At 37.1% G+C, this 122,329-nt stretch overlaps 4 protein-coding genes across 11 annotated transcripts; 1 reads left to right on the top strand and 3 right to left on the bottom strand.

Annotated features, from left to right (window-relative positions):
• Positions 1 to 20,275: 20,275 nt before the first annotated feature.
• On the bottom strand, positions 20,276 to 66,739 carry LOC131148555 (protein CLT1, chloroplastic-like). 3 transcript variants are annotated; one of them, XM_058098332.1, is made up of 11 exons: positions 66,615 to 66,739; positions 66,085 to 66,498; positions 56,881 to 57,026; positions 56,200 to 56,237; positions 54,762 to 54,877; positions 43,330 to 43,429; positions 43,197 to 43,232; positions 42,691 to 42,741; positions 42,447 to 42,570; positions 41,114 to 41,239; positions 33,123 to 33,476 (listed from the first exon to the last, which is right to left on the bottom strand). In XM_058098332.1, exons 2-11 carry the CDS (start codon positions 66,495 to 66,497, stop codon positions 33,307 to 33,309), a joined length of 1,320 nt encoding a protein of 439 aa, XP_057954315.1. In that variant the 5' UTR covers position 66,498; positions 66,615 to 66,739; the 3' UTR covers positions 33,123 to 33,306. The 3 variants fall into 3 exon arrangements, with proteins under 3 accessions (XP_057954316.1, XP_057954315.1, XP_057954317.1); XM_058098334.1 differs by lacking the exon at positions 33,123 to 33,476 and adding an exon at positions 34,396 to 34,740 and having other exon boundaries at positions 66,615 to 66,682; XM_058098333.1 differs by lacking the exons at positions 33,123 to 33,476; positions 66,615 to 66,739 and adding an exon at positions 20,276 to 20,596 and having other exon boundaries at positions 66,085 to 66,597.
• LOC131148554 (uncharacterized) lies at positions 29,269 to 32,306 on the top strand. Its single transcript, XM_058098331.1, has 2 exons — positions 29,269 to 29,466; positions 30,148 to 32,306. Exon 2 carries the CDS (start codon positions 30,171 to 30,173, stop codon positions 32,130 to 32,132), a length of 1,962 nt encoding a protein of 653 aa, XP_057954314.1. The 5' UTR covers positions 29,269 to 29,466; positions 30,148 to 30,170; the 3' UTR covers positions 32,133 to 32,306.
• Positions 66,740 to 69,451: 2,712 nt separating the features above from the next.
• Positions 69,452 to 92,818, bottom strand: LOC131149251 (pentatricopeptide repeat-containing protein At1g62350). 6 transcript variants are annotated; one of them, XM_058099532.1, is made up of 4 exons: positions 92,509 to 92,818; positions 85,949 to 86,205; positions 73,502 to 73,839; positions 69,452 to 70,232 (listed from the first exon to the last, which is right to left on the bottom strand). In XM_058099532.1, the coding sequence occupies exons 2-4, from the start codon at positions 85,995 to 85,997 to the stop codon at positions 69,816 to 69,818; spliced, it is 804 nt and encodes a 267-aa protein (XP_057955515.1). In that variant the 5' UTR covers positions 85,998 to 86,205; positions 92,509 to 92,818; the 3' UTR covers positions 69,452 to 69,815. The 6 variants fall into 6 exon arrangements, with proteins under 6 accessions (XP_057955515.1, XP_057955513.1, XP_057955514.1 ...); XM_058099530.1 differs by having other exon boundaries at positions 73,484 to 73,839; XM_058099531.1 differs by having other exon boundaries at positions 73,502 to 73,848.
• Positions 92,819 to 106,993: 14,175 nt separating this feature from the next.
• On the bottom strand, positions 106,994 to 107,677 carry LOC131148405 (uncharacterized). The gene has a single exon (XM_058098109.1). The coding sequence runs from the start codon at positions 107,675 to 107,677 to the stop codon at positions 106,994 to 106,996; it is 684 nt and encodes a 227-aa protein (XP_057954092.1).
• Between the last annotated feature and the right edge of the window lie 14,652 nt (positions 107,678 to 122,329).

Below are 122,329 nucleotides of genomic sequence, written 5' to 3' on the forward strand. Positions count from 1 at the left end.
GAGAGAGGGGGAGAGAATGTGAGAAGAGAGAGAGAGATTGCAGGAGTTGCAGAGAAAGAATAAAGAAAAGGAAAGAAAAGAAAGAAGAAGAAGATGCTGTGGGGGGGGGGGGCGCGTGAATTCAATTTAGAATTCACCTGAAGCTTCTTTGAAGCTTCAGGTGGTTAACATTATATATATATATATATTATAATAATAAAAATAATAAATTTAATTAATATTATTAATAATATATTTTATAAATAAAATAAATAAATAAATTTTAATTAATTTTTTTCTTTTTCTTTTCAATCTGATTAATTAATTAATTATTTATTTATTTTATTTATTTATTTATTTATTTTTTATTTATTTTTTATTTTTTGGAAATCAATCCGCTAATCTTTTATATATCTTTTTGGGGTTTTTACATTCTCTCCTTCTTATAAAAATTTCGTCCTCGAAATTTGTAATTCCTCTGTTTCTTTTCCTTAGTGAAAACACTTTCAATTTTTATTGATTACCCTCACTTATGGCGGAGGAATACCGTGGTTACAACGAGGGCTCTAGGAGATTACAACTATTCAAAATTCTCCCAAAAACCGTTCCCGTTTCAAAACTAAAAACTCTATCCATCGTACGTTACATTATACAAATAAAACTACAATACTATTCCATTCACATGACTGGCTCAGCTCTAAACTCCACTGAATAAATGTGGATATCTCTGGCGCATCTGGTCCTCTGGTTCCCAAGAAGCCTCCTCAATGGCATGGTTGCGCCACAGAACTTTTACCAGTGGAATCTTCTTCGTACGTAACTCCTGTTCCTTCCAATCAAGAATCTACACTGGCACTTCCTCATAAGCTAAAGTATCACCTAATTCCAATGTTTCATATCTGATCACATGGGAGGGGTCTGGGACGTATTTCCTTAGCATAGAAACGTGGAATAGGTCATGGATCCTAGATAGGACCGGTGGTAATGCCAAACGATAGGCAACTGGACCCGCTCTCTTAAGAATCTCGAATGGTCCAATATACCTAGGGCTCAGCTTACCCTTCCTCCCGAACCTCATAACACCTTTCAGCGGTGCCACCTTTAGGAATACGTGATCTCCTATGTCAAACTCCAATTCTCGCCGATGAGTATCAGCATAACTCTTCTGCCGGCTCTGTGTTGTCCTGATCCTATCTCTGATGAGTCTGACTTTATCCTGAGTCTGCTGTATCAGCTCTGGCCCCAATACCTGTCTCTCACCAACCTCAACCCAGTACAATGGGGATCGGCACCTCCTGCCATACAGTGCCTCATATGGTGCCATCCCAATGCTAGCCTGGTAGCTGTTGTTATACGCAAACTCAACCAGTGGCAAATACTGTATCCAACGACCTCCAAAGTCCAGCACACATGTTCGCAGCATATCCTCCAGAATCTGTATCGTCCTCTCTGTCTGTCCATCTGTTTGAGGATGAAAAGCTGTGCTGAACGACAACTGAGAACCTATGGCCTCTTGCAGACTCTTCCAAAAACGAGATGTGAACCGTGGGTCTCTATCTGAAACTATGGACACTTGGACGCCGTGGAGTCTAACTATCTCCTGGATGTATAACTCATCCAATCTATCCAAGGAGTAGTTAACTCTGATCGGCAAAAAGTGGGCAGTCTTTGTCAATCAATCCACCACTACCCAAATAGCGTCCTGTCCATGCAATGCTGGCGGTAATCCTGAGATGAAATCCATCGCTACATGCTCCCACTTCCACTCAGGAATGTGAAGTGGTTGCAATGATCCCGTTGGTCTCTGGTGCTCAGCCTTCACTTGCTGGCACGTCAAACACTGATTCACAAACTGAGCTATCTCCCTCTTCATGTTGCTCCACCAGAAGGACTCTTGGAGATCCCTGTACATTTTAGTGCTACCCGGATGTACAGTATATAGGGATCGATGTGCTTCCTCCAGAATGACTTTCTTGATCTCAGGATCGGTAGGAACACATAACCTGGTATGGAATCTCAGGGCTCCATCATCTGAAATGCTGAACTCTGGTTCCTGACCATCCTGTACCTTCCCCATAAGCTCTACTAGTTCTGAATCATTCCTCTGAGCTGCTTTAATCCTCTCCTGTAAAGTCGGCTGCAAAACCAAGTCAGCATTGAACGCCTGGTGATCGCCCATTACCAGCTCCACACCGAGCCTCTCCAGATCCATCTGAATCGGATGCTGAATCTCCACTGCAGATACAGATGATTCCACTAATTTCTGACTCAAAGCATTAGCAACCACATTAGCCTTTCCCGGGTGGTAGCTAATAGTGCAGTCATAATCCTTTATTAGCTCCAGTCATCTCCTCTGCCTCATACTTAATTCCTTCTGCGTGAAGAAATATTTTAAGCTCTTATGGTCAGTAAATATCTCACACCTACCCCCATATAGATAGTGCCTCCAAATCTTCAGTGCGTAAACAACCGCCGCCAACTCTAGATCATGGGTAGGGTAGTTCTTCTCATATTCTTTCAACTGTCGTGAGGCATAGGCTATCACTCTCCCCCGGTGCATCAACACACATCTGAGCCCTTTATGGGATGCATCACTGTAAATTATGAACCCCTCTTCTCCTGAAGGAATCGTCAACACAGGCGCAGTGATGAGTCACTGCTTCAACTCCTGGAAGCTCTGTTCACATTCATCAGACCACTCAAACTTCGCTCCTTTCCTGGTCAATCTAGTCAACGGGCCTGACAATCGAGAGAAGCCCTCAACAAACCTACGGTAGTACCTAGCCAATCCCAGGAAACTCCTGATCTCGTGCACGTTCTTCGGTTGTACCCAGTCTACTATCGCCTCAATTTTACTTGGATCAACAGAAATACCACCCTTGGATATAACGTGTCCAAGGAAGGTAACTTGTTCCAGCCAAAACTCACACTTCTTGAGCTTCGCATAAAGCTTCTTCTCTCGCAATACCTGCAACACTATACTCAGATGCTCCTCATGCTCCTCTGGACTTTTCGAATACACCAGTATATCATCAATAAATACTACCACAAACCGATCCAAGTACTGGTGAAAAACCCTGTTCATAAGATCCATAAACACTGCAGAAGCATTCGTCAACCCAAACGGCATAACTATAAATTCATAGTGACCATACCGTGTTCTAAATGCCATCTTCAGAGCATCTTCCACCCTGACTTTCACCTGATGGTACCCGGAGCGTAAATCTATCTTCGAAAAGATTTGTGTCCCCTGTAACTGGTCAAACAAATCATTAATACGCGGGAGCGGGTATTTATTCTTGATAGTTACTTTATTTATTTCTCGATAGTCGATACACAATCTTATCGAGCCATCCTTCTTCCTCACAAACAAAACTGGTGCTCCCCAGGGTGACACACTAGGCCGAATGAACCCCTTATCTAACAGCTCCTGCAACTGCTCTTTCAATTCTTTCAGCTCTGCTGGTGCCATTCTATACGGCACCTTTGAAATCGGCGCTGTCCCCGGAACCAGATCAATAACAAACTCTACCTCACGATCAGGAGGTAGTCCCGGCAAATCCTCTTTAAATACATCAGGAAAATCTCTCATCACTGGGATATCCTCCACCCTCAGTTTCCCTTCTGATACAGCCTTCACATAGGCTAAATATCCCTGACAACCTTCTGATAGCAATCTACACGCCTGAATAGCAGATAATAACTGAGGTGGGGTGCGCAAACGTGATCCCACGAAACTGTACTCCTGTCCTTCTGGAGGTCTAAACACTACCACTCTCTGATGGCAATCAATGCTAGCATAGTGGGCAGCTAGCCAATCCATGCCCAAGATTACCTCAAACCCATGCATGTCTAAAACCACCAGATTAGCTAATAAATACCTCCCTTGAATATCCACTAGACAGTCCTTGAGTACCTTTCTACATACCCCTACGGCCCTAGTCGGCCTAGCCACAGACAAACTAATTTCTAACTGCTGAGGCTCAAACCCACACAATTTTACATAATCCCGAGCGATAAATGAATGCGTTGCCCCAGGATCAAATAAAACGGTAGCTTTAAATGACAGTATTGAAACTGTACCTGTCACCACATCTCCCGCCGCCTCAGCATCTCCAGGCGTCAGTGCATAAACTCGCGCCGATGCAGTATTCCTCTGCTGTCCGCCTCGAGGTGCCTGGTAGCCTCCTCTATATGGTCGAGGAGCAGCCGCTACCACTGGTGGTGCTTGGCAGTTTCTCGCGATATGCCCAGGCTGGTGGCACTGATAGCAGACCACCTCTCACGCTCGACACTCTCCTGGGTGCCTCCTCAAACATTAGGGACATGGAGGGAGCATCTGTCTGCCCTGTACTGCTCGCTCTCCTCCTCCCTGTCGTTGTCCTCCTCCGGTATCATATCTCCTCCATGGCCCACAATTGGGCCTTGCCTGAAAATCAGAAGGCGCGGGCCTCTTCCTCTGGCTCTGGGCTGCTGCGCCTCGTAGTATGCTGCTCTCAATCACCGCAGCCCTACCCACTATCTCCGAGAAAGTTTGAGCTCGGAAACCTACCACCTGCTCATACAGGTTCTGCCTCAAGCCCTCCTCAAACTTCCTCGCCTTCCTCTCCTCATTTGGCACCATATACGGGGCGAAGTGGGACAGCTGAACAAACCTCGTTGCGTACTGCTGCACTGTCATAGACCCCTGCGTCAGATATAGAAACTCTGACGCCTTTGCACTCCTGACTGTAGCGGGAAAGTACTGCTCGAAGAAAATTTCCCTAAAGCGACTCCACGTCATCGCTATAGGGTCAAGCCTCTGTTCCTTCAGTACTCTCACTAACCTCCACTAGTGCTTTGCCTCCCCGGTAAATTTAAAGGTAGCAAATAATACTTTCTGCTCGTCTGTACATGATAGGACTGCCAGAATGTCTTCTATATCCTAAACCCAGTTCTCTGCTACCAATGGGTCCGCTCCTCCAGCAAAAGATGGGGGTCGCATACGTGTGAACTGCTCGATCGTGCAGCTCCGCTCCCCCGAGCTCCTGGCCATCTCAGTCATCACCTGCTGAGTGACTCTACGTAACACTGCGTCAGGGTCTGTACCACCCATACTAGAAGGTCCTGCTCCATCACCTCCTGCATTCGTGTTAGAATTCACCTGAAGCTTCTTTGAAGCTTCAGGTGGTTAACATTATATATATATATATATTATAATAATAATAATAAATTTAATTAATATTAATAATAATATATTTTATAAATAAAATAAATAAATAAATTTTAATTAATTTTTTTTCTTTTTTTTTAAAATCTGATTAATTAATTAATTATTTATTTTATTTTTATTTTTTTATTTTTTATTTTTTATTTTTTATTTATTTTTTATTTTTTGGAAATCAATCCGCTAATCTTTTATATATCTTTTTGGGGTTTTTACATGCATACCTTCCACGAGCACCCGAACCCTTTGAAAGGGACCCCTCACCAACTCAGGTTACTAAGAAATTTAGTTCAAATTAAGCACCAAGCGACTGAACACGTGCGTTTGGGCTATCGAACTTAGGACCGGGCACCCGAAATTCTGAACAAATGTTTTTGACTTTTGTTTGGGCCACCGAACTGGGACTTGGGCTGCCAAACTGATTTAAAAACCTTTTATAAATGTGTCTGTTTGGGCGACAGAACCACAATTTAGCCACTTGAATCCTGCCAAGTTAAAATTATTTTAACTGAGGTAAATATGGGTTAATGAGGGTTAATACTTTCTAAACACTTTGAAACTTTTCTAAGAATACCCAATAGGTCCCAAACGGTTAAAATTTTTACCTTGCCTATAAATATAGGCTCATATGTGAGGATTAGTAATTAATTAGCAAAATCATTGCCAAGAATCCTTTCTTTTGTAAATACTCATATTGTCCAAATACTCTCAAATTTCCATTCCCTTGATACATTCTGAGATTGTGAGAGCTTATAGAGTGTGCTAGTGATTGTTAGAAAGTGCTTAAACTCCCACCTTGCTTGTTTGATTATTGATATTATTTTTGGGGAGTTTGGCTTAATTTTATCCCACTTATTTCATATTATAAATCTTTGTTGGGATAGACTAGCAAGCTTAGGGGTCTTTGCATAGTTGTTGCAAGACTTCCATAGCTTTGATTTTTGTTGTGCATAAATACTTCAACAAGCCAAAATATTTTTCATATTAGTAGTGTGCTTATCTCATTGAAGAAAATATTCTTAAACTAGTTTGAATATCTGATTGATATCTTTGGAATCTTGATTTGCTATTGAAATGTGCTTTACTTAAATTCCAAGATATTGCTTGTATTGAACACTCTTGAGCATTCCATTGATAATACCCTATTGAGTGTTGTTTGCACAACCATTTGTATTACTGAGTTTACATTATATCCATATTGTTGATGTGTATGTGATTGCACGTATTGGGTACATATCTGTTATATTCCAGGTATGGTCTGAGGGGGCGGTAATCCAGCCCGGTAAGGATTGTGTGTAAAGGTTAAGGTCAGCCCTGTACTAATTGACGATTGTTTAGGTGCCGCTCCACCCGCTTAAGTGAGCATTATAGTGGTAATCCTTGTGCTTGTTAGCCAAGGCGGGGAAGTAGGTAATTTGCCGAACCTCGATAACACTTTTGGTTGTCACTTACTTTTTACTGCTTTCCGGTGCATGCTTGGTTGATTAAATTTTGTTATTTAATTTATGCTACATATTGCAATTGATTTATTTTACATGCACTAGATTGAATTTAGGGTTGTGAAAATACTGCTGTTAGAATATTGACCTAGGGCATCAATTTTAAAATACCAATTCACCCCCCCTTTTGGGATCACGGTAAAGCTAGCAATTGGTATCAGAGCCACGTAGCATAGACTCATAGTTATTTTGTAAAAAATCTTAGATGACTCATAGCTCCGTGACCCCTTTCCTTGAGGGACCATCTTCCACATGACCTCCGATTTTTCAGTGGTGTTAATTACACCTTCTTGAAACAGAGGATGCACATCTATCTTCAAAATACAGATTGGAAGGTGTGGAGGATTGTTTCTAAGGGAAATTATGTTCCTATGAAAACAGAGGGTACAACAGAGTTCCTAAAATTGAGGAAAAATATAATGATGATGATATGAAAGTTGTTAGTTTGAATGTCACTGCTATGAATGTTTTGTTTTGTGGTCTTGATGTGAATGATTTTAATAGAGTAATGACATGTCCTACTGCAAAAGAATTCTGGGATAAGTTAGAAGTCACATATGAAGGTACTAGGGATGTGAAAGATAATAGGATAGATATGCTGCCTAGTGAATATGAGGCCTTTAGGATGAATGTAGGTGAGTCCATTTAGAGCATGTACACTAGATTCATACACATTATAAACTCACTGCATGCATTAGGTAAGACCTATCCTACATGTGAGATGATTAGGAAGATCCTTAGAGGCTTGCCTCCTGTTTGGGAAGCTAAGGCTATGGCCATTTCTGAGGGTAGAGACCTTAAGGTCATTACTCTAAATGAATTGATAGGTTCCCTGATTGCCTATGAATTAGCCATAAATGAGGTACTCAATGAACATAATAGGGTGAAAAAGGTGACTGCATTGAAAACCTTCACTAATACATCTAGTGAATGTAGTGAACCTGACTCTGAGGATGATATGGTCATGCTAATTAGAAAATTCAGCAGATTCTTCAGGAAGAATAGAAAGCCATACAAAAGATATAGGGAGTCTGCATCTGAGAAGGGAGAGTCTAGTAAAAGAAAAGAAAAATCAAATGCTCCCACGTGTTACAATTGCAACAAAGTTGGGCACATCAAGCCGGACTGCCCACTACTAAAAAAGGATGCTAAGAAAAAGAAAAAAGCCATGAAAGCAGGCACTTCATGGGATAAATTAAGTAACAGTGACTCAGACTCAGACCGTAGCGACTCAGAGGTTGTTAATCTATGCTTGATGGCACACGATGATGAGGTATCATTCTCTTCCTCTTTATCCTCACATTATTCGTTTGATGATTGTAATTCTGATTGCATGCCTACGTTTAGAGAATTACAATTTGAATATATTCGTGTATCTAAACTATTGAATACAATGACCAAAGAAAATGATGATTTGAAAAAGAAATGTGAAAATTGGTCAAAATTGTTTGGATTTGCAAAACCTCTCATGCTTCGATTTTGAAAGAAAAGGAAGTGACTATTGCAGAGCTTGAGAGGAAATTGGAGGATAACTCCAAAATTATTTTTAAATTCACCGAGGGTAAATGCAATTTTGAAAAACTACTTGATGCCCAAAGATATTCTCTAAGTAAAGAGGGTCTAGGTTTTAATGACATTGAAAATGTCAGATGACCTAATCTTTACTTGGGACATTTCACACGTGAATCAAAATCTCAAGTCCCACCTAAAGATCCTAAGTGTAGAATGAAATGTTTTAAATGCAAGCAAATTGGCTATATTCAATTTGATTGTCCACTTAGGAATAAGCATGCGAAAATTAGAAAAGTGTGGGTAGTTAAGGGTGATCCAGTTGCTAACCTCTGTGGACCCAACAAAATTTGGGGACCAGCATCAGTTACTTAGTCTATTTTGCAGGTGTGTTTGAGATCGTCCTACTTTAAGAACAGGTGGTACCTGGATAGCCGGTACTTATGGCACATGACCGACGACAAGGCAAAATTTGCGTCAATCATTCCCAAGGATGGAGGGTATGAGACGTTTGGGAATAATGCAAAGGGATGCATTATCGGCGTAGGTAAGGTTGGTAAGGATCCCTCCTTGGTTATTGATAATGTTCTATTAGTTGATGGGTTGAAGCATAACTTATTGAGCCTAAGTCAATTGTGTGATAAAGGATATAAGGTATCATTTGAAAATGATAAATGCATAGTTGAAAGTAAATCAAATAAAGTGCTTTTTACTGCAGATCGCCGTGAAAATGTATACACTACTACTTTTGATAACTTAGCTTCACAACAAGTAACTTGTTTTTCTGTAATAAATGAAGCCAATTGGTTGTGGCATAGGCACTTAGGACACGCTAGCATGGACTTATTGTCAAAATTAGTAAGAAAAGATTTAGTAAAAGGCTTGCCTAAAACATCATTTGTGAAAGATAAAATCTGTGATGCATGTCAAATGGGTAAGCAAACAAAATCAAGTTTTAAGAAAAAGAAATTTATATCTACCACTAGACTACTTGAAATGCTTCACTTGGATTTGTTTGGTCCTGATTCTATGCAAATTCTTGGTGATAAATCATATGCTTTTGTCATTGTTGATGACTTTTCTAGGTTCACATGGGTGTTATTTCTCTCACATAAAAATGAATCATGTGAATAATTTACTAAGCTTTATAGGAGAATTCAAAATGAAAAAGGTTATAAAATAACTCATATAAGAAGTGATAGAGGTACTGAATTTAAAAATGAAGGCATAGAAATTATTATGACCTAGAGGGCATATCACATAATTTTTCTGCACCTAGGACCCCTCAACAAAATGGCGTGATAGAAAGAAAGAATAGGTCATTACAAGAAATGGGTAGAACTATGCTGAATGAACATAAGTTACCTAAATATTTTTGGGTTGAGGACATAAATACTGCTTGTTATGTTATAAATAGGGTGTTGATTAGACAATCACTTAATAAAACCCCTTATGAATTGTGGAACAACCATAAACCTAATATTTTATATTTTCATGTTTTTGGTTGTAAATGCTTTGTGCTTAGGGATAATGAACATCTAGGGAAATTTGATTCTAAATCTGATGAAGACATTTTCCTAGCTATCCTCTCAATAATAAAGCATATAGAGTTTTCAATAAAAGAACATTGATAGTCATTGAATCTATTCATGTCGTATTTGATGAATCTAATCCATTTTCTAAGAAAAATGATGAAGATGATATTGACATTAGAAAATGCTTAGACAAGTTATCTATTGAAAACAACGCAAGTGAAAATTCAGAAGTAAATGATAAATCATTTGAAGATAATGACAATGAAAATGAAGTTCAAGAGTTGCCTAGAGATCATCTTGTGGTGTAGCCACAAGATCTTCCTTGAAGAACCTAGTGAGTCATTCTACTTTCTTGTCCCAAGAAGAACCTAAAAATATTAAAGAAGCCATAGAGGATGAGTCTTGGGTAATGTCCATGCAAGAATAACTTAATTAATTTGAAAAAAGCAAAGTGTAGACCCTAGTTCCTAGGCACAATGATTATACAATTATTGGAACTAAATGGGTATATAGAAATAAGAAAGATGAGAATGGGGTAGTAACTAGGAATAAGGTTAGACTAGTTGCCCAAGGTTATAATCAGGAAGAGGAGATAGATTTTAATGAAACATATGCTCCTGTTGTTAGGTTGGTAGCCATTCATATGCTACTTGCTTATGCCGCTTTTAAAAATATTAAATTGTTTCAAATGGATGTTGTTGACCTGATAAGTCACACCCTGTTTTGATTATGACAAATACTTTTGGTATTTGATGACTTTCGAGTTTGTGTGCAAGTATATAATTAGCAGATTAACTAATGGCACATGAAGACTCAAAGTTTAAAGACCTTGAAGACTTCTTTTGTTGCAATTAATATTTGCTCTATTCGGGTCTGTAATAGTAATTAGGAGAAACGGTCTGTAATAATATCTGCATGTCATGCATGTAGGTATGTGTAAGCTCAAAATGATTGTAGAATGACCATAGGGGCTGAAAACGCTTTCGAAAAGACCCTAGTGAGACTTTAGGTCGCAACACTCACACACATATCATACTAGGAGTGTTAAAAAAAAACTTAAATTGAGTATTTCTAAGGAAATTGAGAGAGCTCGGGCAACCGAACCCCAGGAGTTCAAAACTCCTCGGGTGCCCGAACTATTGAGAAGTCAATAGTTGACGTAGGCTGTAACAACTCGAAAATTTTTAAATAATTTACGATAATAAATAAGATAGAAAGGGAAGAAAGAATAAATTCAAAAAGGGTGGCAGCAAACATTCGTCGATGAATAGATTGGTCTCGTTGACGAATGTTCTTCTTAGCTTGTCGACGAGGGTACATGTCTCGTCGACAAGGAATTACCGAGAGGGGTTCTTCGCATTGACTGAAATTCGTCGATGAGTTGGCTGTCTCGTCGACGAACTGTGTACTTGGACTCGTCGACAAATCCTTGTGTATAAATAGTGAATTCTTTTCATTCCAGCACGAAATTTTTGCATGTTCTCCTTCTTTTGCTAAAACCTTCGGCCATTCCACCTTCTTTCTTCGATTCTGGCCCAAATTTAGCTCAGTTCGACGATCAGAAGTTACCACGAGACTTCTGGAAAGATTCTCTGCAATATAGGTAGAGTAGAGCTTTGATTTGAGTAGTTTGGGAAACATTCCAAAACCAAGGTAAGTGAATTATTTGGAATTTCTTTAGCAAATATTGTTATTTGGAGCCTACGAAGTATTGTAAGGGTATTTTGCTAAGATTTGAGGAATCTGTAATTTCTGAATTACAGGATCTCGTTTTGTTGATTTTGGGTCGAATTTCGAGGAGTAGGTAAGGGAAAATATTTTATAATAGCTTTTTAATAATTTTAAACGACTAGTTTCAAGTATAAATTATTATATATATATATATATATATATATATATATATATAGGTATAATTTTCTAAACTTTGTTGGTATTGAAAACGTTGTTTTTAGATAGATAAATTATATTGGAAAAGAAACTGTGTGGCTGAAATCATTTTTGATAAATAAATGATTGTGATTAATGTGGAATGAGGAATTATTGAGACTGCGAATTTTGTTTGACTGTGAAGTCTGCCTGGTTGAATATATTGATTGATTGTGGATACTGATGTGGTGTATATTGTGGTAGAATTGTGGAAATGTTGATTGTTTGACTGATGTTGATTTGTAATGTGGTTCATGTAAATTACGATATAGCGTTGGCAGTGGTATGAGGAGGTCATTATATCGTACCTGGTATAATCGTCATATAACTTTGACAGTGGTATGAGGAGGTCGTTATATAGACGTTTATATTGGGAGGTAAACATTGGCAGTGGTATGAGGAGGTTGTTTACCTATTTACTATGAACGGAGTGGTTGTTTTGTAACTTGTGTGGTTTGATTAGTCCCGTGTGGACCAGTCCGGTGTGGACATTTATACTGTGTTTTAATTAGTCCTGTGTGGACTAGTCCTATATGGACATTTATACTGTGCTTTGATTAGTCCTATGTGGACCAGTCCTGTGTGGACATTTTTACTATGCTTTGATTAGTCCTGTGTGGACATTTATGCTATGGATTGATTAGTCCTATGTGGACATATGTGTTGTGTGGATCCTTTGTTGATTAATTATGATATGAGTGTATTTGTGAAATTTTGTGAAGTGATTGTGTTAGTTGTGTACGACTTTTAATTAATTAAGCATTTTGGGTAAAGTAAATAACTGCACCCAAGAGCTTGCTGAGGAAGGTGAGTACTCTGGTAATTATTTATGGATACCAGGGTAGAGGGAAGCTACTTGTATAAGTGAGTGATTCCCCATTCTCGGTGTCTTTACCTGGATACATAACCCGAGGGCTTACTGAGAAAGGTGAGTGCTTTGGTGTTCGCACTAGAGCAGAAGGAACCTACTTGTATGGGCGGGTAGATTTCCCTATTCTCGGAAATTAACAATAAATACTGTTGGTTGCGAATATGAGAATGGACGATAATGACGTTGATCTTGCGTGATTATGGGTATGACATCTGGGTTACTTGTGGACTGTGTGTACACTTTAAATGGATATTTTAATTATATTATAAACACTTCAGCCACACACTATTATAAACTATTTCTTCCTTACTGAGAGGTGTCTCACCCCGTTATATGTTAAATCTTTTCAGGTTATCCAAGAGATCGAGCTTAGATAGCTCTAGGGCGGGTAGTTTTGTGAGTGAAATTAGAACGGATATGTGTTAGTTTTATGTTTCTTTATATTTCTTCCAGGTTTGTAATATGGTAAATATGGATGCATGGTATAAGTTTGTTGATGTACAATTATAGAACTCTGGCATTTTATGTTCGAGGTTTTTATTATTATTTCTCCGCTGCGTAAATGGTATCAGAGATGCGTGTTGTCCTCATAACACTCTGGGCCCCACGTGGCGGGTTCAGGGCTTTACATATGCTCTCGGGCGACCGAATATATTTGTGCATACCTTCTTCGGGCACCCGAACCCTTTAAAGGGAACTTTTCATCAACCTGGTCGATCGAACCTTCACGTTCAAATCAGACCTTGGGTGACCAAACACACGAGTTCGAGCTGCCGAACCTATGACCGGGTACCCGAATTTACAAAGAAATGTTTATGACTTTAATTCAGGCCACCAAACTATAAGTTAGGCGACCGAACCTATTTAAAGACCTTTTATGACTGTGTCTGTTTGGGCGACCAAACCAAGGTTCAGCCACCAGAACCTCGCCGGGTTAAAAAATTTTTAACGGAGGTAAATACAGGTTAGTGAGGGTTAATTGTGTTTAAACAATTTGAAACTTTTCTGAGAATACCCAATAGGTCCCAAACGGTTATATTTTTGACCTTGTCTATAAATATGAGTTCATTTGTGAGGATTAGCATGAGATTAGCTAAAATAATTAGCAAAAATCCTCTCTATCTCAAAATCCCATTTTGCCCAAAATACTCTCAAATATTTATTCCCTTGATACATTTTAGTATTGTGAGAGTATATTGATTGTGCTAGTATATATTAGGTTGCTAATACTCCTAGTGTTCCTGTTTGATTGATTTATTTATTTTTGGGGATTTAGTAAAGTTTTTCCCACATATTTTATTTAATAAATCTTGTGTTGGGATAAACCTAGCAGCTTAAGGATCTTTGCATTGTTATTGCAAAGATTCCTATAGCTTGATTTTGTTGTGCAATATTTTCTACAATCTATAATACTTTTCAAACTACTCTTGAGCATATTATATTGAAGAAAATCTTTTGAGTTGTTTTGAATATTTGTAGCATCTTTGAAACCTTGATTATTATTGATATTTGATATATACTGTTTCAAAAAAATAGCTTGATTAGAAAACTCTTGAGCATATTAATGATCATATCTTGTTGAGTGTAGCTTGCACAAAAATACACATCAGTGAGCTTACATTTACCTACATTGTTGATGTGTGTGTGATTGATTAAGTATACTGCGTGTATTGGGGTACATATTTGCTTTACATGAAAGCACAATCACTGTACCATTTGATTGAGTGAATATTGTTGTATTTCTAGGCGTGGCTTGAGGGGGCGGTAATCCATCTCGGTAAGGATTGTGTAGGTTGAGGTCAGCCTTATGTTAATTAACCTGGTTGTAAAGGTTGAGGTTAGCCCTATGCTAATTGACCTGGTTTGTTTAGGTGCCACTCCACTCATTTAAGTGAGCAATTATAGTGGTAATCCTTGTACTTGTTAGCCAAGGCGGGGACATAGACACAGTTGGCCAAACCCCGATAACATATCGTGCGTGTACTTTTTTTGGGAAATGTCATACTTTCAAACAGCATGCTGCCAAAATTTTTTAAAAAAAATTCCCAAACTTATCTTGTATACAAATGATTTTTACCCATTTCCTAAGGTTATTACTTGTCATAGCCCTTTTTGTCGTTGCCAATATGGGGAGATGAATAAGAGGCAAAAAAATGGGTTACAAGCACTTAAGGAGAATACTTGTACATAATGCACATTGTTAGGGGGAGCCTTCTACGACTACACCTTTGTTTTTTTGCATGATGTATTTGTTATCATCAAAAAGGGAGAGAATGTTGACCTTATAGGTCACACCCGATTTTGATAATGACAAATACTTACGTATTTGATGGTTTTCAAGTGTATGTACAGGCTTAAATGAGCATCTCAAGGAATAACACTTGAAGCAAGACATGTAGACCTTAAAGATTTTATTTCATATTGTAAATTCAATTAATGTAATATGGGTCTGTAATAGTAACTAGGGATATGGTCTGTAATAATTACCTGCATATCATGCATATAGGATATATGGTAAGCTCAGTAAGACCCTAGTATGACTTTAGGTCCTAACACTCATGCACATATATCATACAGAATTCAGGAGTGTTACAAATGCATTTAATTGAATATTATTAGGGAGTTTGAGAGAGCTCGGGTGACCAAACCCCAGGAGTTCAAAACTCCTCGGGAGCTCGAACTGTTGAGAAGTCAACAGTTGACTTAAGCTCTCGGGCAATCGAACCATTTTATACATACCTTCCACGAGCACCTGAACCCTTTGAAAGGGACCCCTCACCAACTCAGGCTACTGAGAAATTTAGCTCAAATTAAGCACTGGGCGACCGAACACGAGCGTTCGGGCTATCGAACTTAGGACCGGGCACCCAAAATTCTGAAAAAAAGTTTCTGACTTTTGTTCAAGCCACCAAATTGGGACTCGGGCTACCAAACTGATTTAAAAACCTTTTATAAAGGTGTTTGTTTGGGCGACAGAACCACGATTCAGCCACTTGAAGCCTGCCGAGTTAAAACTATTTTAACTGAGGTAAATACGGGTTAATGAGCGTTAATACTTTCTAAACACTTTGAAACTTTTCTAAGAATACCCAATAGGTTCCAAACGGTTATAATTTTTACCTTGCCTATAAATATAGGCTCATTTGTGAGGATTAGTAATTAATTAGCAAAATCATTGCCAAGAATCCTCTCTTTTGCAAACACTCATATTGTCCAAATACTCTCAAATTTCCATTCTCATTTATAGGCTCATTTGTGAGGATTAGTAATTAATTAGCAAAATCATTGTCAAGACTCCTCTCTTTTGCAAACACTCATATTGTCCAAATACTCTCAAATTTTTATTCCCTTGATACATTCTGAGATTGTGAGAGCTTATAGAGTGTGCTAGTGATTGTTAGATAGTGCTTAAACTCCCACCTTGCTTGTTTGATTATTGATATTACTTTTGGGGAGTTTGGCTTAGTTTTATCCTACTTATTTCATATTATAAATCTTTGTTGGGATAAACTAGCAAGCTTAGGGGTCTTTGCATAGTTGTTGCAAGACTTCCATAACTTTGATTTTTGTTGTGCATAAATATTTTCAACAAGCCAAAATATTTTTCAAACTAGTAGTGTGCTTATCTCATTAAAGAAAATATTCTTAAGCTTGTTTTAATATTTGATTGATATCTTTGGAATCTTGATTTGCTATTGAAATGTGTTTTGCTTAAATTCCAAGATATTGCTTGTATTGAACACTCTTGAGCATTCCATTGATAATACCCTATTGAGTGTTGTTTGCACAACTATTTGCATTACTGAGCTTACACTATATTCATATTGTTGATGTGTATGGGATTGCGCGTATTGGGTACATATCTGTTTTACATGAAAGCATAATCACTGTACCAGTCTTATTGAGAAAAATATAGTTGTATTCTAGGCGTGACCTGAGGGGGCGGTAATCCAGCCCGGTAAGTATTGTGTGTAAAGGTTGAGGTCAGGCCTGTGCTAATTGACCTGGTTGTTTAGGTGCCACTCCACCCGCTTAAATGAGCATTATAGTGGTAATCCTTGTACTTATTAGCCAAGGTAGGGACGTTGGCAATTTGCCAAATCTCGATAACACTTATGAGTGTCACTTACTTTTTACTGCTTTTTGGTGCATGTTTGGTTGATTAAATTGTGTTATTTAATTTCTTCTACATATTGCAATTGATTTTTTTTACTTGCATTAGATTGACTTTAGAGTTGTGAAAATACTGCTGTTATAATATTGACCTAGGGCCTCAATTTTAAAATACCAATTCACCCCTTCTCTTGGGATCACGGTAAAACTAATAATTAAATTGGGTAATAATTTACCACATCTTTCAAAGGTTAAATATACTATTTCATATGGATAAAAAACATTTCACCTCTTTAGGAGGTCGATTTGAACATCTCTTAAGGAGGTTAAAAATATACTAGCTTTAGGAGGTAAATATTTTGTAGGAATCTGAACCAAGAAAATAAAATGGAAAAATAAAGAGAAAAGATAATAAATAAAAGGGAAGGAAAAATAAGAAAAGAAAGGAGATGGTTTAATTCAGCACCAAACCGTCGACGGTTTTCTCCGGGCTGAGCTTACTTAAGTAGTAAGCAAGGTCATTTTTTTTTATTTTATTACACACACATGCACACACACACACACACACACTCTCTCTCTCTCTCTCTCTCTCTCTCCAAAGCCTCCCGAGTCACTCTCACGTACTCCTCGATCCTCTTTCCCTCCTCTCGGCTCGTAGGTCATCATTCCTCAGCTGATTTAAACTATAATGACCCGAAGTATAATGGAATTTAAAAAATAATTAAGAGAGAGAGAAATTGGAATAGAAAATAGGGTGCAGCAGACTTCGTCAATGATGTGGCAATTGGGCTCGTCGACAAGAAAATACCGAGGATGGTTTTGGTAATTCCGAATTTCATCGACGAGGGGTGAAGGTTCGTCGACAAAATTCTTAAGAGACTCGTCAAAGAGGTGACGTGTCTCGTCGACGAATCCGACTCTATAAATAGTGTAAACTCGGATTTTTAATGTTGAAAATTAGAAAATCTCCCTCTCACTCTCCTCCCTACGATTTCTCTTTCCTTTCTCTTCGATTTCGGCTCCATCGTTCGCCGGATCGATGATTTGAGGCCACCACGACGCTCCTGGAAAAGTTCTCTCCAAATCTACCAAAGCGGATCATTGGTGGAAGCGAGTTGAAATTCTTCCCTGAGTTGAAGTAAGGCTTTTTATGCCAAGTTTGGTCTTTTCATAGTTATAGGAAATGATATTCATGTGAAAATACTGAAATTTAGTTCTAGGGATTGTTGAATTCAAGGTGTTAAACGGGGAACCCTGCGGGTGCAGGATGAGTGGAATTTTTAGGAGATTTTCTTCAGTACCAGGTAAGGGAATAAACTAAAGTAGTTATTTTTTCATGCAAATTAGTATTATTTATCAGCAAATTAATTTTCAGGAAAGCATGTCTTATATTTGAATATTATTGAGAAAATGCATATTTGGGAAAATACTACTGTTACATAGGAAATGAAATTTTAGAATGAAATGTATGATTTTAGTCAGCATTGTGTGGCATGAATATTATTTTACGTGATAAGTATTATGTTATGGAAAATTTTACGAGTAAAGCATGTTTTCAGGAATTATGAAATAATATGGTACATTATGATTTTGAAAATACATGATAATTGATTTATTATTCAGAATGATATGTATGAGATATTCGGCGCAAGGCCGTGATTGATAGCCGGTGCGAGGCCATGTTTTACGTATGATTTCGGCACAAGGCCGTATTTATGAAATGTTTGGCGCGAGGCCGTATTTATGAAATTATAGAAAATGCTATCAATTCATTTATGTTAAACGCTATATTATCATGTATTATATGTTATCAGAACCCGGATGTTAGTTTAGTTCAGTTTCAGGAGCACGGTAACGTAGCTATATAGATCAGATATCTATGTTCAGATTGGTGCTAACCACCTCACGAGAGGGTGAGAGATGGATAGTCTATGTGGCTTTCAGTGTAGAGTTGTAGACGTCCACCTGGCAATTCGGACCAGGGTGTGGTGGGCCCATCTTACTTATAGACATTTTTGACTCGGCAGTGGTCGGCCAGCCATTGTCAGGTCTCGCCTTCGAGCTACACAACTCGTCATGGGGGGTAATACATGACATCAGTTAGTTATTCATCCCGGGTATGTTTTCAATATTATTAGCTACACCTGACAGTTATGATTAGTATGATTTATTAAAATATAAAGGTATACGTTTATGTAGTCATTAAATGATTAATGTTTTCTGGTATGAAGAATGTATTGTACATCTATATTATCATTCAATATTCATGTTGTCACACAACTGTATTTAGTTTATTTTTCCTTACTGAGAAGTGTCTCACCCTCGAACATTAAATGATTTTCAGAAAACCTAGAAGAACCAGTGGGGCGAGGCCGCCGTTGAGTTAGTAGTACTACTTCGCTAGGAGGGTAAGTTTTGATCTAGGGACAGTAAATGTGTGTTGTGGGTTCCTAGATATGCATATATGTTTTGTATTTTGGGAAGACGTATACAAACACCATATTTATGGATTATAGTTAACTCTGGTATTATATTTTTTGTGGTTATGATGATGATGTTTTTCATTTACTGTTGCCTAGGTTCCACTGTGAATGACAGGTGTCCCCATTACCAACGGGTTTGAGTTGACTTATTTATTAAATTCGTATTATAATATGATAAATTAAGCAGGACATTACATAAACGACTAAGGTTTCATGTTTCTGAAGGTTTTAGGTAGATTTTCTAGGAACATGTTAGGGGATTAGATTATATTAGTTATTTTTGAGATATGAACAGATTAAACTGAGGTATATGATTTTAGAAATGGTATATATGCTTTTCTGTATGAATTAGTTTTATGAAAATGGTAATTTTGCTTATTATACAAATTTGGGGAAAAACTAACATGAATTGGTTGGTCATCTCATTTTCCCCGTAAAATCTATAGTTTGAGTTAAATTAAACCCTACAGATGATCACCCTTTTGTTTTTAGCAAATTATATGTTTTCCTTAGCAGTTTATTATTATACTATAAATTATCAGTAAAAATTTATGTCGCATGAGAATGGTTAAAATGGCAGAAATGAACAGGATGATAATACAATTACGATTCAGTTTGATATGATGGCTAATCACCGAGTTATGATATAGCGGTTTTATATCGAGATAGAATATGATAGATATTTTATAGAATTATGAACAGCTACTATTTTATACAGATTTATGAAAGTAAATTCATGATTACAGTTTTTATTATGTAAATTACCATATATGATCTAAGAACCCTGAGGAAATCAGATATTATGATGAGCACGATACTGTAGCTATAGATTTGGCAAGGAGTGCAATCACACGGGTATGATAGTGTGATGATGGATAGTTGATTTGTGGATTGGGTACAGTACTACTCCCGATGCAGTTCCGGGTGACCCTCCCAATGGGCATTTTGAGTATTTACAACCTACTTTGATTTAGCTATGGTCAGCTGACCATATGTCAAGTCCAGCCTTCGGACCGCACAACCAGTCATGGGGGGAAGCATGTCTTTGGGAAAGCATGATGATGCTAGTTCAGAAGTACAGGTTGTCTCTTCTATGCATATATGGGCAAATTTACTAAAAATGGGTCATATTGAGCTGACAGTGTAACGACGTGCTATTTTTTTTTTATTTCTTTCTAAATATAATAAATGTTATCTGTCTAAAATACTGAAAATAACATCCTAGACTGAGGAAACCCTGTCTGTCATACATAACTAAGTAGCGATACACAAAACTGGAAACTGCTATATATATTACAATACCAGAGAACTATAGAGCTCTGTAATATATTTACAATACAAAATACCCAATGACGCCACTATAATAAAAAAACTATCCCAAAACACTGTTATCTCAAAAATACCTACCCTTCCCATAAGGGCAACTCAAGTCAACCTCTACCCGCGAGCCTGATCTGCTCGCCCAGTTAGATCTCCTGAAAAATGATAAGTCACTAGGATAAGATAACACTCAGTAAGAGGAAATATGCTATTACTAGTGTGTGGCGACTAAGTTGCATACTGTTAAAATAACAACTGAACTGTAATGAAATAGTAAATCTGTAAAGCATGTCCATCATTTTTCACAATTTAAAATATAACTGTGTCACCTGCATTTTCTACTTTTCATACTGCTAATATCATACTATACTCATCAGATACTGTAAAACTGTATACATATACATAACTATGCTTTATCCCTGAAACTCTATATATGTCATGATTTGACCCCTCATGATAGGGTTGTGCGGCCTGTAGGCAGGACTTAATTTGGTCAGCCCTCCAAATAAGTCAATATACTCTACACTACCTCAGCTCAGCCAAACTGCATTCTCTCCTAGGCGCGGGACTGGCTGCTACCTCCTCAAGCTGGTCCCCTCAACCCGGTGAATTAGGGAGCTGCATCCTCTTCGAGCACAGTTTGACGGTATCCGCACACTATCTGAGATATGTGGTTGCACTCTATTCTGTATATAGCAACGGTATCGTGCATTGTATTCTTTATCTGTATCTGTCTATAATCATTCCTCAGGGATCTGATACTATATATATACTTATATTCTCTTTTACTATTTTCATCATGTTTCCAAAATTACCATAACGCTATCTTTTATATTGTAAATACTGCAATCTCTATATACTGTATCTGTAGCTTCTTGATGTTATCTCTGTATATCTGTCTGTATACTCTGTCTATATACTCTATCTATATACTCTGTATGTTATGGTAATAGGAAACATAACATACTATAAATGCTATATATGTTGATTTGAGTAAAACTGTAATATACTATTCTGGGTAAACATCTGTAATATACTGATTTGTATAAAACTATAACATACTGATCTGAGTAAATATTTGTATACATATATATATATATATATATATCTGTTTTGTGAAACTATTTAAATAAAAGTTATATATGTACGTATATTTTTCTATATAATCTCTGTGAATATATGGCTATATCTGTATGTTCTGTATAACTTCATATACTGGAAAAGCTGTATAAAGTTCTACATCAAATATTATCTACTCAAGCCACATATACTTTAAGAACACATATTCTGAAAAACTACATAATAACTGGTATACACACATGTTGGTAAAATTTCTATTAACATATTCAAATTTCCTAGCATAGCATATTTCTCTTACCTTATCTCTGAAAAGTCCCTACTGTACTCTAGCCCTATACCCGCAGGGTCCTCCTCTTAACACCCTGAAAATCACATCTCTCAGAACAAAACATCAATATTTCTTCGTGTATTATATTTCTTATAACTGAGGGAAAGACAAATACCGAATAAAATGCCTTATCCTGAGATTGGGACGAAATCCAAACCAACTCCACCAATGATCAGCTCTAGCAAACTTGCAGAGAACTTCACCAGGAGCGTTGTGGTGGCTTCAGACTGTCGATCCGGCGTAAAACGAACCCGAAATCAAAGAGAGAAGGAGGGAGATGCGTTTTATAGAGAGAAAGAGGGGGTTTGTGCTGAAAATTCGTCTAAAAATCCGAGTTTTCACTATTTATAGAACCGAATTCGTCGACGAGACACGTCACCTCGTCGACGAGTCCTTTAATAATTTCATCGACGAATTTCAGACTGTCCAAAAACCCTTCTCGGGATCTTCTTATCAACGAGGTGTGGCTTCGTCAACGAGGCCTTGTGTATTACTTCTTGGTTATTACATCCAAAGTGCAATGTCGTCGACGAACGCGAAGCGTTCGTCAATGAAGCCTACTGCCTCCTTCTGTGTCTGTTTCCATTTTCCTCCCTCTTCATTATTTTAAAACTATTATTTTTCTGTTCGTTACAAATAGTATGTTATCCAGAAATTATGTATTTTCAGTTATACATGTTAGTACAGTTTTAAAATGCCATTTCATGTACAGTTAAATAAATGGTGGTATTATGTTCACACTGAAACTCATGTTACCCACACACTGATGATAATCTGATCCACCTTACTGAGAAGTGTCTCACCCCCAAAATCCATCTCATTTTTTCAGGTCCTACAGGAAACCGAGTCTAGCATACTTCGGGGCTGCGAATTAGACTGGCGGTAGTGGTTATCAGAGCTAGTGAGATAGCAATTGTCATGTTTTGTTATTTTGGGTTGTAATACAATGATAGGGAGTTTTGTATGTGTGTTTGGGACAATTAGAACTTTGGTAACGTGTGTTGAGGAGGTTTTTCTTCCATTGCATGTTTATGTTTACAATTATGGACAGGAACACCCAGGACCCCGGTTTGGGGGCGGGTTGTGTATTTATAATATCAGAGACTATTATAGGGATTTATGCAGGTTTTCCTACATGGCACTCTGTGTAGAGATCCAAAGAATTACAGTATTTAAATAATAAAAGAGGGAGAAAAGGTTTGCGTTCGTCGACGAAGTGGCTTATTGGGATCATCGACGAGGACACGTGTCTTGTCGACGAGAAACTACCAAGAGGACTGTTTTGAAGTTCGTCAACGATGAATAAGTGTTCGTCGAAAAACACTTTACTTGGCCTCGTCGACAAAGTGACGTGTCTCGTCGACGAAGGCAGCTGTATAAATTGCTCTAACTCGGATTTCCAGCGAGAAAATCCCATGAAAATATCTCTTCTCTCTCTCTCTCTCTCTCTCTCACTCACTTCGGTCTCCCCACCTTTTCTCTAGGATTTTGGGCTGGTTCTTTGTCGATTTGACGATCCGAAGTTGCCATGTCTCTCTTGGGAAGATTCTCTTCACATTTGCTGGAGTGATTTATAGGTCAGGCTAACTGAGGGGAATATGTTAGGGAAGATAATATTAAAGTTTTTTTTAGAGAAAATGTTAATTTCAGGGTATTGTGCTGGGAGCACTGCAAGTGTAGGATTGAGTGTTTTGTGGGCTTCTCAGTAAGCCAGGTAAGGGGACAAATTAAGTCAGAAATTTCTATGAAATTATTTATTATTTTACAACATTAAATTTTCAGGAAAATACGTATATTATATAATTATGTTTGGAAAATACTTTTATGAACATGGATATGTTTTAAACATGTTTTATTAGAAAATATGGTTTTGGGAACAAATTTTACATTCAGTAGGTTAGCCATTTCTGTGTGGCATGAGTTTTAATTTCCATATAATTATGTATGTCAGAATAATATGCTTTTCCCATATCAAGCATGATATGATAGTTTTCAAGGCAATTATGAAACAATACAGGAACCGTGATTTTACATATTAAATAGTATAGAAAAATTATGTTCAGTATATTAAGATATGCCGGTATAAATGTCATGATTCACGTTATGTTATGCCGGCATAGATGTCATGATTCATTTTATGTTATGCCGGCACACATGCCGAGATTCATGTTGGCGCAGATGCCATAATCATGTATGATAAGATAGAATTTATGAAATACGAAACAATTATGTTCAGTATATAAAACATATTATATGTTATCAGAACTCCGATGGTATGGCTTAGTTCAGTTTTAGGAGCACGGTACCGTAGTTATATGTTCAGAATTATGATAGCGCTACCACACAACCAGTAGTGTGGGAGATGACAGTCGATGTGGCTTCAGTGTAGAGTGGAGTTGTCCCCCTAGCAGTTTGGGACCAGATGGGACATGTTAATCGTACTTACAAACTTATGATTGATCTAGCATGGTCAGCCAGACATTGCTAGTGTAAGAACCCGAACCGTGATAGGTGGGTTTAATTAAAATAAGAGAAGGGCAAATAGGGAATTTAGCAGTGTTTGCCGATGAAGTCTATGTACATCTCGTCGACGAAATTCAGAGGCTCGTCAATAAGGAGAAGCTGATAAATTTTGGGAAACCAGTAATATCAGAATTCGTCGAGGAATCCATCATCTTGTCGACGAGGACACCATTCGTTGACGAGGGCAGCTTAAAGGAGTTATAAATATCTTTTTCATTACTTCTCACCTAAGAAATCTCACTTTCTCTCTCTATCTCTCTAGAAACTCTTCCTACTCTCTCTCTCTCTCTAGATTTCTTCATCGTTTGTCACGAGAATCGTTAATCTGAGGTTACCACGAGAATCGTGGAAGGATTCTCTATAAGTTCTACGAATCAGATTTTCAATTCGGCCATTTTTGGGTTTGGCGTAAAATCGAGGTAAGGCTCGATTTTCAATTCTGATTTGGTAGTTTTGTAGAGAACAATGTTGTGAGTATATTCTGTACTGTTAGTTGTAGGTTTTGGAACTTAGTTCACTATTTAGGGGCCTTAGAGTTCAGGATTGGTCATTTGGGGGAAAGTTAAGGGGAATTGTGTTTATATTGGTTATTTTTGAAATCAGACTCGGTGGAACTGTGGTCCATGGTCGTGTGTGTGTTTTGACTACTCATTTGGGGGGATCAAACGGGGAAAACTATGGGTTTTTCATGATTACAGTTTTGGGAAAAAAGGGGCGATGGGCTGCATCTTTGGTTTTGTTGAAAACCAAATGTATATGTTGATTTATACTGTGTTATAGGGATGGTCGTTCCTTGACTTGTTTAAACTGTATGTGATTGGAAAACCATGATTTTAGATTACTAAATGGGTGTGGTTTGTTTGGTTATATGAGCATGCATGTTTATGTGTTGTATTTTGGTTGATATGCAAGTAGGAACGGGGTTCCGAATTTGTTCCAGGTGTTGAGAGTGTCCGGCTCTATATCCGTGGGCGTATGAAATCGCTAGGCCATGTTTGGCAAGAGTGTCCGACTCTATATCTGATGACGTGAGCCTTACTGGCTGATCACCGAAGGGTGTGGATCCACCAATTTAGCGCCGGTACGATGCCATGGGAGTCTGGGGCTAGCCATGTGCTGGTGGCACCGTGTTTGTAGGTTGGCTACGAGCCAACGCCATATGTTGTGGGCCGACTTCAGGCCGAAGGGTGTGACGACACCGGGATTGCTGATCATGTGTGTGTGCATGTATGCACTATTGTGAAAATTAGTATTGGAACTGCATTTAACTGCGTGTATGTTGCATCATGATAACACTCAAATACCACACACAGATATAACTTGCATTCTTCCTTACTAAGAGGTGTCTCACCCCTACTAAACGTACATACTTTTCAGGTCCTTCGAGTAATCGGAACTAGCGTCCTTGTGTCGGGAGCGTAGTGGCAGGTGTACTGCAGGTAGCGCTTGGGTAAGTGCTAGGACTTGTGTTTTATGGGTTGCCATTTTGAGACATGTTGGGCACCCGATTGTACGTTGTATGATATAGCCTTGTTCTGCTCTTGTATGGACTCTGGTATGGTACCATGCTTGTATAGAAAGAGCTTTTTCCACTGCGTATATTTCTTTATGTTTGGATGTGTATAGGGTGCTTGCGAACCCCACGGGGTCGAACCCTCATCCTTTGTACTGTATCTTTGGATGTTTTATAGGATACAGGGACATGTTAGGTTACATTTTCACCGTTGGATCCCATTTTAGGGTTTGGGGCGTGATAGCTAGGTCCCGCCTTCGGGCTACACAACCTAGTCATGTGGGGGTAAGACATGACATCAGCTAGCTATCCATCCTGAGTGTATTTCAGTATTGTACAGTTATATAAGATGATTTTCATGTATAGCAATCTAGTATGCTTTATTATGATTTGACATTCATGTTTTACTCAGTTCTGCTACAGATAGACTTTACGAAATATGCTTATTATACTGTTTATATGTATAACACAAAAATGCTTATAACTCCACACACTGATATTAGTTTATTTCCCTTGAGAGGTGTCTCACCCCAACTATATATAAATATTCAGGGAATCCAGGTAGAGGAGCAGATAGAGCTCCGCGGCAGTAGAGTCCGACCAAGCTACCCTGTCAGAAGGGTGAGTTGTAGAGCTAGGGTTGGATTTATTATTGGGAAGTGACCTTAGGCTACTTTTGGTCTTTTTAGTGGATGGTTGTATGTATATAATAGTCTTAGTACGACTCTAGTATTGTGGTTGGTTGTATGACATGATGTAAATTACGTTTCCTGCTGCTTAGGTATCAGAATTGTGTTTTGGGCATATCCCCGGTACCCATGGATCCATGTTGATTTTGTTATTCAGATCAGAGGATATCAAGATTATTATATTAAAGGTATATCCCTGGTACCCATGGGTCCAGGTTGATTTTGTTATTTAGATAAAAGGATATTAGGATTATTATATTAAATGTTATAAAAAAATGATTACAGTAAAATAGGCAGATCGTTACACTTCGGGCCCTACGTGGTGGGTTCGGGGCGTCACATATTTAATATGTATTTTAAAGGTTAAATATATAGACGTGAAATTTATATAGCATCTCTTCTAAAGATTAAATATATAATCTCTTTAGGAGATCTATCTCTTCGGAAGATTAAGTATGTAGACGAGAAATTTAAATATATTGTCTCTTTAGGAGGACTATCTCTTCGGGAGATATATATACGGAAGATTTAAATATATATATAGTTTCTTCAGGAGGATTATTTTATAATCTCTTCTAGAGATTGGTAGTTTAAATATATATGTATATAGGGCGGTATAGAAATAAAACCGTCCACCAAGGCAGTATAAATATACAGAAATATGTTAGTTGGTTAGAGTCTCATGCTAATAACGTGTTGTAAAAGATATAGAAAATAAATAGATACGAGACAGAAAATTTTATGTGGTTCGGTTATGCCAACTCCACGGGCGGATGAGACCAAAACTTCACTATCATGGGAGGAATTACAATATGATATGGAACCGACTATGTACAAGATATCTCTATTTTCTCTTTATCCCTTCTTCACTTTATCTCTCCTCTTCTTTTATCCTCATTATATATCTAATTACATGGAAGCATCAAATGTGTGTCCCAGATAAGAAGAGGAGGGTGCTCTTTTATAGGACAATATGGATAGTTAAGCAAATTTAAGGGGTAAAAGATGGGGTGACATACACTTTATTAGTACAAATATATGGGGCAGGTTCACATGAGACATGAATTAATGCAATATATGGGGCATGTTCATAGTTGACATAATCCACCTATATTTCATAATAGTTTGATTATTACTTGTATATATATATATTTATGTGTGTGTGTGTCCCAATGATTAAACAAAAGGTAAAGACGTATTTCAGATTTCACCTATATTAGTTTCGAGAGAGGTTTATCTAATAAGATTCCCTCCTTTGAAGGTCTTATTAGACATTTTTAAATTGCACCTTATTTTATATTTTCTTTTAAAATTTTAATATTTATTTATTTATTTAAGAAATTAATTAAAGACCATTAGATTCAATTTATGGATAATTCATTATTAATTAGGCATCGTTCGTAGAATGAGTGCATATGGGGTGCTAATACCTTCTTCTCGCATAAATAAACTCTCGATCCTAATTCCAGTAAATGTAGAATGAAACTATTGGTTCCTTGACCTTAGGATTAATCAAGAGACCAATCAACAAGTAGTAATTAACTAAGTTAACAACACTTAAGAAAATAATAGGTTAGTAGCGACTCCAATGAACCTTTAATATTATTATTCCTCGTCATTTCAAACCTTTCTTCCGGAGACTGCGACAATTGCCAAAGGTGAACAATCCAATTTATTTCACACTTAATAAATCATAGGGTAATAAAAGAGATTTAGAGAATTAAATAAAGTAATTTTTGTTGTGTGATGTCATGAACTTTCACCTAACATGTCATTGGCAACAATAAAAGATAAATTAAGATAGGTATTTTCCACATTTTTAAGGAATAGGATGCTTTGAAAGAAGTGTTTGTGTCCTTGGTGCAAGGAAGGGTGAGGAGAAGAGAGTATGGTGAAGAAAGAATGAAGTTCGATAAATATATAAGTTATATATATTTTTGTAATGGTTTTATTCTATTTTTTACATACTTTTCAATAAATAAAAATTTAAACTCAAATCCATAATTTATTTTTCAACAATTTAAATACATTGAAATTATTTAAGATTTTGTATATATCAATTAAATGAAAATAATGATTTAAAAGAAATTCGTAAACTAAAGGAGACGTATTTTATTTCACTTTTTTAACGTAAAATAAAGAATAAGATTTGAGGAATTAAACTATTTAACAAATATCGACAAAGATAAAGTTTCTAAATAAAAATATAATAAAAAGAAATCAGTATTTTAATTTTTTAATATTATTTATAATTTTAATAGTTTAATTAAATAAAAATAAGGATATAAAAGAAATATTTATGTGTTGAATGCAGAAAATTTCTTTAAAAATGCAAATGCATTTAATTTATTTTTTAATATAAAAAAATAATCAATAACATCGAACAAATTAAGCTATTTAATCAGTAACTCTAAAAAAATTACAAAAAATTAAGATTGCTATTGAGGCTCCTCAACCATTTCATCATTTTTATATTATAACATAGATCGGACTTTTTTTATCTAAGTATTTTTAAACTTAATTATTTTAAAAACATTTTATTTTACTCTCATATGATGACATTCCACAAAACGATTTACATTATATATATAGATATAATTTTCTTATTAATAGATATAATTTTATTATTAATATATAAATATAATTTTATAATAATAATATTATTATTAGAGGGAAAATCACCGCAGATGTTTTTTTTTTTTTTTTTTATCAATAAAAGGTAAATATATTGATATGAATCGTCCATCTGTATTTCCAATTTTCCAGTGTTCGGAACCCTAATAACGCGCATCTCTCTCTCTCTCTCTCTCTCTCTCTCTCTCTCTCTCTCTCTCCTCTCAATCCGACCATCCATCAGCTCTCTCCCGATCCATCGCTTTCTCTGTCCGACAGGTCAGTCTCTCTCTTGCACACAGCCCTCGTCTTCGATTTCGTTCTCTAAGCTTGCTTTCGATTTTGCGTGTTTTGGTTCGGGCGTGATTTTAGAGGTTCCAAATCCTTTGTGGGTTTGGTTTCATAATTTGAGAATGGCTTGTTGTTTTCTTGATGCGATTTGGTTTTCTGGGTTCATGGAATTTATGAACGGTACGGAACGAGCTGACTCTGGTAATTTGCAATGACGTTTTCGGTACCAGTTTAATTGTATATGAATGTACAAATTGTTTTAATGTGATGTATGTGATTTTCTCGAGCGACTGTGAATGAGGAACTGATGTAAAGAAGATTGGGTTTGATGGAGAATTTATGGATTTGTATTGTCACATGATGAATAATATGGACTCTCCGTGCCTCTCAAAACATCGTGAATTACATATTTCTTTCTTGATTTATGATCAACTAATATCATGATTTATCATATAGCCACATTGTTAGCATGTGTTTTGGCATAGACTGCTTTTCTTTACTCGTCTCTTTCTCTCTCTCTGTTCCCCCCCCCCCCCCTGGGGATCGAGTCTCTGGTGAATTTATATGGTATTGGGTCATTGTATCAAATACAAATTTGTAAATGGGTACTTTTACCTAATGGTGATATTTTCCAATAACTGGGAGGTTATCATTGTCTTCAAATTACAGAAACTTTACAATTTTACATCAAGATGTCACCCGCAGCCAGATCCAAGTCTAAGGAAAAGAAAACTAGCAAGGAATCACAGAGGGGTTCTAACAGGATTACAGGACCTGCTAATGCTGCTGGTGGTGTCCCAACCAGTGTGTATGATCCACTGTTGGGTACATTCCACACCCTTGATCCGGCTATGCCAATGCCTTCTGCTCCATATCTACATATTAATGGCCGTTTCCGAAGCATAGATGAGACTGATGAGCACTGTGGAAACTCCACTGGAAGTGGGGCTGAGTACGACTCTATTTCCAACAATGGTAGTTCGTCTGGTGAGTCAGAAGATCATAAGGAGAAAACGGCTAGTCCTCCTATCAAACAAGAGACTATACCAGGAGCTGATAATGGAAAGCGGGAAAAAATACGTCAGAAAAATGAGAGGAAACATCAGCGCCAGAAGGAAAAGCGAGCCCAAGAGTTGCATGATCGGTGCAGTGGCTATTTGATGTCAAGAAAGCTAGAAGCACTTGCCCAACAGCTTGTGGCAATGGGCTTTTCTTCGGAGCGGGCAACAATGTCTCTTATGCTAAATGAAGGCAGAGTGGAAGAATCGGTCACATGGCTCTTTGAAGGGCATGAAGAAGTGGATGAGTACAGGGATCAAAACCTTGCAGATGGGAATAATTTGAAAATAGATATATCAGAAGAGCTTGCTCGGATTGTGGAAATGGAGATTAGATTCAAGTGCTCAAAGCAGGAGGTTGAAAGAGTAGTTGTTGCTTGTGAGGGTGATCTTGAGAAGGCAGCAGGTGCTTTAAGAGTACAGAAACAAGAACCACCTGCTGCTTCATCTAAGCCAGAAGAAACCATTGATCATCCTCCCATTAAAAATGGTAGGCTGTCAGTAGCTCCCAGTCAGAATTTGGTGAGGTCACAGACAAAATCCAACCCATCTTCTTCAATACAGCAGAGAAGGAATGAAAGGGATTTGAACTACTCAAAAGCAACAGTTACTGTCAGAACACCTTCAGATTTGGGGAGCAAAAATGTACAGACCTCCAGAAAACTTCAACCGAAATTGGATTTGGTGAGACCACAGCAAACTGCGACTATGGATGAGAAAAGATGGCCAGTTGCAGAATCAAATCCTTCAATTTCCTACTCTTCAGCATCCTCTGTGCAGCCGTCACCACAAACAACCAATGTGGAAACCAGTTATATGACTGCTGGAAATGAACCTAAGATTCTTAAGTCAGGACCTCTGAAAGAACCAGTTATTATGATGCAGCGATCCAAATCCATCAAAACGAAGCAGATGCCAGCTACAAGCATTAGCTTGTCTCCGCCTGGAACAGCTGCTGGTTGGTATCCTAATAGTATTGAAATTACCCACACCAATGGAGTGTTGCCGCACATTCCCAGCACAAGAAACATTAGCCCAAGCAATCCAAGTTCGAATCAGTTGTACCAGCAAATTCATTATGGACAGCACCAACAATTTGTTCCAGGCAGTGGCCCAGTGGATCTTTTGGGAACAAACCAGGGGAATGGTTCCTGGAGCACAACTGGTACTTCAACACTCGCTGCTGCTTCTTCCCTTGGTCTCTTCTCAGGGGTGGGATTGAGCAGTACCTCAGACCCATCTTCTGCGGTGGAGTGGAATACTAGTGACTCAATGCAGCCATTGGATTATACCAGCATAGACTGGTCACTGGATCGTGGTTTGCCATCCTTAAAACCCAATGGATCGTGGCTGGGGATGGCTTCATTTGCGAAGAATGATCACATGTATGAGTCACATGCTTCTGCAGTTGGTCTTGGGCCACCCATGAGATTGATTCCTTCCCATGGGAATGGTGTTCCTTTTTCGGGGTTGCAGGATGCTGGAGCAGCAACTGTGGAAGCATCTGCAGGAGGTTCCCGCGAGTGGACTTCACCCTTTGAAGGGAAAGACCTTTTTAGCTTACCCAGACAGTTTGTTTCTTCCCCTTTTGTGTAATGAGGGAAGAGAAACTTTGAATAATACATTAAAAAAGGAAAGGAAAAACTGAAAGACTTTAAATATGTGTTTGGATTTGATGTTTAGCTGTTTGTTCTTATAATGCTAATGTGTTTATGGGTTGTTGGTGCTAACATTTTAGTGATGGGCAAAATCCAAAACCCCTTTGCTTTATATTTTCCTTTTTTGAACTGGTTCTTGGTACAAACATTGTTCCTCTTTGTAATGGCTTGTGGGTTTAACTTGTAATGTGCAACCGAGCATGGGAAGTTGAAAGTGACGAACTAGGGATACATCTAAGATACAATTTTTATTTATTTATTTATTTTTTATTTTTTTTTTTGAAATCTTTGGATATTACTCTCTTTCTTTTTTTTTTTTTCTTTAGGTTAAGAAACTGTTTTATTGGGGAAAAGAGCATCATCCTCAACCGATAATGTGCTGTAAAATTCTGGAGAAAATGCTATTCTTTCCTCTCTTTCCTCTCTCGTTTACTAAGTGAGGGAAAAACACGTACATGCACGCAGAGAGTGAGCTTTGGGGGTTATTTCCATTTTATTTATTTGTGTAATTTGCTAAGCAAAAGAATAAGAACAGTCGGGGAGAATAACAGGCGGAATTTGGATTGCTGGAGTTCATGATAGAAGGCCGAACCCAAAGTCATGCTCCAAAAGTCGCTAATTGGCTCCTCTTTGGTTTGTGGGTAATGGGAAATTCAAGGGGATGTGTTTTTCTAATTTTTTTAGTGATCTTTTTGGCTTTCCCTTTTTATTTTTTCTGGGGTAACCCAGAGTTTCGAATAGGAGATGCCTTATTCAGCTGTTTCTACATTCCTATTCTATCAATGAACTTCTGTTATCAAAAGGAGAGGGAAGGGGGGGGGGGGGTTGGGTTTTGTTTAGCGTCCTGCTTTTCTTTATGAACTGATGTCAAGCACAGCATTACTGATTTGCAATCTTGTTGGAAGACAGGAATAAAATGTCGACATTATTTTTCTACTCTAAGAAAAATCTTATTAATTAGATAATATGAATGAATTCTTATTAAGAATAATTCATATTCAGCATTTTATTATACTAAATTACAATTACAATAAGCAACCTTCTCTTCTTTTGGGCCATGGGAGAAGAGTTGCTGCTGTGGAGAGCAAAAAACAGTGATTGATGAATATGGTCTACTGGGGAGACGGCTGGGCAACACTGGGAATATGTGGCGAGGGCTTCCAAGCATACGTAAGCAAGCCAATGATGAGGATGATGGCGCCTGTCAAGAAGCCAGTTGGAAGAGAAGATGCCACACCAAGGTACGGTAATGGAAAAGTGAATATATAAACTGATAATGGCACTGCAATGCAAGACCAAGATTAGAACTGTCATGTTAGTGGTAGCACAGTATTAACCAACATGAGAAGGAGAAAAAGGCCATGCTCCAATTTACACCACTCTTGGGGAATTCAAATGAGAGATTAAAAAATTATCTGATGAGTTTTTGGACAACATATAGATAACGCTAAGAATGCATAAACCATATTTAGTTGTTCATTTGTAACTACCAATCATAAGTGTCATTTTCCCCAACACATAAATTTATGCAGAACTTTGCTTTGTTCGAATATTTTTTTCTTTTTTATTTTGTTCTCTTGGTAATCTTTCCTCTAGAGGTTTTAACCACCTCATATTAAATAGACTCTCATTGATACTCAAATTATTATCTTGCCTCAAAATATAAGAAGTCCAATACAACTGAACACACATAAGTCAGTGTACTCCTAAACCCCTAACAGCCAAGCACTCTTTCTCTCTGGTTTCTTAGGAATAAGAGGGACCACTCAGCCAGAAACCTAGTCATTGAGATTTTTTTTTTCTTCTTGACAATGACTGGCAACAAAACTACAAATGCTTCCCCACATGGTTCAAAGCCTCCATCAAGTAACCCTAGACATTGGGTTTTGATCGGTCGACTAAAGAAAGAAAGTGCATGCATGCTTTTTTTTTTCTTGCAGTCATCCAGCAACAAGCACATTAAATTTGAATTAATCAGATTTCTAATAAAATGAGGATATCTATAACATTATCCTGAGCATTCACAAGTCACTAAAATGCCACCACTAGCTTGTTTGCTACACTCATGCTTGCTAATTAACATGCAGCATAGTGCTCAAGGTCCTGACCATGAAGGCAAAAATTCAGGGCTCTTTTTTTAAAAAAAAATTCAATATAATTTTTAATTTCAATTCCAAAAGAACTTCATAATGCTTAATATGTTAAAAGTTTAAAGCTCCTCTCTCTGTGAGGGTTCTCATATTATATAGCAAATAGAAATGTCAGTTACGAGGCTAAAAATCAGCAATTACAGCCATTTAGGAGATTAATTAAGGCAATTACAATCAGCCTATTAATTACAGAATATCAATTACAATCAGCCTACTAATCACATAATATCAACAACAATAATATAAAATCATGCCATAATTAGAGAGACTAATTATGGCACCTTATCTGATTGCCATTCCCCCTCAAATTGATGCTAGCCGATCAAGAAGCATCAATTTGCCCACAAGAAACTGATGGTGCCGTCGTGTCATAGCCTTCGTGAAGATGTCAGCTATCTGCAGGTGAGTAGAAACATAAGGCAGAGATATAATCCGAGTGTCCAAGGCTTCTCGAATAGAATGACAATCTACTTCAATGTGCTTTGTACGCTCATGATGAACAAGATTAGGAACTATTTGAATGGCACTAGTATTATCAACATGAAGAGGAGTAAAATCATATTGAGAAAAACCGAGCTCAGCTAGAAGCCCGCGAAGCCAAACAATCTCAAAACATGCAGTAGACATTGCCTAGTATTTAGATTCAGTTGAGAATTTAGAAACACGAGCTTATTTCTTACTTTTCCAAGAAATCAAGGAATCACCAAGAAACATGCACCAACCCGTGACAGACCGCTGATTATCGGGACATCGGCCCAATCCGCATCACTATAAGTGACAAGGCAAAGCGGAGCGCCAGTTGGAAAGAACAACCCATGACCAGGTGACCCTCGAAGATATCGAATAATACTATGAACAACAGCTAAATGAAGGTCACAGGGAGTTTGCATAAACTGACTAACCTGCTATACAGTGAAGGAAATATCAGATCGAGTAATAGTCAAATAGTTCAAGCCCCCTACCAACTGTCGGAAGATAGTGGGATCAAAAAGAAGATCACCCTCCTCACTTCGATATTTCACATTGACCTTCATAGGAGTATCCACCGAAGGCAAATCCATATTTGCATTGATTCAAGAATATACCTAAAGAATCCATGTGCACTTCCAAACCCAAAAATTACGTAAGAGGACCAAGATCTTTCATATGAAAAGAAGCCTGAAGATTCTGCTTAAGATAATCAATCAAGTTGGAATCGGTGCCAGTAAAGACAATATCATCCACATATACAAGTAAGAGAATGAGACCAGTCGAAGTCTTGCACAGAAACAAAGAAGAGTCATATTGGCTTTGAACAAAGGAGAGACAAATCAAAGTAGACCTGAATTTCTCAAACCACGCTTGGGGAGACTGTTTTAAGTTATTAAGAGATCGCTTTAACTTACATACTGCAGATGACGGAGAAGAAAACAAACCCGGAGGAGGACTCATTTAAATATCCTCTTTGAGATCACCATGAAGAAAAGCATTTTTTACGTCCATCTGGTGAAGTGGTCAGCCTTGGGAGGCGGCAATCGAAAGAATCATACGCAGTGTAGTCATCTTCACCACAGGAGCAAATGTCTCCTCATAGTCCACCCCATATTCTTGTCTGTTCCCAAGTGCAACTAAGAGTGCCTTGTACCTGTCTAGAGTCCCATCAGAGTGGAGCTTAACCGAGAAAACCCATTTACAACCAATGGCTTTAGCAGTAGAGGGGCAAGGAACAATATCCCAGATATGATTGTCCTGGAGAGCCTAAAGTTCCTCATCCATCATTTTTTGCAAACATTCATGTTTAACAGCCTCTGAAAAGCATGTAGGAATGGAAATAGACGACAAAGTAGTGTTAAAAGAAGTGTGGTAATCATCATACCAATCAAGAGGACGTGATACCCAGGTACATCGTCGAGGACCAGGCTTAGGAGGCATGGGAGAACTAATTGGACCATTCTCAGATGTCATGTCAATCTTAGGAACAATTTCAGATGAAGGGTCAGTCTCAAGAAGAGGCAAAGTTGGTCTACGTCGAGTATATACACAAGTCCGGGTTTGAACCGGTTAGGAAGAGATGGCAATTCATCAAAACAAGGTAGAATACTAATCTCAAGCAACGACTCAACATGTGTAGGAAAGAAACATTGATTTTCAAAGAAAACAACATTACAACATATACGAAATTTGTTAGCACAAGAATTATAGAAAACATAACCTTTGTGGGAAATACTATAACCCATAAAGGCATATTTAATAGACTGAGCAAAGAGTTTGTGACATTCATGATGAGGTAAATGAACAAAGCAAACACACTCAAAAGTATGCAAATTAAGATAGCTAGGATGATGGTAAAAACGGTAATAAGGAGAATCAAAATTCAAGACCTGAGAGGGCAGTCCATTAATTAAGTAAATTGCAGTAGATAATGCCTCAATCCATAATTTATACGGCACAGATGATTCAAGAAAAAATGTGCAAACAACATCAAAGAGGTGTCGGTTCTTTTGTTCCCCCTACCCCATTTTGCTGAGGAGTATAAGGACAAGAATGCTAAGAGACAATTCCTTTGTGATGTAAGAAATCATGAAACTCGCGGGACATGTACTCTCCACCAGAATTAGACCTCAACATCTTAATACATGTAGAAAATTGGTTCTCAATATATGCAACAAAGTTTTGAAAAATAGATAGGACCTCAGATTTGGCCCGAAGAAAATAGACTTGGGTATACCAACTGAAATCATCTATGAATGTCACAAAATATTTATATCGAGCATAAGAATTTATAGGAGAAATGGCCCACACATCACTATGCACAATATCAAAGCATTTTGCAGCACGACTACCATGAGAAGGAAACGACAGAGTCTTACTCTTACCAAGTTTGCATATAGAACAATCAAATGGCAAGTGTTTAGAAACACGTTCTTTATTGCCTAACAAACCAGATTTTTAACATATGAGACAACACAACAGAGTTTGGATGGCCCAAACATTTATGCCATACTTCACTCAAAGTATTAACTGTCATACAAGCCAAATATAAACTAATAGGAATAGAAAACGGCAGTGGAAAGATTCTGCCAACTTTAGGCCCCTTCACGAGTATCTTCCCCGGCACCTAATCTCGCACAAGACAACCATCACAAGAAAAATGGACATCACAGTTTTTCTCAACTAACTGGCTAACCGAAATAAGATTATTAGACAATCTAGGAGATGCACAAACATCTTTGAATGAAGGATTGATATCTCCTGTTTCATTAATAGCTAAATGACTTCCATCAGCTACCTGGATTTGCAACGAACCATGATATGGACGAACATTGCACAATGCATCAGATGATTTGGTTGTATGATTGGATGCAGCAGAATCAATAAGCCAAGACTTATGCGAAGCATTACCTTGAAGCCCCAAGGCAGAAAAAGCTTACATGATCATTTGCTAGACCACTTCAGGGGTAAGACTAGAGGATCCAACGACAGACGAAGAAGCTAAGGACATCCTTGGAGTAGAAGAAGTGTTCACTATAGCCTGATGAGCAGTGGTGTGACGGTTTGGAGGCCGAGTGGGACATTCTCTGATAAAGTGTCCTTGTTTCGTACAATAGTTGCACACTTTCTTTGCACAGTTGGCAGCAATATGACCATACTCTTTGCAGTTGAAACACTGGACCTTGCGCATATCCTTACCCTTCCCTCTCCCGTAGGCTGCATAAGCAATGGGATTCAAGTTAGCATCCTGCTGGAACTCAGCCTGTGTGAAAAGGCGCTGCTCCTCGCGAAGTAATTCTCCAAAACAAACATCCAAAGATGGTAAATTTGAGCGAGTAGCCTCAAATTCAGGGCGCAATTTCATCAGAAATTGATCTCTCTTGCTCTACTCATGAACAGCTTAAATAGTAGAGATAGATGCAGTAGGTACCTTCGCATAAACCACATCAGAAAAATCTCCCCATAAATTCTAGAAACCAAAAAAATACTCCTGAATGGAGAGATTGCTTTGTGTAACTAGCTATCTCATATTCCAACTAAAATTGACGTGCAGTATTATCCTGGTGATAAACCTTTAGCAAGTACTCCCACATAGTCTTCGCAGTTTTATAGGCCATTAAATTGAGCACAATAAAAGGATCAACCGACCCTAAAATCCAAGACATCACACGTGCATCTTTGACCTTCCACTTGGCCAACTCCTTAAGCTCTGTAGGAGCTGGATCACTACCATCAATCTGGCCCCACAATTCTTTCCCCGTAACAAATAAACGAAACTGGAATTCCCAAGCAAAGTAATTTTTTCCATTAAATTGCACCCTAAAGGAATCACTAGAAGACATGAAGAAACCCCCAAAGGAAACACTAGAAGACATGATGAAACCCAACAAAAAATTGAATCACAAAAAATAAAACCTAATTCACGTGTCAAGAGCCTTTGGTGGGACCTCCAGAAACTTGAATTGGCAAAGATATGCACTAGAAACTCTCCATAGATCAACACCACCAAAGATTTGTGACCAAACAGAACACCGATAGCCACCAGAAAAGGATAACCGAACACCACTGATCGACAACCACCAAAGATTCTGAAGCAAACAGAAGCAACCGCCCAATCCCAACCCAATAGAAACTGCCGAATAGCAGTTTAACACCCACCAGAAATCCAACAAAAACTGCCGACAGTCAGAAATTGCCGACAACCCAGAAATTGCCGCTACCCATAGAAAAAAAAAAAATTAGAACAACCCTAAATGAGATAACGCTCTGATACCATGTCAATTGGATTGAATTCCTCTCTCTGTGAGGGTTCTTGTATTATATAGAAAATAGAAACATCATTTACAAGACTAAAAATCAGCAATTACAACTATCTAGGAGACTAATTAAGGTAATTACAATCAGGCTATTAATTACAGAATATCAACTACAATCAGCCTACCAATCACAGAATATCTACAGCAATAATATAAAATCATGCCATAATTAGAGAGACTAATTATGGCACCGTATCTAACTGACAGAAAACACTTTGTGCTTTTTGTGAAAAATAATGCATGCATGAAAATATTGTAAAATTGTTGTTATAAATTGTAGAGTCTACCAAAATAGCCTCTTCAACGATGGCCCAACAGCAAGGATGTGGCACCCCAACCAAAACATCGTAAGTTCAAGCCACAGAAACAGCCTGTCCAAATGACAAGATAAGGCTGTATACATCATGCCTTGGCTCCCAACATGGCATGGGAGACTTGTACATTATGTGTTGCATTTTATTGACTCTGCCAAATGATTGCAAAAGCTTGGTTATAATTTTGGTACCCATAAACCCAATTAGTGTTAAGTATTTAGGGATTAACTAGGTCTCTAACAAACTAATAAGATTATAACCCTATCAATGTTAGCTAATTAATTTTTTTAATAATATAAATATGTGATTAAGATTGTTTCATTACTTCTAAATATAATTGATTTATTTTCATAATAGTTTATATTGTTTATTGGATTGGTAGTTTATCGAAATGTAGAAGAGACATGTTTTCAATTACATACCCCAACCTTGATTAGTAACAACTGGTTTTTGGATTGAACTCTTTCAACCTAACTAGGGCCTGCCCAACACCTCAGCAGAAGCTATTCTCCAATCCAAGAAATCCTTAGATGGAAATGATATGTGCACAATTTAAGTTTGTATTCATATAAAAACAAAAAAATAAAATAAAATATTCACACACACACAAAATTCTTTTGATACCCCCTGCTTTCCATGAAGATCAGCTTCCTTTCCACGTTAATCCTCATAATATTTGTCCTCTACCAAAAGTACTATAGACACTGAGGGCCCATTTAGTCATGTAAAAATAATTTTCATTATTCACTTCCAATTTTTATTGAATACAAAATGTCATTCTTTTCCAGGCTTCTAGTTTTCCAACATCTATACAGAGAACTTGGTAAACAATTGCCTCTCGGCTATGGAATGTCTTGTGATTCAAGGCTCCTGCACTTAGCAGGGCACATTTCCTCTAAAAATGGAGATTTCTGGGCCTACAAGGGCTTTAATGTAGGTCAAGTAAGAAAGAGAGAGCATCTTAGTCATTGAAGAAACACCTTCGGAAATCTTTTATTACAACCTAGAGGCTTAAGATTGTAGAAGGGTCTTTATGCTCGGATTTGAGATTAAACTCTTGGCTTGCTAGCTGCTTTGTTTTGAGTTGTTGATCTTCAATAGAGAAGAATACCACCATGGAGGTGTGGACATAGCATTGTTGGCTGAACCGTGTTAAATTTTTTCTTGGTTGTATCATTTGTTTCTTTCTTTTTGAGCAGGTGTTGGTTATTGATTGCATGGGCGGTTTTTAATCTTGAGTTTAGCAAATCTACAACATATTGGAATCAATATTTGCAACAGAAAAAAAAAAGTCAGAAAATTCTAATTTGAAATGTTATTTTAACTTATAGTAAACATATATCTTCCCTCCACTCGCAAACATGCTGGCAACTATTTAATTATGTGGCAGTTGGTAAATGGCTACTGAAAATGATTAGTTTCATCGATTCACTTAATTGAAATTAAAACTTAATCTTAGATTCCCATCTAACAAACAATTTGTGCAGGAGTATTGATCCTAAATGCTAAATTTTTCACTTGCAAACTATTCTAGGGAATTTTTTATTAGGTGGCTGATGGTAAACATCTTCTCAAAAACCCTAAATTTATTTACCAGCCTGAATTTAAACTCAGTATTATCAAATAAACTTTTCGGAGGCAGCATGACTACTGATCTTAAATGCTAACCTGACAGTGTAGATGCAAGACATGATACCACAGCGGAAGAAATCTTGAGGAGATGAAGCAATGATATGTTGAAGCCCATGTTCACAACTACAAAAAGCAATGGTAGCAGTGGTGCGCCATCACATCCTGTGCAAAACAAATACCAAAGTAATAATATTAGCGTCACCTGTTTATGCTGCTAACTATTTCAGCGGAAACATTGCTATTTTTTCCGAACCAACTACCCAAGCAAAGTTGCATTGCCATCATTTTTGTTCTTACATATGTAGATACATAGAATTTTTTTTTTTTTAATTCAACAAGCATCGTGTAAGTCTTGCAATATTGATGAATGACTTCAACCAATACAAGACATCATCCCCATACTTAACAGCCTAAATTTTCATCATGTTACATGTAAACTTAGCATTAAAATTTCAAACAAATTAATTTAGATCACATGGACATGAACAGCTTATGTTTTACATATTGTTCAATCTGATAAGCTCTTTTTATCTTCTTTTTTTTTCAGGGGGAGGAGGGTTGGAAGGAAAGAAGAATAAAAATGCCCATGAATGTTATCTACAAATCTAATCCTTTTATCCTAAGAAATTTTGGACACGTAGGTTTTGTGGATGTGTTGTCCTCCGGCCAAGTTTATTGATAAGTCTTTAACAGAATTGCTTTTGATGTTCTGTCATCTATGACTTTTTAAAGATTCCATTTGATTTTTTTTCAAGACATTAGGTTGTTAGAATTTTGGTCATTTAGAATTATTCAAAGCAAAGTCAATTAACAATTAGGTTTTAAAAAAAAAAAAAAAAACCAATGAGACAGGGTTGAGCTGGTAGCGACCACAGTTGACAAGATTCTCACTCTTATCAGTTCCTTTCACCATTCTAGATATTACCTTGTCGTTTCATGCCTAAAAAAGAAAAAACTTTTTTTTGTTATGGATTTAATTTTGTTATCTGAAAGATGCCAAAATATGGATGGTTCCAAATTTGCTACACAAGTAAAATCAGCTATGTTATATGTAACTGTAGAAGGACCAGTACTACTATGAGCCTTGGAGATCCTCCAGTCTTGCTTGACAAATCAAGGACCCATTGCAAGCTATTTTACTACAGGCTTCATAGATCTTCCTACTGAGCAACTAATAGTCTAATAAAATGGGACAAATTCTTTAAGAGTTCACTCAATGAAAGGCTGCATTGATGATATACAACTATGCCACTTAAACATGTCAAAGAATAATTTATATATGGCTTACTAGCTCACGAAGGAAAAGTATAGAAAGGAACATAGATTTCTTTAGTGAAATAAGATAAGGTTTGAGCAAACCATAGCTTACCACTTGAGAGAGTACCAAGATTAAGGAAGCAGGCAGCACCGTCTTTAAGATAGTTTGGCAATTGACTAAAAGGAATGCCCCATAACTTTGACAGAAAGGGAAGAAGTAAGCATATGAAAAGTGCCTGCACAAAACGTAAACAACATCAAATTATTCTTCCATTTTGATTTGCAGAAGAAACAATTTTAAAGGATGATCTATAATTGAAGATACAAAAAATTTTACGACACTGCACAGTTCTTACTTGGAAAGCAGATCCATGAGAATTTACAACAAATAGATCCACAGAACCTCTCTGAGAGAATAAAAAAAAATTCAAATTAATATCACCCGATTTTCATCATGAGGGAATGAACATTATCTGCAAGTTGCATATAGTCCAAATCTACCCGTCACAAAACTTGACATTCTGACAAATAATAAAAGGTCTTTGGAACTCATTTGCTATAGCATTTCAAGTGAGCATATTTTGGCATTTCTTAAAAGTTCAGAATCATTTATAAAAATTTTAAATTGTTAATGACACTAATATTTTCTATCCTCAACTCTTGGTGCTGATCACCTTTTTCTTTTTCTCTTTTGTTAGCTCTCGATGTTTTCTCCATCATTAAAAAAACTAATGTGACATCAACAATTTTGTGACAAATTATTCATTTCCTTTTGGCCTCCAACTTCATATAAAGCAGAGGCCTGGACATCAGAACTTATTCAGTCTGAACACATATAAATGGTGTCTGCCAGCATACATACCTTTAACTGCTTAGCAGCATTCAAGAAAATTATTTCCTACATACAATAAAATTGTGGCTTGTTAGATTAAAGTAATACAAAATGAAATGAAGAAAAGTTTAGATTTTTCGGCATCATCTAGATTGCGAACAACCTTTAGTACTGTATCAGCAGCTTGAAACAAAAAAGATAGTATCATCAAAAGACTCCAAAAAACACTGGCTTCCTTTACTGAATGACCAGCATTAGATCCACTGCAAAAACATAGATGAGTACTCACCATCTAAATTTCATGATAATGAAATTGACATAATGATTATTCACATATAAACAGTGCCAGTGGGGTGACTTTATTTTAAATTCATAATCAGAGATAAAAGTTCATTCAACTTCATTAATTGCAACTGTAATGAGCATTATTGAATTAAAGTATTTGAATTATAAGACGAGCCAGATAAGTAACAATTAATAACTGACAGAACTACAGATAATTTGGATTAGAAGCATACTCACACTCTCACAGTCACGCACTGCTATTGGAAAATATCAAGAGTTCATCTCTACACTGTCCTTGATATGCACTATCTTTGGACAGTTATCAAAGGGCAGAGAACAGTCCATTCCTCTTACTGCCATGCAAGGAGGAAGGAACAAACGTTGGGATTTCGGCTATTTTAGGAAGGGGAAAAACTAACAGGTATGAGGTTATTTTAACAAGTTCAATTCCATCATCAAATGTAATGCCAAAATCAATTGGGATATCTTCATGCCATGTACATAAATTTTTTAAGGAACAATTAATGTTTAAAAAATATCAAAATTAGTACTATAATGTTATTAAGATGAGTATGAAATATGACTTAATTAGAAATTCATTTGCAGTAATATTAAAAAAAAAAAGGCAGCCTAGTGCACAAAGCTCCCATTTACTAACGGGTTTGTGGTATTCAACCTTAGCTTATATTTTTGCAAGAGACTATTTCCATGCCTCGAACCCATGACCTCCAGGCCACATGACAAAAAACTGTACCATTGCGCCAAGGCTTTCCTTCAGTAATATGCTTGTTGCTAAAAGTACAAATTCCAAAACAGGCATGTGACATAACTATCTCATGATTTTAGTAATATGTATAAATCACAAGGACCAAGACAAGGACAAAGTACCCTAAATAAATAAAATAAACAAAGCCACACAATCATAAAGGGTGTCCTAGGCCACAAGGCTCCCTGCTTTCGTCACGAGCTGAGCTTGTTTAGGGTATTATGCTTGCCTGTGACCGCTTGTCTCATGCGTTTGGGATGGGTTTCCATCATGTAAATACTAGTGTTGGTTTATTTTCTAGTAGTAGTTTCTTTGTATTCCAAATAAGGCAGTATGACTCCTTGGTTACTTTGATGTTTCCTAGTGCTAGGATGAGAATTGCATGTAAAGCTCTTTAGGAGAGGGTGAGTGTTCATCAATCTTGTAAAACTCACTAGGTATTGTCAACATGTTTAGCTTACTTGTCTCCCTCACTAAATACACAATGTTAACGGAGGTGTTGTTAATGAATTACGTTGCTTCAATGTTTACTGCTTGCTTGCCACTGCTTTCAAAATTGCTTACTACTTCTACTGATATATTGATTGAATGATAATAAAAGTGTTTTGTGGATGAATTGTGGTAAACGACAAGCTGGCTAGTTAAGCAAGAAAGCTTTAGCTAGCACCACATGGTCCTTTCACAAAGGTGTGAAATAGTTGGCCCGTGACACCTAGTGTCAGAGCTCGGTTAGTTGCTTCGTGAATTCAGTTACCTTCGTTGTGGGATTGAGAAAGCTTTGGTAAATGACCATGGCACCTACCAATGCTGAGAGAATTAGCATGCTGGAAGAACAGGCTGGGACGACAGCCAACAATGTGGCCACGGAGATGGCCCAACTGAGGGAACTTGTTGATGAAGTGATGGAATCACAAACGAATCAAGCAAGTTTGACAGGTGAAATGTCAGAGTACTTTCACCATACTATGGAAACTTTGCAATCTCAGATAGTTGATCTAGATGCAAAGATGAATATGATGGTTCTTGCCATGGGAAACTCTAAAGCTCTAGGGTTTAGCAAAATTAAGGTACCAGAACCCAAGACGTAGGGGTGCCCATGATGCCAAGGAGTTGGAGAACTTCTTATTTGATATGGAGCAGTACTTTCGCGCTATGAGGATGGCCTCAAAACAAGTGAAAGTGGATACTGCGACCGTGTACTTGGTTGGTGACACCAAATTGTAGTGGCATACCAAGTACAATGAAATTGAAAATGGACGCTATGTAGTGGATAGTTGGACAAACTTGAAGAGAGAGCTCAAGCCCAATTTTTTCCTAAGAATGTTCAGCATAAAACAACAACAACAACAAAACCAAGCCTTAGTCCCACTAAGAATGTTCAACATAATGCTAGGAAAAAACTAAGAGACCTCAAGCATACTATGTCAATCAGGGAATACGTGAAACAATTTTTTGCTTTGATGTTGGATATCAGGGACATGTCGGAAAAGGATAAGCCATTCTATTTTCTTAAGGGGTTGAAACCGTGGGCAAGAATAGAACTTCATAGGCAAAGAGTTCTAGACTTGTCTACCGCACAAGCTATAGTAAAACGCTTGACTGACTACGCTGGTGATAACATTGCTTCATCCAAAGAGTTTGGCGGAGGGGGAAATAGTGGAAAGTATTTCAAGAAGGGCAAACCCAATAGTGGGGGAGCCGACTATAAGGCATCAACTTCAAAGGAAGCTTCATCGTCTCGAGGTTTCAACACACCCAATGTAAAATGTAAAATTTCGTGTTACTTGTGTCGAGGCCCTCATAGAGGTTTTGATTGGCCTCACAAAAAAACACTTAATGCCTTATAGGCTTCCACTGCAGAGCAGGTAGTGGAAAGTGATGGAGAAGAGGATGATACCCCAAGGATGGGTGCAACGCGGCAAGTGAACGCATTGGAAAAGCAAGCAAAAGCACCGAAAGTTACACGAGCAAAAGGATTGATGTTTGTGGACTTGAGGATCAATGGGAAGAGTACCTGCACTATGGTAGATACCAGGGCTACTCTTAATTTTGTTTCACAGCTGGCAGCATGGAGACTCAACTTATCCTTGGAGAAGGATACAAGACACATGAAAGCAGTGAATTATGTGGCCTAGCCTACTCTGGGAGTAGTCAAGCAAGTGACGTGGACATTGGGAAGGTCATGTGAATTTCGTAGAGGTGCCATTGGATGACTTTCAAGTCATTTTGGGAGTGGAATTCCTGAGGGGGGCGAAGGCAGTGTTGATGCCTTCTGTTGGTTCCCTGTGTCTGATGGGAGATCACCCATGCATGGTGCAAGTTGTTGCAACGAAAGGAGACGATGGGAAGTTCCTTTCAGTCATGCAACTCAAGAAGGGATTGAGAAAGGGTGAGCGGACATATTTAGCCACGGTGGTGGTAGATGAAGAAGTAGGTCGAGAGTTGCCATCCAAGCAGTGTTGGATGAGTACAAGAAGGTGATGTCGAATAAGCTACCTCACAACTTGCCTCCACGATGGGATGTGGAGCATGAGATCGAGTTGTTGCCAGAAGTGAAACCACCTGCTAAGGAGCCATATCAAATGGTGCCTCCAAAGATAGTAGAGTTAAGGAAACAACTTGATGAGTTGTTGGAAGTGGGATATGTTCCCCCTTCCAAAGCACCATTTGGAGCATCGGTGTTGTTTCAGAAGAAACATGAAGACCATCTACGGAAAGTGTTCGATAGGCTGAGGAGGAACAACTTGTATGTGAAGAAAGGGAAGCGAAATCAGAATGAATAAATTCTATATTTATTGAATAATTTTGTACAAGCCAATACAAACTACTTATAATACAATCTCTACTCTAAATATGGAAAAAATCTCCTAAAAGAATCTCACTCAATAATATACAATAAAGACCCCCTAAATCTCTCCAATATACACGAGATCTCTCCAATATACACGGGATTTCTACACTCCCCCTCAAGTTGGATCATAGATATTAATCATGTCCAACTTGCAGATAAAATCGTCGAAACTTTGTCGGGTTAACCTTTTGGTAAAGATGTCTGCGGTTTGTTCCTTAATAGGTATATACGTCATACAAATGGTTCCTTCTTCAACCTTTTCTTTGATAAAGTGTCAGTCCACTTCTACATGCTTAAACCGGTCATGTTGAACTAGATTGAGAGAGATACTGATGGCTGCTTTGTCGTTACAGTAGAGTTTGATAGGGAATTTCACCGGGATCTGTAATTCTTCCAAGAGTTTCCGTAACCACAGTCCTTCACATATCCCTTGTGCAGCTACCCTGAATTCAGCCTTAGCACTACTTCGAGCCACTACACTATGTTATTACTCCTCCAAGTCACCAAATTTTCCCATACAAAGGTGCAATATCCGGTGGTAGACCTTCTATTTTCTGTTGATCTTGCCCAATCTACATTTGTGAAAACTTCTACTTCCTTGCTTCCACACTTCTTGAAGAAGAGTCCTTTGCCCAAAGAGCCCATGAGATACCTAAGGATCTTGTACACGGCATGTAGGTGAGTCTTTTTGGGTGAATGCATGTGTTGGCTTACCACACTAACTGCAAATGCAATGTCGGGTCTGGTATGTGATAGATAGATGAGTTTACCAACCAATCTCTGATAGTCCCAGGTCTTTAACTTCAAACTCAATAGCTAGGACTTTCTTCAATCTTTCCATCTCCATTGTATCATCTCTAGTTAGTATTATATCATCAACATACACAATCAGAATTGTTTTCTTACCACTTTCAGACTACTTAAAAAACATAGTGTGATTTGATTACCCTTGTTGGTATCCTTGGTTTTTTATCACCTTCACAAATCTATTGAACCATGCTCTAGGAGATTGTTTGAGTCCATACAGTGACTTCTTGAGTTTACATACCCTATTTTCTTCACCTCTCTTCCTGAAACCTGGAGATATTGTCATGTAAACTTCTTCTTCTAACTCGCCATATAGAAACGCATTCTCAATGTCGAGTTGCTGCAGTAGCCAATCCAAGTTGGCTGCCAAGGATAGGAGGACCTGAACTGTATTCAATTTTGCCACTGGTGCAAATGTCTTTGTGTAGTCAATGCCATAGGTTTGTGTAAACCCTTTTGCAACAAGTTAGGCTTTATACCATTCAACTGTCCCATCGGCTCTATATTTCACTGTGAAGACCCATTTACAACCAACTGGCTTCTTCCCTCTCAGCAATTCATAACGTCCCAAGTTCCATTCTTTTCCAAAGCCCACAATTCCTCCATTACAGCTTCCCTTCATTCATGAATCTTCAACGTTTCCTGGATATTCTTTGGAATTTTTATCCTGACAAGGTTAGAAGTAAAAACACGATATTCTGTAAACAAACTTTTATAAGACATGTATTTTGACCAAGGATATTGAGTACATGACCTAGTTTGTTGTCTAACTACAATGGGTAAATTGCTGTCATCAGGTACAGGCTTATCAGAAGGGAACTCATTGCCATCTATTACCTGATCGGGATTGGGCGTGGACTCATGATTGCTCGGAGCTATCACCGGTTCCAACCCTTTTGGTGCCTCAGGTATGAGATTCTCCTTATTCTTTGTGTTTGGCTTTCTTGAGTAAACAAGTATTTCTATGTTGTTTTGTTTTTCTGCATCTCCCCCTGAGTTTAAGTGGTCTTTTGTACATGACAGGTCAGGAAATGATGCAATGGTAGACTCAGTGTATGGCATAGATTCATCAACAAAGAAATCAAAGAACCGATCTTCACTCCATTTTTCCCCCTGAAGAGAGGGCTTTGGGAAGTAAGGAGTGGTTTCAAAGAACGTGACATCAAGGCTTACAAACAATTTTTTTGTGACAGGATCATAACATTTGTAGCCTTTTTGAGTAGGAGAGTAACCAATAAAAAAGCACTTAATGGCATAAGGTTCAATTTATCTCGATTGTGAGCATGAACATGAACAAATGCAGTACATCCAAAGATTTTCAGAGAGAGCCAAGAGTTGGGAAAACATTCCTGAAGTTTCTGGAGAGGAGTGTCAAAATAAAGTTCTTGACTAGGCATTCGATTAATGAGATGTGTAGCTGTTAAAATGGCATCGCCCCAAAAATATTTTTTCACATTTGTAGTGAACATTAATGCTCGAGCTACTTCAAGAATATGTCTATTTTTACTTTCAGCAACCCTATTTTGTTAAGGGGTATCCACACAGGAACTTTGATGAACAATTCCATGTTCTTGAAGATAATGTCCCAAGATATCATTGAAATATTCCGTACCATTATTAGTACATAATAATGTGAGTGCGATTAAGAGAGCGTGAAGGCCCCCATAAATCACAATGAATCATAGTTAAGGATCTGGATAGTTTGTATGTGGCTTTTGGAAAGGAATTACGCTGGTGTTTTGCAAGTTCACAAATCTCACACTGAAATTCAGAAGACATTTTATTTGAACAAATGGAAGGAAATAAATGTCTTAGATATTGAAAATTTGGATGACCCATCCTAGAATGCCATAACAAAATTTCACTATCCCTAGAAACAAATGCAAAATCACAAATAGCAATTTTACATTGTTCACTCACATTTGCCTCCTCAAAGTAGTAGTCTCTCACACGCCTTAGCACTGCCAATCGTCTTCCCCGATGATAGGTCCTAAAAAACACAATGAGAGGGAAGAAATTTAGCAAAACAATTGGAATTCTTAGTCAATTAGCTAATGGATAGTAAGTTGCAGGATAAATTAGGAACATGAAAAACGGACTCTAGTGTGATGGAGTCAGAGAGTCGGATATTCCCTTTGCCTGCAATAGACGAGAGTGATCCATCTTCAATTTTAACTTTCAAATTTCCAGCACAGGGTGAATATGATGAGAAAAGATGATAGGCACCAGTCATGTGCTCAGGAGCACCAAAATCAATAATCCAAGGAGTTTGGGATTTAGAGGTTATATTCGAGGCTTGCAAAAAATTACCTCTTTGGGCTAAAGAACCCGAAGAAATATTTGTGGAATTTGAGATAACCTTTTCATCTTGTGTGTAAAGGCAATCTAACAAAGGTGCACAATCATCAGCATGTAGGGCTTGCTTAAGCAGAATATGAATAGAGTTGGCACTTGGAAGCTTTGTGTGAGGAGAAGAATCTTGTTTCTCATGGCCTGTGTTGTTACCATTATTCAGTAAATTTAAGCTTTCAAGTTTCTCACCCATAGTTGGCTCGGTCAAATCATAGTCAATGTGTTCTTCATCAGTAACCTCCATATGATCTGGTTCCATGGTTCGTGAAGAATGTAACGACAAGCGACTCGAGCGAGCGAGTGAGTGAGCGATGCGCAAACAGCTAACTGGCGAACAGGTGAAGGTATGGCGACACCGCGAGGCGAGGGTTGTCACAAACTCACAAGGCTTCGCGAGTGAGTGATGGGCGGTAGTTGGCGACGGTGACAAAAAATGTAAGTATGAAACCCTAACTGGAGAGGTCTTCCCTCTGATGTAGAGACGGTCCGAATCGCAGACCGAAACTCAAGTTGGAGGACCTCGTGAAATTCAGAGGTCATTGAACCTCTACTTTGACCGGCGGTTTTCGCCATTGATAGCCAAGTTTAATCTCCTAGCTTTTATACCATGAAATCAGAATGAATAATTTCTGTATTTCTTGAATAATTTTGTACAAGCCAATACAAACTACTTAAAATACAATCTCTACTCTAAATATGGAAACAATCTCCTAAAAGAATCTCACTCAATAATATACAATAAATAACCCCTAAATCTCTCCAATATACATGGGATTTCTACAGGAAGTGCTCTTTCGCTCAACGGAGCATCAAGCTCCTTGGTCATGTGATTGAGTAAGGTCATATTCGGAGGGATATGGAGAAGGTAAGGGCGATTCAATAATGGAAGATCCCCACGACAATGGAAAAGTTGCATTCCTTTCTTGGCCTTGCCAACTATTATAGGAAGTTCGTAGAGGTGTATTCGCGGAGAACGGCTCCAATGACAAAACTACCGAAGCAGAGGTATTATTGACCGCACATGCGTGATGATGTGGTTCATTATACCCGAACTTGTCTCACTTGCCAACAAGCCAAGGTGGAGTGGAAGAAGATTGCAGGGCTGCTGGAGCCCCTACCAATACCATCCAAACCATGGGAAAGTGTCTCACTAGACTTCATCACCAACCTACCCAGAGTGTGAGATGCAGGGTCTATACTTGTGGTTATAGACAGGTTTTGGAAGTATGGTACGTTCATAGCCACACCAAAGAATTGTTTAGCAGAGGAGACGACACAATTGTTCTTTAAGAATATTGGGGTGTTTCCCAAGACATTGTTAGTGACCGAAACTCAAGATTCACCAGCAACTTCTGGACAAAACTTTTCAGAATCCTCGGTTCACAACTTAATCTCTTCGAGTTACCATCGACAAACAAACGGACAGACAGATGGAGAGATTCAATGGGCTACTCGAAGAGTACTTGTGCCATTTCATCAACACAAACCAGAAGAATTGGGTGAAACTACTTGATGTGGTTCAGTTTTGTTTCAATGCCAAAAGAGTTCAACAACCAACAAGAGCCCTTTTGAGCTTGTTACAAGCCAGCAACCGCTGTTACCTCACACAGTGGATGAGTCATACAGAGGAAAGAGTCCCAGGGCATACATCTTCACCAGAGAATGGAGACAGAATGCAGAGATTGCCTGAGCTTACCTGGAGAAAGCTTCTAAGCAGATGAAGAAGTGGGAAAATCAAGGGAGAAGACTGCAACACTTCAACGTAGGTGACTTGGTGCTTGTTAAGCTTAATCCTGAACGGATCAGGTCACTACAAGGACAAGATAGGAGACTACTTCGCAACTATGAAGGACCAATCTTGGCCAAAGTCGGGAAGACCTCTTACAGAATCAACCCTCTGACTTGGATGAAAGTGCATCCTGTGTTTTACGTCAGCTGCCTCAAGCCGTCCAATGCTGACACTGACGATCCGAGCAGAAGTCAATCAAACAGAGCAAAGTTTAAGACAGTGCAACCTGACAAACGTGAAGTTGAAGACATCCTTGTAGATAGAGAGTTCACATGCTTAAGGAAGAAGCGGCGGGAGTTCTTAGTAAAGTGGAAAGGCCTTGGTGATGAAAAAATCAGCTGGATTTTTGCGGATGATAAGCAACCATTCGTGGACAAAGTTGAAGTGTACCTAGCGTCAAAGTCTACGAGAATGTCAACCGCATAAGTGGGGGAGCGTCATGAGCCAAACTTGTTAGGGGCATTATGCATGCCTGTGATCGCTTGTCCCATGCATTTGGGATGGGTTTCCATTATGTAAATACTAGTGTAGGTTTATTTTCTAGTAGTAGTTTCTCTGTATGCCAACTAAGGCAGTATGACTCCTCGGTCATTTTGATGTTTCATAGGGTTAGGATGAGAATTGCATGTAGAACTCTTTAGGGGAGGGTGACTATTCATCAATCTTGTAAAACTCACGACCTATTGTCAACATGTTTAGCCTACTTGCCTCCCTCGCTAAACACAATGTTAACGGAGGTGTTGTTAATGAATTACGTTGCTTCAATATTTACTTGCTTGCCACTACTTTCATAATTGCTTACTGCTTCTGCTAATATATTGAATGCATGATAATGAAAGTGTTTCGTGGATGAATTGTGGTAAACGACAGGATGGTTAGTTAAGCAAGAGTGCTTTAGCTAGCACCGCACGGTCCTTTCACCAAGGTGTGAAATAGTCGGCCCGTGACACTTTGGAGGGTAGGGGGAGGGTCATCATAGTGTATGCAACCTTATCCTTGCTTTTATGCAGAGAAGCTATTTCTCTGGGCTCAAACCCAAAGGAGCAGTTGGTCCAAGGCCCACCCTCTTGCCACTCAACCATAATGCAAGCAATTTGCATGTTGCACACACAGTGGCATATATGCAAGAAATGTTAGTTATTTATTCATGTTGTTTGGGCTGTTGCAGGCTCCATGCCCAAGTCCAAAGTCCAGAAGCCCTGAATTGACAATTAACCTACATAAGCAACTCTATCAGTCAAAAGTTTAAGCTCAGGTTTTTTAACTTATTTCAAGTCAAGCATATAAACAGATTACATTCTTCTTATCTGACATGGGAATTTGTTTGGTCAGTTGATTGTCCAGTCCCTCTTGCTTGGTCATTTGATCCCCTGGATACATTACATGCTCTCTGCACTTCCATTCTGTTCCAGTTCCAGGCCAAGTGGTCCACCATAATCAATTTTTCTCTATTTGACTTGGTATCTTGGCTAGCGTGCGCTTCAACCACAAGCCAAAGAAATACCACAGGTTGGGCTAGCGACCTCGTGGATTCTATTCACACAATGCCTCTACTTGATCAACTAGGCAAACCACTCAGGCTGATCCAGCATCACACTGTTGGATCATTATCAAACAGTGTATATTTATAAAGCATCCTTAACACTGCTAAAAAAAGGAAATTAAAAAAGTCACCCCTCAATCATTACATGCAGTTCTGGATGCATCCATAGGCAAGTGAAGTGCACCAACAAATTGGGGACAAAAAAACATGAGAAAATAGAACTTAAGCACAACCCTTTGAAACCAATGGAACTCCTCCCAGACAGCGAAATCCAAAACCAAATTATTTTCTTCATCATGCCTTCATGCTTTCAGAATGCCATCTGACCCTTGACAGGAGTATCTAGCAAATGTTGGGTGATTCAATTTACACAACAATTTGTCTCACCGATCATTTCAATAGATGAGACCGCATCTAGGAAACCTCCTTCTGTCCAAGAGCTAAACAGCAGACACTCCTTCCATTTACTCCAATAACCTTCCCTTTCAAGTAAGGAAATTTAAATTCAAATTTTGGTCGTAGCCCAAAATACTATTTAAATAGAAGACATTACCCATCATATCCTAATTATATGTATGAACCATGTTTCGTGATTTACCAATCACAAATCCTACAACTTGTTTAAAGAAGAAAACCCATTCCATAGGGGACATTCCAATAGTTTAAACATGGATCCCAAGATGAAACCATGGGAAGGGGGTGGGGAGAGGTTTTAGTAACCTAGGCCTGGTGGACCTCCCAATGGACTAACCAAAAAACAAAAAATATGAAACTTGAATTAAGAACTAATTTTCTGTGTAACTGTCACACTGCATGTTCATTATTAGATTTACATAATAACAATTTTTTTTTTTGGGCCGCCCGGGGGGGGGGGGGGGGAGTAATCAAAAGGTCTGAACCTAGAATCTCCCACTTCTTCACTACTTAGCCCAGGCCTCCAGGAGGAGATTTACATAACATTCAATATTGTTTTTAACTCTTTATTAAAAATCTTAGTTTCAAAGAAACAAAAAAATAAAAATAAAAATAAAATTTTTTAAAAGAACTAACATTTTTGTATGCATTCAATTAGTTTTTGAGCCTGTAGATCTAATCTTAACTGCCTTAGGCAAGTTTGTTCAACAACGCATTTCAGATTGAATAAATATTATTAGGTCTCAACATAAAATAAGCATTCAAAATAAAATGACATTTGAAGTTACCTTGCCACAGTTATGATCACTCCAACAGCCACAAGAAAGCATCCAACTAATTGATTGACTCTGTATCTTCTTCCAAGGAATATAGCGGACAAAATAAGTTGCCACACTAGAAAGGTCTGGATGAGAAGTAGAAAAAAAAGGTGCTAAGAACCAAATAACCTCTTCAGCTCCTGTTTCCATTGATGCAAAGAAGGCTGGCAGAAGCCCTTAAGCCACATATGACGTGAGCTTGAGAAAACATAAATATTGGATTTTTTAATTTAAATTTAATAAAAAAAAGACTATAATTTCTTTCTATAAACTTTTTTCTTGCTTTGTACCAAGTTGCACTTAACAAGTTCTCAAACTTAGTTGGGATGAGATGGTTGCAATGTTACGTATTCCCACGCAGCGTATAAAAATCTGGATTGACCTTGCAGATGCAGACCAACACAGAGAACTCATCAACTCACCATATCAAAATGACAAAAAGGTCAATTTTGCTTGCTTGTGGGCAAGGTCTTAAATTTCGATTTCGACTCAAATTTTGAAGCTCCAAAAGTACAGAAATTTCGATTTCAATATCAATTTCGATTTCGATTTGAAAAAATAACGCAAACTAGTAGTAAAGCATAAAATTATTTGTGAAACTTTAGAAATGGTTAACAAACATAATAATATAAGTTTTAAGACTAATATATTACAAATTAAATACATCTATGTTTTGTATGAAGTGTAAAAGTCGTAAAATAGTATGTGCATCAAACATGCTTGTAAGATAATGTACACTAAACATATTCAGTTAATGCAAATGAAATTCATAAATCATTTAAAAATTATTTATTATACAAATATTGATAACTTAGACATGAATGGTTAAATAAAATATTACTATAAGTTTATTTTTTCATATAATTTCAAACGCACTTGAGATAACCTTTTGTTTCAATAAAATAAATTAAAAGAGAAACTTCACTTCACTCTTGAATCCCTCATTTGAATTTCGACAAAATTTCATTGCATAATTAAAATTTCGACAAATTTTGCTAAAATTTCGAGGTTTCGATAAATTTCGGATGATTTGTTGAGATTTCGACGGAAATTGACTGCCATTTTGATTTCGAGGGTGACAGATATCGGAAATTTCGACAATTTCGTGGAAATTTAAGACCATGCTTGTGGGTTAACCTGGTTGCTTGTTGAGTTATGTTAAATATTTCTTCTGCACAAATACACAGAAAGTTCAAATGGATTTTCCTTATCAAAATTTTATTTTATGCTTTTTTGATGGATCCTAGCCCACTCAGCTGGATCATCCAGTCAACCCACAAGTAAAGTGCTACATGTTAAACGTTCTCAAAAGCAGCAATCAAATAGGGGTTTTTCAAAACGGGAAAAAAATGCAACCACCTCTGATTAATGCAAAAAGAATGCAACTAACATCACTGAAAGTCATCACCTGAGACAATATTGGAATTGATGCCCCAGAAAGAATTGCTGCTCCAGAAAACATAAGCAACACATTAGGCACAGGTGAAGTCCTACAAAACTTATAAGGAAAAATAGTGAAATAAAACTAAAGAAATTCAGCAAATGCAATAAAAAGAGGGCTTTCTGTACAATAATTAAAAAATACATATTCCTCATTAATTTGAATCATTGAAAAGCAAGTACTAATGCATGGAAAGCTACACAATACAAAAACAAATAGAACTTCTAAAACAAATATTACAAACTTGAATCCTGAAAAACAGTTTGTGTAGAGTGCAACAAAAGAGTTGATTCCCACATGTATTAACAATCAACAATTAGATTAAATTAACCAAATCATTAATTTAGAATTTAAAGATGAGAGTAATGAACGAAACTAAAAAATATATAGAAAAATGAAATTTTCAAATTAGAATAGGAAAAAATATTTCAGAAGTTGATGTCATACATCTGTAGCAATTAGTATTTTTTTCAAAAATCATAATTTCCAAGCTGGGAAGACATTTTTGGTTGGATGACTACTACCATATTGCAGCAGTCAATAGTCAAACATAGAATAATCAATGGAACAGTAAAATGGAGTAATCAAATAGACTACATAGAAATGACTAGGCAGTCCTCTCTGGAAAACAATGAAAAAATATAATACCTCCAGCTGCCATTCCAGAAACAGCACCAAGAGCCTCCAAGAAGCCAAGAGCAACATATGGAGTTCTTGGCAAGGAAAGCATCTCATCTGTAACAATGCCAGCATTGTATCGTAGGTACAAGATAGAGAAGTACACAAGGACGTATCTGGAAAATAGAAAAAAGAAAAATAATAAATTAACAGGGAAATAAATTGTGCTTTCATAGTACGACTCAAGAGACAGAAAAATTTGAGATCCAGTTATTTTTAGTCACAATTCATGGAAATATAGATCAAAACCTCTTCCATTACACTTTCTGTATATAGCCATGTAAGGATTCCTTTTTTTTTTTTTTTTTTCTTTTGCCTTTCTAGGGGGAGGGGGGTGCGTTACCATATGTTTGCCTTGTGTTTTAATTTCAGGTGATTAATTCCTTGGGCTTGTGCTATATATCAAACAGGACCTTCTGTTTAATATTGTCATTAAAAGTAGTAAATGCGTAAATTACCTCTTTGCCCTATTGTGAACTGACCAACACTAGACTTGCATGTGCTTAATTTTAAATTATTTATTGAGTATATTATTTTTTGCATTCTTGTAGGAGGTTAAAATTGGTATGCTAGGATTGGTCACATAGACATGCCTGGGTCTCTACAATTCCTGGTTTTGGGATGTTCTAGAGAGTCTTGGCCTAGTGGGTTTGAATTTGGGTTTGCTAAAGGGAGTCTTGACCCTCTAGCCTTTTCCAAAGCTACTCAAGCATATGCTAGTATGCTAAATATTATTCGTGACATGTGTTTTCTCTTTGTTTTTTCCTCAGACTGACTGTGTGTCATCACCTGGTTTGCTCAATTAATTTGTTATTTTTCATTAATTGATATGTAATATAGCATCCTCTTATTGGAGGATGACGTCACACACCCTTTTTTGCCTCTTCCCCAAATACCCTAGTTGACGTATTGGGTATTTGGAAGACCTAATCACAATGATAGGTATCTCCCTCTATTTATAATGCATGCCAATTATATGACAATAACATAATACCCTTACTAACTAACACTGACTAACACAACAATAACACAATGTGAAACGACTAAAGTAACCAATAACACTCCCCCTCAAGCTGGAGCACAGATATCATATGCTCCTAGCTTGTTACAAATGGATTTAACACAAACAGCCCCTAAGGCTTTTGTGAATAAATCAGCAAGTTGGAATTTGGATTTCATATGAGTGTTTGTAATGAGTTCTCCACATTGCACAATCTTCTCCTGAACAAAGTGACAATCAACTTCAATGTTATGTCCACTCGTGGAAGATTGGGTGGGAGGCAATATGAATAGCAACTTGATTATCACACATCTACTTCAAAGGCCAAGAATGTGGAAACCAAGCTCTTCTTACATGTTCTTTAGCCAAACAAGTTCACATGCAGCGTGGGTCATGGTCAATACTTTCACTCAACACTCAACCGGGCTAAAATAGTTTTCTTGTCACTCTTCCAAGATATCAAATTACCATAAAAAAAAAAAATACAGTACTCAGTTGTGGATTTTTTGTCAGAAGGTGATATAACCCAATCTGCATATGCATATCCCTAAATATAAGTGTTACCCCAATTCTCATATAAGATATCTAGGTGCATTTTTGAGTTTTCTTAAAATATGAATGATTACATCCTAGTGACTTGTTCTCAAAGAATCAAGAAACTGGCTCACTACACTTGTTGAAAAAGATATATTTAGTCGAGTAAGTGTGAGATACTTCGACTTTTCAACCAAAAAAAAACAACACCATGTCATGGATCTTCTGCTCAAAGGTGACATAATCCAATCTGCATATGTATATCCCTAAATATAATTGTAACCGTGATTCTCTTATAAAATAGCTCTCCTAGGTGTACTTTGAGGTCTCTCAAGATACGAATGGCTGCACCCCAATGACTTGTTCTTAAAGAATCAAGATACTCAAGTATCATCCAAGGTTAGCCAACTAATCGCTCAAATCTAGCACCAAATTGCTATTAGGATCCATGGGCGTATCAACAATTTTGGAGCCTAACAACCCAATCCCAACTAAAAGGTCAAACAAAAAGTATCCATACAAGGTCTAGGTACATTTTATACCCGTGAAGTATTTGGTCCTAAATCTTTAGTTTGAAATTTATTTATAAAAAATACTTCAGGCTCTACATACTGAATGTAAAAATTTAATCACCAACAATCACAAAATCATCCATGGGCACAGTGAGTAGAATCCTACTAGAAGCAGTATGATGATAATATACAACGTGATCAACCATGCACCACTGAAGACCATACTCAAGTACCACAGCACTGAATAGACCAAACCATGTTCTAAGAGGCTACTATACTATACAGTGATTTCTTAACCGACACACTAATATTGACTCCAGACCATACTCAAGAACCACAGCACTGAATAGACCAAACCATGTTCTAAGAGACTACTATACTATACAATGATTTCTTGATCGACACCCTAATATTGACTCCCCCTGAGCAACAAACTAAGGTGCTCGATATGGACCTCCTCTAAAACATCACCATGTAGGAAAGCAATATTCACATCTAAATGATACAAAGCCCAATGAGAAATGGTGGCTAAGGAAATGAATAAAAAAGCATAGGTAAGTTTGGCAACTTGGGAGAATGTGCCTGAATAATCCATACCCTACAGCTGAGTATATTCCTTAGCCACAAAGCAAGTCTTCAAATGACTCATAGAACCATTAGGGTTGACTTTTATGATATACACCCACTCCCCCACAATCAACCACAGACTTATTAGTAGAAAAAGGTACCGGTTCCTAAGTACCATTATCTTGCAATGCACGCATCTCTTCAGCCATTCAAATCCTCCAGGACCTCCACCCAAAATGGGATAAGGCTTTAGAAACAAACTTTAAAAAAGCAATAGAAGATAATGGGATAGGCTTTAGAAACAGACTTAAAAAGAGATATAGAAGATAGAGTAATAAACAAAAATATGAGGGTGACAATAGATCATGGGTTACGAAATTAGAGATTGGATGCTGTGAATTGGTGTGTTTACCTTTCTAAGCATCAATAGGAAGATCAATATCTTTGGAAATTGGATCTTCAAACAAGAAAACCAAAGGTATAGTGGTAGAAGTTGGAAAAGGCTCACCTCCTTTAAGTCACCAAACATGTATACACTAGAGAATTAGGATGATTAGGGTGAGAGAAGGACCCAAACGAGATGAAGATGTAGGCAAATGACTGGGCAGGCCAAATTTTGGAAGGCTAGACAAGGGAAGGGACTCATTGAGGTCAAAAAAGGTCAAGGAATAAAAATAGTATGTCCTAGACTCAAAGAAGGTAAAATGAGCAGAAACTAAAAAACGATGCAGCGTAGGAGTATAACAGTGATATACCTTTTAAGTACATAAGTAGCCTAGTAAAATACATTTTATGACACGGGGATCTAACTTATCCACCCCTGGAGCTGATTGATGAACAAAGGACTCACACACAAATACGTCAGGAGGTAAAAAGGATACGAAAGCATTCAGGAAGAGAAATGAGTACGGTTTTTCACCAACAAGAACAAAGGATGGCGTTTTGTTGATAACAGAGCAAGCAGTGGGCACAACATCACTCCAAAACCCTTTATGGACATTTATACAATAGAGTAGGGTACGAATGACTTCAAGGATACGTCTGTTTGTCCTTTCTGCAACTCCTTTTTGTTGTGGAGTGGGCACAAGAAGATTGATGAATCATATACACTTAGACGTATAGGTAGTAAATTGGGTACTAAAGTATTCCTTAACAGTATCATTCTGAAGTAGCCAAACACGCAACTCAAGTTGAGCCTTTATTTCAAAACAAAAGGCATAAAATATATTAAATAACTCACTTCGATCCTTAATTAAACGAAAGCAAGTCATCCTTGAGTAGTCATCCACATGTTACAAAATATCAAAATCCAACTTTGATAAAACTCGACTAGGACCACAAACATCAAAATGGACAAACATGAAAGAGCTTGCTGCCTGTTTATACTCCAGATGCAAATGGACACAATGATGCTTTCCCGACCAAAAAAGACTCAAACTCAAGACTAGACAAAGAACTCAAAGTAGGAATTAGTTTTTTCTAACCTGTCTAATGAAGGATGACCAAAGCAACAAAGGAATTGGAATGGTGTAGCAGTATGAGGAGATAGCAACTCAAAGTAGTAAAGCCCACCAGCCTCATGCCCTCCGCTAATCATCTTCCTTGCCTTCAAATCCTAAATGACAAGGAAAGAATGTTATTGAACAATTCAAGGATTTGTAATCTTGCTAATTGACTAAGGGAAACTTGGGAATATGAAAAACAGAAGAAGTATATTTACTGTCCCTATTCCCATAACAGCAGTAATGGGCCCATCAGCAAAGGCAACACGGGGTAGGCGTTCAAAATAAGGGCGGAAAAGAAATTGGTTATACCTCAGTATGGACTGAATAATAACGCAAGAACTAGTGCAAGAAATACTAGACAAAGGCAAGTAGTAAGCCTGAAAGAGTGGAATTTGTGGTGGCTGTATTGGTGGCACATGGCAGTTTACAGTGATGATCTACTCAATGGTATGACCTCCTCATCCACAATAAGTGCACTTGCAGAGGGGGCCTTTACCACATCCATCCCTTCTACCATGACCACTCAAACCACCCAGAGAAATTTTGCAACTACTTGGTGGATATCAGATTACCACTAAACCTAAGCTTAAGTTGTTAGATTGTGGGCCAATAATATATATCAAGATTTAACACTCCCCTTCACTTGCAGCTCGATAGCACAAGGAGAGATAAACATATGATATATAACACCCATTATAGGGAATATAATAATTTTTAAAACACCACACAATAAAAGCGGGCAATGAGATAAAACTCAAGACCTCTTGGAAACAAACTCTGATACCATGTTAGATTACCACTTTAGCTAAAAACTTAAGCTGTTAGGTTGTGGGCCAACAATGTATAACAAGCTTTAACAATGGAAAACCAAAATCACCTTGGGTAACAAAAGCAGTCTTTCTCAGAGCTAAAGGTTGAAATACCATAGGCAGGGATGCAAAAATAAACATAAACAAAGAATGGCAACTCTACACTACCAAGGATCTAGGAATAGACTGCCCCGAACTCTAGTTTTAAACTTCCTAGGACCCAAAGGATTGCCTTCTGCTCCCTCTGCTTTTGCATCTCACAGACATCAGAAATTATGGGTTGCACGATGTTACGTTCCTCATGGATGCGCTTCATTTATGCAAAGTACTCTATGATATTCATGTCTCCCTATTATAAATGATTCTCCACGTATAAATCTTACATATGTGAAATGTTACTTGTAATGTTGTTGGAATTTAAGAGCTTGATATAATCCCAAATCTCCTTGCATACATCCAGATGAACGCACATCCATGCTAGTTCTGTTTCCATCGAATTCCATAATAAGGAGACAATAAACAGATCTTCCAAAATCCATACTTCTTTTCTTTTGTCATCATTGGACCTGAAATGAAACAAGTGTTCAGATTTTCCTAAACTTGTCAAATAGATCTTGACAGCCTCATATCACTGCAGATAACTCTTTCCATCCAACTTCTTGGTTGTTATCTGCAAAAATGATAAAAGAAAAATACTTTTGGGATTCATGGACTCCATCCCAACACTCACAAACGAGACCAACAATGAACAAGGTCAATAACTGGAACAGCTACAAACAAGGTGAACAATTAAAACAACCGCTAATGAGTTATGAACAAACTAGTATAACACTATCACAGGCCCAAAAAACTAAAGCACAACCTTAATCGTACCAAATAACCATTAACAAGTGCCATGAGCAAACAACCAACATATGGTTACATTTTTTTTAATAAACAACACAACCCACAACTCAGTTTATGGGGTGTGGAGGTATTCAAGGAATTTTTCAAGAAATTTGGAGCAAAACCCATGCTCAAGGAATTCCCACATGCTAGTGCATGGTGTTGGAGGTGGCAGCTGTTGGCCAGTAGTTGCTCTCTTTATGGCTGAAGCAAAGTATATTGCAACTACTAGTAGTGTTACTCAAGCAATTTGGTTTGACATCAAGTATCACTATATCCGGGACTTGATGTGTGACAAAGTTATTATAATTGAATTTTGTTCATCTAAAGATCAAGTTGCATATATTTTTACAAAACCGCTCAAAGTGTATACTTTTCTAAAACTCAAAAAATTTATGGGCATGATCAATTTTGAAGAACTTGGTTTAAGGGAGGTTGTGTAGGAAATAAACAAAGTTTCTTATTATTTATTATATGGGTTTCTATATTTTATCTTGTGTGTGGGAAAACCCTAGGGAGTCTTTCTATTTGTTGTAATATTTAGTCTAGTATGTGTAGGAAACCCTAGGTATTTAAAGAGTCATATGTATGTGTCTCCAAACTACTTGATGGCTATTGTGAAGGAATAACTCTTATTATTCTAAAAAAACATTCATCTCTATGAATTAACTTTGAAAATCTCACATTGCATCAATTCTAATTAGTCATTAGTTATGGAAAACATAATATGTAATTTTTTTTATTGCAGTAGCCATATGATTCTACTAATTATAAAAAGATATATTGGAGAATAAAAAGGGCACCAAGGAACCTCTCTATACACACATAGATAGATATGAATTTATAAGAAAATTTCTAGAATATGGTAATTCAAGAATTTAATGACTTTTTTCACACAAAAAATTATAATTCCTAAACTTGATTCTTGTGTTAGGTAATGCATCATGAGCAAAAGAAGCTAAACCAGATAGAAACCCTGATATTTTTAGTACTAATTTACTCTACGGTTTTTTAAAGTTTTTGGTACATTCCCCGTGTGAGAAGCACTGTCTAAAATCTAAATAGATTGAAGAGGACCTTAGGAGGCGCGTGGTCCTGGTTGCTTTGCCAGGACCACGCGCGGAGTCGGGGACAGTACATGTTAGAAGGCCCACTGGGCCGACGGGTGACCCAATCCCGGACTTTTAAACAACAAAACCCAGCAATCAGTGGCGGCCCAAGAAGGGGCAGCCAGGAGCCCGCGAACAAAAAGCCCCAGGTAAAGCCTGCATCAACCCAAGGACACTCGTGGCCCACCATCAAAAACTATCAGCCCTCATTTACCCCAAAAAACCAGACAAGCAAGGGGCCCACCAACAAAATGTGAGCATCCCTGGGTCCATTTCCTCTTCTTTTTTCTTTTTTTTTTTTCTTAATTATAAAATAAATTCTAAAGAATTTAAAAAAAAAATTAATGAATAGCATAACCTAAATGGTAGTGGTTGAACTATCAGCATGAGTTGGAAAACGAACACGGGAATAAGAATCTCTTCCGGGGAAGGAAGAAGGATGAGGTGGCAAACGCGGTCCTAACCAGGGGACACGCGGGTGGAAACAAATTACGCAGCCCTAGATTCGTCTGATTACATGAGTATAAGGGGCGGCCACTTTTCCTGAAGAGATAAAAAAGTCTCCCGTAAGCACGCACGCACGCACGCTGGCACTATGGAATTAAAGACGATTAACTTGTAAAAGCAGCAGCCGGTTCGGACCCACCTGGCGCACCTTCCAAAATAAGGATATCATATTCTATTTATTAATAATTAAATTAAATGCGCGCCCGCAGATTATGATTAGGAAATTTAAAATAACAAGTATTAAAGAAGGACATAGAGAATTTAAAATTGAACCCCTGCTAACTAATAATAATAAATTTTCAAAAAAAATCAATTGAGAAATATTATCCACTTGGAGTTCAAGTTTATAAATAAATGGATGATTTTATGCACAGAATAAAGATTCCAAGGAAATTTTTGGATGACCTATTGACAGATTTGGAATACTCGTCCAGTAATTTCATTTAATAAATTATCTATTTAGATCAAATATTTTCCAAATCAACCAAAATTTGAAGATTTGATGGTTACTGGGTAACCTAATAATTTCTTCTGCCCATTCTAAATTTATTTGATTCATATTAATCAAAAACTAGACCTTGAATAAAAGTAATCCAACACTATTTCTTATATAACTAACATGTTGATTCAACCATCAATTGGACGATTCTTTATTTTTTTTTCCCCTCAAATTCTCCTTTTTAGATAGATATAATACATTTGATAAATAGATTTTAGAAGTCCTTCTTTACTTTTTTTTTTAGAAAAATTTTAAAAATTATCAATTTAAAAATTTTAAAAGCTGAATAAACAATAATACAATATCTGTAGTTAAGATATAATATTATTGCACATGGACATGAAACTTTTCACCTGAACCCTATACTTATCAATAAAAAGTAGAAATTGACATTCAACATGTACAATATTTTAAAATATTTATATTTTTTAAAAATTAAAAAATTTCCAAAATGAAAGAGTTTCACACACCATGTAATTTATTATATTTTTTATAATTCTTGTAAGTTGACATACGCAGGTTGTACTATACAATAATTAGTTAACTACTTATAATATAACAATAACAATAACAAAATCAAATCTTAATTCTACTAGATGGAATCGATTATGTGTAATGCATTTTTATAATTTCAACTAAAAAATTTTAATACTTGTAGCATGAACTCCTATTCATTACGAATTAACATGTGAAATGTAAAATTTATATATAATATTTTAAGATTTAAAAAAAATAGGGGAAAATGAGAAAGTGTTAAAAGTTAGTTAGAGGTACTTATGGGTTAGTTATAATATTTCCATATTAATAATAAAATATTAACATTTCCTTTTACACTAATCTGTATCGCAAAAAAATCAAAATGAAAAATAAACACTGATGAAAGGAAGAATCCATCTAATAATAATCTGCGAAGATCAAAATTATAAAATTTAAAACTGAACCATGAGGGGAAGAAGAAGAAGAAGAAGAAGAAGAAGAAGAAGAAGAAGCAGCTTTAAATTTAAATTATAATTAAAAGTTTCAAAGCTTCTGGAAATGGAGTGATGCCAGCTGAGCAGAGCATGACTTTCATGGCATTTTGATATAATTGACAATTTCTAAATGGAGAAGTGGATAATTTTAACTTCAACAGATTTAACTAGGCATTATCCGAATCATAATTTCTGTGTTCATATATCGATCTAATTTAAATTTAAATTCACAAAGCAAAATAAGATTCGAAAATGGAGGAGGAATGCTGAGAGTACCCGAAAGTAGCGAGTTGAGCGAGAAAGAACGGGTAGTGTTTGAGAGGAACGAGAGCCAGCTTATACAGCACTCGATTCCCTACTCCCAGGATCACCGTGGCCGCCGCCGCAAGCACCACCTGAACCGTCCGATCGCGCCGGCTTGTTTCCCCCAAACTCACATCGCCCGCCGCGTAAGGGCAAGGCCGCGCCTTCTCCCCGTCTCTGCAGTCCGATGATCCCAGCGACAGTACCACGCACGTCCGCGGCTGCTTCGGCGATCGGAGAATGATCGCTAGCCGCCGATTCGCCGGAGCGCCAGACAGCCGCCAAATCTCGGCCCTCCGGGGCGGCAGTCGGAGGAGAACCTGATGGCTCGCCGCCGCGGTTGAGCAGGCGACGCCGGCATTTAACCGGCGGCAACATGAGGACATGCTATTAAAGTAGACAGTAAATGATTGACGAATTACAATTTAAATGTAAGAAAATTGAAAATTCGTAAGAGTGTAGAGAACAGAGCCCAATAATTTATAGCGACAAGATGCACACACCACGGAAACGAAAAGGGTTGTTCGGCTGCGTCATCCCCCCGCCCTGTCTCTCTCTCTCTCTCTCTCTCTCTCTCTCTCTGTTACTGTGAGCATTTATTTTATTTATTTTTATTAAAATGGAAGCCGAGGTTCATGATTCGAGGCGCGAGTTAAAAGTTACTGCAACCCTGTGAATGGCGCTGGCATCCATGTGTTTTTCATACTTATTTTTTTTTATTTTTTAATATAACATTTTATAAGGTTTTTCTTATTTTAGAAGGGGGCCGTAAGAAAACAGGTAGATCCAAAATTTTAAATTTCTAGTGGGAATATAGGATATAGGTAACATTCTATATTTAATTATTTTTTATTAGTTAAATTCAATGGGGGAAAAAATAAATGCCTAAATTAAGTGGAGCTGATATTATGAGCATAATGTTTGAGATGGACTTTATTAAAGTGAATAAATAAAGTTTGATTTGAATTTAAGAGATTAGTGAATTATTTAAAATTAATTATTATATTTATATTTTTTTTTAACAAAATAAGGTTAAATTATTCAAACTTAAATTGTTAAATTGATCAAGACATCTACCTCAAATTGCAACATTAATCTTATAAAACAACAAAATATTAAGTGTCAAACATGTTAAATTTGGAAATAAGAATTTGGAACTTTAAATTTAAATTTGAATGGATTTAAACAAATTTTAATACAATTTTAGATCGAATACAAACCCAAATTCAATGGCTCTCCAAACATAGGAATGTTACTTTCTTACTATTATGAACACTAATACAAATTAGAAATCTGGATAAGGTGTTATTTTCTTATAGTAATAAACGGTATGAATTGGCAGTCAAAATAAGGTATTACTTTTTATTGTTATAAACAGTACAAATCAATAATCGAAATAATGAAGAGGAGAGTGAGGTAAGGTTTTCAAACATAGGAAAGTCAGTGCCTTTATTAGTTTGCCATATGACCCACATGCATAATACATTTAACAAATTCATGTTCATATTTAAGGAGAATGTGAATTGCACTTTTTCCTCATTCACTTTTACTTATGTAAATTCCCCTTTTACTTATTACACATTTTCTTTCCTAATATTATTAATAGTACCAATTGGAATGAGGAAAGGGGAATATAATAGGGCAAAATAGACATAATGATGTCTTACCCACACACATAATGCATTTAACAAATCATATATAGATACCCAATACAAAGAATCCAAAATTTGTGACTTACACTTTTTCCCCATTTACTTATACTCTAATGGATTACACTTCTTCCCATTCACTTTTACATGCCTTAGTAAATTATATAATATGTATTGATAAAGGCATTGTGGTCATGAGTCATATTAGAGACATGTGCTTACATATGCACACACTAATATATTTATATTACTTTTATTGTTGTATTCTACTATCAAAAATTTAATATTACCGTACCAATCAAGATTTAATGAATATTCTTTACTATAGAATTGGATTAAAAATTTTATTTGATAAAAGGAAATGAAAGGATGATAAAAAGAAAATTTATTTTTCATTATGTTTTCTTTTTATATTAAATACCATTAAAATGAAAAATTGTTTAATGTGATTAAAATTTTTAAAAATTCAAATCTTAAGGATGTGTAAAATTTAAATTTTGTTCATTAATTTGTTATATTTTTTATTTTCTTTTTTATTTTCCTTGATAATCAAATATGAAAAAGTAGAATCCTTCTTATTTTTATTTTCTTTCCTTAATATTTTTCAAGTTCCAAACGAACCATAAAGGTCCATTTAGAAATTGTAAATTATTTAAAAAATAATAATGAAAGAAAGGATTTTTGTCCATAATTATGAAGTAAAATGGGAAAGAAAATAAAATGATAATTCAATGGACAATGTTTTCTTAATTTTTAATCATATTAAAATAAATATTTGTACTTAATAATATTCGATATAGAAAAATGTATGAAAAAATGAACTTCATTGTTTCTTTTTCTAGTTTTTTTTTTTTCACACAAAATCCTTGATAAAAAAATATCTAAAGTTTCGTCTAAAAAATCAATGATTTTATTTGAAAAAAATAAATGAATAAAAAATAAAAAAGGAACTATTTTTTATATCTAATAATATTAAAGTTTTATTCTAATATAATTAATTTTTTAAAAAAAAGCTAAAACTAATAACATGCGTAATCAAACAAAGTGGCTTTATGAAGGAGCGCATGTGCTTCTGACAGGTGGTAAATTGTGGATGCCCACAAACATAGAATGTTTTTTTATTCTTCTTTAAAAAGAAAAGGTTGCCCAAAACAAATCACAGCATCACAAATCCCCTCCCCTTGGGGCAGTATGGGTTTCTTGACTTTCTTCAGTTGTCCACAAATGCCATCCCCAACAACGATCTTAAGAATTCAAAAAAAAAAAAATATATATATATATATATATATATATATTGTAAATTAATAAATAAATAAATAATTTTACTTGTCATTGACCTATCATTTTAAAAAATAGCAAATTTTTTTTGATTTTTTAATATAAATAAAAAGTTCAATGAAAAATTAATTTCTTTTATATTTTTCTTCGTTAAATTCTACCAAGCTGCCATCACTAAAATTGTAGCACAATTTCAATGACCATTCTCCTACATATTATACCTAAGTCTGTCATGTTATAGGCCTTGAGCCTTTTGTTTTGGTACATAGGAAGGGATACAAATCAAGAAAAATTAAATTAAATTTATTACTTTATTTCTTTAATACTTCACCATTTCATTCCCATCCCACTCCATTAAGCAGACCTGATATGATTCTTTATAATGGACCAGTGTCTACATCAATCAGCAAATCTAACATAGGAACATTAACATCTATAATTGACCCACTAAATGGTCCAGCAATTGCTACAATGTTTAAATGCAACTCTTAGTTGAAGGCCTCAAAAACCTAAAGCGAAGAAGAAGAGGGAGGGAGAGAGAGAGAGAGAGAGAGATAAGAAAATAGAGGGAGAAACCGAGTTAAAAAAAGACCACGAAAATGCTATAGTTCAGAATACTGCTATAACACAACTCACCTATTTGACAATACTGCACAATAACTTACCAGCTCATTTCAGAGCACAATATCATCACTGTGAAACGGCATTACTCCTTTGAAGTTCTTCACATGACTAGTTTCCCCAAGTAGGCAAAATCATGACGAAGGCCATATACTCTCAGTCATCTTCTTCCATTGTACTCGATCGTTGGTCTTCAAACAAGTCTTCAGGGGGATCATACACAATCATATTAGGGAAAAGCTCTAAGAAGTCATCCTTTACCTTCTCCCTCAATTCTGGGTAAGGGACAAGACCTTTCAATATGACCCGATAAGGTAATGAGATTGGGGGGTCGGGAGATTGTCTCATTTCATCATATATGTCCATTGCTTCCGAAGGCAATCCACTGTCTAAAAAGCACCGTATAATGTCCCCAAATGTGTGCTGATCAAACAGAACCTCCTCTCTCTTCAAATCAACCCACACCTGCTTTGCTTCATCTACTTTTCGATTCCTCGCAAGCATCATCAGCATGTCTCTGTAAAAGAACATGTCGGGCCGGTACCATATTTCCTTGCGTACCACATCATATAACTGCAGAAAAAGCATATCAGAAAATATTAAAATTCTACTATATCAACGTTAAGTTCGGCTTTCCATTTTACGCGCAGGGTCAAGACTAATTATTCAATGGGCCTCACAAACATATTGCAAGGAAATACAACAATGGCAATCACTTAGTTCTCTTCTTCATTTCTTTTCCTTCAACCAATAGGTCAATTAAACATTGAAACAAACCTAGCCTAGGCCAATTGCAGCAATATATCCTATAAAAGTACAATAACAAAATTTTCAACTACAAGAATGACCGACAGAAACTCAGCTCCAATTTCTAATGAAATAACAATTAACAAGCACAGGATACCTCTAGAGAGTGGCAATGCGTCAATATCCAATATCAATACTCCTGGGATATTTTTGGATAATGTTAGATGTTTCAAAAACATGTATACATACTTGCTTATAAAGATTTTAACTTTGAATATGCATCGAATATTATTCAAGATGAACCTGGTAAACCACAAATCTTAACATGTCATCCTTTTTCATGTGAAGACATTTTAATTCATGAAATAATTAAAGAAATCAGCACAAGGTATATACAAGAAATGTAACATCTTTCAAATCAGTTAAAGTTCTTTTTGTATTTGTATCTTGTTCTAAATTTAAATTTAAGCCTTCTGGTGTTCGTTATGCATGGTTAAAATATGTCATAGAAAAGAAAATATTGACAAACAAATCACACACAAATGTGAAAAACACAAAGAATGTTTGTATGTTCCAAATATGAAATGCAATATAGAGTGGTATAAATCACACACACGATTATAGATATATCCCTGCCAGGCACCATACCATATCATAACGTTTCAATTTAGGATCTCAATGTTCCTATAGCTATATCAAAGCTTCATAAATAGTAACTCGAGGCCAACCAAGTACCTACAGAAATCAGGTCCACACATCAAGATTGTCTGCAGGATTCAAGATTTATCCAAGGCATACAAGAAAAGTAACTTCCAAAACTAAAGGTGCATTTGGAAACTTTTGGTTTGTTTTTCTTTTTGTTTTCACCTCTTCAAAGAAACATGTTTGATAACATGTTTGTCTCGAAATGAAAATGCTTCAGAAAGACTTCACACCCACATTTTATTTATTTATTTTGAGTTGCAGAAACAAACTAAATGCAACACAAATCAAGACCAAGAATCAAAGATACAAACCACGGGCAATAAGGTGCATGGTTATCCTTTTCCTCTTTATTTCCCCAGCTCATGAGGTTCATGAATTAAGAAACAGAACAAGCCAAAGGATATTGGTCCTCCTATAATTATTTTCTGATAAATGTAAGATATTTCAAAGATGTTAATTCACAATGCAGATAACACTTGCATACAAATATTCTGACTATGAAAATGCATCAACCACAAATTAACATGTGATGACTTTTCACGTTGAAAGGGAATATTTTAATCACAAAGTAATTTGAGGAAATTGGCACATGCCTTGTAGGAGAAATATAGCATTTAAAGTTATCACGCTATTCATGTCATGTTTCATCTTTTCATTTAACACATCTGGCGCTAGTCATATATGTTTTAAATAAAACATTGTAAATACGAACATATACATGTAAAATATTTTATATATATATATATATATATGTACACACTTAAAAATTTATCTTTTCAATGCCATATTCTATTTTTTTAAAAATTTTCGTGTCTGTGCTCCTATATCCATGCTTCACAGAACTCAAGGACAGCCAAGAAGCTATGAAAGTCACATCCATGCATAGCTAGATAGTCAACAATTCAAATATTTGTCTAAATTAAGCATACAAGAAAACAATTTTCAAACTGAGGGTGCACTGCAAACATTTTCATTTGGTGCTGTTTTTGTTTTCATTGCTACCTTTTAATAAAAGATAACTACATAAAACATCTGTTTCAATTATCAAAATGCTAAATATAATAATATAATAAAATTCAAAAAAAAAAAGTCTCAAAAGACTTCACAACCATATCTAACTAATTTCTTTATTTATTTTTATCACAAAAAACAAACAAAACACAACACTAAACAAAAAAAAAATGAAAACAGAAACAAATGCATCACTTTTTTGTATTTCATGGCAATAAAATTTTGTCAGTTTCCTCATTTATACTGTCATGCACCTAAATTCGTATCTTATACCCTATTCGATTTCAATATAATCTCTCCATCTTTCCCCCTCAGAATCAGAATGTGCTATAATCATAAATAAAAACTGCATCATCAACAAAGAACATACACCGGCCAATTAGTTATTGCTGAAAATGTGGGGTTTTTCTTGGGTTCATCAGAAAGTCCACTGAGCCTTGGATTATACACTCTGTGTAGTCCTGCCCCATCACAAAACCCTCATCCCTAATCCCATACCCATAGTACTTTAAGCTAGGATCTCCAAGATGAAATCTCAGGTTCAATCCATTGGGCTATCTCCTTGGAGAGAACCCAAACCAGCTCATTAAACAAACAAAATTGCTACAACACAGTGCATGTGTGAAAGCCTCACCATATTGCGAAGGAAGGGCCATAAAGGAGCAAGTAGTAAGACAAACAAGACTGATCAAAAGGCCTTGAAGTGTTTTTGGGGGAAAATGGTGCAGTGACACTACTAATCTCAAAGAGCTTGAACCAACATTAGATACTAATAGCTAATTTCAACAGAGCAGGCAAGAAGAAGAAGCTGCTGAAAAATTTTTTGTCCTGGAATATCGCATGCCAAATAAGTACAATTAACACCATATTTCTTTCACGTATAGCATCATGATAAGCTTCAACATAAGTATTGATCTTGAGCAGTTCAACCAATCTCATTGAAATTGATGAGTATCTTCAGCAGAAGCAGTGGAGGCAAAGCTCATAAACACAAAGTTTCCTTCGGTCACAAACTCTATCTAGCCCTAATTTATTGATGTGCCTCAATAAATCTAACACACACACACACAGGGCATCTTCTTTTTTCTTTTTCTTTTTTTTCTGATTTCAGATAACTGCAAAATAGACTTTTTTTTTTAGCATTCCGAAAAAGTTATGAGACTTTTTGAAAGACTTTAAGTGGGTTACCAAGCAAAGATTGCATTGATTGTAGCACCTGAAAGCAAGAAAATACATTCAAAATTCCAACCAAACAGCCCCAGGAACTTCAAATATTCTTCCACTCTCCTTTCCTTAGTTTTCTTGGTAACCAAGCAGAATTGTATTAAAATAAAATTTTCAGAATTGAAAAGATTAAGAACCTTCATACAGAGAAATACTTGGCCTTGCCTCTGAAATTCGGCAAGCACGGCAAAGAGATCAGACTTGAGGAGGCGAGAGACATGGGAGCCCATGAAGCGGTCCAGACGGATGGCGTTTGATTGTAGCCTCTTGAGCTCTTTGACGACAATTAGGCCCTCTTTGCTCATCTCTTTCTTGCGCCTCCATATTGACAGGCTTGGGCTGGAGGCTGACCCAGAGATGGAGCGGATGAGCCAGTCTGCATGTTCATCATGGTTTGAGAGAGCTAGGATTTGGAGACAAGAGAGAGGCAGCAGAGAGTTTTTAGGTGAAGCTTTTTGAAGGAGAGTCTGAGTGCAACGCAACATTCTGAAGGCTGAAAACACTATCATGTTATCATTAACAATAGTCATACATTAAGAATTGCTAAAAGAAAAAAAGAAAAAATGCATATGCATTATTAGATTTTTTATATATATTTTTATATTAATATTAAAATTTGCTGTAATATATGACTCATATGTTGAGTGGAATGCATGTACAAAGAGAAAACATAGTTGAAAACAGAATTGTTGGCCATGCAAGAGGAAACCGTCAACGGTTTCACAGTTTCCTGAAATTGTTGACGGTTTTGCCAGGTGCAAAAGAAACAGTCGACTGTTTTTGTCCTATTACATTGACTGTTTGGTCTCGACTTCAAACTGTCGACGGTATGTCTAAAACTATCAACAGTTTTGCTCAATTACTCAACGCTAGTTTTCAAATTTTGAATTGGGAAGTTGTATAGGTTGGGTTTTGGGGGGAAAACCTCCTGAAGGGTTATATATACATGTTTTAAGTTGTGTTCCATGTCTTTGGACAAGAAGATAGTGAAAATCACTGTCGTTTGCTCCGTGTATGTAGGCATTGCCGAATCATGTAATATTTCGTGTCATTGTTTTATTGCTTTCATATAATCTGTGTGATTGTATTTTCTGTATATTTCACTATTGGTTGCAGTGTTGTAAGATCATTTGTTTCCGCTACGCATTCATTTGCACAACAAATTGGTATCAGAACATTAGGTTATAATGGCTTCTAGAATTTCTTCTTCGAAGTTCGATATTGTTAAATTCAATGGAACGGGTAATTTTGAACTATGGCAGAGAAAGGTTAAAGATCTATTAGTGCAACAAGGTATGATGAAGGCTTTATACGGAGGTCAACCGGAAGGCATGGACAAAACACGTTGAAAGGAATTGGAATCGAAGGCTGTGGAGACCATCAGGTTTTGTCTGGACGATGACGTCTTGTATCACATCATGGATGAGAAATCTCCTACGACTGTTTGGTAGAAACTTGAAAGCTAGTACAAGTCTACGTCTTTAACGAACAAGTTGTATCTTAAGCAGAAGTTGTATTGGCTTAAGATGGCGAAGGGCTCTGATTTGAACCAACATATCAATGCATTCAATCAAATTATAAGTGATTTGATGCGGGTTGATGTGAAGTTCGAGGAAGAAGACAAGGCGTTGATGCTGTTGAATTCCCTACCTGCGTCTCATACGCATGAAGCTCTGGTTACGACTCTAACATTGGGCAAAGAAACCCTGAATTTGGAAGAGGTAACAAGCACTCTGTTGGGCTTTCATCAGATGAAATTTCGCAAGGTCTTGCTTGTGATAAAAGGTAACCACGAACATGGGAGAAGCAAGTTCTGAAGCAAATCAAGTAATTATAAATCTTGGTCACAGTCCGGGAAGAAGAAGGACATAAGGTGTTTTAAGTGCAGAAAAATCGGGCACATAAAACCGGAGTGTCCGGAGTGAAAAAAGGGAATACAGAAAATTAAGAGGGTTCGTCAAAATTTGCGAATGTAATGGAAGAAAAAGACTTAGGGAGCAGTGATGGTGACATGCTTTCTATTTCATCGGGTTCAAAATGCCTCACGGACTCTCGGATCCTAGATTCAAGATGTTATTATCACATGACACCAAATAAAATTTGGTTCAACACCTACAGGTCAGTTAATTCTGATTCTTCTCTAATGGGAAATGATGCTTCATGCAAAATTATCAGAATAGGGAATATCAGAATTAAAATATATGGTGTTGTGAGAACATTATGTGATGTAAGGCGTGTACCGGATTTACGGAAGAATGTGATTTCATTGGGCACTTTAGATTGTAACAAGTTTAGTTATAAATCTGAAAATGGGGTAATGAAGGTGTGTAAGGGCGTCTTAACAATGATAAAGGGACAAAAGTTAGCGAGAAATATCTATACTCTGCTAGGTACCACAGTTGCAGGTGGAACTACAGATACAGATTCTGAGTCAGATAATACTATTTTGTGTAAAACAGTCACACATAAGACGGAAGGTATTCTTAACTACATTTATTCAGATTTTTGGCAACCAGTGAGGCTAGTATCATGGGTTGGACATATGTACTTCGTGAGTTTATCATGAAAGGTCTTGGTGTACTTCATACGGCACAAGTCAGAGATGTTTTCCAGGTTTAACTTGTGGCTGAGGTGGAAAACCAAACTGAGAGAAAGATCTTCAGGTCAGACAATGGAACTGAGTACGCTGGTGTTCAAGGAGTTTTACAATAGCATGCCATAGGGAGACATTTCATAGTATGCAGGACACCACAATTGAATAGCGTGGCGGAAAGGGTGAACAGAACTCTAACTGAAAGGGCTTGGTGTCTCAGGTTGTATGCAGGACTTGCAAGGAACTTCTTGGTAAAGTCAATGAGTATGGCATGTTTCTCGATTAACCGATCGCCAAGGGTATCACTAGATGAGAAAGTTACAAGGGAGGTGTGGACGGGTAATGCGGTAGACTACTCTGGTTTGAAAGTGTTTAGATGTCTAGCCCTGCACGTTTCTAGTGAAGTGAGATCTAAACTTGATACAAAGTCTAGACGATACATCTTTCTGGGGTATCATAAATGTGGGTTCAAGTTGTGGGATCCAATAGCAAACAAGGCGGTGATCAGTGGAGAAAGCCATGGTGCAGCGTACTCAGGTAGATGAAGAAAAACAGGTGCCAGAAAACTGCAGCAACAATGAGCATGTGATGCAAATGGAGTTGGAAACTCAAGACAGAGAGGACATTGTTCATAATGCAGGAAGTTCTAACTCGGAAGACCAATAGTATCACAGTAAAAAATGCAACAGAAATGAGATTGTGATGTAGGTGGACTTACAGACTCATGGCAGAGATAACATTGTTCATAATGCAGGGAGTTCTAGTTCGGGAGACCAGCAGGATCATGGGTCCAGATGCATTATCAGGCCACCACTCAGGTATTAATTTGATAATCTGATGTCTTATGCACTCATAACTAGCAGCAAGGTTTCTACTATTTTTCAAGAAGCGGTGCACGGCCAAGGGAAAAGTAGACGGATAGGTGCTATGGTATAAGAAATGAAATCATTGCATAAGAATCAGATGTGGGAGTTGGTGGAGCTTCTAGAAGGGAAGAGGGCGATAGGATGCAAGTGGGTGTTTTCTCTATTGTTTTATGTGAATGACATGTTAATTGCTAGGAAAACTTTGACTGAAGTTAATCAGTTCGAAACTCTATTGAGAAAAGAATTTGACATGAAGATTTTGGGTGTGGCCAAGAAGATTCTTGGGTTAGAGATTCGCAGGAACAAAACTGCAGGAAGATTGTGGTTATCTAAGGGTGATTTTGGGGAGAAAGTGTTGAAGAGGTTTGGCATGGTTAATGCAAAACCAGTGTGTACACCGTTGACGAATCATTTAAAATTGTCTGCTGCTCAATGGCCAAGGACGAATGATGACAATCGTGACATGTCAAAGGTCCCCTATGATAATGCAGTGGGGTGTTTGATGTATGCTATGGTTAGTACAAGGCCGCGTCTGGCACAAGCTGTCAGTGTGAGTACTTCTGACTATGACATCATGTTCGGCAGACAACAAAGTGAACCATCAGTTGTGGGATTTGTGGATGCAGACTATGTAGGAAACTTGGATGACAGAAGGTCTACAACAGGGTATGTGTTTACTGTTGTGAGAAAACCTATTTGTTGGAAGTTCAGGGTACACTCTCTGGTTGCACTCTCTACAACTAAGTCGGGATATATGGCAATGACCGAAACTACCACAGACAAGTTCAAGCATTGCTTGGACTTGGTTTATGTTTCCAATTACTAGACTTGAGGCGGTCCCAACCTATTGTCTTAGGTGGAGCAGCGGGTTATCTTTTCGATTTTCTCCCAAGGGGTGTATATTCGCCAAGGTGAAAATTGTTGTCATATGTGGCTCATATGATGAGTGAATGTATGTACAAAGAGAAAACATAATTGAAAATAGAGTTGCTAGCCATGCAGAAGGAAACTATCAACGGTTTTGCCAGGTGCAGAAGAAACAATCGATTGTTTTTGTCCTTTTACATCAACTGTTTGGTCTCGGCTTCAAATCGTCAATAGTATGTCTGAAACCGTCGACGGTTTTACTCAATTACTTAGCGCTGATTTTCAAATTTTGAATTGAGAAGTTGTATAGGTTGGGTTTCAAGGGGAAATCCTCTAGGAGGGTTATATATACATATTGTATGTTGCAATCAATATGTCTTTGGACAAGAAGATAGTGAAAATCACTGTCATTTGCTCCTGTCTTCCAAAAGCCCATGATTGACTCACTACCGCTGTCGTGCTTCCAGACGGGGTTTAGGGATTTCGGAAGACAGGGATTCTATTGAGCACGTTGGTGCTTCGACGCTGTCTTACACCCCCATGGTCCCCCCATCGGAACTGTAAGAGGGAGAGAGAAAGAGAGAGATTTAATTAGGAAGCACGCTGGAGGACGCAATTTTGGGTAGTTGGGGGGCGAGATTCACCACACTTCCTATCGCCACAAGAATGCAATCATCGCTAGGTAATGTTCCTTGTTGCTTTAATTCGCCCCAAAGGGCAGGCTTCCACATTACCAAACGTTGAATCCCTAACCTCCACTATAAGTTGGAGTATTGCCACTACGCCCAAATGCGGTGGCTCCTTGGTTTTTCCAGAGGTTAGAAGCTTTTTGGAACATTAGAGTCAATTTAAGATAATGCGATTCTGAAGTTTTTTGAGAAGTGTTCTTGTATATTTTGTTCTAGAATTATGGTTGTTAGTAATGGTGGCTTTTGAAATATCAAATAATCTAGGTATTGAATGGTCAAGTTGCGTGAGTAAAATTTTTGGAAGCTAAAAATGTTTATTTATTTAGCAGATGTGGGAAGATGCTGATTGATTAAATAGTTTTGTTTTAATGTTTTGGTCTATTGTTTTTATGTATTTATTTCTTTTTCTTTTTCCATTTTTATTTTGTTCTTTTTTTTTTTTTAGGAGGATGCCTTGATCACTTGTTGTATATTTTTATATGTTTCATCCAAATATATTCTCTGTGACAATTATAGATTGTTCCTTTTGGTACTTAGGTACCAAAGAATTGAAATGATGCTGTGTGAGTGCGCGCACGCGCGTGTGTGTGTGCTTTTTTTTTTTTTTTCAAACTTGCAAATATGTCATGTATTGCACCTAATAATAAGTGAATAATCTTTATCCCATGTTTGGGAGCTTGGAGTTTGGCCTTTGGATTTAAATTTGTGTGAATTCAAACAAAATATAATACAAAATTTATTAAGTTTTGTCCAAATCCAATTCCAAAGCTTAAAATCTATGCTTATTTCCGTACACAACATCAGGTAATTTTTTAATATGATTTCCATCTCTTTTAATATGACTCACTGCCGCTGCCGTGCTTCCTAACCGGGTTGGGGGATTTCGGAAGACAAGGATTCTATTGAGCACGTTGGTGCTTCGACGCTATCTTACACCCCCATGGTCCCCCCATCGGAACTGTAACAGGGAGAGAGAAAGAGAGAGATTCAATTAGGAAGCGCGCTGGAGGACGCAATTTTGGGTAGTTGGGAGGCGTGATTCACCACACTTCTTATCGCCACAAGAATGCAATCATCGCTCGGTAATGTTCCTTGTTGCTTTAATTCGCCCCAAAGGGCAGGCTTCCACATTACCAAATGTTGAATCCCTGACCTCCACTATAAGATGGAGTATTGCCACTACACCCAAATGCGGTGGCTCCTTGATTTTTGCAGAGGTTAGAAGCTTTTTGGAACATTAGAGTCAATTTAAGATAGTGCGATTCTGAAGTTTTTTGAGAAGTGTTCTTGTATATTTTGTTCTAGAATTATGGTTGTTAGTAATGGTGGCTTTTGAAATATCAAATAATCTAGGTATTGAATGGTCTAGTTGCATGAGTAAAATTTTTGGAAGCTAAAAATGTTTATTTATTTAGCAGATGTGGGAAGATGCTGATTGATTAAATAGTTTTGTTTTAATGTTTTGGTCTATTGTTTTTACTTATTTATTTATTTTTCCATTTTTATTTTGTTTTTTTTTTTTTTAGGAGGATGCCTTGATCACTTGTTGTATATTTTTATCTGTTTCATCCTAATATATTCTCTGTTTCCTTTTGGTACAGGGTGTCAAAGAATTGAAATGATGCTGTGTGAGTGCGTGCGTGTGTGTGTGTGTGTGTGTGCTCTTTTTTTTAAAAAAAAAACTTGCAAATATGTCATGTATTGCACCTAATAATAAGTGAATAATCTTTATCCCATGTTTGGGAGCTTGGAGTTTGGCCTTTGGATTTAAATTTGTGTGAATTCAAACAAAATATAATACAAAATTTATTAAGTTTTGTCTAAATCCACACAAATCCAATTCCAAAGCTTAAAATCTATGCTTATTTACGTACACAATATCCGGTAATTTTTTAATATGATTTCCATCTCTTTTAATATGACTCACTGCCGCTGCCGTGCTTCTTGACGGGGTTGGGGGATTTCGGAAGACAGGGATTCTATTGAGCACGTTGGTGCTTCGACGTTATCTTACACCCCCATGGTCCCCCCATCAGAACTGTAACAGGGAGAGAGAAAGAGAGAGATTCAATTAGAAAGCGAGCTGGAGGACGCAATTTTGGGTAGTTGGGGGGCGTGATTCACCACACTTCTTATCACCACAAGAATGCAATCATCGCTAGGTAACGTTCCATGTTCCTTGTTGTTGCTTTAATTCGCCCCAAAGGGCAGGCTTCCACATTACCAAACGTTGAATCCCTGACCTCCCCTATAAGATGGAGTATTGCCACTACACCCAAATGCGGTGGCTCCTTGGTTTTTGCAGAGGTTAGAAGCTTTTTGGAACTTTAGAGTCAATTTAAGATAATGCGATTCTGAAGTTTTTTGAGAAGTGTTCTTGTATATTTTGTTCTAGAATTATGGTTGTTAGTAATGGTGGCTTTTGAAATATCAAATAATCTAGGTATTGAATGGTCTAGTTGCGTGAGTAAAATTTTTGGAAGCTAAAAATGTTTATTTATTTAGCAGATGTGGGAAGATGCTGATTGATTAAATAGTTTTGTTTTAATGTTTTGGTTTATTTTTTTTACTTATTTATTTATTTTTCCATTTTTATTTTGTTCTTTTTTTTTTTTTAGGAGGATGCCTTGATCACTTGTTGTATATTTTTATCTGTTTCATCCTAATATATTCTCTGTGACAATTATAGATTGTTCCTTTTGGTACTTAGGTACCAAAGAATTGAAATGATGCTGTGTGAGTGCGTGTGTGTGTGTGTGTGTGTGTGTGTGTGTGTGTGTGTGTGTGTTTTTTTTTTAACTTGCAAATATGTCATGTATTGCACCTAATAATAAGTGAATAATCTTTATCCCATGTTTGGGAGCTTGGAGTTTGGCCTTTGGATTTAAATTTGTGTGAATTCAAACAAAATATAATACAAAATTTATTAAGTTTTGTCCAAATCCACAATAATCCAATTCCAAAGCTTAAAATCTATGCTTATTTCCGTACACAACATCAGGTAATTTTTTAATATGATTTCCATCTCTTTTAATATGACTCACTGCCGCTGCCGTGCTTCCTAATGGGGCTTGGGGATTTCAGAAGACAGGGATTCTATTGAGCACGTTGGTGCTTCGACGCTATCTTACACCCCCATGGTCCCCCCATCGGAACTGTAAGAGGGAGAGAGAAAGAGAGAGATTCAATTAGGAAGCGCGATGGAGAACGCAATTTTGGGTAGTAGGGGGGCTTGATTCACCACACTTCTTATCGCCACAAGAACGCAATCATCGCTAGGTAATGTTCCATGTTCCTTGTTGTTGCTTTAATTCGCCCCAAAGGGCAGGCTTCCACATTACCCAACGTTGAATCCCTGACCTCCCCTATAAGATGGAGTATTGCCACTACGCCCAAATGCGGTGGCTCCTTGGTTTTTGCAAAGGTTAGAAGCTTTTTGGAACTTTAGAGTCAATTTAAGATAATGCGATTCTGAAGTTTTTTGAGAAGAGTTCTTGTATATTTTGTTCTAGAATTATGGTTGTTAGTAATGGTGGCTTTTGAAATATCAAATAATTTAGGTATTGAATGGTCTAGTTGCGTGAGTAAAATTTTTGGAAGCTAAAAATGTTTATTTATTTAGGGAAGATGCTGATTGATTAAATAGTTTTGTTTTAATGTTTTGGTCTATTGTTTTTACTTATTTATTTATTTTTCCATTTTTATTTTTATTTTTATTTTTTTTTAGGAGGATGCCTTGAGCACTTGTTGTATATTTTTATCTGTTTCATCCTAATATATTCTCTATGACAATTATAGATTGTTCCTTTTGGTACTTAGGTACCAAAGAATTGAAATGATGCTGTGTGAGTGCATGTGTGTGTGAGTGTTTTTTTTTTTAAAAAAAACAACTTGCAAATATGTCATGTATTGCACCTAATAATAAGTGAATAATCTTTATCCCATGTTTGGGAGCTTGGAGTTCAACCTTCGGATTTAAATTTGTGTGAATTCAAACAAAATATAATACAAAATTTATTAAGTTTTGTCCAAATCCACACAAATCCAATTCCAAAGCTTAAAATCTATGCTTATTTCCATACACAACATCAGGTAATTTTTTAATATGATTTCTATCTCTTTAAATATGACTCACTGCCGCTACCGTGCTTCCTGACGAGGTTTGGGGATTTCGGAAGACAGGGATTCTATTGAGCATGTTGGTGCTTCAACGCTATCTTACACTCCCATGGTCCCCCCATCGGAACTATAACAGAGAGAGAGAAACAAAGAGTATCAATTAGGAAGCGCGCTAGAGGACGCAATTTTGGGTAGTTGAGGGGCGTGATTCACCACACTTCTTATCGCCACAAGAATGCAATCATCGCTAGGTAATGTTCCATGTTCCTTGTTGTTGCTTTAATTCACCCCAAAGGGCAGGCTTCCACATTACCAAACGTTGAATCCCTGACCTCCACTATAAGATGGAGTATTGTCACTACGCCCAAATGCGGTGGCTCCTTGGTTTTTGCAGAGGTTAGAAGCTTTTTGGAACTTTAGGGTCAATTTAAGATAATGCGATTATGAAGTTTTTTGAGAATTCTTCTTGTATATTTTGTTCTAGAATTATGGTTGTTAGTAATGGTGGCTTTTGAAATATCAAATAATCTAGGTATTGAATGGTCTAGTTGCGTGAGTAAAATTTTTGGAAGCTAAAAATGTTTATTTATTTAGCAGATGTGGGAAGATGCTGATTGATTAAATAGTTTTGTTTCAATGTTTTGGTTTATTTTTTTTACTTATTTATTTATTTTTCCATTTTTATTTTGTTCTTTTTTTTTTTAGGAGGATGCCTTGATCACTTGTTGTATATTTTTATCTGTTTCATCCTAATATATTCTCTGTGACAATTATAGATTGTTCCTTTTGGTACTTAGGTACCAAAGAATTGAAATGATGCTGTGTGAGTGCATGTATATGTGTGTGTGTGTGTGTGTGTTTTTTTTTTTTTTTTTAAACTTGCAAATATGTCATGTATTGCACCTAATACTAAGTGAATAATCTTTATCCCATATTTGGGAGCTTGGAGTTTGGCCTTTGGATTTAAATTTGTGTGAACTCAAACAAAATATAATACAAAATTTATTAAGTTTTGTCCAAATCCAATTCCAAAGCTTAAAATCTATGCTTATTTCCGTACACAACATCAGGTAATTTTTTAATATGATTTCCATCTCTTTTTAAATAGATTGATAATTCATTGTGATAAATAAATTTATAAATAGATTGTCACTACCACTAGTAGATGGAGCAGTAGATTCCAAAGAAGATTTTGATTTGTTTGCATAATCTTGGAATAGAGAGTACAACTTCTGGCGAAGGAGATTTAGCTTTTGCCGAGAAGTGGAGGAATCAATCTTTGAGTAAAAAAATTCAACAAATTGAAGCTTGTAACGAGGATCAAGAACAACTGCAAATGCCAAAACGACACTATAACACTTCCAATATTTATTGAACTTCTCTTTCATTTTTGCAGTCATACCATTAACAATGCAGTCCGGATTTTCCATTGTTTCAAGTAAATGCAATTGAATTTTCCATATATTTGAAAAATACAAATTAGATGTAGGAAAATCCGAACCCGAGAAGAGTTTTGTCATGTCGAAAAATGGCTTCAAGAAATTGCAAATGACTTCAGCTCTATTCCACTCTTCATTTAACGGAAAATACTTATAATTTGCATCAAGTAAAGCATAATGAATTAAAGCCCGTCGATATATGAGTGCACTTTCTATCATCATGAAAGTTGAATTTCACCTAGTTGATACATCCAAGCGCAAACTGATTGAAGCAAGTATACCAACTTGTTTAATGCATTCTTCAAACTTAAGTTTTCACCCTTCTGAACCCTTAATGTACCTGACACTTTCTCTAATGTTATACACAACACGTTCAATCACTTTTAAGCCTTCTTGAACAATAAGATTCAAAATATGAGCACAACACCTTACATGAAAATATTCACCGCCACTTACTAAAGGTGCTTGCAAAGACAATAAACTTGATAGAATATCTTGCATACTATCATTAGCAGTTGCATTATCCAATGTAATGGAAAATATTTTCCTATCAATACCCCATTCCTTCGATACATTAAATGTTTTTTCTGACAAAGCAACTCCAGAATGTGGGGGTGGCATGTGAGAAAAGTTAATGATCTTACTATGCAAAACCCAATTTTCATCCACAAAATGAACTGTAATACATAAATATCCTTCAGTCATAGGAGAAGAGAAATAATATGAAGTCAAACACACTCTACCAAAAACACTCTGTAGTGTAAGTTTAAGTTTCTCCTTCTCCCTTTTACGTATTTTCAAAACATCAGCCTTAGCAGTGATCCTAGCAATTGGTTTAACATCAGGATTAAGATATTTATGCACATCTCGATTTCTTCATGCTCAACCCATGAAAAAGATAGCAATGTTTTATTACGGCGCTTGTCATCTTCTCACGATAAACATCTTGCTCAATTTTTTTCGCATGAAGTTTGGTTCCATAATCCATATGCATCTGCTTCACATCATAGTTATCACGTAATGGACAACTATTAATGTGGCGTCTCAAATTTGCCGTCCCATGGGTTGAAGCATTAGCAACATATTCAGCCCCACATTTTTTACATTTTGCCTTATGTTTTCCATCAACATCTATAGGTAACAAATAGAATTCATCCCAAGCAGTTGATGTCTTTCTACGTTGTCTCTTTTTGCTAGTGCCATCATTGATAGAAGAACTATTCTTTTCAGATTTATCTGAAGATGGAGTAATATTACACTCATCATCAAAATCCAAGTTTATGGTGTCCATTATTTGCAATTTGTATTCTTCCTAACAAAGAATAATTTTTTTGGATACGCTGGGTGTCTTGGGCTTTCGCACCAGACTAATTCCCTAACAAAAAAATTGTTAAGACTCCGAAAAATAGTAAAATAAAGAAAATAATGAAAGTTTTATACAATAAACACAAATCTACGTTTTATAAAAATTATTAACTAAAAAATCGTTAGTTTTTTTTTTGCAAGAAATTGTATAAATATATATGCATGGCAGGAAGCTGCTACGAAAATGGAATCAGGATAATATTATTGGGAAGTCTAGTAGTAGCAGTATGCATGTGTGTGTGTGTCTCTGTGTGTGTGTGTGTGAGTGAGAGACAACTAATTATTCTTTTATTTTTTGTAGGGGAAACACAATAAAGAATCCATGAAACCCAACAGCCAACAGCAGTCCATTACACACCTAAATCAAACACAAATTAGGCATGTTGTACTAAGGATTGAAGATCAATTGTGGACAAAGCCCCAAACACATGAAAAAGTAGAGTCCTTCAATTTGGATGCATCCTTACTGTCATAAGAGTCATCACTCATCAACTTACTTCACTAAATAAACTATAGAAAAAATTGAGAAATTTATTGTGCAAAAATATATAATGAAAAGGGATATCAAAGTAAACATTCTAATTTCTAAAGCATGCATTTTGAGTTCCTAAAATAAAGTTTAGAAATATGACAAAAAATAGATAAAAATACTAAAAAATCTTACCTCCACGGCTCCACCTCTGGTCGGCTGGTCCTCTACGACTGTGGATCATGAGGGAGCTTAATCTTTACCATGGAGCAGCTGGACGCTGGAGGTGTGGAGAAGTGGTCTGTGGAGCTAGGGGGGGGGGAGGGGATTGAAGCTTGTGGTAGTGATCCGTGGAGCCTGGAGGAGACGACGACTCGAGCTGCTCAAGGTGTGGAGTGGTCCGAGTGGATCGTTCGTAGGTCCAGCACATAGAAGCGCACCAGTCACTAGACCTGGAAAAACGGGTCATAAACCGATCGGGTCACGGATCACCCCGTTTATAAAAGGGTTAAGTGGGTTTGGGCGGGTCACCCAGCAGGTGACCCGTTAATTCGCTGTGCTTCAGTTCAGTGCTTCTCACGCTTCAGCCCCCCTTCACTTCAAGCCGTCACGCGTCACGCCTCACGGAGTCACGGTTCACACTTCACAATCACACACACTTAAAAAAAAAAAACCCTAACCCTAATCCGCACCGCGCCTCTCCACTCAAGTCTCCTCGTCTGGCCGTCTGGGTTGTCTCTGACCTCTCGGCTCTCAGCTCTCACTCTCTCTGTCTCTCAGATTCTCAGTCAATCCTCTCCAGCTCTCCTCTCCAGTCCGGCGGTCTTTCCTCTCCTCTGATGACTAGTGCGCTGCTACGTGCCGGACTTGCCAGGCTGCCAGTCGTCGTCTCCTGCGAACGATCCACAGACGTGCGCAGAGGACCAGCCGGCAGCCAACCAAAGGTGGAGCCGTGGAGGTAAGATTTTTTAGTATTTTTATCTATTTTTTGTCATATTTCTATTTGCAGTTTTAGTTTGACGCCGCCTTTTTTTAATTTTAACGATCTCTGGTTCTAATTAGTGCCTTTTTTGTTCATTTATTACTTTATTCGTTGTTGGAAGCACTGATCATGTTTTCGAGTGCTCTTTTAACGGGAGTGTGATTATTTTATTTGAGCTGTTTGACGCTGTTCAGAACTTTTCCCCCTCTTTTCAAGTTTTCTTCTAGATATCTGCATATCTCATGTTTGCTTTTGAATTTGTATATTTAAACTTAAATAGGTGTGAATTTTTAGTATAAATAGGCCATGAATGGCTTTTTAATAGAAAGGAATCAGAAATTAAAAAAGAGATATTTCCTTCTTTTGTTGTTCTCTTTGTTTTTTCTGTCTGTGCTTTGGTCCTGTGTTGTGGACCTTGTGGTGTTCTGTGTGTCTCCTCTGGAAGAGCAAGAGAGAGAGAGAGAGAGGAGTGAAAAGCAAAAGAAGGGTGGGACGATAAACCTTCCATTGTTTTGATATTTTGTTAAACTACAAAAATAAATAGAAGTGTTGTTGGCTGTTCGTTTCACGAATTCGTGATGAATACACAATAGATAAATGTTTATTGTGTTTCCCCTACAAAAAATAAAACAATAATTAGTTGTCTCTCTCTCTCACACACACACACACACATACACACATGTATACTGCTACTACTAGACTTCCCAATAATATTATCCTGATTCCATTTTCGTAGCAGCTTCCTTCAATGCAAATATATTTATACAATTTGTTGCAAAAAAAAAAAAAAAAACTAACAAATTTTTAGTTAATAATTTTTATAAAATGTAGATTTGTGTTTGATGTATAAAATTTTCATCATTTTCTTTATTTTACTATTTTTCGGAGTCTTAACAATTTTTCTTTATTAGGGAATTAGTCTGGTGCGAAAGCCCAAGACACCCAGCGTATCCAAAAAAATTATTCTTTGTTAGGAAGAATACAAATTGCAAATAATGGACACCATAAACTTGGATTTTGATGATGAGTGTAATATTACTCCATCTTCAGATAAATCTGAAAAGAACAATTCTTCTATCAATGATGGCACTAGCAAAAAGAGAAAACGTAGAAAGACATCAACCGCTTGGGATGAATTCTATTTGTTACCTATAGATGTTGATGGAAAACATAAGGCAAAATGTAAAAAATGTGGGGCTGAATATGTTGCTAATGCTTCAACCCAGGGACGGCAAATTTGAGACGCCACATTAATAGTTGTCCATTACGTGATAACTATGATGTGAAGCAGATGCATATGGATTATGGAACCAAACTTCATGCGAAAAAAATTGAGCAAGATGTTTATCGTGAGAAGATCGCAATTGCCGTAATAAAACATTGCTATCTTTTTCATGGGTTGAGCATGAAGGAAATCGAGATGTGCATAAATATCTTAATCCTGATGTTAAACCAATTGCTAGGAACACTGCTACGACTGATGTTTTGAAAATACGTAAAAGGGAGAAGGAGAAACTTAAACTTACACTACAGAGTGTTTTTGGTAGAGTGTGTTTGACTTCTGATTATTGGTCTTCTCCTACGACCGAAGAATATTTATGAATTACAGTTCATTTTGTGGATGAAAATTGGGTTTTGCATAGTAAGATCATTAACTTTTCTCACATGCCACCCCCACATTCTAGAGTTGCTTTGTCAAAAAAAAACATTTAATGTATTTAAGGAATGGGGTATTAATAGGAAAATATTTTCCATCACATTGGATAATGCAACTGCTAATGATAGCATGCAAGATATTCTATCAAGTCAATTATCTTTGCAAGCACCTTTAGTAAGTGGCGGTGAATATTTTCATGTAAGGTGTTGTGCTCATATTTTGAATCTTATTGTTCAAGAAGGCTTAAAAGTGATTGAACGTGTTCTGTATAACATTAGAGAAAGTGTCAAGTACATTAACGGTTCAGAAGGCAGAAAACTTAAGTTTGAAAAGTGCATTAAACAAGTTGGTATACTTGCATCAATCAATTTGCGCTTGAATGTACCAACTAGGTGGAATTCAACTTTCATGATGATAGAAAGTGCACTCATATATCGACGTGCTTTAATTCATTATGCTTTACTTGATGCAAATTATAAATATTGTCCATCAAATGAAGAGTGGAATAGAGCTGAGGTCATTTGCAATTTCTTGAAGCCATTTTACTACATGACAAAACTCTTCTTAGGTTTAGATTATCCTACATCTAATTTTTATTTTTCAAATATATGAAAAATTCAACTGCATTTACTTGAAACAATGGAAAATCCAGACTGCATTGTTAATGGTATGGTTGCAAAAATGAAAGAGAAGTTCGATAAATATTGGAAGTGTTATAGTGTCGTTTTGGCATTTGCAATTGTTCTTGATCCTCGTTACAAGCTTCAATTTGTCGAATTTTGTTACTCAAAGATTGATTCATCCACTTCTCGGCAAAAGCTAAATCTCCTTCGTCAGAAGTTGTACTCTCTATTCCAAGATTATGCAAACAAATCAAAATCTTCTTTGGAATCTACTGCTCCATCTACTAGGGGTACTGGTGGTAGTCACAATCTCATTAGAGATGAGCTTTCGGTAACTTCATTTATATTTTCTAATTTTTCATTCTTATTTTATATATTATTTTTAGTTGTTATATTTATATTGTTTGTTTTTCTATTCTAATATATGATAGGAATTTGAATTTTATGAAAGCCAATATTGTGCTACTACAGAAAAATCTCAATTAGATTTATATTTGGAAGAGCCCAAGCTAAATCGTGTGGAACATGCTAAAATGGATATATTGCGGTATTGGAAAGATAATCGATTTCGATATCCTGATTTATCTCTTATGGCGCGTGATGTACTTACTATTCCTATCACAAGTGTTGCATCAAAATCTACATTCAGCATTGGAGCCCAGGTTCTTAACAAATATCGAAAATCACTTTTGCCAGAAAATGCAGGAGCATTGATAACATCTCGAAATTGGTTGTTTGGTCACGCAAGTATGCATTTTTCTTTTGAGTTTTTCCAATATTATTTCAATAATTTTAATAATTACATTTTATTTACTTTCATATCCTTTGTCAATTGTTATTGTTTCTTATTTGTTATCTATTTATTTTGTCATTACAGTTGATCCAAGTGAAGAAAGAGAAGAAGCTGAACAATTAGAAGTCAAATTTGAAAATCTTTTGATTAATGATTTGGGAGAAGCTTCTACAAACAATCATGGCTAATTAAGTTTTTTTGTTATCTTTTGAAAATTGTAATCTTGTGAATTTTTATGGAACTCATTTAAATTTGATTTTGTTTCTAAATATTTAACTGTTATATTTTTTAAGATTATGTTTTGATTGTGGGACTTGAATATTTGATTCATGTGTTATGCATAATGCATGAATTAAAAAAATATGAATGATGAATGAACTTATTAAATATTTTACATTTAGCTTTGTATGTAAATATTGTGGGACTCATTTAAATTTAGATTAAATATTTTATGCATATATTATGCATATTTAATATTTTTAGAGGTGCGTGTTTTTTTTAATTTTACATTTTTTAAAAAATGTATTCATTAAAGGGATGTATTGTTTTTTACATTTTATGTTCTTTTTATTTAGAAATAAATAAATAAAATGCAGTTTTTTAAAAAAAATGTCATTTTATATGAAATTTTAAAAAGATTTAAAATAAAAAAATTATATATTTTTAAACGGGTGACCCGTTACCCACCCATTTATTAAACGGGTGGGTTAGGTTTGGCATGTGTGTGATCCGTTTAACATCAACACGTTTATGACCCGACCCATTAGTGACTTGCCCAAACCCGGCCTGCCCGCCCGTTTTGCCAGGCCTACCAGTCACCAGAGGAGAGGAAAGGAGACTCAGGACTGCCGAATTGGAGAGGAGAGCTGGAGAGGATTGACAATCAGAGAGAGTGAAAGCTGAGAGCCGAGAGGTCGGAGACGATCCAAATGAGGAGACTGGAGAGGAGCGGCGCGGGTTAGGGTTAGGGAGTCAGGAACTTCACTTAGCCTTAGGGTTTTTTTTTTTTGAGTGTGTGTGAACTGTGAGTTAGACCTCGCAAAGCGGATCGGTTCGGTTTATCCGTGGCGGATAAGGCGGATTATCGGGTGAAAAAATCATAATCCATATTCGACTCGTTTAAGTGGTGGATTAAGCGATTTTAGGTCGGATAATTCATGGCAGATGGGCGGATAATCCGTCATTCTCAAATATAATTTTATTAATAATTTATTTTTTGTCATAATAATTTAAGTTGTATACAGTAACTCGTGATTAGTTTGTGTATTAATTTTTTTAATAACTATATCAATCATTCAATCATTTATACTAATTAACAACTCCTGATTCATGCAAGTAAAATTGTAAACAATAAAACATAATAAATTAGTCTCAATCCAACTCAAAATAGAAACTCAAACTCAAACATAATAAATTAGTCCCAAGAAATTTCTGAAAATTTCGCAATCAAAAGGCACAACAATGCCAATTCTAAAGAATAATTTGCCACTTATGCATTTTAACAAGCTTCATTGAAGAAAACATGATGTTCCAAAAGATGAATTCTTCAAAATAAGATCTTTAGTTCCATTTAAAAATTTTGCACTCAAAAGGCACATTGCCTTTATGCCCATGGAAATGCCTAAATGATGACATTTCAAATTGAGGATTCTTCAAAATAAGACCTTTGGCTCCATTTAACAGAGCACAGAAAGCCAAAAAAAAAAAAAAATTGCAATAGTATTACTAGCTTAAATTTTTAAAGAGAAAATGCATTTATATTTAGAATATAGAATAATATTAGTAATAATTTGCCTTTGTTTTCCATTTGACCAGGAGGTTAGATAACAAAAAAAATAGAGACAAATCACTACTTGGACATTTTAACAAACATGTAACGAAACATGATATTGTAAAAAGTGAATTTTTTTAAGAGAAGAAAAGAAATAGAAAACGCTCATACAAGAAGACCACCCAAACTAGGTTTGAGCCAATCGATCGTGGTGACTCTCAGCAACACTAGTAAAGCCAAAACACCTTGAATTAAGCATCTAGTCCCAAATCAAGTCCATAGAAGACCCATGGTCTCAAAAAATCTGGGCATTCCTCTCCAACCAAATAACCAAAATAACAATGAAAGTAGAGTTCCACGCCTTCCAAAATCTCTAAATTCAACCACCAAGAAATCCTCCAAAGAATAAAGGCACCCATAACACTTCCCAACAGGCCAAAAATCTTGTTCCAAAGACACCAAGCCACAGGACTGAGAATAAATGAGCACGGTCCTTATTACCATAGCTACACATGACACAAACATCTGAACATAAAGCCTAATAAGGTCTCTCAACCTGCAAGGCTACAACAAATCATTGGTGCTAACCCTATCAAGAATGGTGATCTACACAACACCTTTACTTTGAAGGAACTGTAGCTCTCCACAATTTATTGGCAAGATGAAAAAAAGGATAAGATGTGTTCAGGTGAGCACAGAATCATTTACAAGAGAAAACACGATAATTATCCAAAACACCAATCCTAAAATCCCCACAATGGTAATAACAAGAAGAATCCAAGAACCACATGAGAGAGTTCCTCAAGCTCCCCATCATTAAGGTTAAAACAAAAGGTGAAAATCCCAAACAATGCTGCTAAACATACTAAAAAACTGATGAACATGGAAAGCAAAAAGCAGATTTGTAGAAGAAGAAGAAGAATACTTACAAATTCGAACTTCGACGCAGATGAACTCACAAACGTTCAAAGACGAGCTTGCGAGGAGCTCCTTCTGGTTTGAAAATGTCCACGATGAACTCGCGAAGCTCCTGACGAAGTGACGAACTCGCGAAGGGCTACTGCTGGTTCGCAGTGTGGAAGACCAACTCACGAAGGAAAGAGGGCTTCAAAGGGTCGAAGAAGAACCCCAGAATGAAGGGCCTCTCACTCAGTCACTCTCTCCTCCCGTGCTGGCTCTCTGAACAGAGACGCTCGTCACGCACAAATGAAGAATCGAATAGGGCAGCAGGGCACGAATTGAATAGGGCCGCGGGCATTAGGTGATTAGGGATTTAGGGTTGGGCCGGTTGGCCTGGGATTGGAGTGGGAGGGGCCGAGTAGGGCGTGTGGGCCGTGAGGCCATGGGCACTTGGGCAGTGGGCTCACTAGGCTGGCTGGGTTTGGAGTCTTTGGACTTTGGTTGTAACCTATTGGGCTTTCCAAGGTTACTAATGTAAGCAGGTGGATGTCCGCCGGATAAACCCGATCCGACCCGCTAAGGGGGCGGATATGAAAATGAAAAATCATATTCGACTCGTTTAGTAAATGGATAATTATAAGTCGGTTAAAACGGGTCGGATGCGGTTCGGATTAACGTATTTTTATTTATTTAGCTAGGTCTACTATGAGTCTGTGAAGGCTTGAAGGGGGGCTAAACCGCTAAAGCACTGAAGGCTGAAGCAGCGAATTAACAGGTCACCCGCCGAGTGACTCGCCCAAACCCACTGAACCCGTTTATAAACGGGTTGACCCGTGATCCACCCAATTATTAAATGGGTTAACTTTTTTAAACCCGAACCCATTTTAAATGGGCGGGTCCAAGTGACCCAACGGGTTATGACCCGTTTTTCCAGGCCTGCATGGAGGTGGAGGCGGCGTGGGTTTACAGCTTGGGTGTATGCGGTTACTGATGTCAGGCAGAAAATGGTGACGGCTAATGTGAAATGTTTGTTAGGAAATTTAATAAAATAAAAACAACAAAACATTAAAATTAAACACAAATAAAAAATACAAATAATCACGATTCACAAATAGGCTGAGGCACAGATATCTTACTCTTTTAAGGAGATTTAAGCCCTCTGCGATTTACTGGTTTAGTCCATGAATCGGTGCAGTAGAACTCCTCAAGACTTGTTTCCCCCAGAATATAACAGCTCGATTTGAATCGTATGACTCTATCCAATTTTGCACAAACGAAAGAGTCCAAAGTTTCACAAAAAAATACTTTCTTTACTTGTCAAACTCTTTAGACTCAAAAGAATGATGATATAATGAGAATGAAGATAAAAGATTGATATGATTGATGTGTTGTGCTAATGTCTCAATGATCTATTTATAGGCACAAAATGACCATTCATTCTTCATTTTCTTGATCAATAAGTTATGTATATATTAAGTAGATAAAACTCTGGATCTAAGGTACATTTATATAATTAATCTTATCCATTTATGAGATACATGAATAAATGACCATAACTGAGTTCAAGGTATATCTTCTTTTTCAAGATAAAATAATCTTATTATTATAATACACAAATAATATAATAATAATATTAAAGTACACCAACAATGTTTTTATTGGGTTTAAAGGAAGAAGAAGGGAAGTTCACCAGAGATCGGCGAACTCACGATGCAGCATGGAGGTGTAGGTTGGCAACTAGTGATCCACAGGGGTGAAGGTGATCCTGCAGGGGAGGGAGGGCGGGGTGCTTCGGACAGTCGAGAATAAAATTTTGGGTCAAGGTCAATAACATGGAGGTATAATAAACATTTTACCGGGAAGTAAAATTTGTAAGTATAAGAACAAGCAAAATTTATAATAATTTTTATTTTTATTTCAGTATTTTATTTTATGTGCATTATTTTGCAATTTTATTATTTTATTTTTATTTTTATAATATTATTTTATTTAAAAACAAAAATGATTATTTTTTAATTTAATTTTTAATTTTTAATTAATTTTTATAAATATTAATCAAACAGATTGTTAGTTTTTCATTTTTGTTTCTATTTTTTATTTTTGGTTTTTGTTTCTATAATTTTTTTACAATGATACCAAATGGTCTATAAGCTAACTAATTTTTAAAATCTATTTCTTCACTACACAAAATCGCAAATAGAAAATAGGAAACAAAAATAGTAACAAAGATATGCTAAATTGTGTTGCAAAGTTAGGACAACTAATTTATGAGATTTACTTTAATAACTAATTTATAGACACATACACACACACATAATAAACAAAAACAACTACTGCAACACACAAGAAGTTTTATGTCCCATTAGGTAGGATTGGTTATATAAATCTTTTTTCACCAATTCACCTTACCAAGAACGTTTTCCTTTTCTAAATTAAAAGTTATTAAATCATTCTTCAATACCTCATTTCAAGTTATTCTAAATCGATTACTATCTATTTTCATGTCAAAAACAATAACTAACTCCTCTTCACAAGTTAGTTATTAGGCTTGCATTTCAAATGTCCAAACCATCTAAACCGCCTCTTATCTTGTTTTCGATTGGTTTTATGCCTAAGTTTTTGTGTATATACTTGTTCCTTAATTTATGTTTTAATGTTATATCACTCATCCATCTTAATATTTGCATTTTAAAAATGTTTACTTTTTGTCCATATAATTTCTTAATTGCCCAATATTTTGAATTATAAAGCATAATTGACCTTATAGTCATCTTATAGAACTTTCCTTTTAGTTTTGAGGCTATGTTACAAACACATAACATGTCTAATGCAATTCTTCATTTTACCAAACATGCTTTAATATTATTGTTGACCTTATAGGTCATATCCCGTTTTGATTATGACAAATACTCTGGTATTTAATGGTTGATGAGTTTGTGTGTTGGACCAATCGGAAGTATCATATGGTGCATGCACATGGGCTTAAAGAAGACAAAGACCCATAATGTTTATTCATTGACCAATCGGAAGTATCATATGGTGCATGCACATGGGCTTAAATAAGACAAAACCCAGAATGTTTATTCATTGTAATTTAATTAAGTTGTTATTCAGGTATATAATAATTAAAGCTCAATGGTCTGTAATAATTAAAGCATTACATGCATGATAGGGTAGATAAGCTCAAATGACCATAGGGAAACCAAATGACCGTAGGGCACTGTCACGCCCCGAACCTTGAAATGGGACCTAGGAGTGAATTAAGTAACCTAACCTATCTCTGTATCAATATAAAACATACATGATACCATATACAAGAGGGTCTGACACCGTGGGGTAACGGATGCCCTATATACATACATACAATACATGTTCATACTCATCAATATACGCAGTGGAATACGGTCTTTCTTTACATCAAACTATACCATACCAGAGTCTATACCATACAGGGTTAAACATACCTACAAATACTATACATACCAGAAATCCATCAGAACAACCCGGTTACAAAATTCGTACCTATCAAGTTCTAACAGTAGCTAAACACACCCCCCACTTCCGGATGCTAGTTTCGGCTACCCGAAGGACCTGAAAAACATTTGTATATATATTTGGGGTGAGACACCTCTCAATAAGGGAGAAAACATGTTATATCAGTGTGTGGCATACCAGTGTCATTTTCATACTTCATAACACATACATACGATACAGTTTGAAACACATACGTACAGTTTCAAAACAAGTTCCATACATTTCTATACAATTCCATACAGTTCCAGGATTTCCACAAAACCATTCCAGTTCATACGATAAGCAAATACATACATACATACATATGGTCAGTGTCGTCACACTACTTACAACTGCACAAGTCACCTAGTCTCACAGTGGTTACGTTCCAACACATTAAACTACGAAGGTTTCCGACTCAGGCCCACTGTGAATCCATTGCTACACGTGCAACTACACAAGGTCACCTGGTCTAACCCCAATTACGTTACCATGTGCAAACTACGCTGCGTCAACCTAGGCCCACTGTGATCCGTTGCTACATTCGGTGACTAGCCGAATCATACTGGTGATATTTCGCACCCTGGATATAGAGCCGGCCACTCTTTCCCATGGTAGTTAGCCGTTACAAGGCATAACGTACGGTAGTTAGCTGCCCCTAGCTGTTACAACATACGGTAGTTAGCCGCCCCTAGTTGTTACAGCATACGGTAGTTAGCCGCCCCTAGCCGTTTTTCACAAAACTTGGAATCACTTTGGAACTCACGTCCCTATACATTTCAGCGTACGGTAATAAGACACCACATAGCTGTTTTTCACAAATACCTGGAACATTTACATACGTACACACATACCACACTCATTTGGTTTACGGCAAATCATATCGTTTACAATTTTAAGTATACAGTTTATCCAAATATGGATTACGATCACCTCAATAATACAGTTTAGACAACATAAACGGTTTTCCAATCAAAGTAGAGATGATACCTGAAATCCCCAATTTTTCCTAAAACTATAACCCAAAAATCCCGTGTTTTCACCCAATAGAATTTCCCAAATAAGTAGTCAAAACATACATACGATTGTAGCCTACAAGCTTACCGATCCTGATTTCAAAAATGAACTAATATAAACAGAATCCCCTTACCTCAACCCGAAACCAAACCACGAACTCTACGCCCCTCAAAACTATGAACCGAGACTCCGAAATCTACAAATCACAATGCTAAACATGCTTACGATCCATACTACTACACATATACCGAATCAAAAATGAAAACCGAACCTTACCTCGATTTTGGCCCGACACCCGAAAATGCTCAAACCGAGATTCCGATCCACAGAAGTTGTAGAGAATCCCTCCACGATCCTCGTGGTAACCTTAGATTTTTGATTCTATTAAAGACCGGCGAGGAAATCTAGAGAGAGAGAGAGTAAAGAAACTTAATGAAGAAGAAAAGTAATTTCCTTTTTATACCCCCTTTGACCCGCCCGATTTTCATCGACGAAAAGTACCTTCGTCGACAAAAAATCAAGAATTTCGTTGCAGATGTCGGCAGCCTCGTCGACGAAGTCTGATATTTAGAATTTTCTAGACCTCTTGGCTTCTCTTTGTCGACGAACCTCTGAATTTCGTCGACGAAAAGTCTACTACCTTCGTCAACGAAATCTGGCTTCGTCAACGAAATCTGTAGAAAACCATTTTATATTTTTCCAGGTTCTTACAAGCACCCTTTGGTCGATCGATGCCAGATTTTTTCGATGTCCTAAAGAAGACCTAGACTGACCTTAGGACTCCCTATACTTCATAAAAATATGTTTTATCTTATTAAATTTAATCATCATATGAATAGGGTTTATATTCAAAGGGATTAGAACCGAAATGCATTAAAAATGCATGTTCGGTCGACCGAATCGGAATGTATAAAAGTATTCGGTCTACTGAACCAGTCAGAGGTCAACAATTTAACCATAGCTTGGTCGACCGTACCTTGCCAAGTTCACACGACTTGGTTGACCGAACTCCCACATAGGTCAACGTTTGACTCCTTGGTCGACCGACCAGATTTATACGGGCAACGCTCTGGTCAATCGAACCGCGCAGAATTGGAAAAATCGCTCTTGGGACCCTTAGTTCAGTTGACGGAACTTTTAGTTCAGTTCTTGCACAGTCGACTGAACTCTGTCACTTGGTCAACCGAGCCTTAAGTTTGGTCGGCCGGTGCTCTCGAGTTGGACATTTTTTTTTACAGAGGTTAAATTTTTTAAACAGAGTTAACTTTGCTAAAACATTTTTAAACAATCCTAATAATACTCCACATGTCCTAAACGATTATATTTTTTCCTTCGTCTATAAATATGAGTTCATTTGTGAGGATTAGCTAGAGATTAGCAAAAATCATTATAAAAAATTCTCTCTTTCCAAAAGTTCATATTGCCCATTTTACTTCAAAACCCGCTCAAATCTTCATTCCTTTGATATATCTTAGCTTTGTGAGAGTTCTATATTGGGTTATTGATTAGTATAGATTGCTTATACTCTCATTGTTTTTCTTGATTGATTGTTATTGTCTTTGGGGAGTCAACCAAGAGTTTTCCCATAGATTTTTATTTGATAAATCTAGTGTTGGGAAAAACTCATTAGTTTAAGGATTTTTGCATTGTCATTGCAAAGAACCCTATAGCAATAATATTTTGTGTGAAAAATATTTTTACAAGTTATATACTTCAAACTACTCTTGTGCTTATTTCATTAAAGGAAAATATTTTGAGTTAGTTTGAATATTTGATCAGCATCTTTGAAACCCTAATCAAGTATTGAGATTTGTTATATCCAATCTCAAAGAAATAACTTGTTAGAACACTCGTGTGTTTGATTGTTTATAGATATAACTTTGAGTGTTGACTATACACGTAGAGCACTGAGCTTATAATTCCTACATTATTTGCCATGCCCTGAACCCGGCAATGGGCCCCAGGGTGATTTAGTAACCTAACATGCCCCTTTATCATTTAAACACACATGATACTCTACAATGTAAGGGTCCGACCCCGTGGGGTTCCCGTACACCTAATCACATTTACAAACACAATTTACGCAGCGGAAAAATAGTCAAACTATAATCACATGTCATACCATACCAGAGTCTAAACAAACCCAACATTCAGGTCCCATCATACAAAACAAGGCCCCGGGTGTCTACAAAACCCAACACGACAACCCGACTATGTACCACTACTTACACTAGTACTAAGCGATGCTAGAACGACAACCACGCTCCCAACGCTAGGACGCTAGTTCCGGCTACTCGAGGGACCTGAAAGACATTTGTATAATAGGGTGAGACACCTCTCAGTAAAGACGAATCAGGTTATATCAGTGTGTGGCATATGAGTGTTATTATGACATAAAACATAACACAATTCCAGTATTTTCTCAATACAGTTACAATATAATCACAAAAATAGTTCTAGTATATCTCACAAACACATGATTCATATCCAGTGTCGTCACACTCTTCAGCAAGTCGGTCCGTATTACACGGTGCCCCTGACATATGGCATAGCCCCAGGCTCCCATGGGTTGCTGGTACGAATCTGGTGAACCCACACCCTTCGGGAATCAACCGGCATAGAAAATTATATTTCACACCTTCCACCTACGACATTATACCGACCCGAATCCACATCTAAGCCTTCGGGGATTAGCCGGCGCTCTTCGATTATCATCAACGTTCAGCCTTATTCCGACTCAGCATTTTCACAAAACCTGGAACATTTTGGGAACTCTCGTCCCTATAACTCATTTCAACAAACCATAGCCTACGGTACACAACCGATTTGGCTTTTCACAAACCTGGAACATTTTCAATAAAATAGTCCATTCCACACTTATTTGGTAAATACATAAATTACGATTGCAAGTATACAGTTTAAAAAAAATAAGTCAAGGTGCGGCCATCTCCATACAATATACTCTACAACATACATTCGGTTTTCCTACGAAACCAGAGATGCAACCCAAACCCCCTTTTTCCCCAAAATTGTAACTCGAAAACCCCATAATTTTACCCGTCAGATTTCCCCAAATAAGCAGCCAAATCATACATATAATCGTAAACAATAGTTTCACCGATTTCGATTTTAAAAATAAATTATATAAACAGAGAACCCTTACCTTAACCCAAAAACCAAAACACAAACTCTACGGCTCCTAAATGGCGAACTGAGTTCCCAAAACCTATAAATCATAGTACAATACATACTTACAATTCCATTCTCTATAGATTTACCGAAACATAAATGAAAATCAAGCCTTATCTCGATTTTGGGTCAAAACTAGAAAATTCTCGAAATGAAGATCCGTTCCACAAATCCCGAAGAGAATCATTCCCTGATCCTCGTAATAACATTGGATCGTTGATTCCAATGATGAATGATGAAGAAATCTAGAGAGAGTGTGTGGCTTCGAGTTCTAAAGAGAGAGAGAGAGAAAGAGAAAATTTGATATATTAGCCCCTAAGCAACCCAAAAAGATATTTATAGCATCCTTGACTCAACCAACCTCGTCGACGAGGCAGCGTCTTCATCGACGAGTCAACAAAGGGAGTTCGTCGAAATCGCGGTGGCCTCGTCGACGAGCTTGAGATTTCTAGATTTCCCAAAATCTCTCGGCTCCACCTCATCGACGAGCCTCTGCATTTCGTCATCGAACGACAGAAGAGCCTTTGTCGACGAGAACACTAGCTTCCTCGACGAAGCCTGCTCAATTTACTATTTTACCCTTCTCTTATTTATATTATTCCATATATCATGGGTCAGGTTCTCACAACCTCCCCTCCTTACAAAAATTTCGACCTTGAAATTTGTAATCTCTCATTGCGAATTCATCCACACAACCGAATACACATACCCGACTCTAAGAAGAGTCGGCGACTACATACAACGTAGTCCCGTTACAATACATACATACTCTCACTTATGATGGAGGAAAATCGTGGTTACATACACACACCGTCTCGGGAGTTTACAATAACTCACACCCTCCTAGAGACAAACCACATAACATCATACAATAGTAAAGTAATACACACATACTCGGCCGACTCTACTATCAAAACTACAACTCAGAACAACTGTGGATACTTCCAGCGTATCTCTGCTTCCAATTCCCAAGAAGCTTCCTCAATCTCATGATTCTGCCACAATACCTTCACTAACGGTATTTCTTTGATACGCAGTTTTTGAACTTTTCGATCTAGAACCTGAACGGGTACCGCCTCATACGCTAAAGCATCCCCAATTTCCAAGTTCTCGTAACTAATAACATGCGATGGATCTGACATGTACCTCCTCAACATGGATACATGGAACACATTGTGAATCCTCGAGAGTGCTAGGGGTAGTGCAATCCTGTATGCTAGCAGACCCACTCGCTCAAAAACCTCGAATGGTCCGATATACCTCAGGCTTATCTTGCCTTTCTTCTTGAACCTCATCACCCCTTTCATCAGAGCGATCCTCAGGAATATCTTACCCCCCACCTCGAATTCCAATGCACGGTGGCGAACATCCGCGTAACTCTTATGCCGACTCTAAGCAGATTTAATCCTCTCCCTGATCAAACCTACCTTCTCAAACACTAGCTGCACAAGTTCAGATCCTAAAACCTGACGTTCACTAACATCATCCCAATACAGAGGAGACCGACACCTCCAACCATACAGAACCTCGAACGGTACCATCCCGATACTAGCCTGGAAGCTATTGTTATAGGCAAATTCAACAAGTGGTAGAAACTGCATCCAACCATTACCGAAGTCTAACACGTAAGCCCGTAACATATCCTCCAAGATCTATATTGTTTTCTCCAACTGTCCATCTGTCTGTGGGTGGAATGTTGTACTGAAAGTAAGCTTTGTCCCCAGTGCTTCCCGCAAGCTCTTCCGAAATCAAGAGGTAAACCTCGGATCTCGATCTAACACAATGGACACTAGTATTTTGTGCATTCTAACTATCTCATGCACGTACAAGTCTGCTAGCCCATTCAAAGAGTAGCTAACCTTCATAGGTACAAAGTGAGTAGATTTCGTCAACTTGTCCACGATAACCCAAATGGCATTCTGCTCGTGAAGCGCTGACAGCAATCCGGTAACAAAATCCATGGAAACGTGCTCCCATTTCCACGTTGGAATAGGCAAAGGCTGCAACAGCCCAACCGACCTCTAATGTTTAGCTTTCACCTGCTGACACATCAAATACTAGTCCACGAACCGAGCAATCTCCCTTTTCATATCACTTCACTAGAAGGACTCGCGTAAATCCCGATACATTTTCGTGCTACAAGGATGTATCGTATACAAAGAACGACGCGCTTCCTCCAAAATCGTCCTCCTGATCTCATTGTCGTTTGGAACACACAACCTAGTTCCAAACCTCAACACACCTCCCTCAAAGATGTTAAAATCCGTAGCCAACTCCTACTGCACTTTCTCTACAGTCTCAACCAACTCCACATCACTAGCCTATGCGGCTTTAATACGCTCAAACAAAGTCGATTGGATCACCAAGCTAGCAAAGAAGGCCTGATGATCACCAGCCACAAACTCTATGCTGAGGCTTTCTAGATCCTGTTTGATATGATACTGAGCTACAACTGCAAATAATGTCGCACGCTCCGACTTCCGACTCAATGCATCAACTACCACGTTAACTTTCCCCAAGTGATAACTGATGGTGCAATTATAGTATTTAATCAACTCAAGCCACCTTCTCTGTCTCATGTTCAAAGCTTTCTGCGTGAAAAAGTACCTGAGGCTTTTGTGGTTAATGAAAATCTCACGCTGAACACCACATAGGTAGTGTCGCCAGATCTTCAGCGTATAAACTACAACAGCCAATTCCAGATCATGCGTAGGGTAATTCTTCTCATATTCCTTGAGTTACTGAGAAGCATAAGCTATTAACTTACCCTATTGCATAAGCACATATCCCAAACCCTTCAGAGATGCATCACTATAGATCACAGAACTGCCATCCCCAGAAGGAATGGTTAAGACCGGAGTAGTAACCAGTTGGTGTTTCAACTCCTGGAATGCAATCTTTGGTCCAATCAAACTTCACACCCTTCCTGGTCAATCGTGTCAGAGGTCTCGAAAACCTAGAGAATCCCTCCACAAACCAACAATAGTAACTTGCCAGTCCTAAGAAACTCTGAACCTCCTGCACACTCTTCGGTCTCACCTAGTCAACCACAGCTTCAATTTTGCTAGGATCAACTGAGATACCGCCCTTAGACACTACATGGCCTAAAAACGCGACCTGATTCAACCAAAACTCACATTTTTTCAGCTTGGCATACAACTTCCTCTCTCACAGAATCTGTAGCACCAACCTCAGATGGTTTTCATGCTTTTCCGGACTCCTCGAGTATACCTGAATATCTGTTGACTTTTTGAGTTCAATCCTTGTATTGATGCTGACAAAGCACCAATATCTTATGTGTGTTTTTAAGTGCGTGAACGGATATAATTCAAGTCACACATAAGATCAAGAGGACATGGAAGTCATGACATGACTCAAAGCTCATATCCGGCATTTTCCATGAAGATTCAAGAGCAGAGAAGATAAAGAAGACATTTGTGTATAAATTGTATATGCATTTATTTTTTATCTTTTATCATTGGTCTGTAATAATGCATGCATCTGCATAATGTGTTTGAGTGCTCAGAATGACCGTAGATAGACCATAAGGACCAGCACATCTCACCAAAAATATTTTTCTAAATAGACTAAAATCATACAAAGTTTTTGGAATAGCTTTAGGGTCAAAATCAGGGCTAAAACGAAGTTTATGAAAACTTTGGTTGACCCACCGAAAATTTTTGGTGTCCTCAAATAATCTAAATTGACCTTAGGACTCCCCATACTACATGAAAATATGCCCTATCTTCTTTAATTTAAGTATCATATGAATAAGGTTTATATACGAAGGGAGTTGGAACCGAAATGCATTAAATATGCATGTTCGGTCGACCGTACTTTGCAGTACATTTTCTCTTGGTCAACCAAACCCGGACCGAGTCAACTCTTTGACCACGGCCTAGTTGACCGAACTTGCCAGTTCATTTTCACCTGGTCAACCAAACTTCCTAGGAGTCAACTTTTTGACTACCTGGTCGATCGAGCCCAAAATGAACTCCAACGCTTTGGTCGACCGAAGGTCCTCAAGAGATGCCCCAACGGTCTGGTCATCGAACCATCTAGTTTAAATCTTCCCAGTCGACCGAACCTCGTAAAATGAAAAATCGCCCTTCGGTCTTACAAGTCCGGTCGACTGAGCTCACAGTTCATTTTGGTTTCGGTCGACCGAACCTCAAGAACTTCGATCGACCGAACTTGTCCTAGTCGACCGGTGCTCTCGAGTTGGAATTTTTTAAATGCTTTAAAACTTAATTAAAGCTTAATTAAACTTTTCCAAAATACCGAGTGTGTTCCTCAACGGTCATATTTGTTGAAAATCTATAAATACCCCCTTATAACTCCTGATTAGTAACTTTGATTAACTCTAAATTTCTCTCTAATCCTTTATTAATCAAAGTTCCCTTAACTCATTTTTATTGCAAAAATTTCTTCTTTGAGGCAAAATATTTTAAACAAATCTCTCCAACTCTCTTTCACTTGTTTTATCTCAAAATCATTTTTAAAGAGAGTATTTTATTTTAGGCATTTCACTTGTATTTACATGCACATACTCTCTCTTGTTATTTACTGTTTGAAAATCAATCTTTGAGAGTATTGCTTGCATTTCTCCCGATTATTTCTTTAATAAACATTTTGGGGAGAATTTATTTATTGCACAAATAGTTTATTGAGTTTAAATTCCTAGATTCTGCAAGTGTTCTTTATTCGCAAAAACATTTATACGAGAACATAATACTCATATTTTCATACACATATTTGTGCATTGATTATTTAGAAACGCACCCTTTACTCTATTGAACTCAAATCATATTATAAGAAAGTGCATACGTTTTATGAGCTTAATGTGTACATCCATGCTTGTATTTAGAAGCTTTTTCATACGTAAAAAAATGTTTTATTGTAACGGTTGGGTTCAGCCCGTGAATTGAACTGGGAAGTCTTAGCCCCGCAAGTGAGACCGATTAGGTTCAATCCAAAATTGAACTGGGGAGTCTCAGCCACGTAAGTGAGACTATTTCGGCTTAGCCTAGTAATTAAGCTGGGGTTTTCCTCGCCCTGTAAGGAGAGGATGTAAAAGGCTTTTGCTCTGCCAAGTTAAGTGAGCAGGTATAGTAGAATCCTTTGGGGGTATGCCCAAGGCGGGGATGTAGGCAATTTTTCGAACCTCGATAACAAATATTGTGTGTCACTCTCTCCCTATCTTATTTAAATTACTGTACTTTAATTTCCGCATGTGTATGCTTTCATTTGTCAGTATAATTATTTGCATGCTCACCTCTATTTTAAATGAGATATGTTTCACGTGTATGTCTACTTTCATTGTTTTATTAATTTACTTACACACGTGAAAATGGGAGATGATATGTGGTGAATCGGCAAAACATTTAAATTAAACGAAAATTTTTTAAACCTAATTCACCCCCCTCTTGGGATCACACCAATTCCAACAATATCGTTGATAAACACCACCACAAACTGGTCTAGGCACTCATGGAAAATCATGTTCATTAGATCTATGAACACTGTCGGAGCATTAGTCAACCCAAAAGGCATGATTAAGAACTCGTAGTGGTCGTATCTGGTTCGGAAAGTAGTCTTCGCGACATCCTCATATCTAACCCTCACCTGATGATACGCTGACCGTAGGTTGATCTTCGAAAATACCTGCGTCCTCTGTAGTTAGTCAAAGAGATCATCAATGCGAGGCAATGGATAACGGTTCTTCACAGTCACCTTGTTGATCTCATGGAAATCAAGGCACATACGCATCGACCCATCCTTCTACTTCACAAACAAAACTAGAGCTCCTCAGGGCGAAACACTAGGTCGAATAAAGCCCTTGTCCAGTAATTCCTAAAACTGCTCCTTCAATTCCTAAAGTTCTGTCAGAGTTATACGATACGGAGCTTTAGAGATCAGTGTCTTGCTACGAAGAAACTCTATCGCAAACTCCACCTCACGATTTGGAGGTAAGTCGGGTAAGTCTTTTGGAAAGACATCCAGGAACTCGTTAACCACTCGAATATCCTTGAGCCTCAACTCATCCCACGGTGGTTCCTTCATGCAAGCTAGGTATCCTTAACATCCGTCCAGGAGTAACCTCCTCGCCTGTAATGTCGATAGAATCTGTGGCATTGAACGCACACACGATCCTACAAACTCAAACTCCTGCTCCCCAGGAGGTCTGAACACTACTACCTTCCCACGACAGTCAATCACAGCATAACTGGAGGATAACCAATCCATCCCCAGTATGACATCAAACCCAGACATATCGTACACCACAAGATTCGCCGGTAGTAGCCTTCCCTGAATTTCCACTAGGCAGCCTCCTAACATCCTCCTACAGGACGTTACACTCCCAGATGGTGTAGCTACAGATAACTCATCATTCATAACTTGGGTCTCAACCCCACACAGCTTTACAGAGCATACAGATACAAAAGAATGGGTTACACCCGAATCAAATAAAACCTCAGTTCTATTTAAAAGCAATAACAAAGTATCTGTCACTACGTTCCCTGCATGGTCAGCATCCACTAGAGTAAGAGAATATACTCTTTCCGGAGCTCTGCTCGCCTGGATGGTCCCCCGAGGTATCTTGTTGCTACCCCAATTCATATTGGTTGTAGGCGTATCTCTCTTCAGTGCGTGACAATCCCTAGCCCTGTGACCTGACTGGCCACAGTTGTAGCAGTTGCCCCTAAACGGTCGGCATTCACCATCATGCCGTCTGTGGCACCTGACACAACGCTCACGATATTGGTCCCCCTGCGAACCCTGCTGCTCTGAACTCTAGCAACTTCCCGCACCATAGTTTCTCTTCTTCTGTTTCCCCTGGTGAGAACCAGACTGAGAACCAGAAGGCATTGGCCACTTCTTTGGTTCCTGATCCACCTCATCCTCCCGAATGCAGGTCTCGATCACAGTGGCCTTATCTACCAAAATCAAAAACTCACTAATCTGCAGCATACCCACTAATCTGCGGATATCTTTCCTCAAACGCTTCTTAAACCTCCGAGTCTTCTCATACTCGCTCGAGATCAAGCATGATGCAAAATGGGATAGCACTATATACTGAGCAGCATATCCCTGCACCGTCATATCTCCCTGTGTCAGAACTGAGAACTCATCCGCCTTAGTATCGCGAGTGGAAGCTAGGAAATATATCTCAAAGAACACTTCCTTGAAGCGACTCCATGACATCTCTGTTGGACCTACTCTTTGCTTTTCTAGTAGACTCACCGTAGTCCACCATTGCCCAGCCAACTGGAAGGTAGCATGGAGGACTCTCTGGTTATCTGTGCAGTGTAGGGCCTCTAGAATCCTTTTAGTCTTCTCAACCCAGTCCTCCGCTATCATCAGATCGGGTCCTCCTGAAAACGTCAGAGGGTGCATATGAGTGAACCTCTTGATGGTACACCCCGTAGTAGTAGGAGAATGCTCACGTTCCCTAACTTTCCGTTTGATCTCTTGCATCACCCTCCTCATCAAACCCTAAGGCATAGAATGGGACTCATCGCTCGCAGTTCCCTCGGAACCACTATCCAAGTTGTTATCCTTGGGCTCCATTCTGAAAATATGATAGGAATCAGTTAGAATTCCTAAGCCATATACAGTTAACGCAATCATCGACACCTAATTATGTTAACTACCAATCTCACGGGTCCAAGTCTATCCTATCTCACCGACAAAAAACCATCAATGGTTTGCCGTGGTTTTACTGAAATCGTCATTCTAGGAAAAACACAGAATACCGTCAACGAATCCTTGTCTAGCTACAAGACAACCCTCGACCTACTCTACCCATTCACGACATCCTATACTTTGGTATATACACATAGCTACGCCAAACCAAGTCTACAAGACCTAACAACCTGGTTAGCTCTGATACCAAGTTGTCACGCCCAGAACCCAGCAATGGGCCCAGGGGTGATTTAGTAACCTAACATGTCCTTGTATCATTCAAACTCACATGATACTATACAATGTAAGGGTCCGGCGCCGTGGGGTTCCCATACACCCTAATCACATTTACCAACACAATTTACGCAGCGAAAAAATAGTCAAACTATAATCACATGTCATACCATACAAGAGTCTAAAAAAACCCAACATTCAGATCCCATCATACAAAATAAGGCCCCGGGTGTCTAAAAAACCAAGACGACAACCCGACCATGTACTAGTACTTACACTAGTACTAAGCGATGTTAGACCGACAACCATGCTCCCAACACTAGGACGCTAGTTCCGGCTACTCGAGGGACCTGAAAGATATTTGTATAATCAGGGTGAGACACCTCTCAGTAAGGACGAATCAGGTTATATCAGTGTGTGACATATGAGTGTTATTATGACATAAAACATAACACAGTTCTAATATTTTCTCAATACAGTCACAGTATAATCACAAAAATAGTTCCAGTATATCTCACAAACACATGATTCATATCCAGTGTCATCACACTCTTCGGCATGAAGCTGGTCCACATTACACAGCGCCCCCAACATATGGCATAGCCCCAGGCTCCCATTGGTTGCCGGTACGAATCTGGTGAACCCACACCCTTCGGGAATCAACCGGTATAGAAAATGATATTTCACACCTTCTGCCTATGGCATTATACCGACCCGTCTGCACATCTAAGCTTTCGGGGATAAGTCAGCGCTTCACTTATCATCAACGTTTGACTTTATTCCAACTCAGCTTTTTCACAAAATCTGGAACATTTGTGGATCTCACGTCCCTATAACTCATTTCAACAAACCATAGCCTATATAGTACACAATCGGTTCGGCTTTTCACAAACTTGAAACATTTTCAATAAAATAGTTCATTCCACACTTATTTGGTAAATACATAAATTACGATTTCAAGTATACAATTTTAAAAAAAAAAGTCAAGGTGCCGCCATCTCCATACAATATACTCAACAATATACATACGATTTTCCTACAAAACTAGAGATGCAACTCAAACACCCTTTTTCCCAAAACTGTAACTTGAAAACTTCATAATTTTACTCATTATGTAGTGACCCGAAGAATAATAATATTTTAATAATAAGAGGGAGAGAAAATAGAAACAGAAACAGAAGGAGGCCGTAGACTTTGTCGATGAACGCTCTGCGTTTGTCGACGATATTGCATTTTGGAGATAATATTAAATAATAAAAATTTCAGAAATTGCCAGGCTTTGTCGATGAACACAAGGTTTCGTCGATGAAGGTCTTCAGAATTTCGTCGACAAACACAGGGTTTTGTCGACGAGAAAATACCGAGAGAGGTTCTGGGGCAGTCTGAATTTCGTCGACGAATACAGGGCTTCGTCGACGAGTTTATTGAAGGATTCGTCGACGAATCTAGCAGTATATAAGGCGGGAAATCGGGATATTTCTCATTTCTCTCGCCGCTCTCTCTCTCTCTCCCTTCTCTCTTCATTTTCAACCACACTAGTCGCCGGATCGACCATCCGAAGCTACCACGACGCTTCTGGCAGAGTTCTCTACACATCTACCGGAGCGGATCGTCGGGAAATCGGAGTTGAAAATCATCCCAAATTCAGGGTAATGCCTTTTAGTCTCCTTTTGGCCTTATGGTAGTTATAGGAAATGATACAAGCAGAAAAATACTGATGTTTAGTTCTGACAAATATTGGTTTCAGGGTGTTTTGTAGGAGACCCTGTGGGTATCGGGCTAGAGTACAGTAGGGGTTTTTCAAAGATAAGGTAAGGGATATATGCTATGCTAGGAAGATTCAAAATGCTATACAGTTTATTTATTTATGAAAATTATGTATTAAAGTATGGTGTGACTTGAGAATATGTGTGTAGTACGGGAGTATGTTTTATGAATTGTAGTTTCATGATTTTATGTATTTTAGTACTATGATTATGTGAATTACAGTACCATGATTTTACGGATTTTAATACCATGATTATACGAATTACGGATACAGTATTATGATTATATAGTTCCAGTATTATGATTTACAAAGTTTAAAGCATGTCATGTTTTCTATTACCATAACTTACAGAGTATACAACCAGAGCATTTACAGAATATATAGACAGTTATACAGAGATAGCATCGAGATGCTACAGTTATGGTATTTACAGTACATAAAGATATGGGTTATGGTAATTTTGAAAACATGATGAAAATAGTGAAAGAGTATATATATGAATATGTATATGGTATCAGACCCTGTTGGACCATACAGTTTACAGAGCACGGTACCGTAGCTTTATGCAGTATACAGTTTACAGAGTGCAACCACCTATTCAGATAATAGGCTGTAGGTCAATCGTATAGTGCCCTTGACGTGGACAAGCTCCCTATCAGATATGGGTAGAGGTGGGCAGATCGACCGAGGGAGTATAGTGATTTACCTGGTCGGCAAGCCAGTGTAGATCCCACCTACGGGCCGCACAACCCTGTCATGAGGGGTTAAATCATGACATACAAATATCCATAGGGGAAAGTTTACAGTTATTATTATGTATATTCTGATTTACAGAGACAAGGGAATTACTTATATATGTTAGAAGTATTTTGAATAGTAACTTAAATACAGATGTGTTAAATGACATGAAAATGGTAATGAATATTATGATTTGTACTATATTTATAGATCCAGATATACATGATTATATGGAAACGGATTTTTACGATATGATGACTCATTTGCCACACACTAGTAATAGCATATATCGTCTTACTGAGCGTTGGCTCATCCCAGTGTTGAAACCTTTTTCAGATGATCCAGGTAGGCGAGCAGATCAGGCTCGCAGGTAGAGGGGCGTCTGTAGTGCCCTAACAGCAAAGTGAGTACAGTGGAGGGTTTTTGTATTTGCCCTAGCTAGCTGAGGGCAATTTTGGGGAATTAGTAACACATGTATATATTCTTTTGGGAAACATGATAGCACTCTGGTATTATACAATATGGTATATCATTATATATGGAAATGTTTATTTGTATTATGCTTCTCGCTGCTTAGGATAATGTTATGGTATCAGAGTATGATAATTATTACAGTGGAAAAAAAAAATTATGTTAGTTAAGCAGGTCGTTACACATCAGATTTCTCCAAATAAACAGCCAAATCATACATATAATCATAAACAATAGTTTCACTGATTTCGATTTAAAAAATAACTGATATAAACAGTAACCCCTTACCTTAACCCGAAAACTAAAACACGAACTCTACGACTCCTAAACAGCGAACCGAGTTCCCAAAACCTCTAAATCACAGTACAATACATACTTACAATTTCATTCTCTACATATCTATCGAAACAGAAATGAAAACCGAGTCTTACCTCAATTTTGGGTCAAAACCCAAAAATCTTTGAAACGAAGATTCATTCCACAAATCCCAAAGAGAATCCTTCCCTGATCCTCGCAATAACATCGGATCATCAATTCCAGCAACGAACAACAAAGAAATCTAGAGAGAGAGAGAGTGGCTTCGAGTTCGAGAGAGAGAAAAAGAGAGAGAAAATTTGATATCTTAGCCCCTAAGCTACCCAAAAAGATATTTATAGCATCCTTGACTCGACCAACCTCGTCGACGAGGCGGCGTCTTCGTCGATGAGTCAACGAAGGGAGTTCGTCGACGTCGCAGTGACCTCATCGACGAGCTTGAGATTTCTGGATTTCCCAAAATCTCTTGGCTTCTCCTCGTCGACGAGCCTCTGCATTTCATCGTCGAACGACAGAAGAGTCTTCGTCGACGAGAACACTAGCTTTGTCGACGAAGCCTGCTCAATTTACTATTTTACCCTTCTCTTATTTATTTATTCCATATATCACAGGTCGGGTTCTCACATTATTGGTGTGCATTGATTATATTGTGAGTAGTGGTACATATCTGCTTTTGTAAGAAGCGTTTGTTTGTACGTAAATTTTAAATCATTTGTATTCTAAGCACGGGCCTGAAGAGGAAGACTAGCCCTATTGAATAGTTCCGAATTGGCTCAGACCCAGTTAGGTAAGTTAGGTGCACCATCCTGTTAAGGTGTGTTTAGGTTGAGGTCAGCCCCGTTAATAGACCTAGTTGTAACCGGTGCCGCTCTACCCGTTAAGTGAGTATTAGTGGAATCCCCGGGCATGCGAGCTAGATAAGGGGATGTAGGCATGGTTGGCCGAACCCTGATAACGTATCGTGCGTGTTCTTTATATTTCTACAAATTTATTTTCCGCACCTTTATTTACAGCACATGTATGTTGTATGTTTGATTCATTATATGTAGTACATGTGTTGATTGGGTTTATAATTGCATAGACAGACCCTAGATTGTGTAATACTGCTGATTTGGATAAACCTAGGTAGGAAAAAATTTTAAATACCCAATTCACCCACCCTCTTGGGAATACACTAAAGTCAACAATTATATATTACAACCTCTTCAATTTCCCTTCCCACTTGCACTATAGATCCAAAATATTAAAATCTACAAATGCTATTTATTTTTGAATAATCAAGTGTAATCATCTCTCCACTACTCTTACTAAAATTGCATTTCATATATTCTATTGTATTCCTACTTATCTTAAAATCTTTAGGCCCTAACGTAGTTCACCAAAATTCTAGTTTAGATTCTACATCACTCCTACTTTCATTAATCAAGATAATATCATTTGCAAATAACATACACCAAGGGATCCCATTTTGAATACTCCTAGTAAGTTCATTAATTACTAAAATAAAAAAATAAGGGTTCAAAGTAGAACTTTGATTAGAAAATCTCTATATTCCCCTCCTATAGTCTCAACGCTAGTCATTATTCTATCATACATATCTTTAATGACCTTGATATATTTAGTGCATATCCCTTTTTTTCTAAGACCCATCAAAAAACTTATTTGGATGTTCTATCATATACTTTCTCTAGGTAAATAAAAAATATATGCAAGTCTCTTCTTTTCCCTAAACTTTTTAATTATTCTTCTTAAAAAATAAATAGCTTCTATTGTCAATTATTTATTCTTTGTTCTCTCTCTCTCTCTCTCTCTCTCTCTCTCTCTCTCTCTCTCTCTCACACACACACACACACACACACTCAATTTTAGTATTAATTCAAATTGATTAATGAACTTTAATTCAGAACATATTATGTATTCATTTTGCATATTATTTCACTGTTATTCAAGAGAAATTATATAGGGGACTTGATGTTCCACGTAGTTTATGTGCCTATCTTTTAGATGTGAAATACATGGTATATAGGTTCCACTTCTCATACATCATATGCAAATAAATGTGAAAATCACCGCCACATGTAAAAAATAGGTGCATAACACATGGAGGGTAGTTCTCTTATAAATTTTTCATCATTCAATTTGCAATGATCAGGTATAATAATTAATAGAATGGTTGTGCTAAAATCCCAATTAGCGCACCCTCACCCATCTAACCATCTCCATTTATCTCCTTATTTATTTTTTAAAAAAAGTAAGGCTTTGTTAACAAAACCATCCAGAACCACATTGCATTTGTAAGAATTGATCCCTTGCACACAAAATAATTATTAAAAAAAAAAGGTAAATTACTCCACAAATATTATACAATCCACACCTCAAAAATTCATTTATACCAAAATACTAAAAACCTCATTATAACAACAATATCCCAATATCAAATTTAATACATCCTTAGAAATTCTAAGATATACCAAAAATAAAAAATTTAATATTTAACCTAAACTGCTCCTTCTAATCTCACCCACACTTCCGCTACGTTACTTTGATTTCGGTTATGCTCCTCGAGGTATCTGAAATATTTGATAAAAATTGGGGTGAAACACTACTCAGTAAGTAAGGATTAGACTATCATCAGTGTGTGTGGATTAGAATGAGTTTCAGTGTAAAAATAATTTAATCACAATCTTATTTTAATAAAACTTCATTTCTAATATGTTAATCACATCTATACATAAACATCGGTACTTTCTCCCAGAACAATCATGTATGTCTATTAAAGGTCATAATCACATAAATACCTAAATATGTATAAAAGACTCTTTTTTGGCTGATACATGCCATGTTTAACCCCCATGACCGGATTATGCGATCCGAAGACTGGACTTAGTTTAGTTGGCCGACCAAGGCTAAATCAAAACATTATGTTTGTAAGTGTGATTTGTCTCACATCCTGGTCCAGAAATAGGTGTATACTCCCCTACTTAGACCAAATCTGCTATCCACCGCCAACACTTTCACAACAGTGTGGCTACACTAATATCCATCTGTAGTTACGGTACCGAGTATCTACCACATCCGACCCATCAGGATTCTTAGAACATATAATTGCAATTTACGCAATAAAACAGTATAATACTCTCATCATTTTCCCAACATAAAATTTGTGATAAATCTCATCATTATTCTCAATCAAATACGTAACAAATATAACATCGTAAAATTCACAATAAACACGTAATAAATATAATAATGTAAAAATCTCAAACTTGCTCAATTATGCAATAAAATAATTTAAACTCATGCCACACATCGTATAACAATTATAATTTCATAAATCACCGGAGAAAACATATAATAATATACTCAGGTATATTTTAATAAAAATGCGAGTATAATCACCTCCACATATTTAATTTAATGCAAATATATTTAAATAAAACAAATATAACCATATTCACATCCTCAAATTTAATCGATCAAATTCGTGTAATTTAATTTCACTTAGGTATATATTTGAATAAAATCAATATAATTAAATTAACATACTTAATTTAAATCAGGCATATGGATATAATTAAATTCAAGTAATCCATTTAAATCAGGAATAATTTAAAAAAAATTATGGCATAATCTATCCCATTTACCCTAATCCTGGAGTGGTGCCTACGGCACGTAAAAGACGAAATTTCTCTAATTAAATCTTTAAAGAGCGGAACTGAGACCCGAGAATGATGCTCGTTCTTCAATTTGGCCAAAAAATGGAAGAGAAATTGTGTGTGTGTGTGTGTGTCTGTGAGAGAGAGAGAGAGAGAGAGAGAGAGAGAGAGAGAGAACATCTAAGGGGGGAAATTTCTCATAGGATCAGGATCCTTCCTGATCCTAGTAACTTAAATATATATATATATATATATATATAATATTATGCTATATTATATTATATTAATATATTATTATATTATAATATTTAATTAATAATATTAATTTATTATTATTATTTTTTTTTTAAAGGATTGCTATACTAATCCTGTATAAATATTTTTGAGGTCGTTACATCACTAGTCCCCAAATTATGGCATATCAAATCCCAAGCTTTAATTTATTGCAATAGCAGCCTTAAACTTATAATTTTGTTTCCAAAATCCCTCTATTAGACTCATGTTCGGGTTAGACAGAAACTGTCACAATAGACTACTAGTTTGTCCAAGCTCTTCATGGCAAGAAGCCTCAACCCAAATTAGTTGAGGCCCTCCATTTTTTGGATTGTGCATAACAAAGCTTCAAATATATGCTAAAAATGGCATCAAGCCATGATACGATTTCAATTCGCTGGTGTGGGAAAACTGCCCTAAGGACTTCATGGACTGAGGTGAATCTTAGAAGAAGATTTCTTGGCTACAAGAACTATGGGGTAAGAACCTGTGCTTTCTTTTTTATTACCCTAAGCCATGAAGTATAAAGAGTTATATTTTTTGCTTTGTTTACCAAGAACTATTTTTTGTGCTAGCATAGTCATAGTAATTGATGAGAACCCTTTTTTGTATAATGGCTGCAACAACTTCTCTTTTGTGTGGTGGTAAAGAGTACCAAGAAATGTGTGTCTACTTTTTCTGCACTGGTACAGAGTATGCAATAAAATGTGTATTACCATAGCAAGATATTCAATGAAATGTGTTTTTTTTTCTTACTGAAAATATTAATTATTTTCACATTTTTGGAGCGATGTGCTACATATGAATTCATGTGGTGTGACCTGCTACTAGAGAGTAGCGTGCAAAACAAATAATCAATAGTTTATTGCAAAAGATTAATAGATTGGAGAGACAAATTAGGCAATGGAGTTCATCTTTGGGGTTCGTAAGATTTCACTTGTATCGTCTTGTCTTTTTGCATGTATGAAGCATTAATTGTCCATGGACATCCCTTCTTGCACACAACTTATACAATTCTATCATCATTCTTTGGGAACTTAATCTTACCATATCTATGTTGTGCTGGAGCCAAGAGACGTTGAGCTGGAGACATGCATGAGGAGATAAATGACGTGTTGCAAGCTGCACATTTATCCACCATTCATCTCCATTTATCTCATGATTGTATATCTCCCAAATTTGTAATTTAATGTATTTAATTGTGATTTAAAATCAGCCCTATAAATAGAGAGCTAAGGAATGTGATATGTACACAAGAGAAGAGAAGCTCAGAGAGTAGAGGGAAGAAAGAGAGGAGGAAGAGAGGGAGAGAGAATGTAAGAGTTGTAATTTTCCGGCCAATAGTGAATTTATCGTGTGTGCTCCGTGGAGGTAGGTCGATATTGACTGAACCATGTTAAATTTCTGGTTGCTCGCAGGGTCCTAACAATCTATTGGTGATAGCATATTATTTAATAGCTTATTTGAATTCATTAAATGACCTAAATAGCAATCCCTACTCTAAAATATAAGCTATGCATATCAACTTCAGCATGAAACTCTCAAACATTTGTCTTCTCTCACTAGAATCAAAGTCTAAATTACTATTATGCTCACCAAATTTCACTAGACTCAAATTCTAAATTACTACTAAGCTCATCAAATTGAATTCTTTGCGTGGTGTGACCTGCCACTAGAGTTGCATGCAAAGCAAATCATCAATGATGTATTTCAGAAGATTAAGAGGTTCGAGAGACAAAATTAGGCAATGAAGTTCATCTTTGGGGTTCATAAGACTTCACCTGTGCCATCTTCTCTTTTTGCACATATGAAGCATTAATTATCTATGGACATCCCTTCTTGCACACAACTTGTACGATTCTATTATCATTCTTTGGAATCTTAATCTTACCATATCTATTGGTGATAGCATATTATTTAACAGCTTATTTGAATTCATTACATGACCTAACTAGCAATCCCTACTCTAAAATCTAGATTATGCATATCAACTTTAGCATGAAACTTTGAAAACATTTGTCCTCTCTCACCAAAATCAAAGTCTAAATAACTATTAAGCTCATCAAAGTGAGCATAATCCGATTCAACATCACAACCACTACTAGCCGCATACAGCCTACCACCTCCCCCTTATAAAATACCATTCACCCCATCTTGGTTCATTCCTTTTCAATCCCAAAATCCACATTGTCATTATATAAATCATCATCCTCAACATCATCATCACTATCTACAAAATCAAAATATCGCTCATATTCTTGCGCTTCACTTCCTTCCTCATCAATCCTATCTTGATTATCACATTCCTTCAGTACTTTATCCCAAGTATAGTGAGTAGGATCTAGTAATGAAATGGAACAAAAGCCTGAGAAATAAAACATGGATAGAACAAAACAAATGAAGCAAAAAAATACATTGAACTATAGAGAAAATGTATTATAAAGTAAAACGAACACAAATGTAATATGGACTAGCAATAGATACACCACAAATGTATTGTAGTAAACGTATACATACAATATATGATACCACTTTGTCACATCCCTATTTTTGGCACGTAATAGGGTGTGACTTCATCTAAAATTTGATGGAGGCACTTGACTTAGGTAAGAATTTATTTTTCTAAACTGTCATTTGAAAACAAATTAAAAACCAATTAAAAGTGAATATTTGTTGAAAACACAAGATATATATAAATAACTATATATATATATATGTTTATTTCATAAAACAACTATAAACATTTCACATTTAGTGTTGAGCTCTTTATATTGTGTTGGGCTTTTTGTGAAGCCTAGTTAAATTTGGATGATGACCCGACCTTTTTTTTAATGAGAGATTTCTATCCTAAGGCTTAGTCTATGAGCGCTGCGGCTTGGGCCGTAATTTTTGGGCTTATTTTGTAGCTCATTTGGAACCTTATGCGCTGCATACAAAAATGATTATTTTTGGGTGATTAGGGTTAGCGGTCACACTTCGCGACAGAGCGAGAGAGAGAACATCATACCGCCGCACTCTCTGTATTTTCTTCCTGATAATAGTGAAATCCCTGCAACTCCGTGGACGTAGGCAAAATTGCCGAACCACGAAAATACTGTCTTGTGCGTGTAATTGATTTTTCTTTGGCGTATATTCTTTCTCTATTTTGTTTCTCACAGATTTCGGAAATTTGTTCTTAATTCCCAACAAATTGGGCTATACTTTACACACAATATTTTTCACACTTCCTAGTCTACATACATAACCATCAATCGAATACATGCTTAGTATCCCTATTGTCTTCCTGCCAACCCATAATACATGTTAAAAAATGGCAGTCCCTTGGAGAATTTAACAAGTGGAGCTCTCCTTCAGCTCGAACTTGAAATAATCAAGGAATAGGGTGAGCAAACGCAAGCTTAGTAGACATTCTTAATTCCCCCTTATTTAAATAAGGATTTAAATACTTACACATGATTCCTTACACGCATGCATAATCACAAGGTGCATGAACACACTCTTTATTCAAATCAATATGCAAGACAAACTCCTTATTCTAAGCAATTAGTTCATCCAAAGTATCATCGCAAAACATCCAAATAGAATGCATTTACACATTTTTTTTTCAATATAGCAGTGTTGTCCCAACTAAGTGTACAATTTATCTCAAACAAATGCCAAATTCTAGCTTGGCCAGCCACTACTTAAAGCAAAAATATCCTACGAAGGTTCAGGGTCCTTCATCTAAGGGAGACACAATCCTTATTTGCTCAAATTCCACAATATTACGGCCACAACAACACATGGTGTCAGCTATTTCACGCAACATCAAGTCAACAAATGCATGCGCAAGCTTTTCCATAACAAATATAACTATCATCCTTACAAGATGAATATCTACCGCATGAAAATTTCTCTACTAAACAAAAGATGCAACTATGATAACTGAAGAAAACGAGGGTCATAGTTCAGGGACTAATGGAGTAATTTACCTTAAGTAACTATGATAACTAAAGAAAATGAGGGTCATAGTTCAAGGACTAATGGAGTAATTTACCTTAAATTTTTACAACAAAAAATGTACAAGAACCCATCACCACCATTGAAATGCCAAAAAATAAAAACAAAAAAAAAAAAGCCAAAATTACAAAGCATTACACAAAAACCAAGATAAAACACACCCCCCCCCCCCCCCAAACACACACACACACACAAATTGTATTTGCACATCTTCCTTGAACCCCCGCCACATTTAAGTGCATCATTCCTAAACCTCAAGAACATTGCCCAAAAAATAAAATAAAAAAACACATATAGCACCAACAATGAGCAGACAACCCTAACTTTCATCTTCTAAATTACCAAATTTCCAAGATTCTTATGAAAAAAGATCATACCACATGAAAAATGCATCCATCCACCACCTAACTACAAAACAAATAAAGATCAACACGTCACATTCCTCTCAGCAACAAATCACATTCTTGGCAAACCACCTAAGGGTTGCTATTGAATAAATAATATAGGAAAAAATCTTAATCCATGAGGGGAAAAAAAAATAGCCTCGTAGCAGGGTTACAAACATGGCCACTATTGCCATGTTTTTTCTATTTATGTACAAAAGGAAGAAATCATAAATTTAAATGTACTTTGACATAGATAGCACATTGGAGCAAGAAATCAAGAAAAAAACTACATCTCCTTATTACTGCTTTAGTTATCTACAATAATATGAGAAAAAGGTACTTCTGATAACTTTGTTTACGTTAATGCATAACAACATCTTTCAGTACAATGCCCACAGAGGAGCAAGAGCAAACTCACACTATTCTAAACATATTCTAGCCTAAACTTACCCCCACTGCCTCCTCTCCCTCCCCAACCATGTCCCTTACTAATAGGACTCAATCCCTCAACCTTCCGATTGGGAGTAAAGAGATGAACTATTGGACTAAAATCCTCGGCCAACCTGTTGCTTTTTCTCTATTTTCGTTAAATGCTATGATTATGAGTAATGGGTAGTTGCATGAAGACTATTTTTCCTACTCGACACGTGCTTTTTTCCAATGGTGGATTCAAAATTGCAATAAGAACGGGATAATGGAAAGTTGAAAGCCAAAATTAAAATACCAAATCAGATAGTATTGCCCATTTTGAGCAAATCAATTCACCCTATGAGCAAATGCAAAACCCTCGCGCTATATTTCCCATATAAAATCAATGAAAACCATAAATCATTCATTTGGCGATGTCTATAAAGAAAAATTGGTGATGAATTATGGTCAATTTCCTTCAAACCCTAATTCTTTATGATTAGCATATGAAAGTGCAATTGAATATTTGTAAGAAATTATGGCAAATTTCCTTGAAACCCTAACTCTATTTTAGGATTGGTATGTGAGTGTACAATTGAAAGAACGAGTGTAGACATTTGAGAAGAAAACTGCAGCATATAATGTAAAATTTGCTTACAGAAAGCAAAAAATTTCATTAAAAAAAATTAATATTCCAACCACAATAGAGAAAATATTAGAAACACTAGGACTGCCAAAATTCCAGTCAAGAATACATGGGCTTGGAAAAGAATCCTAAAGATGAGGCCACTTGCCTACCCCAGCATCAAACACAATATTGGAAGAGGAGACTCCATTTTTGTGCTTTTTTATAACTGGCACTCAAATAGCCACTTGATTGAACAGTTGTATTTGAACTTGGGCTAACCCCCAAGAGCCAAGGTCAAGGACATGATTAATCAAGGCAGAAGGATACTGCAAATTAAGAAGATCATCAGCAAATGCCCAGCACCCAAAAAAAAGCCTAAACAGTGAGCATGACATGAAAAAAGTGAACTCAGTCTACTGGTCTCTCACCTCCTGAGGATCTTACAACTCTTAAACAGCATGGAATCCCATCAGAGAGCAAGGTGCCCTTGCCTGTTCGGCTGATATCATCTAGTTCAATTCAAGCACTGTAAACCCAAGCAATCCTTTATTGCTTGGTTGGCCATTAAGGACAACTGCTCTTGAAAACCTAGTCATGGGGAAAAGCCACAAACATCACCTGCAAACTCTAGGACTAGGGCTCAAACCAACAAGCATATTTTCTTTAGTTGCCCTGTTACAAAGCAAATTTCAATTAATGTCACTGCTCGTCTGAAGCGCAGTAGTGCTAATGAAGAATGGGAAGACACCATTAACTGGCCATCCATACTTGAAGCTCCCTAGTTGATGGGATTGGCAAGCTAGCATGGACCTCAACAATCTTTCATACCCGGAAAACTATAAATAAGCTGTTCTATACAGGGATTGAGTTGAGCACATAATCCACCACACGAAATTCCACCTTGGATATGAAGTCTAAATGTTTTGGAACTTCTAATTTTCTGCTGTAATTGACTAAAGCTGCAAACAACTAGCAACATGTATTGCCAAACTTACCAGAAAAATGCAGATTATGAGAGTCTAAAGCTCCAATAAGATCAGACAATGGTGCTCTTCTGATTGGTAATGGAGAAAAATGCTACAGAATCAACCATTCTAAGTGCTTCCGTAGAAAGCAAATGAAGATATGAAGAACCAAGAGATTAATGCTTCAATATCAGAGATTAAAAGCTGAAAATTAATACGCCAATTCTCAAAACCCATTGGCAATAGAATCGGCACAAGTTTGATCCAACCAGTAAATTGATCAGGTCATGGAGATCACTAAAGCTTCAGAGAGTCCGAGAGAGGAATTGCAAATTGATTTGAGTAATTGAGGAAAATAAAATTTAAAATGAGTGAAAATAGTTATTTTTAAGCACCTAGGCTACAAACAGAAGACAAGATTATTGGCCTCTACTTCCTGTCTTAATTAAGTAATCAAATTGATAATATTTTTTACATAAATACTTATTTTAAACAATCCAAATAGCACTCGAATCAAAATGGACATAAGTACTACTTCTATGCATCCAAGTGAACCTCCTTGGCATCCCTACTCAACTCAGTCTACCAAACAGAAACCAAAAAC

The sequence above is a fragment of the Malania oleifera genome, chromosome 2 (assembly GCF_029873635.1).
Source record: "Malania oleifera isolate guangnan ecotype guangnan chromosome 2, ASM2987363v1, whole genome shotgun sequence".
NCBI classification, from domain to species: domain Eukaryota; kingdom Viridiplantae; phylum Streptophyta; class Magnoliopsida; order Santalales; family Ximeniaceae; genus Malania; species Malania oleifera.

What these genes read in the sequence shown, in the direction of transcription:
- LOC131148555 (XM_058098332.1), bottom strand. Translation starts at nt 66,497, where the DNA reads ATGTCCTCATGTTGCCGCCGGTTAAATGCCGGCGTCGCCTGCTCAACC. An exon ending in GCTCAACTCGCTACTTTCGG is followed by an intron (nt 57,027 to 66,084) that starts GTACTCTCAGCA and finishes TCTATTTTCCAG; the next exon opens with ATACGTCCTTGTGTACTTCT. An exon ending in CTCATGGATCTGCTTTCCAA is followed by an intron (nt 42,571 to 42,690) that starts GTAAGAACTGTG and finishes CGTTTTGTGCAG; the next exon opens with GCACTTTTCATATGCTTACT.
- LOC131149251 (XM_058099529.1), bottom strand. Translation starts at nt 85,997, where the DNA reads ATGATCCACAGTCGTAGAGGACCAGCCGACCAGAGGTGGAGCCGTGGA. An exon ending in CCAGAGGTGGAGCCGTGGAG is followed by an intron (nt 73,849 to 85,948) that starts GTAAGATTTTTT and finishes ATAACATGATAG; the next exon opens with TGTTTTCAGCCTTCAGAATG. An exon ending in AAGTATTTCTCTGTATGAAG is followed by an intron (nt 70,233 to 73,483) that starts GTTCTTAATCTT and finishes CTTTTTCTGCAG; the next exon opens with TTATATGATGTGGTACGCAA.
- LOC131148405 (XM_058098109.1), bottom strand. Translation starts at nt 107,677, where the DNA reads ATGCAAGAGATCAAACGGAAAGTTAGGGAACGTGAGCATTCTCCTACT.
- LOC131148554 (XM_058098331.1), top strand. Translation starts at nt 30,171, where the DNA reads ATGTCACCCGCAGCCAGATCCAAGTCTAAGGAAAAGAAAACTAGCAAG.